This window comes from Poecilia mexicana, unplaced genomic scaffold (assembly GCF_051168715.1).
Source record: "Poecilia mexicana isolate PSO_F unplaced genomic scaffold, ASM5116871v1 scaffold_2, whole genome shotgun sequence".
NCBI classification, from domain to species: Eukaryota; Metazoa; Chordata; class Actinopteri; order Cyprinodontiformes; family Poeciliidae; genus Poecilia; species Poecilia mexicana.
In genome coordinates, this window is record NW_028263371.1 from 7,175,602 (window position 1) to 7,319,780 (window position 144,179).

The 144,179-nt window shown below is 38.7% G+C and overlaps 6 protein-coding genes and 2 non-coding genes across 11 annotated transcripts; 6 read left to right on the forward strand and 2 right to left on the reverse strand.

The window, feature by feature from the left end:
* Nucleotides 1-19,846: 19,846 nt before the first annotated feature.
* LOC106905480 (fibroblast growth factor 9-like) lies at nt 19,847-25,972 on the reverse strand. Its single transcript, XM_014970352.2, has 3 exons — nt 24,362-25,972; nt 22,711-22,814; nt 19,847-22,411 (listed from the first exon to the last, which is right to left on the reverse strand). Exons 1-3 carry the CDS (start codon nt 24,756-24,758, stop codon nt 22,166-22,168), a joined length of 747 nt encoding a protein of 248 aa, XP_014825838.1. The 5' UTR covers nt 24,759-25,972; the 3' UTR covers nt 19,847-22,165.
* Nucleotides 25,973-31,693: 5,721 nt separating this feature from the next.
* Nucleotides 31,694-58,770, forward strand: micu3a (mitochondrial calcium uptake 3a). Its single transcript, XM_088009823.1, has 12 exons — nt 31,694-32,029; nt 35,754-35,901; nt 37,344-37,375; nt 37,902-37,980; nt 40,942-40,989; nt 41,873-41,955; nt 42,954-43,025; nt 54,430-54,524; nt 54,615-54,786; nt 56,969-57,077; nt 57,182-57,339; nt 57,904-58,770. The coding sequence occupies exons 1-12, from the start codon at nt 31,694-31,696 to the stop codon at nt 57,970-57,972; spliced, it is 1,401 nt and encodes a 466-aa protein (XP_087865949.1). The 3' UTR covers nt 57,973-58,770.
* Nucleotides 58,771-60,248: 1,478 nt separating this feature from the next.
* On the forward strand, nt 60,249-60,464 carry LOC148160367 (small nucleolar RNA U3). The gene has a single exon (XR_015762415.1). It is a non-coding gene; the product is annotated as a small nucleolar RNA U3 (small nucleolar RNA).
* A 1,049-nt stretch (nt 60,465-61,513) lies between these two features.
* LOC148160368 (small nucleolar RNA U3) lies at nt 61,514-61,722 on the forward strand. The gene has a single exon (XR_015762416.1). It is a non-coding gene; the product is annotated as a small nucleolar RNA U3 (small nucleolar RNA).
* Nucleotides 61,723-64,156: 2,434 nt separating this feature from the next.
* Nucleotides 64,157-73,581, forward strand: vps37a (VPS37A subunit of ESCRT-I). 2 transcript variants are annotated; one of them, XM_014984691.2, is made up of 12 exons: nt 64,157-64,628; nt 65,963-66,037; nt 66,399-66,516; nt 69,034-69,137; nt 69,330-69,537; nt 70,262-70,332; nt 70,432-70,559; nt 70,655-70,713; nt 70,799-70,867; nt 71,073-71,216; nt 72,151-72,239; nt 72,375-73,581. In XM_014984691.2, the coding sequence occupies exons 1-11, from the start codon at nt 64,519-64,521 to the stop codon at nt 72,229-72,231; spliced, it is 1,167 nt and encodes a 388-aa protein (XP_014840177.1). In that variant the 5' UTR covers nt 64,157-64,518; the 3' UTR covers nt 72,232-72,239; nt 72,375-73,581. The 2 variants fall into 2 exon arrangements, with proteins under 2 accessions (XP_014840177.1, XP_087865950.1); XM_088009824.1 differs by having other exon boundaries at nt 72,409-73,581.
* A 117-nt stretch (nt 73,582-73,698) lies between these two features.
* On the forward strand, nt 73,699-78,282 carry nsmce1 (NSE1 component of SMC5/6 complex). 3 transcript variants are annotated; one of them, XM_088009826.1, is made up of 8 exons: nt 73,699-73,791; nt 74,804-74,926; nt 75,647-75,768; nt 75,873-75,950; nt 76,140-76,286; nt 77,174-77,290; nt 77,808-77,875; nt 78,087-78,282. In XM_088009826.1, the coding sequence occupies exons 2-7, from the start codon at nt 74,809-74,811 to the stop codon at nt 77,847-77,849; spliced, it is 624 nt and encodes a 207-aa protein (XP_087865952.1). In that variant the 5' UTR covers nt 73,699-73,791; nt 74,804-74,808; the 3' UTR covers nt 77,850-77,875; nt 78,087-78,282. The 3 variants fall into 3 exon arrangements, with proteins under 3 accessions (XP_087865952.1, XP_014840180.1, XP_087865951.1); XM_014984694.2 differs by having other exon boundaries at nt 73,707-73,791; nt 77,749-77,875; XM_088009825.1 differs by having other exon boundaries at nt 73,786-73,925; nt 77,749-77,875.
* Nucleotides 78,283-79,609: 1,327 nt separating this feature from the next.
* LOC106916413 (trace amine-associated receptor 13c-like) lies at nt 79,610-81,022 on the reverse strand. The gene has a single exon (XM_014984692.2). It carries the CDS (start codon nt 80,591-80,593, stop codon nt 79,610-79,612), a length of 984 nt encoding a protein of 327 aa, XP_014840178.1. The 5' UTR covers nt 80,594-81,022.
* An 18,869-nt stretch (nt 81,023-99,891) lies between these two features.
* caly (calcyon neuron-specific vesicular protein) lies at nt 99,892-105,493 on the forward strand. The gene is made up of 4 exons (XM_014984689.2): nt 99,892-100,020; nt 100,639-100,758; nt 100,912-101,025; nt 103,893-105,493. The coding sequence occupies exons 1-4, from the start codon at nt 99,892-99,894 to the stop codon at nt 104,136-104,138; spliced, it is 609 nt and encodes a 202-aa protein (XP_014840175.2). The 3' UTR covers nt 104,139-105,493.
* Nucleotides 105,494-144,179: the final 38,686 nt, after the last annotated feature.

Consider the following 144,179-nt stretch of genomic DNA (forward strand, 5'->3'; position numbering starts at 1 on the left):
GTGAGGAGACTTTTGTCATGTCAGTGGTAATTATTTTTATTTTTTTATTGCCAAAATGTGTGAATTTTATGAGACGGAAATGAGCCACTTAAGGCTGCAGGTTGATCCCATGTTCAGACTCATTTTCCTGCTCTGTGGGTTTGCTGTGTGCTGACTCTCTAAGCAGACAGAAAGTGCTCATGGTTCCTCTGGGACACACTGAAGGGTGTGAACGGATTCTCCCGATTGGCTAAAGTGAACGATGTGAATCGGATGGAGGAAATTCCACTGTGTAGATTAAAAGTTCCCCACCTACGTGCAAAACCAAAATTCAGGGGTTAAAAAGTCATATGAGATCAGGGTTTCCCCCAGAAAACTTGTTAAGTTTTCTGGGGGAAAACTTAACAAGTTGGACAATGGACGGCCTCAGCGCCGTCCATTGTGTTTTTGTATTAAAAGATGCTAAGCAGACAGGAAATGTAAAAATATTACTGGGTAATTACATGTTATGGGAAAATATCGCCAGTGAAACACTATTTAAATTGATCCAAAATTCCAGTTGTGCATTCGTAATTTAAAGTTCCCACACTTTCTGATTTATTTAAAAAAACAAAACTAACATTAAATATGGACCAGCTGCAGAATTCCTTTAGTACTTGAAACAAATATTGATTAAAAAAAACAACAACACAATAATCCCATAATATGAAATTGTTTTTTTATCCCCTAAGTTTGGATCTTTTCAAAATACGTACCTTTGCACTGAGTTACATTTATGTTTTGGATCTAGAGTCTCTACTATTGATTCACTTGAACATTGATTTTTTTACCCTGATTTCCAACTGATCACTAAGTTATTAATAAGTGATTTATAGACAATAAATTATGCACGTCTCTCTCTCTTTGATCTTTTCCCTCACCACCACTTCTTCCCCCTCTGTGGTTTTCAGACCAACTTGAGGTGTCCATTGGAAATCATTAGTATAGATTATCCTGCAGCACTGCGTCAATACACACACACGCACACACACACACACACACACGCGCGCACGCACACACACGCGCACGCGCACATACACATGCACGCGCACACAGTGATTCCTTGCCAAGAATTTGTCCTCAGTAATGCACTTTAAACAGATGGGATATTTGAAACATCCCTCTGCTTAGATTAGATGCTGAGAAGTACTCTGTGTGTGTGTGTGTGTGTGTGTGTGTGTGTGTGTGCGTGCGTGCGTGCGTGCGTGTGTCGAACACGGACAGACAAACTCGCTCTGATTTTACAAGAAAAAGAGAAGGACGATCCAGTGTGTGGCAAAGACAAAGGTGGGCCTTGTCTGTCTGCAGGAGTCAGAAGCTCTCAGGTATCAAAGGAGAGAAGCAGAACCACAACAGGATGTGGGCTGGAGTGACAAAAGGAGAACGAGTGAGAGATTTTAATTTCTGCGTCGTTTGACTTTTTGCGTATCAAAGATGGTGGGAATTTCCACTTGGAACAATAAGTTTTTTGGGGGAAAAAAATGACATTGATATGAGACAATTTGGGGATTCTGAGACAGACTGTGATTCTTCTCATCCTGACCTCGTACATTTCAAACATCTCTCTCTCTCTCTCTGACCTTCTCGCTTCTTGTTACAGCACCATTTAGCTCCAGCTGGTTAATATTTCATGATGCCGCTCCAATACCTGCCCATCGATGAGCGGGATGAGACTCACCACGGGTCCAATCCATCATGCTCAGCGCCGACGAGGCTTCACAGTTGGGTTACGTCTGCGTGTGCTGATAGGTCGTTTGTTTGTGCTGACAAAGCCACCGTGGCTTTAGACAAATGGTTTCAACAGCTGGGAGGTCGAAACGAGCCATTCATCATCCGCTTGCACAGTCGGATGGTCAAGAGCAGAAAATGCACAAAAACTAATTTACAGTTATGTGGGAAAGTAGAAAAAAATGTTCAGCTCCTCCATGAGGAGATGTTCACTTGCTTCTTTTAAAAAACCTTTAAAATACACGATTCCGTGGAAATTTTGGTCACTGAACCAAAATCTTAACATGCTAAATGTTAGGAGAGCGCATTAGCAGAAAGGAAATATATCTGTTAAAAAAAATCAGACGTGTCAGGATAAAACTGTGGGCCAAGAGCGAAACAAAATCTATTAAATACGTTTTACAGACTGATAACTCCTGACACCGATGTGTGACCTGGAGCCAAACTGCAGCTGTAAAAGAGAACGGGACGTTTTCCGTGCGTTGTCCTTGAGCTTGTCCGGTCAGACAGCATGCAAACGCGAAGCCTCTTTTAATCCACCTGTGTCCCTGCAGAGCAGCGGTGCTACTTCAGCACGTTGGTGACGCGCAGTAAAAAGTGAGAGCAATTTAAAGACAAACCGTGGCTCCAGAGTCAGCATTTTACTCTCACGTGTCTGGCTTTGAACTTTTTTCACATTTTGTCAAATATCAGAGTTTTCGGGGTTTGTACGTGAGAGACTGTTGAGCGTACTTTATTCTAAACAAGGGGTGTGTGAAATGCAGCTTGGGAGTAATTCTGAATTGTGGTTTTCACAAAAATATTCTTAAAATAAATTTTTTTAAGAAGGCCATAAAGTATTTCCCTTTTATTAATCATGTTTTTGCTTTAATTTATGTAGTAAGTAAACCCCAAATTCCATATTTTTGTTCAAAAGCTTCTTTTTTTTTAGCCCAGAAATGAAATTAATCAACATTATTATGTTTTGAGTCAACAGTGATTTACAGATTGCTCTACCCAGAATGCATTGCAGCATATGGGTGTGTGATAATATCTTATTTCCATTTATGAACACTAGAAAAGCTTACAGTATTTTTACTTGTTTTTACAACAGAAATAAATCTTTTTAACCAACCTCTGAGGACTTCAGGTCAGCTCTATTCACACTGACGTTATATTACACACAGATCAACTCTATTGAAACAATTAGGAGACTTATGAATCAAGAAATCACCTGTGGGTTGCTACATGACAGAATATTAGAAGGTCTAAGGGTTATGAATACTTTTGCAAAACATCAGAATGCAAAGAATTCAACTTTAAAAAGCCTAAACAAATTCCTGCTCTGCTGGGTTGACATCTGAACCTTCAGCAACATTTAGGCCTCGAAGCGGCTGAGTGTCATTATCTGACTGTGAATCAACCAGATCCAGGGAATCAAAGTGGTGGGAGAGCTGGGTGAGGTGGAGAGGGGCTGCAGAGATGCAGGGCTGGGAGTTTCAAAGGTGTTCAGACAAATCTGAAGCTCAGACAACAGCCAAGAGCCCACATGGACTCTACAAAAGAGACGGAGAGAGGGCAGAGTGGAGGACACGGTCCACAAAAACATCCTTCATTCTAGATGGTGCGCAAAAAAAAACGCGCCAGCTGGCAGGCAGACAAGCAGAGTGGGGGGTTTGGGGGTCCAGACAGAACACTAGAGGGCGAGTGGATGCCGGTGTGGGGGAGCGTGAGGCAGGTATCAGGTGTATCTGAGCAGAGTGGCCCCTGACACGGGCTTCCTCTGATCAGCCGGCTCCCCGGCCCGGACAAAGGCTGGACCTCTGGAGCTTCGCCGGCCCACAGACAGTCCAGGTAACATTAGAAGGACTTAATGGCTCCAAGACAAAGGGAAGATGATTTAAAGAAGATTGCTACATATGGGAAAATGTTGGCTTAAAAACACAGTTTTCTAACGTCCTGAGCTGTTGTCATCGTCAACTGGGACATTTTTCCCACCAGGAGTCCGTATTTCCCAAAAAAAACACATGAGCCGGCAGGAAAGTATTTAGTTTACTAATTCTATCAATAACCAAGAAGCCAGCGTAGTAAAACTGATCATTCCCCTAAATACTAATGTAAAAAAGTGACTATAAGCCCCAAGCAAGTCACATTTTTGACACTTTTATTTCTTCCAGTTATTTTTATGCAGAATACTGCAACGGTTTTTGTTCAACAAACCAAAATTAATCTTTGGCTTAATACACCTGTGGTGTTGAGAGTTATCCCACCTGCAGGGTTTAATGTGATGTCAGCCCAGCCTTTGCAGACTTAACAGCTTCAGCTCTGAAGGAAAAACAAGTTCTTGACATAAATCAGTCTAAATAGGGTTGTAAAGGTTTTCCCTAAACTTTTATAATTCAAAGTGAGAGTGTTTATTGGCAGGAAACACGGAGCAGCGATGAACCGCACAAAGACTGGAGATTGTACCAAAGTTACTCTCGGAGAGCACCGACGACTCGTCGAGGAGGAGAACTAAATGTGTTCAGGATTAAACAATAAGAAACACACTGGAAACACACTCTGTTCTGACAGAACACAAAGTTCAGTCTCAAAAAAGAAAAGAAAAACTTCTTAATGATCCACAAAAATTTTGCAAAAAATTTCTGTAACTTGACGAGACAAAAGCAGGACTTTTTGGGAAGTGTCTGATTATTAGTGATATCTGATATAATATTATTTTACCAAACAGAATTTGGTAAAAGACCATTATATCAAGATTATGTTATATCAAAAATAATAGTGGTAGCATGGTGGTTTTTTTGGCTGCTTTAATACTTCAACATCTGAATAAATTAACTGAATTTAACCATGAATTTTGCTCCTTATGATCCAAATCACACCTGCAAGTCAATCTCTGAATGGCTCAAAAGAAAAAAAAGTAAAAGTTAATGTTTTTGTTTTGGTGCTAAAAAATAAAATACTCATCCAAAAACTCCACTTTATCAAATTTCCTCAGGTTATCTTTGTCATTTGTGAACGATTTAAATGTGACCAAAAAGCAAAGACAGATTAAATGTGTGTGGAGTCAAGTATTTTTTCTAAATTTGGCAAAATGGGAAAAAAAAAATCCTGACACAAGATGTGCCAAATTGGAAAAAAAAATTATTATTAATCAAACAATCTGCCTGCAGTACAATTACACTAAGTTAAGCTTGATAATATCAAAAAGCATCTGCTACGTTTTAAAATACATTTCAAATGCGCTGGATATCCAGAAAAATTTCAAGTGCTCCAGTAAAAAAAAAAAAGAAAAAAGAAAGAATATGTGGATCAGGGTTTGAGCCAACATAGCTGGCATATTTAACTCCACCTCAGCCTTGTGCAAATACTTTAAATACTCACTGATCTTAAAATGTTGTGGGTGGGGGAAAGGTTGAACGCAGTTCAGTCAGCTACTTTTCAGAGCGCGTGTTACTGACAGAGACGAGAGTTTGTTCATGAAACCGATCCGTGCTGCAGAGTCGCTGCGTCTGTGTGCGACAATACAACAACATCATTAACATCTGTGGAAGAAAAGACAACTTAGGGTGATGCAGACACAGAAACACGGAGCCGAATCTAAACAATAATTATCATACTTAAGTGACACGAGGATATGTTTGTGACTGCGTGTGCTTGCAAACGGCTGCTGTTTGCTTTACATTGTTGCAAAGTTTGCTCAGTGTTGATTCGGTATTTTTTACCGAAGATAGAACATTATAAAGATGAACAGCAGAACCTTTTTTATGCAAAACAGATTTCCAGATGTATTTAAGTTTGGACTTGGACTAGGCCATTCTACCACGAGAATATTTAGAGTTGTCCACAACCGTCTTTTGCAGCTTCTAACATGATTTTTCTAGAACTGTCTTGCTTTCAACTTTATTCACCTTTCCATCAACGTTTTAGTACTTTGTTTATTTAGAAAAAATGAACACAAACGTGTTTTGCTTTTGTTTGTCATATTAATAAAGCTCCAACCAAGGACTGAGTTTGCAAATTAGCATGTGGCTAATAAACCTTCGTACAAAACAACGGCTGCTTGTTTTTTTGTTTTTTTAATCATGTAACATTATTCACTGTGCTGTGCTTGATTAAATACACTTAAACTGAAAATGGAAAAATATGTTGTTAAACATATTTTAACAACATATTTAATGTTGTTAAAATCACACAACATATGTGTGATGGATGGTCCAAATCCATCCATCACACAATCCATCCATCCATTTTCTATACACCCTTGTCCCTAGTGGGGTCGGGAGGGTTGCTCTGTCCTAAGTCTTAAGAAAATAATTCAAAGGAAAAGCTACAAAATACCTAAAGGCCAGAGAATTCATGACATATCAAGAGTGTCAGCATCAGCATCAATATCAGTATTGCAGATACTGATACTCTTTATTACTCTTTACACCGGATCGATGTCGATGACATGTCGCACTCCGAATACAAATACACACCACACGGTTTATATTTATGTTAATAAGGAATCTGTAAACCAATCATTTCATCTTCCCGTTTTGCAGTGACGTACTACTTCATGTTGGTGGGGCCACATGAAATCCCAATATAAACCATGGAAGGCCAACAGTTGCAGAGCCAATCAACATGTTAGCAATGTGCTGCAGTCTCCACCCCTGAAGTCTGGTTTTGCATCTCCGTCCTTCCCAGGATTTCAGAATTTCCTCTACTTTTGCGGAGAAGAGCTTTAACACTCTGCATATGTGGTGCATAAAGGCATTTGCAGTAAAATTCTTCCAAGATTTCAGGCTTTAGAAAAATCTTGCATTGGTGGCAAATCAGCTGTTATTTCAGAAGTAATGTATATGTTATATTTGGGGACGGGGATGTAAGGAGCTACAGTAACAGGTGAGGACACGGAGCGACTCAAAAAGTCGAGACATCAAACGCGGTGGAAGAGAGAAACAGCTGGTCAGTGTGTGTGTGTCTGTCTGTGTACATGAACACACCTTCAAAGGGGACCCTGGACGTGCTGGACCGTCTGACTTCAAGCACCAATGTGGGACACACACACACACACGCACACACACACACCCCCACACACACACACACACACACACACACACACACACACTCTCTCTCTCTCTCTCTCTCTCTCTTGCACAAGCCCACCTGTCATTGAGTCTCGACGTGTGCCTGCATGAGTTCCTTCTGAGTGATTAAAACGTACAAAGTCACTCAGAGATAAATCACGAGCACGCTGTGGACGCTCAGAGGGCCGAGCGTGTGCTGACTCGATGCGCCAGATCAGCCGGGATTCCTGTTGTTCTGCAGGAGAAATGGGACCTAGAAAGAGGAAACCAATTAATGCCTTTCAGATACATGTTTACGACATCTGCTTGTCTGTGTACAGTCGGGGTCATTTAAAGGCTTGCAGAGCCAATTTTAGCAGCATTAACTTGAAAACTGCCGCGCAGCTCCACTAGTGCTTCACATTGTTGCGGAGAACATCGTTAAAATTCTTCTCCACAGCTACTGCTTTCGCTTGTTGAGGTCTGTTGGCCTCCATCTGAACCAGGTTGAGGGCTGCAGTTTGATTACACCAAGGCAACACATTTCTTTTCATCTTCAGCCATTCGGTTGTAAAGTTCCTGTCGATTATCCCATTTACACCCATGGCCTCGCATTTGACTCCTGAATGCCTCGGTTTACAGAGGAGCGTCCACGTCAAGTGACTGACTACAAAACGAGCCCAGATCATCAGCCCTCCACCACAAAGTTTAACAGTTGATATTTGTGTCAATGTGCTTTGTTTGGTCTTTGGCCGAACATCTCTATCATGGTCTCACTTGTCCAAAGGACCTTGTTCCATAATTCTGGTGGCTAATTTTGATGCAATGTTGCAAACCTAAGACGTGCTGCCACTTTTTCCAGAGAGAACAGACTTTCTCCTGACAATGCTTCCAAACAAACTATGCTTGATTTGTCTCTACAACCTTTGGTGTTATGAACGTCAAGGGTTAGCATGCCTTCTGAGGAGTGTAAGATCAACTTTAGTTCCTTCTTTTCCTTGCAGGTATTTTGGGCGTGGCATGGTCTGATCTTTAGGTACGATTCCCTGGGTAGATTGACAACTGTCTTAAGCGTTTTCAAATAGTGGACAGTCTTTCTCATTGTACAATGACGGGCTTCGTTCGAATTGTTTGGAAATGGCCTCCTGACCGTCTCCAGACTGACTGGCAGCAACAGTTTTCCACCTTGACTCTCACTTTCAAGCTTCAGGAGGATGATCAAACTCCAGTTTTTACAGAGGAACTCAGACTTGCTCATTGGTCAATCAATATGTTTGGTTGCTAAGTTCCCTATTAAACCCCATAAGGCAACACATTTACACTGGCAACATTTTTGCCATCACTCCATCACATCTGCGCCAGTATAAAGACAGTAGAGGAAAGCAGCCACAGTAGACTTTAACATGGTCTCTGATATCTTAGATTTATCAGAGAGTTGGGGGCTAGTTAAGGGAAGTCTAGTTAGTTTTGGATTTTTCAGCATTACCTGGTTTTATTTAGCTGTGACTTTCTGTGTGTCTTATTCAGGTAGTTTTAATTAGTTTATAAAGTGTATTTGCTCATTTTTATTAGTTATTATTAACTAAATATTGCTTAGTTTTAATAGTGTTCGTTTTAGTTGTTTTATGCTTCTATCTAAAGAGCACGGGCTGCACGGTGGTAGAGTTTCCCCGTGTATGGATAGTGTCTGCCCAGGTTCCCCCATTCGGTCCAATATCCGTATTCATCCGCTGCATCACATTCATCCTGATTCTAAAAGTTGTCACCAAAAAATGGAGCGGTTCAAGGATCCATTAGATGTTAAATATACAACAAATCATGGATGGACGAGTGATGACTATTAATGGAACAAGACATTTCAGAGAAATGATGACAATTTTCCACTTACCGCTAATGAAAGCACAACTTGCTGAATGAATTCTTCTCAGTGCTGCCGATTGTTATACTACACCACCAAATATGACAGAGATATTTCCCATAAATAAACATAATATTAACCACTAATAATGGATGTAACATATCTAAAAAATATATCTATATACATACGCACACATTCAAACTCTCTGACACTTTTCCACATACTGTGTGTCATCTCCCCCGTGCCGTAACTCCTCAGGTATGTATGCTGTCATCACTAGAAACACCTCGGGTTCCTCCTTCAAATCTCTCCCTATTTAAACAGAAACACTTGGTGACACAATAAGACACCATCAAACACGTGAAACCTGTGTGTGTGAGTGTTTTATGTTTTTGTTGTGAAGTAGCTGGATTCTTGAGAACAAAGATCACAGTCAGCTGAAAATCTGTTTGGTCAATAAAAAAAAAAAAAAAGCTGAAGTCAGTGTCCTGAACAGGAACATTTTAGAATCAGGTTTTATTGCCACCTCAGTTATTCCACGGATGGCGAGCTGATTGGGGTAATTGGAGCTTGAGTGAGACAACAAACATGTCTAATGAGAAACATTAAACAGATATTTAGCAACCATATAAACAAATACACACATATAAACCTGATGACTTCCACAAAGAAGTCCTAAAAAAAAATCCCAGATGACTGCTATTACAGTTCCTGACTAAGGTCACCTTCTAATTCCTGTTGTTGGTGTAATATCTGGGATTTTAAATGTAACGTCGGCCCAAAATGTTGGCTAGCAAGGAGTAAAGAGACTTTTTGTGCAGCCAGCTTAAATTTTTTTTAACAATTTTTGTGTGCAAATAGCCTTTTAATGGAGGCACACAATCATCTTTTAGCTACCAAATGTTTGTTTTTCACCCTCCATCCATCCATTTTCTTTACACCTTTGTTCCTTAGTGGGGTCGAGAGGGTTACCCTCTTTTTAAAAAAAAATGCATTGTGCTGTCAGAGCAAAAACAAAGACTGAAAAACAATGTTGAAAACAATGTAAATATTACATTGTTTATGTGCAGCATTGTGTTTATGTCCATGGTGTACCAGCCCCTCGCCTAGAGACCGCTGGAGATAGGCACCAGCCTATATAACAACACACACTGTCTGAACTCCTGTGATCGTCTAAAAGCGTGAGAAGCAATCCCTTTTCGTTCTTGTGTTAGCACAGAGCAGCAGGCTGATGCCCCGAGGACGCCCGGGTCGCTGTTGTTGTGAAGTCATGTTTTGCTTTTAGAAACCTGGCAGGTTCTCAGCCTGACCGCTGTCTACACCTCTCTGAAAAGAACAGTCACACACACATCCTCATAAACACCGCCACACACATGCACATGCATTCCCACAGTTGCTTTGAGGTGAGGTTTGGTAAAAGAAAAAAAAAAGAACTTCCCTGCCTGTCTTTCATGTGTGAAGCTTAAGAGCTGTCACACTAACAGCAGGAAACCGCGCTGCTTTGATAGGCCCTCTGCAGCGGGCAGAAGCCTGTCAGCGGCAGGCCCGGACCTGTGTGTGCGAGTGTTTGTTGATGCATCTGGGTATGGGTCAGGTGCTGCTTTTAAAGACAGATGGATATTTGGAAGTTGTAGAACATGGTGATCAAACGACGACTGAAATGTGAGTGTGAAGTTAAAGTAAATAGCACTTGTTAGCTAATTATGTTGATAGCCACAGGTGGGTTTTAACGCGACAGCAGCTACTGAAGTGGTCAAAGTGTTGGTATAACCCAATAGAGATACAACACTCCCTCACCTGCCTTCACAAGCTGTGTTTCCATTAACCACGGAATTACGCAAATTGAAATTATGGGAAAAAAAATAATTTCACATAATGGAACCTGTTTTTTTTTTTTTTGTTTGTTTTTTTTAATGTTGTTGCGCTTTTTCAGCCGTATTGAAATAGATGTATTTCACAGAACTGTAACCATTTTTTTGTCTGGCCATTGCCTTTCTGTGGTATTCCCATCAGAAAAAGTGTCACTTATCACACATCCTGGGCTTTCTCCCCTTCACTTGGTTTGTCTCAAGTCAGCAGACAGAAGGAGAAGTTGTGAACGATTACATCGATTTCCTGCTCTGTTTTAGTATTGCAGTCCACCTGTACCTTCAGCAGTCAGTGCAGGAGATGAACGAAGCCGTTCAGTCCATGTTGGCCACGTTTCCAAACACTAAATTAGCATTAACAGCTGCCTTGTGGAGGATGGTTGGCAATTTCCGGTAAGCTTCATAGTGAACTGGAACATTACATACATCGCGGTCGAGTGTTACCAATTGGATAAAATTTTAAACTTCAACAGAGTCCATGCATCCAGAACCCAATCGTTTGTCAACAGCCCAGAGTCCAGACAATCTGCACGAAGCGACTAGCATAAGACAAGAATATATTAAACATACACACAACGGTGCGCAGGAGTTAGCATTTGGCAGGGTTAAAGTTGTGTGTCATTTTAAAACATTGAAATCCCCTTATAAAGTACTAGAAGGCTGAAATATGAGCGTGCAAACAGCTTCACAGCTCACACAGTTGCAGGCAAACACGTCGACCCACTTAGAATTGATTACGCGTTTGAGATAATCAATTAATCTTCAACTGAATTCACATCAAGCAGTTGGGACTGAAGACACAGGGGAAATGCATTTCAAAGGAGCAGCAGAGGCATTCTTCTCCTCCGCCATCAATGATGCGTTTGGCACACATTTGTCATGTCAAGACCCTGAGGAAAATCCACACCAATTACTCAGTGCAGAAAGAAAAAAAATCCATGACTTTCTACTCCCCTTTGCCATTTGGAGAAAATCTCTGCTGTCACTTTTTCCTCCTGTCCCTGTAGGAACACCTGTGTTATTGGGTTTTTATGATGACTGTACACTCTGAACATGTGGAAGCATCTCTCCTTCAGTGAGCACACAAATGCAGTTACATTGATCCGCTAATCTAGTGAGGCGGAGAAGTGCAAGACTTTCATTTGGCAAAAATCATTATCCACCGCGGCAAGAAGGAGGGAAGATAAAGGGATTTGGAAACGACGAACTGGTAGCAAAACGTAAAAAAAATCAGGTAACAGAAAAAAGGAAATCATGAAATTAACAACAACAAAAAAAATCTGTGACTTAGTAGTTTAAAACATCATGACCGTCTTAGCATCTGACAGGGAGCTCAGAGGGCTTTGCAGTGGGAGGCAGTCAATAGCGCTTGGCGAGTGATCTATCGACAGAGCGGGAAGCGCGTGAGAGATGAGTTCAATATACTTCAATTTAGCTCCACTTGCTTTAATTACTTCCACCATGTGTGTGTTTATATGTGTGTTTCCCTAGAGACCGGTTGGCTTAACACCGATAAGGAAAGTGCTGCTCTGGCTGTTATTTAGGGGACTGCAGACTATTTCTGGAAGGAAGAGAATTGGTATTTCATAAACACGTGAAGTTTTTTGACATCCTCTGGGGAGTTAAACGTGAAAAACAAAGTGAGTCAAGTTACAAAAAAATAATTAGGTCATCCAATTAAAAATTCTGTTGTTTCTTTAGAAACGTTCAAAAATATTGTTGTCTAATGTTACTTTATTTATCCTCTGGCTAAATAAGGGATTCATTTGCACTTAATTAACAAAAACATTAAGCTTGTTCTACTCATTTAACAGAATAAAACAACCAAACAAAGCAAGAAAAGTAAGGACACCCTCAGTGTCTGACATCATTCCGTACAAAGTTTGGCCCGCTTCTCACTATTGGTCATGTTACAGGGTTCAATGCTTCTTTAACTTTATTTTATTAACGATGTCCAATTCTTCTGAAAAAAGTCCACCTTGAAATTTTTTTTTTCAAATAAATTTCTCCTTCTCTGCCATACCTTGTGGACATAAAATAAAAACAAATTAATTAAGTATTAATGTGAGCAACGCAGATCTTTGGTCTTTGTTAGCAATATTTGCAGGTGCTAGCTTTGCTCTGACCATCCAATCAGAGGCCAGAAAACCTCTGACGACACTGTGGACATTCTAGTTGGCCCAGTGGGGCAAATTTGAAAGCTGATTGGTTTAAAAAAATTGTTGCTGTATTGCTGGGTTTCAGATGACAGCAAGTCACCCAATGCAGATGGAGGGCAGGAAGTAAATGCAGCCTATTTATTGATCCAGCATCAAAATGTCTAAAGTCTGTCCTGAACGACCGTTCAAATAGAGAGAAAGATAAACATTATTTTCATGTTTCAATGGTAGTTGGTCCCAAGGGAGTTAAATTTTAAGATATTTCATCAGACATTTACTTAGAAAGACAAGCATTCATATGTAAGATAAGATTATTTTTATGCCCTAGCATGGTTGTCCTCAGAGCGCTAATGTTGTTAGCAGCTAGCTCAGTCCCGAGTCACGGACAGAAAATATAATGTTTATTCAGTGGGACTTTCATTCTTAAAAGAAAAAAAATCTAAATAATTTAAATATAACCTATCCGGCCATACAGTCACAGTGAGCTGTTACTATTCTCCCACATGCTTCGTGTCTGGTCACGAACAGACATGAACACGGAGTCTCTGTAGATCGGAGCGAATCGTTGACCTACATTGAACCTGAATCCAACAGCGACTCAACGTTAACGTACAACTCCAGCATGAATTTGGGTTTACAGAAGCTAAATAAATTATTTACCAGGAGATCCAAGCTCATAAAATAACATGGGTTAGTTCGTTGTTAGCGATAGCATCGTTATCATAGACTAATTACTTAAAATAGCACAATTCACTGATCCTATTGATCCTAATTGTTTGACCCAACCTGAAGTTAAATAATTGTATTCTCCAGGCTTTTGAAAACTTTCTTCTGACTCATCGTATAATATGAGGTCTGCAGCTCCAGATAGTTAGTTATGTTGATTGCCTCGATGCGGGTAAATCCTAAAGATTATAAGAGAAGTCTTTTTTACCGATATAATACAGTTCATATCCTAAATAGATGCAGATTTTTTCGAGAGACCGCTGTTCCAGCCCATTTAGGGCATTAGCTACTGGTTGTGGTCAATTTTGCTTTGTTTTGAACCGGGGAAATCCACTTCTGGACCTCCATCTGAATTTCGCGCATCATCCCGGTCATGTGTCTGCAACCCAGCAATAGTTTTATTAAAGTACGACCACACTTTTGATTTTGACAGATTTAGGCAGATTAGCTTGTCCCTGGTAGTACATAAAGACTGAAACCTGATTGGATGAAACATCCATAGTCCCTGCAGACACGTACGGGACTATGGAAACGTAGCCAAGAGAAACGTTACAAAAAGAAGAACAGACTATTAGAAATTAATGATTAAATTACAACAGAAGTAGAGTGAATGCGAACTGTAGAGTGACACAATTCAGTCATCTGAGTTAATTAAAGTATAAACTGTTTCCGATCGTAAACAAACTTTGATTTTAAGATTCCATACACGCTGCCAAATTACAGTGTTTCGGATGTGTAAAGCAAATGATTATTTCTAATGCACCGAGCTCATTTTGTAATTTGGGAGCAGGTAAAATGTTCGTCAACAGTAATGTTCATGACGATGAGAGACGGGACTTTTGATGTAAACGTTTTAATGTGGCTTGTGTTAATCGTCCTCCTTTATGCCCAAACCGTCTTGTTTTATGTAATTTGTGGTCTGAGCTGAAAGTGGTGGTTAGACTATCTGACCTGGGATGTGCCTTCTGCTCAGCCTCATGTAGCTGTAGCTGCTGAGTTGTTGGTGATCACAAGGCTGAAAATATGCGCAGCAGTGGGAATCTTCCATCTGCAGCGTGTCAGAAATGTCAGCTAACACTCTTTCATTGAAGCATAGAGAAAAGAACAGCAGGGCGTGGAGCTACAAGTCACAGACATTTGGTTTATTTACTCGTTTGTGATGTGGTTTGACTCAGTTGTTTGCTCCGAAACAATCTGACAGGTGCTTTCGTCACGTTATTTTCCTAGCTATAGCAGAATTAAAGCACACCCTCTTTTAAAAGCTTTAGCAAGAATGTCTGATCTTCGTCAACTCTTTTCTCCCACTTCTGGAGTGATCTCCGGTCCGCTTGGCATTCACATTGAAACCGCGTCGAGTTCACTTCAACCAAATGGAGACCTATGATTTCAGGCGCACCAGAGTTCACCTTTTTGATTCACATCAGTTTGATTGCGCATTCAAAAAGCAGATGCATATTTCATGTGTTAAATTAGTCCAGTCTAAATCTGGGTCTAAGCTGAAACCAGAATCTTTGTCAGGATTCGAGAACTGATCTTCACAGACACTTTCCATCCAACCTGACCGACCTCCATCTATTTTACAAAGAAGAATGTGATTTTTTTTTCTTTGTCTTTTGGTGTGTAAAGCTAGTACTCTTGTAACCCTGTAGTCTTGCACCTGTAGTTGCATCCAAAGTTGGCTCTGTAAAGTATTGATTCAGGGGGCAGGATGAATCCAAATGCAGGAAAGCAGACAAAAATACAAAATTCAAATCATGATTCTGTTTCCCTATAATTTCACAGAAATCTGTGGAATAATCACAGCTTTTGAAAGAATTTACTGCAATTTATTTGTAATATTTTGAAAATATTTGACAATCTCACAGGACCCTATCGGAGATATGATTTTATCAGTTGATTAAATCCGTTTGGAAAACCAAATTTAAGACCGAATTACTTATGAGTTTGCAAGAAAACAACAAAAGTTGGTCTAAAAGACCATCTTCAAATGCAGTTGATCATTACGGGTGAATGCTTCTTTATGCTTCAGTGTGTTGCCCTGAAATTGCTGGATTTTAAATAATAAAAAGCTAATAAGTGAGTCTTCCAAGCCGAAAGCAGGTAAAACATGTTGATGTTGTGTTCCCTGTTTCTTTTTTTTTCTATCTCGCTGAAGCATTTTTTCCTGTTGCACAGTGGAGGTTTATAATGATGTAACTGCAGGTGGGCAGGTCATAGTTAGGGGGATTAGGTCATTCATTCAGGTGCAATGCATCAGTGCTGTCTCATATGTCTAAGAATTTTAGGAAGAACCCATCATGTGTTTCCTTCTCTCTTTCTTTCTTTTTTTGTCTGATATCTGCTGAGTCATTCATTGGTGCATTCGTCTCACGCGAAGGGAAGTGCTAGCATGCAAGAACATTTGTGTGGACTGCGCCATACACTGGCGCTTAAATCGAAAAGGGAGCGGTGATCAATACCGCCTTCGAACAAAAAGAACAAACAGGCCTGTCTCACATTAGCTTTAAAAAGAAAAACAAAAACATGATACCCAGGACTCTTCAGAAAATATTCTGTGGATTGAGTTAAATAGTTAAGTAGAAGCTTTACAGTGTGTGAGGAGTGAGTGACTGGCCAGTAGTTTGACTGGCCAAACTACCAGTCGAACATGGGTGTGGTAGTTGAGTGATGGAGCTCCTGCTCCACAACTTCTGTTCCAAAAGTAATCAGAAGGACAACCTTTGAGCACTGAATGAAAAGTTTATGACTTTCATAACGTTTAATGCTCAAACACCCTCTAATGTGGTTGAAATAAAATAATTCTGCACAGGAAAGTGGGGTCGAGCTCGTCCACAGTGATGAACTGGTCCCACAGCCAGTGGCACTAATAGTTCAAGGGGAGGTGGTATGTATTTTCCAGGCACCTAGTGGCATTTTATAGCTCTATGTTCCCTTTAGCTGTTATAAAAGCACTGTGTTAATCAAATGTGACATAAAAGAAATTTGAGGCCCAATTTGAAGCCTTCAAATTGGGCCTCTGTCTCTTTAAGAAGCTCCTGCTCTTTTGGACAATCCGTCTTCGGGAAGTCATCACAACAATGTTTCTCTATTAAACCATGCTGAGCTCAGCTGATGTACAGTTCTACCATGTGTTTGCTAATTGCTGCCGCTGCTAGTCTGAAGGAGCTGAGAGGGGAAAGCATGTGAGGGGGAAGGCAGTTGAGACACATCTTCAAAGAGGAACTTTGTGAGAGCAATTTGTTTAAGCACCGCCAAGTGGTGGCCATGGAGAATTTCTCTCTTTTTTTAGTATTTTTCTAACTTGCATGAAAAGAATCAAAGAAATGCTCCAGGTATATTCTGATGAGGGAATAACATTATAACATGATATAAAGCTCAAAAAAGTTGATCTTGCATAATACCCCCTGTGCTGTCCTCATCCTGAGTTTTTGATTTTTCAGCAGCTAGACAGCCAGACAACGACGCTCCAATAGCCAAGCTTCTTTCTTTTTTTACTTGTTTATTGAAGAGTGGCCTCTGAGCACTGCCCTCATTTTGGCCATACAAGGCTTGGTATTAGCTAACGAACATTGCAAATTAGCCATTCTTGCTGCGAGCTAAAATTAAAAAAAAACATATTTCTAAATGATTTCAGCGTACAAATTATTTATACCACCGTTACATAAAACAGAGACAATTATTATTTTCACAATTAAACAATAGTTAGAACAAATCTTGTCTGAAACGCAACGTGTAAAGATAATAATCAGATGAATTCCACGAACTGTTCGGTGTTGCGTTCCACCATCTTGGATCTATTGGATTTTTTTCGCGTCACAAAACAACATAACAAAATATCCACCAGGGGGCGTTCTAGTGCGGTTTTCAAAACTTTGCCGGTCCAGTTTCATTTACAAAAGGCAGCAGACCCCAAATCTAATAGACTCAGAGAACAATTATTTTCCCACATGGGGTCTGGTTAGCTTCCCCCCCTAATAAATAATAACTTTTTAACTGAATTTTGTATTTACACATGTTATATTTTGCTAAAATCTGTGAGGGTGCAAATACTTTTTAACAGCGTTGTCACACCTAATGGGAGGAAATAGAAGGTTTTTTTTGATTAAGCATTTCCAATGTCTAAGGAATTTTCACAACTTTTGCGTAGTTTTCTTGTTTTTTATGCTGTGGAACATTACCTGCAGGATCACACAGTGGAGATCTAACCAGTCGGTGGAAAACCCCACAGATGAGAGAGAGAGTGGAGCGGGGGCGGACGTTCGGCACTACACACACACCCACACACACACAGTCGGGCCTTCACACATCAGTCAGACAGCCCTCTAGTCAGGAGAACCCCTGGCTCACCTTCACACAGATTTATAGATCACACACACACGAACACACACACATAAGTTGTGCTGACATGAATTTATGCAGTCACTTTGACTCACATAAACATGCCTCCACCTCCGTGCAAATGCACTAATGCGCACACATACACACACTCCCTCACTTCAAAAGAAGGTTGTAACCTGATGGGCTGCCAAACACCAATAGCCCACATGAACTTTTTTAATATTTCTCTTAGTTTTGGAAACCCACCTGTTCCTTGCAAAACTTTCAACTCATACCTTTCTCTTTTCCCGCCCCGCAAGCCCAGCTTTAAGATCAGTGTCCGACACACGCGCCACATGCTGGTACTCAGGCACTGCTTGTCTGCACATCCCTCTTATCCTGCACTGTCCGCCCCTATCCGAGTGGTATAAACACACACACCGGCTCAACCAAGCCCTAACTAGACACAATGTAGCCATCTCTGTCCTCCTCCTGCTGCTGCAGCGCTCTGTAATCTTATCTGCAACATGTTGCCGAGCTGATGAGCCTGTATGCTGGCTCTGACCTGCAAATGACGAAGTCTCCTTGATGTAAAATGCAGCTGTGCAAGCGAACCTCACAGGGATGTTGTTTCCGCAGCATCTGGGCAACACGAGCCAGATGTTGGAGGCTGATGAGGCTTTGTTTTCTCCTATCTGAGAGCACAGGTGTCACAAGAAAGGGCTGCTCCGATAATATGTTTTAACACAGAGCAATCATTTCGATTGAGTGACGTGGAATAGTAATCATACACAATCACACTGCAGAGTTTTAAACAGCTTCCTGACTTGTCTTAGATAATGTCGTTCACTTCAGTCTCACCTCCATTTAAGGGTGTTTTCACGCCCGATAGTCTGGTAGACGCGGTTGGATTGGGGACCAAAGTGGGAAATTTTTTTTAACATTTTTAGCTGGTGTGGTTTGCTTTCACACTGCAAACAATCCAAACCCTGTGAAAAACCTGTTTACTTCCTCACCTGTGGGGGCGCAAGACCCACTGAAAGAAATGGCACGAAAACCTCTGAATGCAACTTCCTGATTGACAAAATGTAAACAAAAAAGAAAAATGGAATAGCGTCAGAGTTACGCCGTCTTGAAGTTACATGTGTTGGTAGCTTTATTAAATGTGTGCAGAAAGCCTTAAAACTCATTTGTCTTTTACTGCCCAGTCATAATCTCTACCTGCAAATGTGTACGATCAACAAAATCACCGTTGGCACAATTCGTAATACGTCTTGCTTACCTTTAATTTATTGCTTTTTAAAGCTGATCAGAGTTTATAGGAATGTTTCATCATTTATCCACAACTGTTTGTTTCTCTGAGATATAAATATGACGTTTCATACTCACAATCTGCTCCTTGTTCTGCTTTTAATTTGTTTCAGAAGGAAATGTGTTTCTCTAAGGTCTGCATGTGGAGGACACGCAGACTTAAGTGATTCAAATGTTAAACTCATGAGGAACTGGATCATTGCTGGGAGGTTCAATTAAACCGTTTCTGCTGCCCAAATCAAGAACAAACAAAACCAAGATGATTATAGTTCCAGGTTTCGGATACAATCATCTCAAAATAAGTCATGCTTATTTTATTTGGGTTACTGTGGCTTCTGATGAAGGATATTGGTCTCGAGAGGCTGCCACATAGTGACATCAGAGCACTTTCTCACCTGTGCTGGCTTGATGTTTCACCACACGGTTCAGGTTTATTATTCTCTTAAAGCCTTCTGTATTGCTCACCGTTATCCAGACCAACAGGTGAGTCACACAAGAAGTTAAAAAGAGATGGAGGTGGATGACTAAGGAAGGATGAAAGAGAGCAGCAGATCTCTGGTCCCGCTGCTAATTGCAGTGTCTGTCAGAGGGAACGTGGCTCCTCTCACAAATGATTTAGTGTTATTTATTACCTATCTTTCTGTCATTTCTAGCTTTTAAAGACTGTGGTGATCCTAAACATAGTTGCATGGAAAATGTGTTAAAATGGCACTTTGGTAAGGTTACGGAAATAATTAAAATAGCAAAGTGACATAATGATTTTGTTTATATAATACAAGTGTTGCATTAGAAGAAGACTTTTAGACAGCATTGAAGAAATTGAAGAAATTACTGTTTTCCTTGGAAGTTTACTCATCATTGAAACAACTTTTATGTACATTTTCAGCTTCTGATGACAAAATCGAACTCTTCCTTAACTGATGATAAAACGTGCAGCTTCCATAAATTTCAAAATTAAGACCTGGATGCACAAATTTGAAATTGTTGAGGATTTTCCTTCTCTCTTAGATGGTTGGAAGGATACATACAAGTTCTGTAAATTTCACCAACACAGATTAAAGACTCTTTACGATGACAGAAATTTACGGAAGAAAATCGCACATGTTGTCAATTGCCAATACATTTCCACATACCCATAAGAGACCTAAAAGACTTAGCTGTGTGGCTAACAAAAGGTATATTAGCAGCTAGGTAGCGGTAGCCTTAACCACCACGAGCCGCAGGACGCAATGAAGACATCTGCATGCGACTCAAATCTTTGAGTGACAGGAAAGTCATGCGAGAAAGATTGAAAAGGCTTGCTATGACAAAATTTAAGACGTGATTTGCATATTTAAATGCTAATTTACTTTTTTTCTATGAATTTAAAGACCTTAATTTTAGATACACAAACTTAAGACTTCTCAAGAGATGTGCGTACACAACGTATAAATCCACCCTGACTGAATCTTGTGTATACAGAAACGATACACTTTTTGTATCTTCTGGTTGAATGATTTAAACTTACTGGTTTCCTTGGTCACACCTAGCCTTCGTCCTCATTCAAGTCTGTCAACCATTTTTCGATGCCATTTGGGTCGGGGATATCAGAACCAGCTTTGATGTGTGCTTAAAGAATCGTTGTTATGTTAAAACGCTCACCTAATCAGCTTTTCGTTTGAGGTGAAGTTGAAGAATTTGGAGGAGTCCTTAATTTTCATGGATTTTTTTTTTTGTTTGTTTGTGTAATGCAACAACACCACAGACAGTAAAGCAGCCCCATAGCATCATCATATCACCACTGTGCTTCATGACTAGGTTTGAAAGCCTCGCCCTGACTTCTCCAAGCTTCCTTGTAGTTATTTTGACCAAATATGTCTGCCTTTGACCATGAGTCGATTCTACAGACAGACAAGCTGGGAAGATTTTGGAAAAAGGTCAGTTCTTATTTGGGATGGTGGTGTTCCAGTATCTTCCAGTTTATTTGATTGGTTTTGGTGGTTCATGTGCTGCTTCTGAAAATCCTAACCAGTTCTTGTTTTCTTCTGAGTGGAATAGCTCAGGCTGGTCTGTTGAAACTTTGATTCATTTGTACCATCCAGTATTAAAACGATCCCAAATGCAGATTTTTACATACATATTAGAGTTGTAAATCAGTTTAGCAGTTTTTAAGCAAAAAGCATAAAAACTTAATAAAAAAAAAATTTTAATAGGTAAATATAATAAATGCAACAAAAAAATCTCATCCGTTTTTCAGGGTATTTTTGTTTTATTTCATCTCATACCTGTAAAAATATATTCTTGAAATAAATAAATATATGAAATAAATATAATAATGTGTGCCCTAAGGGGGGGGAAACAAACAAGCATATAAATAATAAAATCCATCAAAATGTTTGCCTTTTTGATGGCAGACGCTCGCTGTCGTGACTGCAGACAGTCGGGTGTACAACAGCTAAATTCCTTCACTGAACGAGTCCCTTGTGTTTCAACCAAAAAGACCCGTCTCTCGTTTCGTCATCCTCTCGAACTTTGCAGAGCAGTGGTAGTTTCTGAGCAGCAGCTGATTTCCAGAACAAGCATGGCTGCTTTCCAGTGCATTAAACTATTGTGTGTGTGGGTTTTTTTTTTGTTTTTTTTTGTGGGCTTTTTTTTTTTGTAATACAAACAAGCCATAGCAGCCTCGAAAATGTTAGACAGAAGAAAAAAAACAACTAAAACATCTACTGACAGTAGTGGAGCAGTGAAGTCCCAGCAGACAGAAAGGCTACCAGCAGCTGGTGGTTAATCACACAACTATCAGATCCAGTCCATTTGAGCATGTATTTGGATTTTTATCAAATGAAAACTAATAAAAATCCAAAAAAAGAATAACCTCTTGGCCACCCGGGTCTTTCCGTAGGCCACTGAGGAACATTTGAGGAACCTCCTCTGTGTCCCTTTGTTAGAGTTCACTTGCATTTTTCTTCTCATATCCCAGACTTTTTTCCTTCCCTCTCCAACCCAACAGCGTGGACTAGACTCGATGCTTTCTTCGCGACCCTGTTCCGTCCAGATCTACAAGATCCTCCGTCTCCAAAAAAAAAGGAAAGGGATGATGTTCAGCGCACTTAGTTGGCCTGTTTCGACCGGTTTTGGTTGCGTTAGGGCACAGATGGCTTTTAACCCTCAGCTCTGTCCCAGTATGTCTCTGTACAGGTCTGGGACTCTCTCCGGATCGACGGGCCTCGGTAGGAAGTGCGTGAACCTCTGATGCCGTCGCGACCTCGTTCCGTCCCGCGACGTCCCATCTTTGTTCAGCCCAACGAAGTAGAAGGCCCCTTTCTCCCCGTGCCGGTAGATGTTTGAGGAGTAAGTGTTGTACCAGTTTTCCTCAAACTGCTCCCTGAAAACGCACTCCGCTGACAGCTTTTCCTGTGGGAAAAAATAAGGGACATTAGCTTTGTGTTGCACAAAAAACCCACTTTCACATTCTAAAATGCTTGAACTTGTCAAAAATCTAACTGAATTACTATCCACTACACAGAGATTTGCTAAAAAGACAATTTGAGGTTAATACAATTTATAAAAATGCACGAGCAGAAAAGCATTTCAACGTTTCTTTTTATTTTTTGGCAATAGAACCACAGTAGATTATTGATCTGTGTAGATGAAGAGAATCGTGCAGCAGAAATCAGCACTGAGTGTATATTTACTAAATGTTTGATCCTTACCGATCCATACAGCTCCCCCTTGCTGTTCATGGCGAGGTAAAGGCCGCTGTCCACTCCTCTGATGCTGACCAGTCCAACTGCAAGACTGATGAACTCCAGAATACCTGCGAAGGCAAAAGAAAATGAGTAAATTTACATCTAGGTTTACAAAAACATGGAAGAACAGTGTCCATATGTGTAAAAAACAACAACAAAAAAACATGAGACTATAATGACCTCTGACACAGATCTGTCCCAAACCATCAGCAGACTAAGGAGCTGCTTGGCGCTCTCACACCAACAGGGGGCCCCAAAAAGCACCTGAACTGTTACTCAAGTCAAACATTGAAATATATGATTCTCAAGTAAAGTAAGTCAAGTAAAACAAATTTGTGATGATTTTTAAAGCACCATGTGTGCATGAGAACAGTCAGTGTGTAAAGACGTTTTTCTGACCAACATGGGTCAACGCTTTCGGACGCTGGTGATTCTACACCAGATTGAATACGGGGGGCAGGGAGGGTGTCCTAGTTTTTTAAATTGAGGCACAAAACAAAGACAATGAAACAATACAATTTATTGTTTCATTGTAATACTGATATATACATATACTAATATTGTATAAATCAGATGACAACTGTGGCCCTATTTTGCTCAAGCTACAAGTGCAACATTTTAACTTTATAATTCATTGTAAAAGTAAAAGTGTGAATTCAAAACGTGGTCCCAGCAACCAATCAGTTGCTGTTTCTGTTCCAATGAAAATCAGAAGAAAGTAACTGGACAGGATAACCGGGGCACTGGCCCCTGTTGGTTCCCCGTGTAGAACCACCCATGTTTATATATATATATATATATATATATATATATATATATATATATATATATATATATATGTGTGTGTGTGTGTGTGTGTGTGTGTGTGTGCGTGTGTGTGTGTGTGTGTATATATATATTTGTGTGTGTGTGTGTGTGTGTGTGTGTGTGTGCGTGTGTGTGTGTGTGTGTGCGCGCGCGTGCGTGCGTGCATGCGTGCGTGCATGTATAGATATTATTCGCCCGCGGTAGAATAGCGCCCTGGGCAGTGAGCCATATCGCCCATCTCAAAAGTTGCCACTGAGCCTGAGACGCGCTGTGCTCTTGCATCAAACTGCGTCAAGTGGTGGAAGTGCCTGACTCGAGAACAAGAAGTTCCGCATCCAGGGAAGCACTAAGCGATCCCCGACAGAAGTCCACTGTGATGAAGAGGAGCTGCTGACTCGAACCTCAAACAGGGGGACACAGCAGAAATGTGCAAAACGCCGACAAATCCCAGCATCTTTCTTGTCCCAGCGAGAGGGAAGGTTTCTCTCTGGGAACAAATAGCTAGAACATGCTCGAGTGAGAGCAGCATCAGCCTTCATCAGAGGGATTAATGATGAGCAAATGATCCTGCATGACTTGAGTGTCGGAGTGTTGCGTGCTGTGATGTAAATGACGCAGTTCTGCACTATTCCTAAAATGTCCCGACTAGTTTAAATATAAATTTATTTGTTTTTAAAGTGATCCCAGTTTATTAAATATAATCATGGCATTGCACAGATTTTTATGTTTTCGTTTTTATTTGTGTATTTATTGCGCTCTCCTATACTACTATTACTGCTGCTGCTGCTGCTACTACTACAATCCCTACCGAATCTGCTGTGGTCTTTCCTGGTACCCTCCACCGTCCCGTCCGGATGGATTTCCAGGTGGAAGCCGGTCCTGCAGTAAAGCTGCCGCCGCCTCAGGATCCCTTTCAGATGGCTCAGGTCCGCCAGGCTCCGGGATAGCCTCTCCGCGGACACCAGGTTCTCCTGCTGCTGGTGCTGGTGGTGCTGCTGCTGGTGCTGCTGCTGGTGGTGCTGCTGCTGGTGGTGATGGTGCTGCTGCAGCAGCGGCTGTCCTCCCAGCATCAGTCCCGTTGCAGAGTTGTAGTCCACGGCCCCCGCTGGGGTGAGAACGAAATGCGAACCGACCGAAGCCGAAGCGGCTCCAAAGCTATCCAGAAACCCGTTGGCGAAGCTCCCGACCTCAGCCACTGCCCCCATCACAAGATCCAGACGCCCCCCTCCCCTAAAGATCCCCCAATGCTTGGTCGCGTGCGCAGGAGATCCGAGGTCCGAGTGATGAGCGATGATCCACCGGTTTTCTTTTCTTTCCTTTTTAATATTTACCGGCGAGGATCGACCCGGCAAAACGACTGGAGAAGAAGAAAAAGTTGTGCGTAATTTTTTTTCTTTTTCTTTTTTTTTTTCTTTCTTCCTTTTTGGCGCACCGCTAATTAGATTGTCATTGTGGACGGTGCGGCTGGGAGGGGAGGAATTAAACTCCTGCGTTATGTTGACTCGAATGAGCTGCAGCAATCCGCTTCCCTTCCTCTCCTTCTTTTTATCCGCTCCCTCTCCCTTCCTCACCTTTGGATACTCCCCCTTTTTTTCAAACCAGGGTTCCTTCTCCCTCTCTTTTTCTTTTTCTTTCTCTCTCTCTCTCTCTTTCTTTCCTGCTGAATTCACTTAGCGATTAAAAAAAATCTCCTGCAGCAGAGCACAGACACAACTGCACCTCGCTCCTCAGCGCATTGGCTAGTATTCACGCACCGAGTTGCCTCTTTATGCAAAGTGCGCCCGGATCCCCTCCTCGTCTGGCTCATTTGTGCTCTCCTCCATCCCTCTGCTTCTCCCGGCTCTGCTATCTCATCTTTGATGTTCCGTGTTTAGCGCGCTCAGACTCCTAAACCAGGACGCGACGAAGGAGTACAGGTGCTCCGACATAAATTTGTATATTTAGAAATCGTATTTATTTCCGTTATATGCAAATACGTATGTTCCAGGGCCGGATTTACAAGGACGTGGGCCCCTGGGCTGGAAAGACGTTTTGGTGCCTTTTTCACTGGAGAAAAGATATTTTACTAATTCAATTTATAGCACAGTACTAGTCTTAAAAATACTAATGATCTCAATAGATGATGGTAAGTTTAATATGTCCCAGTTGCTTCATGCTGTTTCCACACACAAAAAAAGAAATACGCACAAGGTTTAGTAGAAGAAAAAAGTGCAACAGAAGAAAAGGTGCAGAAGCAAGTAGTCGCTGCCGAATTACTCTGCCAGAACTCCCAATGGCGACTGTGGTATCGATTTGTTTGATTAGCTGGCAAACAAGAATCAGCGTTTATGAGTTCAAACGGAAGATAAGACCAAGCAGTACAAATGATCTGTTGGTCAATTTCAAAAGCAACTTGGGCTTCCTTTACATACCAGCAGAGCTGCAGCCTTACCACCACTGCATTGATGAAGCAATTTGTGCAAAAAGAGCTCCGATCAACCCAAACATTAGCGCACTTTTCATTTTCAGCTGTTTTGTAGTAATATTTATAATAATTGTATCTGATGAGTTTCACTTTTTAGCTAAATTACTTGCGAACTTTTCAACGAGATTCCAGGTTACTGAGATGAACCTACACATTACGTCACCAGCGGGAAGAGATTAATTATGCGCAAAATTTCAGGGTCACACGAGGGAGGAGTGCGCCACTCCACAACACCTTGGGAGTAGAGTAAACGGATGGTGCGATGAGGTCTGCGTGTGTGTGTGTGTGTGTGTGTGTGTTTCTAAAAGTGACATCGTCCCCATCCTAATCGTTTTGCAGCCCCGATTCCCAAATGACTCAGGTGCAGCGGGAGACGGGAGGAAAGCCCCCGTTTGCGTAATTTTCGCACTCGGTTGCTGATTTACTGCTTCTGTTTTATGTAAGACAGCCGCACTTTTATAACACACACAGACACACGCACGCACACACACACCTGTGCAAACGACTACACATGACTGTCAATCCCTCATTGATCTTTCCATTATGCTTTGAACAGGGGAGAAGCCCATATATACACCTATCTTTAATTGTGGTCTTAAAAAAAAATCAAAGACGCAGCTTCAAAGCGCATCTTGTAAGAGGATCAACAACTCGACTGTAGCTGCGTGTTTGAACTCCAAACTTGCAAAATACCCAGACACTTGACACTTGAAGGACTTGAGGGTAAAAAAAAAAGAAAAAAAAAGGGAGTGATGCTGATTCTTTAGTAAATATACGGATTTTTATTGGCTTATGAATACTGGACTCTGTCATTGAACGCTAAGCAGGTAGATTATACGGGCTTTAGATTAATCTAATTGTGGAATCAATTACCAGATGCGTGTTTTATGGGCCTACCAGATTGATTTAAACATGCTTGTGAAAAAATACGGTGCTTGTAACAGAGGGTACATGTGTTGTGCACAAATAGAGGAGTTACAGCATTTCTTAATTTTCAAGTATGTTTTTTGATGCAAGTGCATTAATCTAACAAATCTAATGTCATCCAATGTAAATATGTGCAATAAAACTTTATATTTGTCTGATAGAGACAAATATGGCCACAATATTATTTTCTATATCTGTATAGACAAATTCTAGGTGTCCATACATTTAGACAAATGTAGTATAGTACATAATATTGCAAAAGCATTCCTAAGCCTTTTTGCATATTGTTACATTATAGCCAAGTAGTTCATTTAAATTTTATGTGATGGAACAACACCGAGTAGCATGCAACTGTGAAAATGAAGGAAAACACAGCAGAAGGGTTGTGACAACCTCAGTTATATTTGCGTATTATTTTCCTTTTATTCACATTAATGCATTGCTTTGTGTTGGTGTGTCACATACAATTCCCATAAAATACACTGAAGTGTGTATTAGCAATGTGACATGTTAACATGTTCCAGGGTCATGAAAACTTAAGAATTAAAAGAATTATATATATATATATATATATATATATATACATATATATATATATATTTTTTTTTTTGGCTAGATGACAGCTTGTTTTTTAAAATAAAAGAATGCAGCTCCCACTAAAAGAATGTGTAACTTTGACATAAGTAATTAAATGAAGTTTATCAAACTCCATACACTTCATAAATTAACTTGGATACATTTAATTTGATTTATTGTCATATTTTTAAGTTGAAAGACGTTCTCTTTTTTTTCCTGTGTGTATATCGAGGGTGGGAGTTTCTTGTATCGTCCATCATTTATCGTGATTTATTGTCGTCATGATAACACCAATTAATGATGTTTTAAACACATTAATGTTTAATAAAGACATATAAATAAATTAGACAACATGATCAAATGCAGTTACTGCGTGCATCTTAGTCACATAAATCACACTTCTTTATGTGACTAAGTGTCCTAAAGAAGCATGTTATAAATGGGAATCTTTTCCAAGAGCAGTATCTGTGTTTGTGGGGCTGTAATCGATGTGACACACACACACGTATGAAATCCTTGTTTGTTGTGTTATATTTACAGTTTAACATGAACTTATTCAACTTTTTGTCCATGCTGATTACAGAATCCTATGTGTGGAATTGATTTTGGCAGCAAAATCAGACTTGCGCACATGTACTCCCACAGCCTCTGCTGGCGCCCCGCCTTTTCCCCCTGCGTCAAATTGATTAATGAGGTTCAGACGCGGAGGTGTGTACAGAGCAGTCACTTCATGTACCCACACCTCAGGTTATGCAGCTTGACCAAAAGATATAGTAGTTCATATATGTTTAATACAGCCCTACGAGAGCGCACACTTTTATGTGTATGTGTTTGATGCACGATCCTCTCCCTCTTTCCCTTAGTTCATTAGTATTTATGACCAACACAAAAGATTTCTTTTTTTTTTTTTTTTTTAAAGGAGGCTGGATCAATCGGAATCGCCCGAGGCTGATCAGACGTATTGGATATCGACCTGCCCTCAATGAAGACGTCAACTTCACATCCCCACGCTCACTCACAGCAGAGCAGTTCCCAGGGTCACATGATTTGTTTTAAATTATAACGTCCATGTTGTTGTTGTTGGGGGTTTTTTTCTCACTATTGCTGTGGCCATGGAGAGAAATGAAGCATGAAGCAACTGCAGTATGAGGATGAGGAGGAGCATAAGGAGGATGAAGAGGTGGGTTAAAGTCATACCCCCGACTCCCCTGCTCCCTCCCAATACATATAAACACACAAAGAGATCGCTGCCTTTAATGGAAAAGCTGGGTAATGGAATAACTGAAGGAAGTAGCCTGGAGGTTATTAATGCAAGTGAACTCCAAACTGCTGTCTGGGGAACTCCTGGGGTTCACAGAGGCACAAATTAAAAGGTCAAATTAGATGCACTCTATATTTCTGTTGTTGTTTTATGTAGAAAAAACAACAACATCAAAAAAGCAGTAAAACTTTTATTTCATAGCTTTCAGGTTTGTATATATTTTACATATCTTGCCTTGTTGCAACCAAAAACATAAAGCATTTTGTTGTTTTTCTTTTTTTGCAATAGCTGTTGAATCAACATTAGGTGAGCTGAAATATAATGCTTTTAGTGAAAATGAAACTCTGAAAAGTGTGCCATCCATCCATCAGAAACACGTTCCACCTGTGCGTGATTTAATCCCAGTATAAATCCAGCTGTTCTCCGAAGGCTTTCAGATCTTCGTGAAAGAACATTAGTGAACAAACAGCACGTTAAGACCAGTGAACACACCTGGACGGCCCACGTTCAATTTGTGGAGTATAAAGTAGGTTGTAAAGCAGTATCTCGAAATCAGATATCTGACAGTTTACTTTTTCCGTTATCCGTTATTTGAAAATGGGACTCGCAAAACCAACCGTCCGCCTGAGCTGGCAGGAAAAGCATTCGTCAGCGCAGCATCCGAGATATCCATGGTAACTCCAGAGGAGGTGCAGACTTGAAAATCAACATCCAAAGTCACTTTACATACAGTGTCAGGGCTTCATTACAGATTACAGAAATTATTGACGAAAGGGGCTGAAAATAAATGCACGCCACACTTTTCAGATTTTTATTTATACATTTTTTTCTAGGAACATTTTAGCATTTTTCTTCCACTTTGTGTTTATGAACTACTTTCTGTTTATGTATCACATTATCCATCCAGCTGTGCCACTGTGCAGATGACATATCTCAGTAAAATGGGAGTTTGTGATTAATATTGCAAAATGTGGCAAAGTTCAAAGGGTAAAATACTTTTGTAAGACACAGAATCATTCTTTTTCTAGAAGTTTTCACAAACGTTACCTGACCATTTAATTTTTTTATTTGTTTATTAGACATCATATTTCTGATCTGTAAATAATCCATGAGCAAACAAATTTGTAAAAGCAATTTTAAACAGACTACTTGGCACAAAATGCAGAATTTGGTCGTATGACTCTCGTTGAAACTATAACAAGTATTACAAATAAAACTGTGATTATGTCATCACCAAACAACATATCAGATGCATTGCTCAGGTGTTGTACGATGTTTTTGTTGGATTTTGAACAACAACACAAAACCAGAGTGACAGTTTTTGAAAGACCTTCACAAAACCAACAGAACAGTTGATCAAAACTATACAGTGGGCTATGAGTGGAAAAGAATCATGTAACAGATTAAACGGACTTAATCCCACATTCAACCGTCATTTTTATTTCAACCAAGACATCTTGATATTTGTTGTTTGATCTGTTTTTAGCTAAGTACCGGAGTGATCCACTGAGCTTCATGTGTGAACAGGTGACAGGCTCCTCCATTAGACTTCCACTCTTTATTCTCACAGCTTCAAAGCCTTAAGAAAAGCCCCATCAGGTTAACATCAGTCCTGCATGTGGAGACTTAAAATGAAGACTCCATCTTTGATATCTGTTTGATATCTGTTTCCCACAGGCTGCTTTGATTCTCCACTTACCCTTGAAAACCTGATACCGGGCTGACCCTCAATGAGAGGCGATGACTGACACAAGTCGATGTGATCGGTCATTCCTAATTTTCCCAGTATGTAAGTGAGACGCCTTTTATGCTAGTTCCAGAAAGTGTTCGTACGCAACCGTTTTAAGGGTTGGCGACGTGATGAAAGAAGCCTCGTGTGGCGGAGATGGGAAGATTGAAGGTGAATGTCAGCCTTAAATCGAACACGAATTAAAAACAGCAGAAATAATTTATGTATTGAACTGTGTTATGTTAAAGAAAAGACAAAAATATGTATTTATTTTATAACACGGGAGCAATGAGGCAAGAAAGGGCAAAGTGTTAAACCCACTGTTTTAAATTTAAAAAGCTTAGATAAAAACATTTTAAAGAATGTTTGAATGTTTTCATTTTCACAAAGAGATTAGCTATTTTATGTATTTCCTATATAACTGTATAGTTTGGTCATTTTACTGATGTGTTACAAATTGGTCTTTTATTTCATTTTATGTGTTTTCATTTTTCACACAGTTTAAACCAGAAGTTTACATACACCAAATAAAAAGGATATGTCTTTTTTTTTCCCCTCACTGTCTGCAGTCAAACCAAACTTTTCCTGTATTAGGTCAGTTAGATTTACCATTTCTATTTGTAAAATGCCACAATAATGAGACAAAGAACATATCGGAGAATATGTCAGAAGTTCACAAAAAGTTCCTCAGTATTTGGTAGCATTGCTTTTGAATTGTAAATTGTGTCAGTTAACCTATCAGGAGTTTCCGAGTCCCTGACATCATCATTATTCTGTATGCAAACTTCTAAGTTTGAAGACATCCATATATATCCCTGATGTCTTTATTCTCTCGTTGTTGTGATGTTTAGCAAAGAAAAGACATATATTTTCTAACTGGAATAAAATAACAGGCGTTTGGTCTGATGATTTAATTTCACACAATGTGAAAAAAGGTGTGTCTCTGTTGTTATTCGGTTTACATAAACTTGTTCCAATTGTATTTCATTGTACTTTCACTGATTTCAGTTTTAAGACAGTTTTGTGCTTTTCTATAAAGTCCCAGACAAACCAACAACAGTCACTCTATCTCGCATATGCGTTAATAATTTACAGTGAATTAGATTAATCACTCACTCTCACTCAGTCAAGCATCAAATCCCTGCTAGGAGTTCTTCGCTCTCGGCCTCACCATCATCTCGCGATGAGACCGGTCGACTCGCGACAGTCTCGAGCTGCCCTTAAACTTGCAGTCACAGCAGCAGCACTGACGGCAACAATGGCCGCTTTCCGCAGAGCGGCAGCGCTGGCCGGCAAACTGAACCCTTGGTCTGCGACTAAAAGCGAGCTTCTTGGGGCTCCCAGCCTGAACGGACGACGGACTCGGAGGTGTCTGACAGCCGGGCTGTGTGCCGCAGCGGGAGGTGTCCTGGCTCTGTACTTTTATAACAAAATGTGGAGCGACAGGAAGAGGATGATGAGACGCAGCATCAATGGTCTGCCGCTGCCGTCCATCCCCACCATTGAAGCTAAAGAGAAGGTACGTGGCTACAAAAACAAGGCAGCTAGCGAGCCGGTTAGCTGTTGTGACACATAGCGACGTAAAAATGAATCTCTGTTGACACAAGGGCCCCTCTAAGGGCGAAAAAAGAGAGAGACCCCATTAAGAGAACAAGTCAAGTGTTGTGTATTCTAGGCATGCTTCCTTCCGCGCGCAGCTCCCGCTTTGGTTTTCCTAGCAGTTACCATGTTTTTTCCTCTCTCCCTCAGCTTTTTTTTTCTTTTTCTTTTTTGGGTGGGTAGAATGTGTCATTTATTTCCAACACGCACGGTGGAAACAGTTCGCTCACTGTTTGGCTGCAGAGGAAGGAGTGGCGCTCTCCCTCTCACTCTGGTGCTGAAATGACAACACGCGCTCCAACCGTCGTCACACTGCGCAGCTGCGCTCGTGACACTTTGACGGATAAAAACAACCCGACACATCTTAGTAAACACAATAATGTTCAAAATGGAAACACCACACTTTAAAAAAATTTAAAAATGAAATAAAAACATGATGTTTGTCAAGACAATTTTATCTGAAAGAGGAAAAGAAAAACGTACAAATATCACGGTCCTGCTGGTGAGACTGTAGGTTTGAAGCTCAAGACTGTCGCGAGTCGATTGTGTGGATTAAAAATTAACCTCCTTTTTACGTTAAGACCTGTGAAAAGTTATAAATAAATGTATTTTTAATAAATTTATAACCTGCCATGCTTTACAGTAGCATAGCAGTATTTCTGGGACTTTCCTGGTCATCAAACATAAGATTATATTTCATAGAGAAGATGGCTTGACTTTTAGATGCTTGTCAGATTTAATCAGTTGCACAAACTATATGCCACGAATAGGGGCGCTGCACCAGTGAGGGTGCCAAATCTATGACGTAAAAATTATTTTTAGTCAGCATTTTTTGCATTTAACAGTGGTGATGCGATCTGCTATAATGTGTCCATATTCACGTCAGGAAGTGCAAAGTTGCATCCCTGCACTACTCACACTAAAACTTGACTTAGACTTGTGATCTAAGACTCAACTTTTATGAACAACTCCTTCATATATTCAGGAGTAAAATCAATCTGCTACTTAAGCTATCGATTGCAGCTGATGCACTGCATATCAAATCAGTTAATTTTCACAAAACACAACAAAAAACAACAAAAATAACTATTTAATTGAGTTAAATAAATCTTTTCAATGTCAGGTAATTCTGACAATGAAAAGATTGTCAGAATCTTTTTGTTAGATTTCATCATGATCTTTTCATTAGAATATGGGCGATTCTAATGCTTTACTCTATCAAACTGCAATAGTAAGCTATGACTATGTTGTAAAGAGCAACAAAAAAGAAGTATTCAGTGGTATCCTGGAAATGTCATAATTCACAAAATGTCGATAGCAACTGAAATGCTGTTTTTGAGGGATGCAGTGTCTAATCAATAATCAGCTGCAGGCCTGTTGACGGTAGTCTGGGCAACCGATCTTTCAAAAGCAGTTTCCCTGTCAGTTGTGAGGGTTCTGGAGCTGGAAAACAAGTCGATTTTATTGATTAACTGAATTTGCTGTTTATAAAAATGTTATTTTTAGAAAATCTGATTTTTTCCCACCCTCCAGTTCAGTCATTGGGCTTCTGTAGTTCAGAGGGATGTTGGCCTGCTAAGGGCCAACCATTTTTTGCCCATCATGTTGTGGACTTTGACTTTAGGTCAACTCCCAGAAGGAATAACTGAAATTAAAGAAAGTGTCTTTAAAATATTTTCTGTCAGTTGTAATTTATTTTTATGAACACAAGACTAACACTAAGCATGCAGCTAAAGCTAAAATTAAAGTTAAACTGCTATTTGAACTTGCAGCTGTAATTTCAGTGAAAGTACTGACTATATAAACAACACACCACACGTATGATTATCCACTATGGTTTGTTGGTCTTTCACATAAAACCACAATACATTAAGATGAAGTTAACTGCTGTAGTGTAGAAAACATCAATACTTTTACATTGTAGTGTAGAAATGAATTTGAGGTGACTCTGTTTTGTAATCGCACTGACACAACTGGATTTAAACGGTGTAGTTTATAGAAAATACTTATTTAGAACACGGGCTGGTTTATAAGCGATACTGAGAACGGCAGAGGGAGAAAATAAAACACTGCAGCTGTGAAGGGGAGACACCCAGATGCCAAAGGGGAAAACACCTGGAGCATCTGCTGTGCAGTCACGAGAAGCAGGCAACACATCAGCTGCAGTTTTAGTGGTGGATACATAACTAGACAAGAACAAAGTGTACCATGTGAAGTCCAGTCGATGCTCCTTACCAATGAATAATTCTCTCTTCTCAGTGAAGCCTGCATGCTTCTATATCATGTTAAGCGGCATGGGATGTAAAGCCTTGTTGCCTTTGGAAAACTTTAAAAACTCCATTCATTAGTGAAAGTCAAACCCACGGGTGCAGAGTCTCCTAATCTCCATCACAGTTACTTCCCTACAATCAACTATTCATCTCTTACTCGCGCCTTCTAGAGCTCGTTTGGTAAAGGAAGCATCAAAGCTTTATGAATGAACTAGCATGCTCATTAGCATGATCGTTGAGCCGAGCACAAACTCAAACAAGCTTAAATATGGAAACCTCTCTGCTAATTGCACAGCTACAGTCTCTTTGTGGATCTCTGCAGCTAATCCAGCTGAAGTCACAGGTCTGTACTGAAAGGGAGAGACGGAGAGACCAATCAAGTAGAAAGTAGTACCGGCTTGTGTGTGTTTGTGTGTGCCTGTATTCTCTTGTTTAGTTGTAGCAGAAGAGCCGATGCTATTTATAATCTCAGAGAGCTGAATCGAGACTTGGTGCCAAGAATAGATGGATATGCTCATTATTAAAGTACACCGTTAAGGAAGAGGCTTGGATGCTGAAGTCCATGAGACTTAGGAGGCAGGTTTACGAAACTGAACAGGAGTTTTTAGTTTGTAAAGCCGACCTATTAGTATTCACCTGAGCTTCTCCTGGACTGCTGAAAATGCTATGATCTGTAGAAAAAGCTCTGAACATTTTTATCTGAGGATGTTTTCACACCTGATAGTCTGGTACACTTGACTGGGAATCAAAGTTGCAACGTTTGTTACATTTTCAGCTGGTGTGGTTCACTTTCACACTGCACTGTGTCAAATAAACCAAACCCTTAAAAAACCTATTTCCACCCTCGCCTGTGGTGGCGCTGCACCAAGAGCCACTAAAGGAAACAACACAAAAATCTCTGAAGAAGACACTGAGGGCAACCTTCTTCATCATGTAATCTGAACAAAAACTGAGAGGCATTAGATTTTAGCGTTTATAGAATTTCTCCTTTATCTTTGGCAAAAGAAAACAAAATATTTCTCGTGCTACTACATTTGTGTTCATTGTATTTACCCAGAATGCCTTGTGCTATAGTTCACTTCCTGTTTCTGGAGCAATCTCCAGCCCACTTGGCATTCACTTATGCATTCAAACTGTGCCAGAGTTCACTTCAACCAAACTGAGACTGAGGCTTTTGACTTTGATTACGCATACTGTGTAGTGTAGACTATTTTATGCTTTTCATATTAGGGGTGTGCAGATAAATATGTTGATCTGATAAATCTGTTGATCTGAGATCGGATGATACTCACATTCAAATAACTTGCATATTGATCAAACTGCTGATGTAAATCTGTACAATCTACGTAAAAATGTTGGTTTTACGTTTTGCAGGCACGTCCATTTGACTTTGAGGATGGAGATGTCTACATGTCGTCCCACGAGCATCGTTTCCGGATGTTCAGCTCTGTAGAGTACGAAGGACAGCTGTACATGACTCCACAGAACTTCATCGAGTCCGTTACCATGAGCGAACCAAGAAGTGTGTATCAGTTGTTCATGTTTTATATTTTTGTTTTCAAAAAAATATGACCGCTGTGCACATGCATAAGATCTTACCAACTTATGTTTTGTGTGGCACATGTTTTGGTTTAAGATCAAAAAACAATATTTCTGAGGTAAGTATTGATGAGCTGTTGGTGGCTCCGTGTCTTGGGATTTATCACCACTGTCACATAATATCCTTTCCCATTACTTCAAATTAACTAGATTACATTTTTAAAGACTTTAATCTAATTTTTAAATCAAGTGACAGTCATAATTGTGTTAAAAAAAAAGAAAGTTAAATCCACTTAATTTATTCGATTAACATCAACTCTTTACACCCAAAGGTTCACCGGATTTACTTTGAGTGTTAGCAAAACTTTAAAAAACCAAAAATACGATGAATTGGTTGAAATCGATTTATTACCCAGCCCTACCTTCGTCCAGTAGTGGGGTATAAATATGTACTATGTACCAGAGCCTGTTTGAATTTGAGGAAAACCACATTCAATCAAGACTTGATCACATGCTTCTTTTTCATAAGTCATGGAAGCTGTGCTTCATATCATGTTAGCTACCTTTATTTGGACTTGTAGTTTAGTTTTAAATGAGCTCAAATTCACTGACTCGTCAGAGGATTTTATAGGCCTCACATTACTGATCTTTGTTTTGTTTCCATCAGTGTCTGGGATTTATTTAACATGTTTATTTTGCCACGTTCTAAGGCCGTCAAAAATCCTCAGTTTATGAGCACATCTTTGCCGATTCTGTCAGCCTGCTGCTAGTTGTAACAGATTAGGTCTGAGCAGCCGGCCTCAAAGCAGATGGCTTTACAGCTTTTGTTTAGTCTGAGGTTAATGTTAGTCAGACGCACGCAGACACACATTCCATTCGCTCTCATGTACTCTCCCTCTCTTAACTTGTAAATATCTAAATTGGTGGGCTAAGCTTGAGTGTTCCAGGTTTGGAAATGTGATTGCACACTGATGCAATCAGAAACAATTTCTTTCTTTTTTTTTTTTTTTTTTGCAGCAGTCATGATTGAATAGCGTGCAGACCCGTGCACCTGTATGTGTGTGTTTACATCTCGGCTGTCATGCGATACGGCCGCTCGTAGCCTGTCAGCAGCCGCCATCCTCTGCCCCCTTTGAAGTTGAATTAGATGAACTTTGTTGTATAAAACAGAACAAAAGTAGTATGTGCTTTTACAGGGACATTCCACATACTACAAAGGCAGGTGAGGACTACTTCAGACAGTCCAAATGGGATCTGCTATGATGAGTGTATACACAGTGTGTGTGTGCGTGTGTGTTTGTAGATGTGTGTGTTGTGACTGTACCCTGCACATTAGGACCCCTTTCTAGATCATACAGATGCTATCTGACCAAGCCCACCCAAACTCTTCTCGTCTTTCTCCTCCTTTGTCTTGTTCTCTGGCAGACAAGAGGCCATGGAGGTCCCTGACCAAACAGGTGGGAAACACACTTTATATCTCTCCTTTTTCCTGCTTCTCCTCACAGGCAAACATCTTTTGCATGTTACATCTGCTGTTGTTTTCTTCGCACTGCATAGTTTTTTCAGCTAAACAAGCTTGACTTGCAGCGCCAGTACATGTATTGAACAAACAAGCTGCAAGGATGTGCAGGTCCTTTGTAATTTCCGCAAATTATTTTATGTTCTTTCCTGTTTTCTGGTTCTATCTTTTATCTTTCTTGCTTTGTTGTCATGGCTCTTTTCAATCTTTCACAACATTTCAAGATACAAGTAAAAATCCTTATCTCCTTACAGCTCCGCACATTTCTTGGATTAACTTCTGATTCTCTCTAGAATGCACTGAAGTCATCATTTTAAATTACCTGATATGTTTTCCATGGCATGGGACATTTAACTTTCCAACTCTTTGCATTATTTCTTCATAAAGTTCAAGTTAGAGCATGGCACCCTGTGTCTTTACAGTGTCTAGCGATTTTGATCATGCTTTTTGTGTGTTTATGTCAGGAACTGGAGAAAATCTTGTCAGATACTCCTCCCGTATGGAGAGGATCCTCCAAACTGTTCCGCAACCTGAGAGAAAGAGGTCAGCCGACACACACATGTGGATACAAGCAGTTCATCACTTCTCTGAATTTATAGCTCAAATCTTCATCTCATCTATTTTTTTGATGTACAAAGTGTACAAATTCCCACCCAGCTGACCATACCATTAATGTTTTTTACTTTGTAAATCAGGCGCTACGATTTACAAATCTCTTCTCCGTTTTGTAAAAATATATAAATAAGGCTAGGTGTTTTTCTATTTCTCAATCTTAATGTAATTTGTAGTGCTTAATGTAGTGTGTTTAATGACTGAATTGTTTGTATTTCCAATTGGCTGCTCACTGATCAAGATGAAAAGTCACCACTTTCCTTCACCAGACATTTATTTTCTTGATGCCTCTTTAGTTCATTTGTTCCTAAAAGAAAAAAAAAGACAGTTTTTTAATACGACTAGTGGAATATCTTACATAACACAGGAGGTTGCATATTTTCATTAATTATTTGCTGAAATCCACGCTGCCTGAACAAAAAAAACAATCAAATGACTTTAGGACAAGATCTTTAAAATAATCGGAGAAACCTTCAGTTTTTTTATTTTTTTTGCTGTTTTTTAACACGGCACAGGGCTTCGTTTTCAATCTCTGATTAAATGACGCTTGTGAGTTTTTGTTGCACTGTAGGTGTCACTAATCCAGGTTGTCATCATGCTGTTCCTCTCAGCAAAACAGCCTGCCGAGAAAAAGGAAAAAAAAAATAAAAAATCAACCCCCTTTTCTTTCCTCTCCTCTGGTGAAAGATGAGAAATAAGCTTGCCCTAATTAAGCATTTGCTAGAGGAGCAGATAACAGAGAAAGCACAGTCAGGGACCGACTCCCCATAGTGATAATTACACTGAAACACACACATTCAGGGAGATGCTAAAAATAACATGCCATGTGTGATTCACTTCCTCTCTAATGATACTAAAATTATGCTCAGGTTGTATCTTATACCAGGGTTTGGTTTGGTCTAAAGGGACACATGTAGGAGGACTAGTTTCACTTGAAAGTGTAGAAAACAACGAAATGAGGGTAAGAAGTTAAAAAAAATCATCACAATGATATGGGGATGTAGAGAAGCTGAGGAATGTGAAAAGCTAAAAATAAAATCATTAATAATAATACATAATTTACTTTAATTACTTTCAAACATTTATTTTGGTAATTTACCTTGATGTAATTCAGCTTTATTTCAAAACTTTCTGTTGTGTAAGCTACATATGGGTATTTATCTGTGTTTGTAAATGGCAGAAGACACTTAATGCTACATCCCGCTGAACACAAAGACTGCTATCACTGAATTCTGGAAATACATTAGGATTCCTATGGATCTGACTAATTCAGACAAGTAATACTGCACAGTGTTGGCTGGGCTCAGCTCCACAGCTCATTATTTCAGTGCTTTTCTGTATTTATACTACATCAGGCTTCACATTTACATACAAGTCTGAGTTAATGCAAATTCCTCTTGTGAGCAGTCTGAGGTCCCATTTCTTCTAACCTCAACCTTTAACAAAAGGACATTTTGCAAAAGGGGAAATTTGTTGGGGCTAATGTGAAATTGGGGTAGGTTTACTTTTACAGTCTACTTTAACATAAAGGATGCATATGGCTAAATGTAAATAGTTGGAGAACTGTTAGTATCTATGGCTGTAGTTCACAGTTTTGCAGTTTTCTGCCTTGTCTTTTGAGGTTATTCTAAGATGCTACAGAGCACTTACAGAATTTGTTTTTTCTAGACCTCGCAAAAAAAAAGCTTGAAACTTTCTCCGTTAACCATAATTTCACTGGAAAATTTGGAGAATTTAAAGAAGTTTCATCATATGTAGGTATAAACAATTAGCTTTTTTTTACAGTCAATGAGGTGCTTGAACTTACACTTGATTCTATCTTTAGATTCCAGGTTTATTTGTCTTTTGAACAATTATTAAGATTTACTGAGCTAAAGGAAGAGTTTGGTATTTGCAGGAGCTGCACTATCTACACTAGTTGTAGCGATGTACAGTATGGCCTGTGTTCAGCGAGTTGTGGCAGATGGCAGCTCACACTGAGCCAGATTCTGTTGGAGGGTTTTTTTTTTCCTGTAAAAGGAGAGTTTATGTTTCTGTTGTTGCTGCTAAGGTTGTCATGATATTAAAATTTCCAATTCACTATCAGTACAAAGAAAAATTGTTAGTATGTGGCACTATTTCCGACATTCCTGTGGCATTTTTTCAAAGAACAGCGTTCTTTCTTGTCGAGAGCCAGAAATACGATTAATGTAAACTTTAAACCAAACTAGGTGAGCGATTATTTAGTCACGCTTAGGTGCATGTAAGTTTTATTTTTAGTCCTATGCCTTTCATCATGATTTCATTAAGATTTTTTGAACCCTTTATTCGTGAGTGTGTCGCAATGTAAACATTCAGGCTGTCTGCAGAAACCCGGGCAGCATTCTGGTCTTTCCAGGTCTGGCTCTGCGCCGGTTTAAGCGAGTCCGGTTCCAAACCAGCTGCTCCACACAAAGCAGTCTGGATTCAGCTAAACACAAGGCTCACACTCCGACTCCCAACCGGTGTCATGCTCGCCGTCACACGCACTCGTCACGCACGCCGGCGGGAGAGCGAGTCACTCCGATCTATCTGATCGATCAGACACAAAAAAGTGAGAGGAAGAGAAAATCTAACTCTTTAAGCTATGTTCCACCTACTTATCCAAACACACACATTCACAGAGAAACAAGCGTGTCTGCCGCTGGATACGTTTGTGAACGCTGTGTGGGGCCAAATGGCTGCTGGTGGCTCGGTTGGCAGAAGACACATTTTGAGATTCTATCTCCACAGCCGGGAGGATTAAGGGTGCGTCAGTGTGTGCGGCTGTGTGTGAGGCCCTGAGATCCAGGAGCTTTAAACTTCTGTAAACATAGTGCAGAAAATGCCTTAAATGTGACCTTCCTAACTTTCCTGTCTTGATCTCATCACTAGGAATCATCTCGTACACGGAGTATCTGTTTCTGCTCTGCATCCTGACAAGTGAGTCTGCTCAGGCCTTATGCCTTCTCCTTTCACTATATTCTTCCTTTTTTATCAGATATGGCACTTGGTTTTTACCCACAGTTACGATCTTGCAGCAAGATTGACTTTTGCTATTTGAAAGGGAAATGATATACATGCAAAACTTGTAGTTTCTCCATTTTTTTTTGTTGAAGCCTTTTATCAGGATGAGGCTTGTAGTTGCAGCAAATATTTTATAATTTCCTTTTCAAAATACCGTCTGACCATATTTTTTTAAAACACACAGTCATAAAAATCACAAAGTGCTTTACAATAAAGGAAACAAATCAATAATAATAAATAAAGATTTTACAAATCACGAACGGTTTCTAAAAAATTTGTTTGTTTTTCCATCCAGTATTGTAATGTAACTAAATTTCTTAAGTTTTATATATTGAATATAATATGAATATATAATGGTTCTAATGCCAGAAAATGCTTCAAAATATTATATATTTTTTTCCATGTAGAATAAAGGTTTCAGTCTTATAAAACTGTATTGTAGCATGAAATTTTCCTGCTCAGGTTTTGTCCCCTCCACACATTTTAGATCTTGAATTAGAGCACATCAAATGCAGCCCCGACTTGATAAAAGCTGTGAATAGCCCTCCAGTTTAGTCCCTATATCCCTTTAAGCAGATGAAAACATGCACCATTAGTTGCAAGATTACACAAGCATCCAGAGTTTTCCTAAAAGAACAGGGTACATCTCAGAGAAACTTCATTTACTGAAATGAAACCATTATTTCCTTCTGTGCAGCATGTCTGCTATGTCTTCCCTCGCTATTTCTGGCTTTAAAATTACCTTCAGTAAACGCATGCATGCACTCACACCGTGTGTGTTTTCCTATCTGTTCTCCAGAACCACATGCTGGCTTTAAGATTGCTTTCAATATGTTTGATGCAGACGGCAACCAGATGGTGGACAAGAGGGAGTTCTTGGTGGTGAGTTTCTAGCACAGAACCATCAAAGAATACATATCTGTGTTATCTTGGTTATTAAATGTACTGACAGCCAATGTTATAAGATTACTTTTGAATAAAATGTGAAAAAAAAGTCAAACGTTCAACAGTTTGTTTCACTGTGTTTTTTTTTATATTGTACAGTTGAACATTTAAAATTTACAATCCTATTTCTTTATTGTGAGAATTTATCCCGAGTGGCAGCAAAATGTGAATAAAATTATGACAATATGAAGAAAAATATTGTGTACATGATCAAATGTGATGAATGTGAATTACACTTATGTTTTTGCATGTTTACTAATTTCTTGTAAATAATGAATAGTTTGGAGATGTGATTTTTTTATATGTTTCAATCCACATTTTTGTCATGTTTAAAGCACCTGAAAAGGCCTGATTATGAGAGCACCTTATTAAACAGCTTAGCAGAGTGATTGTAGCTTTTCTGAAGGTCTTCACGCGTGTTATATACACAGCAGGATGCGAGGTTTTAACTGAAAACGCTGCAGGCGGGAAGGGATTGGAGTGAGTGTGGAGGTGGGTGGGAGTGGGGTGGTACTACAGCAGCAGGGGGTGGTAATGGTTTAAAATCCTGTGGGAGCAGCCAGGTGCTACTCAGGGTATATTTCCCACATTGGATGTTGTTGTAAAAATGGATGAGGATTTCTGTGCTTTTTAAACGTTAATAGTTGCAGAAAGAAAATCTTTAAGTCTTTTTTTTAATAGGGCAGGATGATGCGACAACTCAGCATTCTATTCTATCATAGTAAATAGTTTTTAGGGTGTCCAAACTTTGTCAGTTAGGGTTTATTTTGATGAAGCACAACATTACATAATACAAGACCGCCCATGTTAATAATAATAATAATAATAATAATAGAAGTGGGCATTTATAGTATTATTTATCATGATAAAATTGTTATCACGATAGTAACTGTAAACGTTTTTGCTTGGATCTGAAATGTTTTCCCTCATTCCAGCTCCAAGAAATCTTCCGGAAGAAGAACGAGAAGAAGGGGAGGAGAGGAGATGCGGAAAAGTCAGCTCAGTTGGTAAGAGTGCTGTAGGAAGGCGACATTGTTAGTCATGTTTGTGGAGTGACGTTTACAGCTATTTTTTTTACAAGCATTGACTATAATGATGCTCCTATAACCTGCAGGACAAATTAGAGGTGCAAAGATCGACAAAGATTTAAACTGATTTTATAAATGTTGCTTCAAGCAGCTTCTGTCACTTTTCAACACTGTTGAAAGTTAAATCAGTCAAAGTTAATAAACAGAATTTGACACCATTCAAGATAACGATCATCTGTAGAAAATCAGACATGAAAACAAATGAAGTCTTTCCTGACTAGTGTGGACTGCATGCTGCCTCGTGAAAGCTGACCATGTCGCAACCGTGTTGTTACCGTGACGATTATCCCTGATGTCTACTTGTTATATCTGATATATTTTCAAGCTTTGTCGTCCTCACCTCTGCTATGGTGGAAGCTCAGGAATAACAAGCAGCCTTGCATTACAACACGGCCTGCATCATTCATAAGCATATCCACGTTAAATCCTACTGACATTCAAGCTATTTAATACCTAAGCTACTTCATATCACAAAAGAAGCACAGCTACCTTCAGTTCTCATGTTTGCATTCACTTGATGCTCTTTGAATGTCACAAAATTAGCATTGAAAAATAAACTGCTTTCAGTGACAAACTGCGATGCTTTCGTCACTGGAAAACTAAATGGGACCTAAACTTGTACTGAAAAACCATTTAAACTACACTTATAATTGCAATTACCTTTGAAATAACAAGTTCCTCTTAATAAAATAATTCTGTTTAAGCACATCAGCTGATACAATTGCTACTCGAGTACATTAAAGCTACAATTAGTAACTTTTATATCAACATGTTTTTTTCATATTTGATAAAGCTGTCACTATGTCCTGACAGTATAAAAGGAGACAGATAATCTATAAATGAATGGAACTCCTCTACCTCCTCCCAGTGGTCCTACTGCCACCTGCAGAAATGCACTGCTCCCCATCAGAAACAGCCAACCAGAGCCAGGAGGAGGGTCTTAACGCTGTCAATCATTCCCATGTACGGGCTCCTCAATATGCTAATGGGGGAGAAATCACCTAATGTCACAGGAAAACTGTTTACCCGCCGTCATGGGTGTATCCATGGCAGAAAGGGGGAGGGTGTTTTCAGCGTGTACACAAACATGATTGACAGCACTAAGACCCACTTCTTAGCTCTGATTGGTTGTTTTTGACTGGGAGCTTTGCATTTCTGCAGATGACGGTATGACCACAGGGAGAAGACAGAGGAGCTCGATTTTTTTCACAAATTATCTGTGTCATATCATACTATGAGGTTAGTGACATTTTTAACAAATATGTTAAAAAAAACATTTTATAAACGTTTTTTTAAAGGAAGCATCTTCTCTTCCTGTAGGATGGACAACAGTTGATACTGAAATAATTAATTAAGCTGCAGCTTCATTCCTATTAATTTAGCTCTAGCCTATTGCAGATAATTTAAGTAATGTTATGTAATATGTTGTACCTGACAATGTGTTTACCTCGTCTTTTAAAACTCATCTTTACAAGAATGTTTATTTCTCAAATACTGTTAGACATTAAAATTATTTATGCTTATTTCTCACAATGGTAATATTTGCATGTACTATATTTACCATAGCATATATCTGTACAGTTTGGCGTTATGTTAAACACAACATCTATTTCTTTATATGAAGAGTAAAATTAGTGCTTATTTCTGAAGCTTTACGCATTTCATTGCATTAATAAAAAGCACTGAATCCTGCATTTAGAATTTAAACATCGTTACATGTACAGTTCAATCCTGGTGAAGCATATAACTCACAAAAAACACTTTTGATAGTGTTAAACAATCCAAACAAAAACATTAACTTTGCCTCACATGCATTAAGCTGCTCTGAGTCATGCAGTGCTTGCTGTTGTAATGCAAGGTATGAATTCAAAAATTTTAATCTCAGATGTGTAGTAAATGACACATCCTCCTTCCTTGCATGTACTAACATGTATTTTACCTTTTCTTCTCCTCCTCTCTTCTGACTGCATGCTCTGTCCTCTTCTGTCTCTCCCTCATGTCTCTCTCTGTGCGTTAGAGTATGCAGCTGTATGGATATCAGGTTGCCCCCATGAGCAGCGTATGTATCCCCAGTCATAATTTATTAGTCTCCTTTCGTTCTCTTTTGACACATGAAAAAACAGATATGATGATGATGATGATGAGGAAGGAGAGAACCATCGGTGTCTGTGTTCACGGTTTCAACATAATAATCGGAACACAAACAGAAACTGAAGTTTTCCTAAAAAGTCTTACATTTTTCTCCGTTTTGCTTTGTTTTGTTTCTTTGGTTTGTCAGGTCAACAGGTAAGTTAGGGCTTTGGTTAACTTGCCTGGACAGGTCATCGTCTCAGTAAAAACAGTCATATCACAGTTTAGTAGATGAATGAGTCCATGTTTTTCATCTAAGTCTACAGTCAAGGAGAAGGTTTTTGTTAGTCTCTGATTCCAACGACATTAAAACTTAACGTCTGTGGCTGAAAACAAATCTAGATCTTTATCAATATCTGCACGTGTTTGTAGAAAAATAACGATGCTTTGACTCAAATCCAAAAACTGAACAATTCCTTCTCTCCTCAAGATTTCCTCTTTTAATTTCTAGACATTCTTCTACTCTAATTTAGAAGACAGGGTAAAGGCTGGTTTCTACTGTCTCCCAGTTTGGTTCTTTAATCCTCACAAGTGACATTTTCCTCTCATAAAAATAGGTCCAAATAAAGGCCATACATCAAACAAGATGCTTATGTACCTTTCTTTTAAAGAAAATAGAAGAAATCAAGAAAATACGTTGTAATTAATTTGTTCATGCCAGAACACTTTGATTATATGACGACTGGGCTTGCCGTTACTTCACTGCTTCCTCTCCAATTTCCTCTATAAACCCAATTTGGAAATCATTCTGTGCTCTACTAATTAAAAAAATACATCAGGTTTTTAAGTTTTTCTGTGTCAGTTCTGCATTTCTTTGGTGTGGAGTGCTTTAAATAGCATTTTCATTCACCCATTTACAGGCAACAAAATCACCTGTGACTTGATTCAAATCACTGGGTGCAGCAGATGCCTTTATAGTGATTGTGACGATTTGATTGCAAGATTTGGCACAGAAATTGTTTTGCATCTTTGCCAAACAAGTATCTATAAGGTTTATAGTCTAGTATCGGACAGTTCAATTAAAGAAGAATTGGCTTTATTTCTATAAGTGATGGGTATTTTTAAATCACTCTTTTAACATCTCTGTAGACGTAAACTCGTGGCCTAAAGAAGTCTTCAATCGCTCCAGTCCACCTGATCCTATGTCTCCAGTAAAATCCTCTGTGTTTGAATTCTTTGATGCCTCGGTGAAAGATGCAAATTGAGGCTGTGTGTCCATCTGTCATGCCAGCTGACCGATTTGCCCTCTAATCGGGGAAGCAGTGGGGTGAATGGACATAAGAATAGCAGCAACAGAGTAATACGTTTAAGAGGTCAGCTGAAATGAACTCTTACTACAAGTGGGATGTGACTTTGATGGTCTGAAGCTCCAAAACACAATCAGTGTTTTTCCATTTGAGCCCATGTTTAGGTACGATCTGTTCTGTGTGTGTTAGTGTTTGGGGGAGGTTCTCTTTATTACAAAGAGAATGGATGATTTCATTATTGGCGCAGGCCTCTCAGACTGCTGTTAGTGTTGTCTGAGCATTTCAAACAGAATATGACAAAACACTAACAAGACACATTTTTCTATTTTCAGATTTCATCTTAAAGTAATTTTTTTAATGATTTTTGCCAGAAAAGCTGTATATATTGTTTTAATAGTGGACTAAAAATAATAGTTAAATCTGATATTTAGACAATTTAGTGCAAAATAGCTTTATTATTTACTAATATTTCTCATGAAGACACAAAAGCTGGCAATTTTCAGTCTCTTTATGAACCGTTTTCTTCAGTCTTGTTCCACCCTCTATACGCAGCTCTCTGTTTTCCACAAACACACACTACTTGTTCTGTCAGTGCTGTGATGGATAGCTCCATTGTCACTACGGAGTTGAGAGTGGCGCAGGGTCATGTTAAAATGGCCGCAGTGGTTTTCTCCCCAGAGAGAGAACCCAAGGTGGGTGGCCAGGCGTTTCACATGGCAGCTCTATCTGTTTTACTACAAATATACTCTGCTGTAACAAGTAAACACTGCTGCAGTATTGTAGTTTTACTGGAGTGGGTTTATTGTACTATCTTAAAAAAACAGTCAACTTATAGGGTACAACTTTGAAAAGCAATCCTTTGATAAGTGACCATTTTAGAGAGAAATAGATAAAAAGTAGATTTGTAACCACTAAACATAGGTGTATTTATTGATTCTGATCCATTTTTATGTTTTGTACAAAGATGGACATGGACGTATTATGCATCAGCATGTGTTTATTAATGGCATTAGTAAATTAAGCTGAAATATTTCATGATTTAAAAAAAAATCATCTCTTAAAATGATAGTCTTTGCAAAAAAGTGTGGTTTTTTTCCAGTATCGCAAAAGGTTTGTATTTTTAAATCCAATATATGCAAAAAAGAAAAATGGTGTCAACACTGATTGTGATGGATGTTTTTAATTGATTTTGTTTTTAATAACTCATCAAAAACTAATGTTTTCCCGCATTCAGGATGTGCAAATTGATTCACAGCACATGAAAACTCACATTAGTGATCAATAATACAAATACGTCACTTTTTGAAGAGCGTTCAGTGTCAAACAAGTAGAAATAAAATTGCAATGGTTTTGTATTAATAAGAGTAATATTTATTTATTTATTTATTTATGTTTTAGTCATTAATTTTTAGTGCTTTATTTGATATTTTGTGTAGTATCATGTTGGTATGTTTTTACAAAGAATATATGAAAACTGTCTGAGCATATAGCCAATTCACATCATAGATATTTTTTGTTTTAACTGAATTGGAAGTGAACTGATCCTGGACCTGCTTGACCACTCCTACAGGTGTTAAAAAAAGACAGCCAAGAGTTTGTGGCGCGGAGTTACTGGGACGTTTTGAGGCGAAGCGCCAGTCAAGTCCTCTTTTCTGACCTGGCGGAGGTACACAGACCCAGTTGTCCCTTCATCCCTCCATTTGTCATCCCTTCATTTTATGTCTTAATGCCATAGTCTTAATATACATCCTCGTTTAATATCCCCGAGAAATTTTGCCGCGCCCGATTTGACGAGAATAACCTCCGAAACGTTCACCTTCAGAATAAAAGCCTCCTATTGTTTCCTTATCAATTCCTTTTTAATGAGTCGTAATGTTTCCATCCGGTCCCTCCATATTGCTTTTTTGTGTTTCTGTGCCGTGTTGTGTCTTTGGTGTCAAATCAGTTTAGAGCAATAACAGAATTATGATCAAGTAGACTGCAGAACACATTCATTTGGCTTAATATGATAGTATAGCATGTGCATTTTTATTTATGTCTGGATTCACATAGGTAATATGTGTCATTTTAAATTACAAATGTGTTTATTTTCAAAAATATTAAGCAATATTCACAGCGTTTCAGCTTTTTAAACTGAATTATGATCCACATAACACAAGCGGCTGCCTATAAATGAATAAAGTATATAACTCCATGCAGTGAACAGGTATAGTACTGAGGTGAATCCTAATATTAGCAGGTTAGCATGTTAGCAAGATCCTTAAAGAAGCTCACTCAAATTTTGCTACAAAAAAAACTGCTAGGCTGCAGATGCTCTACTGTACATTACAAATGAAAATGCTTAATTTATTATTTATACGAATTGTAATGAGGTGTTGCAAACTTTTACAAAACGTAAAGATAAAACCTAATTTATTTTGAAAGGTTTTGACCAAAGACGGAGGGTATTTTATGTATAATTACAGGATGCATATGCCTAATTAATTACATCACATATCAATGTTATGAAGATCTCCTGTTCACTTTCTAGTTCACAAGACAGATGAAAATAATTGTTTATATACCACAGAAACAAACTGTAGTTTTTGCTAGTGGAAAGTATTTGTAGAGCTGAAACATTTAGACAAAATAAAAAGAAAATAGTCACACTTGACCTCAATCTTTTAGTTTCAACTTTGACTTTGGTTTCTGAGAACAAAAGGATAAGACAAGGATGTGTAATGATTAATAAGAGCTAGCACAGTGCTAACAGGTTAGCTGACTAATGACAGACTGGCGGCTGTGGTTAGCAGCGGAAGCTACTGTTGAGGTAATAACAGTGCTGCTCCTCGGGGCCGACCTTGTATTTATACCGAGCAGTCTTTCATCTGTCGGGATGTAAAGTGGACAGGACAGACGAATCAGACGGAGGCCGAGGAGCTGTCAGCAAAACAAAGACATGTCAAGCTTTTGAATTATTAAAATCAACTTTTAATGTTCATTGTCAGCCCACTGGCTGAACAGTTTTCAAGGAGGGATTTATTTTTTATTCGCTTGCTGAGTCACTTAACTCTAACATGGTCAGATGTTTTTTAATCAGCCGTGTATGGTTTTTAGGTCTGACTTACATGGTTTTCCATTTGTGCAGTTCTGTTTGAACTGCTTATAAATTGGTTAATATGATTTAAAGGATACAACAGCTTACATACAATAAATAAGGAGTTAAAGACCAGTTTAAAACTTTTGCACAGCACGGTATAGAGTCATGGTAAAACATAAGTACAATCTATCAGTTCTGTGTTTTTATAGATCCAACTTTTTTTATCTAACCAAAACCTTAAACGGAAAAACGTACAAACCTTAGATGTGTACAAAATAAAAATGGCGTATTTGTTTTTTGTTTTTTTTCCACCAACAAATTTGAAATGTATAACAAAAAAAAAAGGGTCAGAGTCACAACAAAAAGCGCAAAATGAAAGGGCTGCTTCAAATCCAGAGGAATCTGATCTGATAAGTGGAAAACCTGAGGGTAAAGAAAGACAGAAAGAGATCTAATCAGAGTCAACAAAACAAGGCGAGAGAGGCCGAAAGCAGATGACACAGGTCAGCAGACTGAACAAATGTCGAGGTACAAAGCGAGGTGAGAAGAAAAGCATTTCGGGAAGTACATTTAAGGGAAAAGAAAGAAACTAGGTTGTATTTTGAGAAAGATGTGTTTACTCAACAGATTAGTCCCTATTGTAACCTTGAAGAGTGTGTGGGGGGGATTGGCACTGAGTGACAGGCAGACAAGGAGCGAGGTTAGGAAAGGTGCCCTGGTGTTTGTTAGATGAAGAAGACACTGACAGGTAGGATGGAGAGAAAGGAGATCAGATTTATCAGAGCAGCAGCGGAAACGGGAAAATACGACACGTAAAAGCAGGAAAGAAACAGTAACAGGATGGGATAAAAAAAAGAAGCAAGTGAGCATTAGAAGAGGGGATGCGGTGCCTATAAAAATATTGAAAGTTTTTTATTTTTACCTTTTGTCATGCCAAAAAACGTGAACTTTTTCCACAAGTCAAACTTTAACGTATTTTTAAATGCGATAAAAAGGTTTTCAACTTTTATTTTCTACCAATGAAAATGTGGAAACTGCACATTCACCTTCCTTTAAATTCAGTCAACTAATTAGGAAATATATTTTCACCATTGGAGATACAGCGGCTCTATGTAAATGTTCAGAAATTAGGGAAAGAACGTCAGTCAACTAAAAATTCAACTTTTTCCTCTACATCCAAACACTACGTACCCAGCATGACGAGGCGTCACTATTTCCAGGTTTTTATTTGTAAAATAAGACCAGATATTATTGCATTTTTTTTTGTTCACTTTGCAATTATAACGTAAAATCCCTTTAAAATACATCATAACTTGTGGTTGTAACCTGACAAAATGCAAAAGTTGAATACGTCCGTAGCCCGAAGGTGTGGGCTGACTGATGTGAATAAAGACCGACAACGGGCCTTTCCTCACGAGCGTTACTCACAGGTCGGGAGGGTGAGAAAGAACGTTTAGCGTTTACATCGGTAATTACTGTTTTTACTCTCGGCACCCCCGATCAAAGACAGCCGAGCTCGCAAACACACACACAGGTGGACAAACAGACGCATGCATTCGCCAGGTGTTGGCTCGTGCCTTATAGGCGTGGTAACCATTACGATGTCAGGAGGATGATGAGCTCACGCTCCTCCCGACACTCTTCCAGGAAAGATAAGCTTGTTATGATCAGAAGAAGACAGAAAAGACTCCTCTAAATCTGTGCAGTAAAAAAAATGTTTTTGTGATAAATTATCACTTAATTCCATCTAGAAATCTTTTCTTGCATAGTCATAGTTTATTGAACCGGTGCCCCCATTTGCTGTCACTTTTCTGTCTTTGAATTTGAGCAAAAAAAAAAAAAAACTAATAAAAAAGAAAAAGCGCAGCCATTGTGGGCAGAAATCCATTTATCAAGCTAGATTCCTTGTTTGGATTTTACTTCTGACAACGGCTTAGTCGTTTTAAGAGAAAAACAACATGACTGTGAGGAAGAGGGGATTCCAGTTAACGGGAAAGAGAGGCAGAGACACACACCATCTGGATGCTGTCTAGTTGTCTGCACAGCTTGTGTGTCATAAAGACTTTGGTAATGTGTCAGTTTAAAGATAAAAGAGCAAACGTATTGTTATGCTGTTTGTTAGTAATAAAGGGCTTAGTGACAAGAACATCCAGTAAAGTGACACAAGAAAGGCAAGACAATGAAATCATCTGAAGCTCAGCTCATGTTTACATGAAGGTGGTCCTCCCAAAGAGACAAAAGTGAAAGAGGACGTTCAGTAAAGTCATCCAGTTCTCTCAGCAGCGATCGGCATGTCATAGGAGGTTGGTTAGTGCGTCAGCTTGTCTGGAGTTTGAGTTATTTCCAAATGTTTTCCACCTTTAATGATAAACCTGTAAAATTTAACTGAAAAACAAACTGAAATATTTTCTTTGGAGAGGCAGGAGGCACCTTTAAGCAGCAACCATTTGGTATCAGACTGTAGCTGAAATAATTTCCAAGCTATTTTACTTACCATGTATGTATTTTTGTTCAGTTTTAGCTTAATTATGGTTCTGAATATGTTGGGGGGGGTTTCAACAAACTGACTTTTTTTTTTTTAAATATGCTTGGTCCAGTTAACAATTAATCGATTACTAAATTAGTTGATTAATCTAATTAATGATATGAGCCCAACATAATTCAACTTCCAAAAGAGGCAAATAAATCTATGTGAATAATTGTGACCTTATCTTAACTTGGTCACTGATATGTTCTTGTTCCAGGGTAAAAAAAACAAACAGGAACAACATATAAAAGTTAAACAAACACAACAAAAACTGTTTTCTTCCTGTCTCATGTGAACCTTGTCATCTTGTTTGACTTGTCCTTCTTGTCCCATGTTGGACTTTAGGATTTTACCCTTGAGGTAGAACCACGAATGGCATCGTGGTGATGATATTTATGATGATGATGATGATGATGATGATGGAAATGGCATAAGCGCTCCTCTTAATTCGAATGAAATGAGATTTTCATTCAATCTGACGTGTGCGTTCTTCTCAGCATGGCTGTGGGTTTGACTCGCGGGTTGGCTGGGTGGGGGCATGGTGGGCAGCGAGATAGAAGATGGCCTCTCTTTTTTCCCCTGATGCTTAAAATCATCGTCACCTTTTACTAAGAGCTATTCATTACATTCTTCATTTTCAAAAGGATTAGGAATTGTGCCTGTCACCTAGTTAGAGACTAAAGCTTAAAGAGTTAATCAACAGAGAAAACACACAGAAGTTACGCCTTAAAATCCCATTGAATGGGTTTCAAATGACCAGGATCACTTAGGGAACATTCACTTCACACACTCTACGGAGGAAGGAAGACCAAACACAAAAAAATCAAGATAGTAACGCCATCTGAGTTTGAAAGGTGACAGACCGGATGGCCATCAGTTAAGGGAAAAAGGTGGAATCTGCTGAAATGTTTTATGCATCTGTGCTTACGTTGGGTTTGTGCGGCGCTTCTGTTTGGGATGTGATGTCCTGTTCACATGTTCCTGTGTGACGTCCGTTGAGAAATGCATGAAATGTGGTGTCCTCCATGTGTTCTGTGTGTGCTCCATGATGTGTTTGTGGGTTATTTTTGAGCTGTTTGTTCAGAGGTGTGTTCAACGTGATCTACCTGTTCAATGTGCTGACGGCCAGTCCATCCCCACTCCTCTTCCGACCTTTAGCATGACTCTTTTTGTCATTGTGTTATGTGCTAACTGTGCACTTGTTCATCGGTATTAGTTTGTATTTGAAGCTACCGCAGCAAACCTCCGGACCAGCCTGGACTGCACAAATCTGGATATGATGACCCTGTTTTAATAATAACAATAATAAAAAGGATTATTTTAACTTATAAGAAAAACAGATGGAACATTTTCCTGGCTTTACATCGGGGATTGGAGTACCCTATCTGCTTTTTTTCTTCTTGCAAAATTATTCATACTTTTACTTAAGACAGGCTTCAATACTTTTCATTTGGATTTCATGTGATAGGCCAACACAAGGTAATGGCACAACCGCAAAACCTAACTTGACATGACCTTTGACCTAAACTCACACAGATTGAGAGCCTTTATCATCCTTCGTAAGGATGAACTGATAAATCGGTCGTGATTTCCTTAATAATTTTGGGTAACTGGTGATCAGCCGACATGTACACGAGATATCAATTTCATCCAGTGATATTATCTGCCTCCGTAAATGTCTGAAAATCTGCCACTGTCCCCTTTAACTCAGTTATGTGAAAGGGTTGATTGCCCTTCAGATGACATTGTTAGTATAGTGACGTGAGACTAGGATGGAGGTTCACCTTCCAGCAGGACAACAATCTGAAGCAGCCAGTGTTACAGTGGTAGCTGTAGATCAAAGTATAATCATATGTTACAGTGGTCCAGTCAAAGTCCAAAGTTCTGAAACATGTGTGCCACACTTTTCATTTCTTTCTTTGTTTTTGTAAAATACATGAATAAATAAAAAAAATCTTTTTCCTTCCAATTTAACAACTGCACACATCCGTGTACTGATCTATCACACAAAATCTCAATGAAGTATTTTGAAGTTTTTGCTTGTATCACAGCAAAATATGAAAAAACTCAACGCAAGGCAGTATGTTTTGCAGCCTAGACTGGTTTTGTTTGATATCTTCGATGGCTGTTAATGATTTCAGCCGATATCTGAGGTGAAGCTGTGTTTTTGTTCATCCGGTGCATGTCGTGCATTCATGCAGCAACATTCTGGCTCCTGCTCGTCTGCCTAACCCGTACCAAGGCTGGATCCTTGACAGACTCGCCCCCTTTCCTCTGCTTGTTTTTCTCCTCCAAACCAGCATCCTTTATGATACATCTCTCTAACTCTGTCTCTGATAGCGCTCGGATGAGACCATCACTATTGACACCACCATACTGGTCCATTTCTTTGGAAAGAAGGGAAAAGCAGAGCTCACCTTTGATGACTTCTACAGGTACCTGGTCATGCTGACCACATGGTCAGTGTCTCTTTTCTCCCCTCCCACCTCCCTCTTCCTCACCATCTATTCCTTTCTGCTTGGCAGGTTTATGGATAACCTCCAGACTGAGGTGTTGGAAATTGAGTTTCTGACCTATTCCAAAGGAATGACCACAATTAGCGAGGAAGACTTCGCCAAAATCCTGCTGCGCTTTACCAACGTCGAGAACATCAGCGCGTACATGGAGAACGTGCGCCAGTGTATTCCGGACGAAAAGGTGCAACGCACACGTAAACGAATAATACTTTGAGAGCACTCCGCGTTACTCTTTTCCGCATATCATTAGATTCGTTTCTTTTTTCCTTCTGTACTGGTGCTGATGCCTTTCAGGCAGTTCACTCAGCCTATATTTTCCCAGTGTGGTGTCCGCCTAGGGCTGTTGATGCTCTCAGCACTTCAACACTTCTTCCCTTCACTTGACCTCACACAAAGATGCACACAAACACACTTTTAATAGCGCTTTCAGTCACACGTGATTGTTTGTCTCTGTGTATCTGTCCGTCAAGCGAAGGCTAGCTATGCTTTGGCTCATCTTCCTTGTGTCGATCTGCAACCCAACTCTATTTCTGTCCCTCCTCTGTTTCATGCTGTGGAAGAAGCAGGAGGTTTGTTTCTGCCTCATAAAAAAACGCAACCTGCAGCCACAATCTGTCACTTGTTTCCTTTCTACATTTTAGTTATTTTACTGTTGTCTTGTGTTTGTCTTCATTTGATTGCCATTTGGTTGTGTTTAGGTTTTTGATGTCAAATTTATTTTATTAGGTTAAATGAATATTTCTGTTCACGATTTTGCATTTAATTAGCAGCACAAGGCATGTTATGCAGGTTTTATGAACTTTCTTTTTTTTTACGAGTTTGAGACATTTATTTTATGAAATTCCTTGTCCTTGTTTGGAAATAAATGTCCTTTTTTGTGTGTTCAAAATAAGAGCAGTGTGTAAATTTTAAAACTGTTATCACCAGCTTTTATTTCCAAACATGATTACACCTTGGGAACACGGCTAGTTCTTTTCCAAAAATCAAAACATGAAATGAAGAAGAACATATCGGTTTTGTTACTGCTCGACCAAGAAGTGAAGAAAATTGATTACTCACCTTGTTTTCTTCTTGAGACCCACTTCAACAGCATTTCCTCCTCCAGATTTAGCAGCATGGTCTTCTCAAGTAAAACGGTGTTCAGACAGGTCGAAGATCCCTGTTATCCGATAATTAGACACCATATGATACCCGAGCCACGATGTGTCAGACAGTACTCTGGTTTGAGTTCAGGATTCAAAATGCTACTCTGTTACTCCTCAGTCAGTCGGTGGATTTTTTTGGTAAGTTGTAACCGCTGCTGTTTTTTCAACAATGGTACTTTCTGATAGTTTGACTTTACATATGAATCTTCTCATTTGCGCAGTACTCACAGGAAATTGTGTTTTTTCTTCGGTCACCATTGGAGATGCTCATTGGCTACACGGTCAAAATCGGCTCTCATTGTCGCAGTTGATGCGGTGGGCAATTGCCTCAACTACACCTTCTCTTCTTTTACGATAACATGGCAAATAAAAGGAGATCTTGCAGTTCGTCAATCATTGTTTCCTCCTCCTCCGAACTGGGGAACTGGTAATAATCAAGCCACTCTGCCATAATTGCTGTGTTTGCTAAGCTATTGTAAACCACATTTATCACAAACGTGAAGGGAGTGTGCAAAAATAAACGTCCTGAAATCGAGTGATTGCGCGTCAACTGCACGGTTTTGGCCCAACCATCTTTGCCATCTGAATATTCTTCTATCAATTTAAATTGTAGTTTCTCTGTTTCCATTTTTAAACATTTTGAGATCAGTTAAGCTGAGCAGCTTTCTTTCCCCCTTTCCACTCAACCTTTTAATAAAATGATTGTTCTTCTCAGACACGTCTGGAGTGACACATCTTAGTGTCTATAGAAAAATGCATTATAATCAGCATTTACGACTTTTGCTGTCACCAGTAAGGCACATGTTTGCTACTAATATAATGCCACACTGCTATTATTTTAAACATATTAATTAAAGATTCAGTTACATCCAGTCAGTACCATGCATGTCTCGACTGTTGAGTCTGAGTGGTGATGTTGAGTTACTATTATTTTGAATGCGACTTTATCTCTAACATTCATAGTGTATCTCAGTTTTTCCTCATTTATGGAATAATATAAAAATGCAGCAATATATGTTTTTGATTTCATTTCAATATAAGACAAGTGGATGCATGATAAGGAATGCTACGTTCCCACATGACCCATTTAGCATGGTGTACATCAATCGAAACTGCTCATTATTTCCCCAATTTGAAGTACTTTGCTCAGGACAATGATAGGTCTTCATTACTTCCCCACTTTATCTGGCAGATTCTCACCTAGTTTCTCTTTTTCAGGGCATCACCTTCGATGAGTTCAGGTCATTCTTCCAGTTCCTCAACAACCTTGAAGACTTTGCCATTGCCATGCAGATGTACAACTTCGCTTCACGTTCCATCGGACAAGGTAGTGAGAACCCAATCAGGCTTAAAGCTGCAGGCGCTAATTGTTGCTGCTCTATCTCCTGGTTTTTGTGTGAATGTCAAGACGTCTTTGTATTTTCCCACTAGATGAATTTGCAAGGGCGGTGTACGTAGCCACGGGACTCAAGCTGACACGTCACCTGGTGAACACCATCTTTAAGATCTTTGATGTTGACCACGATGACCAGCTGTCCTACAAGGAGTTCATCGGCATCATGAAGGACAGGCTTCACCGGGGAGCCAGGGTGAGGAGCTTGCAGCTTCCTGAGAAAATGCGCTTAATTACTGAAAGTACAAATATCCTTGTTAAAAGTAATCAACAAAAATTATGAAAAGATGAGAGATGTCTTCCTTTTAGAAATATATACCTTTATTTACAGATACAGTTTGGGATTAGTATGTCTTTACTGGAGCATTCTACACTGATCTGAGATATTTAATCACGTGAAAACTGTCCTGGGATACCTGAAAGACATTTATGATATTATCTCTGGTGCTATACTGCCACCAAGTGGCAATTAAAAAAAACTACAATAGTTCAAAGTCACGCTAAGGAGTTATTCAGATCTTAGCTGTTAATAGTCAGAACTGCGTTTTGTGCTTTCTTACCACTCTTGGGTCTTTATTTTTTTAAAACATGGACATCCTGCGTATTTTATTCTCCTTATTTCTGACTGTTGTATTTGAATACAAGATTTCTTGATTCAGATGTAATTTCCTTGGTCATGTCCCTGTTTTTTAACAAAAGTTATTTCTTTCCTTTTCCCTGCCTTTCTCATTTCTCATGATGGCCTCTACTGGCATCTCAGGGGTATAAGTCGGTGGAGAGAGCCTCCTCTTTTAGGTCATGTCTGAAGAAGGAGCTAGCAAGCAGATAAGTGCCACTAACAACTACAACGATAATCAAGATATTTATTGAATATGGATTGTTTGTTTGATTGTCTTTATTTCCTTTGAGGAATGGAGAAATATACAAAAAAACATGTTGACGTGTTGAATTGAACATCTTCTCATTGCTTTGTGTGCACCAGGTGAAGGGCCGGCGCTGCACCTTCTTTTCCAGCTGCATTCGCTCTGAAGCCCGGAGACAAGTACACCAGCTATGGAGGACGTATAAGGAGAGACCTTAAAGGAAGTAATAACTCTAAATGAACTCAGACTTTTGATTTATAAGGAACCTGATTGAGCAGCTTTCTCGTGTCAAATACAGATCTCTAATCCAGCTTCCAATAATCACAAGCATGACTGCATTGACTGGAAAATGAACAATGAAGATTCTATTGGGTTTTTTTTGTACTTATGCCAATTCTGTCACACAGAATGTAACAACAAATATGATATGCATATTTTCACTGTTTTTACATTAAAATTATTGTTTCTAATTTCAATGCTTAACTGTAATAAAATTGCAACTTGTTTATATGCTAAATCAATATCACAGTTTATTTTTTAATAATTTTTGACCGATTTTGGTTAATTCCTGTACAACTGGTTATTAACTTAAAGAGCACAAGAATGAATAAATACAATATATAATGTATGTAAAATGTTATAAGCATGTCGAATTTAACGTTTGAAATTAAGACTTCAAACATGCACAGGACTAACAATGAAGAATTAAATAGCTGTATTTCAAATGTTTTAATTGTTTTCATTAAAACAGTCATGTCTAATAATTATTCAATCTTTTCACTATCTTATGAAGTTTTAGTTGGACTAGTATGCTGGAAAGTTCTTCATTATCAATTTGTTACAACTGAATTTGTTGTATATTTGGTCTGGATTTGATAATATTTGAGTTTTGACAGATGCTTTCTGAACATTCCCCATTGCATCTGAAAAATATCCTATAAAAACAGAAGAAAAAGGCAAACTTATGTTTTTCTTTCTTGTTTTATATATTTCTTGTAAAGCTATAAAAATTTAATTAAGAGAATGATGATAATTCTCACACTGCAATAGCCGTGTATTTGTCGGATTCATGTATTTTAGTGAATTAATTTTCACGCATGAATAAAGTTTTTTAAGAAAACGGGGTGTTTACTGGGCATGCGCAGAGAAAGGGACTTCATTGGGTGCTCTGTAACGGCCGAAGTTTTTTTTAAAAATTTTTTTAAATAAATAACTTTACATGTTCCAAAAAGAAAAATAAAACTGCAGAGGAAGACCACTTTGGTAAGTTTCCGGCTCTAAGTAACATGAAAGACCTAAAGCAGAGGAATTCATGCAGTATTTGGAAATGACGATGTTAATTAAGCTAGCAATAATTTTAGCTTATCTAGTGCTAGCAAGTTTTAACTGGATATAACTTTAAAATACATAAATGCCACTGCTTTATATGGTTTATCATGTCGTGTTTACGTGATAGGGTCAGTTTTTGTGTCCTCACAAAAAAGTCAAATGTTCTCAAATCACAAATTGTTTAATAAAACTGGTTATATTTGTAACATAATCATTCTCTACTGAGCACTAGCAGTAAAACGTGTAGAGCTTGGCTGTAAAGTGTGAAATGCTGCCCCCGTGTGCAATAATAGATCCCTGCGGGTAAATGTACAAGACTTATGACAGATTTAATATTGAGTCAAAACAAAGTTTTTTAATTGGAATTTGATTATTTTCTTTTGTTGTTTATCTCTTATTAGTAGGAGTCAGTAAACTATGCAGTATATTTAGATATTAATATACTGCATACTTAGATATTTGATTATTCTAGTGAGCGGAACGCTTTTTGTTGTACAGTGTTGTATCCGGAATATTAAAGGTCGTACCGCATCGTGTTTATTCAACTTATGGAACTATGTTAACACTCAATAATACAATTGTTTATTTGTCGTATTGAGCACCCCTTGACTCTATGTCACTGCAGTGATTCGTCAATGTGTTAAAGTGCTGTTTAGGAAATAAACCGGCTCATGTACACGAGGGTCACTCTGAATGAGACGTCAGAGCACCCTCAAGGCATTGTGGGTATTTAGGAATCAGAATATAAATTAAAAACCTTGTTTGGAAACATTTTAAATGTCGGCGCTCTGCTGTTTCATCAGAGTAAACTCATTACTATTTACTCACCGTGTTGTTTGTCATAATGTCATTGCACCATTACTGAGAGCGAGAGTACCGGAACTCATATACTCTATCGTTCCTGTTGTTCGTTAAGACTATACTTTCAGGGATCATTTCTATAGTTTTTGACTTGAGAAATGTGATTCTAAGTTGTATGGTCTCGCTAACCACGATGAAGAGTCGTGATATTCCCTTCTGAGCGTGAAGCGGATAGAGAATAATGATTCATTTCATACGTTTTCTATCATTGATGATCGTTCTTTACTTCCTCGTGGAGTAATGAGGAAGGGAATATGGTCAGAGTGGTTATCCTTTCTGTTAAAGAAATAATACATAAAAGTGAAGTTTGATAGTGCTAAAATCAACATTGTTTTAGCTGTAGCTACTGTGACTAAGTTAAGTCTTCTGTTCTGATTTTTAGGTAATTGAGGAACTATCTTTAAAAACACTAATTTTCTAAATACAAACTTGTTTCATACTAAGATAAACATGTTTTTATGGATGAAGTTTACAATAAAATGTAGACTTCATTTATATTAAGTAAAAAATCAGCAGTATGTTCTTGCAGAAAAAACGCTGTATATCGAGTATATAAATATATAGAATATATATGTATATAAAATATCTATGTAAATAAAATATATAAGAAAGAAAAGTCGTACACAACGTATAACGTCTCTTACAGAGATTTGAGTCCTGTCGTTCATGGTAAAGAGCCGTTACGAAAAAGATTTCTTGTGAACCACGTTGCTAATTTGTTTTGAAAGTACTGTTCAAGAGTTTTACTTTTAAACAGTGAGGTACATGATTTTTAAATAATTTTTCTTTTTGAAAATTTTGCACGTAACAGAGTGATGTGGAAGAGAATAATGAATGTTTTGTTTTACAGCGTGAAGGAAATATAACATATTGCTAACAGTGACATGGGATTTAACCAAATAAAAAGTAGATTTCACACCAATTCAGACAAAAAAATAAATTTTCTCATCAAATTAATGACATGTATTGTAGATCTAATATTTTAAACTCTGCTGTTTGCCATTAAGCATAAATTACAGAGGAAAATCCTAATAAAAGGTGCTTTATAATACTTAAAAATAATGCTTGAATTTAATATGTGACTTATTAGACATACGAATAGACATTTATGTGCTAAGACAACTAAAAACTGTTGATGTGTAATTTTTCAGCGGCGGTTTTTCATCACTTAGCTCTTTCATAACGTTACAATTTTGATTGTTTCATGCGACTTTTCCGGACGTGCCAATTTGTCCCGTATGCTGCGGGACATCAGAACACCGTTATTGAGACTGGGTGACCAGGAAATGACATCCTGTGTTGTTTCAATTATTTATCAAGACTGTACTTTCTGGGATCATTTCTATAGTTTTTGACTTGAGAAATGTGATACTAATTTGTATGGTCTCGCTAACCACAATGAAGAGTTGTGATATTCCCTTCTGAATGTGAAGTGGATAGAGAATAATGATTCATTTCATACGTTTTCTATCATTGATGATCGTTGTTTACTTCCCTGTGGAGTAACATGGACTATGGTTAGTGGTTTTTGTTTTTGTTAAAAGGAAAATAAATAAATCTGTACATCTAGTCCCAATACAACAAATTCTTATAGTTGAAATTTAAACACAGCGTTGTCAAAATCCCCATTATGTATAACAATAAGGTAATATTTGCCTGATCAAAAAGTCACCACCTAAATTTAAGTGAGCAATCGTCAATCAGCTACTGATTGGATAGTTACCAGATCAGTATGTTCTGCTCAGATCCTGCACAGCTGCCAGGTCAGCAAATAATTGCCTAGATCAGGGGTGTCAAACTCATTTTCATTTTGGCCAAATCAAGATCATGAAGGCTTTTAAAGGGCCAGTTGTGCCAGAATGTATTGATAAAACCTGTTCACAAACTGTTAAAATTAAATATCTTTTCAGTCCCTCCTGGATTTCATTATTCTTTTTGTAACTTCTGTAAATGTGAAAATCAAAGTGTTTGAAGTTCTAATTTGGAAATATTTGTGCTTATTTATGACAGTAAATGAGAATTTTATTACTCGCTAGAGTCCACCTGACTCAGGGTTTTCACTTTTCTTAGACCTTTGTGATTAACCTAGATTTAACGTCAACACCTGGTTTTAGTCATTTGTTTTTAATCACTTTGCTATCACTCAACCACAATCGCTTCGTCATCGAACATCATGTTCAAGTTTCTCCGTGCTCATGAGGGATCATCACTTCTCATCGTTATGGTTTAACGAGACAATTTAAGTGCTCATTTCTCTAGTTAACTAAGTTCTAGATGAGATAACTGGAGAGACTGACTGCCCCTGAGCAAGGCACCAACCCCAGGTTGGTAGTACGTCTGTGAGTTTTGCTGCTGCATAGAAGTTCTTTGAATGTTTGGATAGCAAAAAAAATTACTAACAACGAAGAAAGAGTTCTATACATGATCATTATAATGATAATGTATTTCCAGCTCTCTCTGAATGTGTTGGTGATAGTAAAAAAAATTCAAGAATAACATAAAATGGCCTGTTGAATGGTCTCTTAAACATAAACATAGAAATTTGCCAGGTTTCTTCCAGCTGGTCCCAATCACAGCCATACTGGAGATGTCACTGTGATCCTGAAGGACGGACAACCAAACTCATGTTTGAGGCATGGATGGCTCTGTGAACCACCTTAATCCATATCAGTTCCTAAAAGAAAGCCCGAGATCTAAACAACTACAAATAGTTTAGGAGAGGGTACATGTTGTACACAACTTCCCAAATGATGCCATTTTGTTCTGTATAAAACGACGTTAAAAGTTGGTAGTTGCTGTTCCATGTCCTCTATCCTAGAAAGATACGTAGTTAGATAAAATGGTGCTTAAAGAAAGAAACTGTGATGATGGAAATGTTTCCTGGCCTAAGCTGGAAAGAGGACAGGATTAACCACAGGTTTATCACTAGATAGAAGAAGAATAAAACCCTAGGAAGGCTTGAGGAATGTCCTGTACCAAATTAAGTTCCCTTACCAGCCAATGAACTTTGAGTGATTGAGAAGGACCTTAGAGGTCTTACCTCCTCCGACTTTTATTTATTTTTATTACAGTTTTTTTTTTCATTTGCTACTTTATGGTTGTTGGTAAAATGGTGAGGAACTTCTGTCATCTTGTATTGTTTTTAAATGGGCTATATAGGCAAATCTGATAATGACATTTATAGTTAGATGAACGTAAAGTCACAATGAATAAATTAGAATATCAGTATAAGGTAATTTATTTCAGTAACTCTATTCACTCAGTGTTTCACATTATGCAGATTAATTCCACACAGACTAATGTTTTCAAGTCTTTATTTGCTTAATTATGATGATTTTCAACTTTGAAAGATTTCTAATAAAAAATATTTTAAAACAGAAATGTGGGCTTAATGAAAAGTATGTTTAAAATATACTTTTAATCTAACAAATGACCCTCATGATACATACAGTAATGAAAGCAGCTATGTGCTATCCCACTGTTTTTATAAATATATATAACTGTGCTTTACAGTAATCTGCAGGGGTATACCTTTTGAGCTTTCTCATAATTTGTCATGTTCCAATCAATCTTTAATTTATTTTATTGTGATTGTATTTAACACACCAACAAAGATGACTGTGAGGTGGGCATATTATATGTCGTTTGCAAAATCTAATCAGTGAGTAGAACAACCTTGCAAGCTAAACAACAGGTGCGCATTATTTAAATAGAAGTGCTTCGTTTTAATGTGACAAAATGTGAAAAAGCTAAAACGCTAATGTGAAGTGCCTTGATGTTTAGCTTAAAATATTTCACTGTATTTGTAAATTTAATATATATATATATATATATATATATATATATATATATATATATATAATCTTGGCTTTCAAGGTATTTAATCAGGCTGATGGGATTTTTTAGTTTTAAATCCACGCTATTATTTTGGAATATGACAGAAACAGGAAGTTGAGTTTTACGCACGCTACGTATCGTCATAGGTAAATAAGTTGGCCAAGCTGTTATTAGTTGGGCTGTTGTCTCCTTATTTTCTTTCAGTTATATTAATGACAGGTCGAAAACAGCGCACGGGCCTTCAAAAACAGAAAGGAACTGACATTTTAATTATTCTGTAACGCATGATATGACTTTGTAACGTCAATGCGAATTACATTCTGTGAAGAGAGGAAACGGGAGTGTTTGGTTAGCCAGCTAATAGGAGTTAGCAACATAAATCTCCACGCCGTGTGCCCCTAATGCCCACTCTCTCCTTCATCTATTAATTCGTCGGCTTTTTCCAGTCTGTCGCGAAGTTCAGTCGGTTGTTTCTCCCAGGGAGAATGAGCTGGTTTTTCACGTCGTCAAAAGGCTCCGGACCTATCCCTCCTCTCAACAGCCTACAACAACAGAGACAGCGGCAGATCGAGTCGCTGAAAGCCGCTCACCCCAGGTAACATCATCGATGTTCGGTCACCCGGAACCCAGCTGTCGCGCTGGACAAGAGCTTCTTAATAGCAATGTTTAAATTGAAAATATTTCTCACAGTAATAAGAATCCCTTTGCCGACGTGGGTAATTTTATACGACACTCAAACTGTTTGTGTTAGCCTAGCTAGCCTTCTGACTGTAATATCAGAAGTACATACTGTAAACAAAATCCCTTCTGCTTAAAATAGTTCATATTTAAAACTATTGCTTGGACAGTTTATTGAACTCTGTCACAGTAATTTACTACTCCCGATTATTAAGGAACGTCACCACCAGCGTAGTTACAGAGCAGCTAGTCCTAAAGTAGGAAGCTGTCATTCACTGTGTTAGCTGTGAAGCTAATTTAATCTATCCGTGACAGTTCCAGCGTCTTATTTCGGTCAGATTGTACAAGTTGTGGCCGGCTGGCCATGTCCTGTGATCACTCCTGAGTTTGTCACGCATGTAGTTTCAGGATGAGCTTGTTACTGCTGGAGATTAAAGTATTAGCTTTTGTTTACTAGGAGTTGTAGCATGGATGTGACAGATTTATTTTTTTCTTCAGGTAGCAGAAAATTGTTAATATATTTGCAAATGACAATTTACCATCCTGATCTGATAAGTTATAGTTGCCCAAATGTGTGTCATAAATGAGATTACATACATTTAAAAAAACAAACAAAACCAAGTATTTAAATTATAGTCCATGTGATTGAACTCTCTCATTTGGCTTTTATTTGCAAACTAATGAAATGTTGTTGTTTTTTGGGCAGCCACTAACTACAGTTTTTTCCCCCTAGTTTTTATTCCAAATCATGTTTTTGATAAATCATTACTGCCATGTCGGAGAGTAAAATTATAGTTTTTATTGAAATGTTCAGGGCATTATAAATATATTCAGAAAAATTCTGGACTCTGTACATATTAAGATGCTTATAAAGTGGTGTAGCTAATATACAGAGTCTATTTATAGTCTTCAATGTGATCCTGGGTTAGATGCTAAACATTTCCTAAATGAAGAACTTACACCACTGTCAGTCGACATATACACTAAACCAATGGCATGTATTGTGATGCTCTCAAGAGATGTTTCAGTTCATAAATGTTTTATAATTTCTTTATTTTCTATGGAATCCAAAACTACCATCCATCCAAGCACATTTTCCAAGCACGGTCTTTTATGTAACCGTTCAAACATATTTTAATCAGTTAAATTTGGCAGGTAAAATTATGTTTTTTGTAAACCTGTCATTCAGAATGATTCATTGCTCTGATTTTAGTGCATTTTTAGTACAACTTTCCCCCCTTCCCCTTACAGCCTTGCAGAAATCCAGAAAGATGTTGAGTACAGAATACCATTTACAGTCAACAACTCCACCATTACTGTTAACATGTGAGTATATCTTTAGCCTTGTATTTGTGGTTTAGGATATTTACCCATTCATTTAGTTTTTTCTGTAACTGGCAACTTTCCACTTTGTATATCAACAATGATTTCTTAACAAGGTACTAGAAAAGAAATCGATGATATAAATAGTTTTCTGATTTTTAGCCTCTTCCAAAAAAAAACAGTTCCGGTATGAAACTTACTGAACCAGGTTCATGTAAACATAATCGGGTTATTCTTCCTGGTTATTTCTTTTTTTTCTCTTTGAAATGCATGATAAACAATATTTCAAATATTGCTTTTACTTGTTTGGATCCCACTAATTCAGTGCCTGTAATACCAATTCTGCTTGCTGTTTCTCCCACAGTTTGCTGCCTCCTCAGTTCCCACAGGAGAAGCCGGTGATTAGCGTCTTCCCCCCTGTTGGTCATCATTTAATAGATAGCAATAATGGCACGATGATCACCAGCCCCCTCATCACTAATGTAAGTATCTGCCTCTCATAATACAGTGTGCTCCCTCGCATCAGCAAAATAAACTTGCTAAGAACATCTTTGCAGTCTGGACCTAAGCATTCCTGATGCTGCATTCAAAATAGGATTGTGAGTTTTTACTAAAAGCCAGACTACAGGTCAATCTGATCAATCCTAACAATGACTATTATTCTGAAAATATGGATTTAAAACATTATTATGAACCAAAGTTGTTATAGTTGACTAAAATGAACAAAATGACAAACACTGAAATTGAGAAAACATTTTTAACTGAAATGAATAAAAAAGGTAAATGATGGGGAACAACTGTAACTAACTGTAATATACTTTTATGAAACTAACTAAAATATACTGGGATTATACCTACAATACCCTTAGTTTTTGTGTTTATTAATGTACTATCAGTCTTTCAAACTGATGTGAAAGTGATTTTGTGTTTGTTTATTTTTCACACAAGCAGTTTGCATCAGCTGTCGGCAAATTACGGCACTCCTTAATCATCTTGCTAATCCACAAAATGGTGACAGCAAAAGTTGGGAGAAAACAACAGATTTAGTTGGTTCTTCAACAATAATTGAATACATTTTGTGAAAATATTGTATTCTTTTAAGTGTCCATTACCCAATCGATGTATGACCTTTGACCTTTTTGAATTCTAATTATGAAATTAACCAAAGTCTGAAAAAGCTAAAAATACTACTATAATTAATACAAACTAAACAATGTTTAACTAATAATAATAACTAATGAAAACTTGCACACCCACTCGAAAAACTAATAAAAACTGAATTAGAAAAACCACAAAGTCACAACAAAATAAAATTAAACTATTGAAAAACCCCGAGCTATTATAACCCTGTCATGAACTCAGTACATAGTAGAAGCATCGCTGTAGGAGCGCCATGACGCTACTCACTGTAGCCACTGTGATAAAGTCTATCATCTGACTAAAACTGAAACTGAAATGAGAGTTAAAGGAAGGTGGTTTCCACCAATTACCACTCAGTGTGACAGAGAGGATGACTGTTTTCTTTACCCTCATTTAACCTCTTCACCACTCCGGTCACATTATAACCCCATTTTGGAGTACGGATTAACCCATTTTCTGTCTGAATATATATGAACACTTTTATCTGTTACTCTGATTAGAGACACCAATAAGAGTTTTTTTTTCTTTTTTTTTGTTGTTGCAAAAGTTAGGCCTGTCGCGATAAACGATAAATCAATTAATCGCACGATAAATTAAACCTTTTGACCTCATTTTAATTATCGGCTTTATCGTTTCTTCCTGCCTTTTTTCTTTCTGTTGCTGACACTGAATGAAAAAAGGCTCAGCTCCGGTGCTCTCCACTGACCCTCCCTTCCTCATTTCCTTAGTGTAATGTCCAGCTCACACTACACGAGTTGTTGGCCGACTGTCGGCCCATTTTCAAAACCTGAGAGACACATTAGCCGACGGAAATCCTAGGTATAAATGTTCGATAGGGTTCGTTGTGCTGTGTGGTGTCCAGCCACATGGGCACAAAATAATGGCTATAAGTCCAGTTAACTAATTTTAAAACGAGGCGTTCATCAATGCTTTACTAGAATCTACCTGCAATGCATGTGGCTAGAGTCAGCGTAAAGTTCTGACTGAATGAAAATTATAACCTATTTACATCACGTTAACGAAGAACAGCTGAAAAGTTACCGGGTTTATCAACTGCGGTAGCAATTTGACTCCAACCTCCTCCCCTTGTCATTTCTATATTCTTTGCACAAAATGTTGGATAAACATTAATGTTGTTTCCACATGTCATCTCCGATGTCCACTGGAATTGAAGATGTCCCCTCCGTAATTGCCCCTCAGAAAGCACGGAGGATAATCCGGCTTTCTGATTGGCTACCTGTCACATTCAGCATTAAGCTCCCAGTCGGGGAAAAAACCCTGATTTAGATGGGAGCGGCCACGGCGATCTAAATCACACTGCCGGATGATCGGTTACGAAATCACCAGCAACAATCTTAGATCGGCCAACGATCTAAGATTGTCAAAAGGGGAAAATAGGGGCAAAAAATCGTGTAGTATGATCTACTGCATTAGGTAGTCGGATATGCCCATCTTCTCTATTTAAATCTAGTGATTACTGAAGGGCAATATAGACTTCATAAAATGCACTCTTTTGGTTGAATGCAGTATTTATTTCCACTTTGGTTTTATGTTTTAGTTTTTATTCAAGTACATTTTTTGTTAATGGAGACTGAGAATCCATTTTATTTTTGGTTGTTTTGTTTATTTAGTTTATCAGTTCCAGTGTTATGTGTTCTTTTGAAAATAAAGTGTATCTATCTTTGGCAGGAAATCGCATGCATTATTACGTCATTTCCATTAAATCAGTGTCAAAAGGTCTTGAAACAATATTATTGTTTATCGCAATAATTTTTTAGACAGTCATTCAGCAAAATTTGTTATCGTGACAGGCCTAGTAAAAGTCTGACTTCATTTTTGTCTTGTTACGTATGTTACAGTTTGGTATGCACTCAGATCTGGGTAAAGTCATCCAGAGTCTACTCGACGAGTTCTGGAAAAGTCCACCTGTCTTAATGTCTGCAGGCCCTGCAGGCTTCCCATAGTGAGTGTCACGTTGTCTTGGATTTCTATGCACTTCCACAAAGTATTTTCCATACTGATTTTATCCAGTAACGAGTGGAGCAGCTCTGATATTAGTTTGGCATTAGCATAGAGCGTCAGTAGCCTTTCTTTTGACGTCCTACGCATATCTCGAGGTGCATTTACTTATGTTCTCCCTCATGTCTTGCTGCAGTATGTACAAGCCACCTTACCCCGCCCAAGCTTTCCATTACGGCCCCCGTCATGTGGGTCCCAGCCAGACACCGCCGCCTGGTTCTGGTGCGGCTCCGGCCCTCATGCCTCATTCGACGGTCGACGTCGCTCACGGCCTCCCGCGAGCTCCAGCCCCGTACGGACTGATAACCGAGCTGCCGCTCCCCGTACCAACCGGAGACACCCAGGTACACCGATTATGAAGCTTAGAGTGTTTAAAGTGGAAGTAAATTATTTTAGTCAAATAATTAGTATTACAAAAATGTCCTTTGAAACCTTTGAACGGTTGATCATCCCTCATCCCTCTGCAGCTGATGCTTTAGCAGCACATCCATGTAGAAGCTACGCTATTTTTATTGTTTCCTTGCAGATTAGGCAAATTAGACGCTGCTCTGACTCTGGATTTTCTGGTTGGTCTCCATGGCACCAGCCAGACACATAAGCAGTGTTGGGAAAATGTTTTCACTGTTGTAGCACATGTTGTCGTCTCTTGGCGATGGATCATAGGTGATTATCATAGAGATAAAGCTGATTCTAATTTAGGTTATGGCTCTTCGTGGCGAAACTCTCTTCAGGGTTTTATTTGTAGATTGAGATTATGTTCTGTCATTTCACAGTGGCAGAAAATAATCTGCCATTCTTTTCTGTCAGAAAAATGATTACAAAGTAATGTAATCATTACTTTGTAATCATTACAAAGTAGTGATTGCTTACTTTGTAATCATTACTAAGTAATGATTACAGTTACTTTTGTTTATCTATTGCTTACAAAGTACAGCTCTTAAAAGTTTATTTTTTACGCAAAAACACTGTCAAAAAGCACAGTATTCACGCAAAAATAATGTTAAAGCAAAAGACAAATAGGAGTAAAATAAGAAAGTAAGGCAGCTAAACTGCTTCTTTCTCTTCCAGGCAGGACTGAATGGACACATTTACAAGATGCCTGAGATTCCAGAGTCTTTTCCTGAACTCTGTGACAAAACGTAAAGTATCCTAGAATATAAAATTTACTATTTACATTTTTTTATGTAAACAATTCAAGCCATTGTGAACTTAAATTTTCTTCCCTCCTTCCCCAAAAGTCTGACTCAGTTGTCAGACATGTCTGAAAACGAGGACGTCCTGCTGGAGTTCTTTGTGAGTTTGCCGCAGCTCAAACAAGTCACGGGTGACAAAGAGGATCTGGTCAACAGCATAGTGGAGATGGCCAGTGAGTTCCTCTTCTGTCAGTCTTTGCAAAGAGATTGTTGCTGAGTTTACAGGTTTTATGTTAAAAACAAAACTTGTAAATCTTGTTTCTTGCAGAAAAGAATCTCCACATGGAGCCACAGCTGGAGGGAAAAAGACAAGAGATGCTTTACAAGGTCAGCCTCCGGGTGCCGCTTCCTTTCACGCTTGTCATTGTCCAGCTGCTCACGTTGTGCTTCCTGTCCACTGTTTTTTGCACAGTATGAACAGCTGACTCAGATGAAGTTAGCCTTTGAGACAAAGATGCAGAGACAGCATGAACTCAGTGAGGTAAATCACTCATCACACCAGGCTTTTATTTCAAAGAAATACCAGGCATTTGTGTTGATAATTTGTTTTTCTTTGCACGTCCAATTCTATATAACAAAAACCTGTGTGACATCTCGGGAATATTCTTTTTGCCGCGATAAATGATGAATTGACAAAAACATTTGGAGATTATCCTGTTTAATTTCCACTGTTTTACCCTCACCAGAGTTGCAGTTTGAGCACTCTGCAGGCTCGGCTAAAAGTCGCAGCCCACCAGGCAGAGGAGGAGTCGGAGGAGACGGCTGAAAACTTTCTAGAAGGACGCATTGATATTGATGAATTCTTAGCTAGTTTCATGGAGAAGAGAACGGTGAGAGAAGAAACGTGGTGGTTTGGTTTATCATGTTTAGCATTAAATGTTTTTCTCTCGAGGCTTCTTATAGCTGTTCTTTTAATAGTTTTCCAGTTCTACATATTAATGATGGAAAACAGAACATGACTGGATAAATGAAGCAGTGGGCACTGCTAGCTAAAAAGCTACCTGCATTAACACTAAAGCACGAATCATAAGTTCTGCTAATGTGCAATTCCAGCAAGTCATTTACTTTAAGCTAATGCTAAAGTGCTAAATTAAGCATACCATGTTAAACAAGGTCAAATTTGTTATTGCTCACCTATCTGAACTGTTGTGTTTCAGGAAGCCTGTCTTTGTAACGGGCCTTCCACTCATCGTTTCAGTTTTACAGTTGTTCATCGTTGCTAACTCTGTTAGTTGTGCTTGAAGAAATCTTAACAGTCGATAACCAAAACTTAAACACAGACATTTAACTGCGTTGAAGTCAACGTTTACAAAATACCCCCCAAAAAATTAATTGGCGCTTAAGAATTTATCTGGAAAAATTAATTTAGCAGGAGCTAAATTAATTTTATATTAAAAACAAAACTTTGAAAAATGTGGTAAATATTTCAAAGTTGGCATTAAAGCGCTAAATGAAAAATTAGCGCATTAACAGATGAACGCAAGAGTGCCCACCACTGGATAAATGTCTGTTTTGTCTTTACTATCAATATTATAGTTTCTAATAGAGAAAAATATTCATTTATTAGCAATTGGTACACCAAAGAGTATTGGGGTTGAAATTCTTGCTGTTAAATAAAAAGTTTGTGTGCCATGATGATTTAAATGAAAAATAAAAACAGACATTACAGTAAAGAATTCTGGAAAGTCAAGTGTGACATTTTGAAATAAAAAAGTAAAATTTCACATAAAGAGAAAATAATGCTTGATGTTTTTCTGTCTTTAGCTTTGCCACAGCAGAAGGGCCAAAGAGGAGAAGTTGCAACAGTCTATAAACACACAGGGTCATTTCCCTCCCAGTCACTAAAACACAAGGTACAACATCAGTCATCTGTTTTCTGATAAAGTGAAACTGTAGTTCTCAGCTGACGGCTTTGCAACAAGCAAAAAACCCTTGATTTTCACAGTCTTCTCATTCAGCTCCTGACTTTGTATTTTTTGGTCTTCCAGGATTGGTGTTTTTGTTTTGTTTTTTTTCTTTCAGCCGACTGCTGCCAACAGAAAACGAACGCATCAAAAACTTTACAGGCGCTGAAAGCACATCAAGTCAATGACTGACAACTAGCAAGACGTTGGTGACGATGAAACTTTGGAGGATGAGCGTCACTCACGTGGAAAACGGGCTGATGCCACGGAAACGCCCGAACATGTTGTGGATAGTTTTGTTTGAGCTTTCCAGTTGTTTGACAGTGATGAAATATAGTTTTGTTTTGGGATTTATTCCACTTTTATTTTTCAGCAGGGGACACCCACATAGTATCAGATTGTTTGGTGTGAACACTTTTTGAAGAAATTACAAAGGCTTGGCACACTTATCAACAAAAGTAAAAAGTTTAAGGTAACATCACCAAGAAAATATTGAGCAAGTCAAACATCAGTATTTATACTCTCATTATATAGTTTTGTCCTCAGTGGTTTTACTTCCTCTTTCACAGAGATACTGTGCTAACCGCTGCACAGTAATTATCCAAAAACCTTTGCAACTCCTGGTTGCTAAGTTAACCAGGCTAAGTTCAGATTTACAAAAAAAAGGCAGGGTTGACATTTGACTCCCGCTTTTTATATGAAAACTGTAAAACTAGAATTTCCTTGTGAAAGGATTTGATTTTATTCTGAAAGTGAGCCCTAAGATCATCAGTGTGTTTGCATTGACATTGATTTTTCAATATTGAGTCACAGAATAACCCAAAAATCATTGAGTTAAAGAGCAGATAAAATACTGCTTGTACACCATCTGTGTATTAAATTCTTGTAAAGATTTCTAATTTTTGAGCATTAATATACTTTACTAAAGAGTTCTTGTTGTCATGTGGATAATTTAGCCACAATATTACTTCAGCACTACCTTAGCTGAGTCATCTCTTTCACTGCAAACACACTGATGATCTTTTTTTTCTTCTCTTACTTGCACAGTAATGACACCTAAGCTGTTTCCTGACATCTTTTGAACTTGAATATTACATGGAAAAAAAATTAAAAAGAAATGGGACAATACTGGGGGAATATTAGGGGGAAAAATATGCTGCGGGAAAAAAAGCTTAATGGCATCAAATACTGTATTTAAATGTTAATAATAGGCTATATTATAATCAGACTCAGACACCTTGTATCATATGTTCTTATTTAATTTGTTAGAGTAATAAAGCCTTTAGAATAAGTCTGGTTGGTGCTCTGTTTTATTGTAATATTGGGAAATGTTTTGGATGGAGAAATTCCCAGTATTTGTCAATGACGTTCAGCGAATTTGACGCAACGTGTGCTGCAGCGACGTGACGCCCCCGACCAGCAGGCGGCGCTAATTCTTCACAACGCCTCCAAATCTTCCGGAAGACACCACGGAAGGCGCGCCGTACTGGAAGCGAATCAGGTGAAGTTTTTATTTTCAGCTTAAATTATGAAGAAGAAAAAAATAAAAGAAAATATAATACAGTTGGAACAGGCGGCGCAGCATTTAGCTAACAAAGCAAACAACCGAGCTTCACTATGGCGCCGAGTGTGAAAGTAAACGTTTCTAACTGTCGTTCTTGTTTTTACTTAACGGAGTTGGTGAAAAATGGACCAAATGTAACGTTTTTTCTTAGTATTGTTTACTTCCAACAAGTTGTGGGTCAACAACTTGATCAGTCTCCTGTGATTCAGTAATATTTCCGAAAGTACATTTAAAGATATTGCCCACATTTCATAATTTACAACAGTTTAGCGATCCTTTCGTCACAAGTACAAAACCTCTGAACAGAATTGCTGAGTTTGTCGAGGTTTTAAACCTTTTCCATATTCTTTTATGCCAGAAGTACACTTATTAGTGGATATCGTAGCTAATTTATTGCTTACACTGATATAAAGTACTTGTCTAAATGTGTTTCATTACAGTTACACATACAAGTCTTTTTGGGGTATGTCACTTCCAGATTTACACACCCAAATGAAGATTTCTCCTTTTTGTGTCACTTAGCTCTGTAAAACAGCTCTAGCAGCTTGACTGGAGAGTGTCTTTGAACATAAAATCCTTCAAATTCAAGTCCTTCCACAGATTAACAATTACATTTTGTCTTGCTTGGTACTTGGACGTTCTAACACATGAATTTGGATCAAACTAGGGGTTTGAACCAAAGTGCAGCACAGGGTCCATTTCTGACCCTTTCAATGATTTTGTGCTGCCCGCTTGAGTGACATTTCCACTGACAATTTTAAAATGGAAATTGTTGGTACAGTGTATTAAATCCCCATGACTATATCAGTATTAATCATTTAGATGCAATATTTGGTAGGCTATAATATTGAGGGCCATGCTTTAAAATTCAGCTTGCGACAATAAATTTGGACACTTGAATGTAAAAACAGAACATGTGCAGTTTCTATAATCACGGCTTCTCTGTCAGGAAACATGTCGAGACTGCTGGGAGACAGCCACCGGAGGTTTCTACAGACCCTGATGGCCGTTGGCATCACTGACGAGCAAGAAGCAAGGGCACTTTATCAGCACTGCTGTGACACACACAAGAGTGAGTAACTTTTCTACTTCTGTTAAAAAAAAAAAAATTATAGACAAGTAATTAGTAACAAGTAACAGGTAACCAATTAATGCACAAAATCCGCGTAGGACAGCGAAAGTCCTAGCGCAAAATTTTTGCGAAACAGGCGGACGGAGCCTGGTGCTGCAAGGCTGGAGGCCTTGTCCTGTTAGGCTGTGATTTTATTATCTTTTTATTACTTTCTTTTTCTTTCTCACTGTTTAACCCTGTAAATCTGTGATTTTATCTTTTCTTTTTATCTTTTTATTACTTTCTTTTTCTTTCTCACTGTTTAAAATTATGTAAAGCACTTTGAAATGCCTTGCTGCTGAAATGTGCTATACAAATAAAATTTGATTGATTGATTGATTGATTGACAAGTGCTGGTTCAAAAGTAACAAGAAGCATAATTTCTCCAACCATAGGTTCAAAATGTTCATATCAGGAGGATTATGTGTTGTAATTTCAACCCCTAATCGGGTTGAAAATATTAAATGAGATCCAAAAGGAAAATTTATACTATGTTTTTTAGATGATGTGATGAAAAGAAGTAGAAATGTAACATCTAACATTAGTTGATCTGTCTTGCTTGACTTTTAGCAGCTGATATCCAAAGTGAAGCAAAAAACAACATGAATTAAACAGTTAAGTCTCAGAAAAAATAGTTTTCATTTATTTTTTAACTTTTTTTTTTTTTTTTTTTTTTTGCAGTGCCGTGTACTCCTGACAAACTGGATGAGTTTATTGAAGCCATCAACTCCAGGCTGCAGCCCATGTTCATGCAGATCAGAAAAGGCATGTCTGAGGAAAATGGCCATCAGTACTATGCCTTGGTCAGTAATTTCTTTGCTTCAGAAACACATGTGCTGGTAAAAGGCCACTGATTTTATTTGTTTTATCAGATTGAAAATGTCACAACCTCTATGATCCTCTGCAGGTCAACATGGCGGAAACCGATATCACCAGGATGACGTCAGATTACGCCGACAACGAACTGGAGCTGTTCAGGAAAACGGTGAGAGAAGTCTACTCACCTTTAGCTCCCAAGTTTAAAATAAAGGAACTAAATGTAAATGGAATATCATTTGTATTGAAAGTATTTTTAAGCATCATGTAGTATCCGCTTACTGGGTGGGTGAGAATTGAACTTATTTAGGGGTTTTGTTTAAACCCAGAAATGTATTGTGAATCTTGTCTAATCCAGCTGGACCTAATTGTTAGCTCTGAGAACGGGACGGCTTCCTCCACAGACATTCTGAACAGCACCGACACCATGACCTCTAAAAAACTGAAGAAGAGTGAAACGGAGCACCTTCTGACTCGACTAGTGCAGGATAAGTGGCTTTGCGAGGTAAAACACTCTGTCTTTCTGCTTTGGTTGGTTTGTTAAACAATTTAGCAACACCAGGGCGTTCATGCCTCCTTAAAATGTCTTAAATTCATTGGAACAAATGTAAGTTGGGCTATAACTAATAACAGGTCATAAATTTTGTCAAAGCTAGATTATTCAGTCTTGTATGTAGTTTTTTTTAAATGGAATTTTCTGTTAAGGTTTTGAGTCATGCAGACATTGCATTTTGATTAGAGGCTATTGATAACTAGCTGCTAGCTAACTAGCTGGCTGGACTATTGCATCCATTATGCTATGTACTAATGGATGACCTGTTGGCTGAATGACATTTGTTTTTGCCACTTGCTCACTTCTTCTGCCAGTCCATTTGAGCAGATTTCCCCAATCATCATAGCTTATTTTTCTGTTTAATTTAATTCAAGCTGGCATTAAAAAGTCTTAGCCTCGACTTGCTAAAATATGCAGATTCCCTGTATACACTACTGCCCGTATGCAAGCTTTAATTATGTTTCAGTAAGCTGAAGCTTTGGCCTGAAACTTGTTTCATTTTGGTACAGGATGCATGGTTTTTAATTAGTTTCTTTTTCTTACCATTCTTCTTTGCAAAATAACTTGAAATCTGTCGGATTTAATGAAGAGTTCATGTAAACATCAACCTAACCGTCGTTTTAGGTTGATGTGCTGATGTCTTGGTAGGCTTTCCAGTTCAAGATGTTGACTTGATCGGTGTTCTTTGAGATTGTCTCCTAATCTAAGCTGTTTTTCCACAATATGTATGGTTTCTTCATGATGCTGTTTGTTCATTAGTGTTCCATAAAGCACACTGATATTTCGGACTGTTCAGTCCTGTGTGTCTGGTTTCACCTGTGGCTGATTTCTGAACCTAGAGACGTGGGGAGTACACTCTGTCCACTCGATGCATCATAGAGATGGAGCCGTATATTCGCACAATGTATCAAGACCAGGTCAAAGTGTGTCACATCTGTCACAACATCGCCTTTCAGGTAATTATTTTTTATATATATATATTATACCACTGCACTGCCCGCCCAAAACTATTTTTTTAATATATTTCAAAAAAGAAATACAATGTACTCTGCTTGGACAGTTTCTCTTTCCTGTTTTGGTATGGCTCCGCCATCTTTATAAGTGGTTTTCTGAAAGCTATACAGCATTTTAGTCTCAATATCTTCAATTCCCTTCACATTATGCTTATGGAAATACTTTGACTTTCGCTGTTGAGGATTTTGGGGGATTTTTTTGGACAGACTGTGTATAATTAATGAACTCTCTATAAATGCCTAATTCAGTTCAGTTCTTAGTTTTATTCAATTAATTCCATGAAGTAATAACACATACCAAGTAAATCACAAGCTTCCCTTTTAAAATAAAAAAAGCTTTAAAACTAATTCAAATAGGTGCAGTGTGTAATGCTTTGTTGTTCTTTTCTCTTTAACCAAAGTGCCAGATTTGTGAGAATCCCTCCTGTGGAATAAAAATCCACAACCCGTGTGTTGCCAGATACTTCAAAGGAAGAGTGGAGCCACGCTGTCCAGCTTGTGACGACTTTTGGCCGCATGAAATCCCCGGTACGTATTAAACATCATGATATCAAAAATAATACATTATATCTATTGAGGCGTTTTGCTTTATATTTGGGAAACAGCACTGCATCCTATGTATTTCATTTTGCTGGTTTTTCAGAAAACGTTTTTTAAACATAATAGTACAGATATAGAAAGACAGTGTAAGCACTCAGTGTTTTCACTAAGCTTCATACTCTTTGCTCTTCTTTTGCAGAAGTAAGAGGGCTCCGTTCTCAGTCCAAGAGATGATATCAGCGTTGCTGTTTTTGTTTTTAACAAAATGTTGTTATAACCTCTGTATTTAAACATGCTGTATATTTCCTCCTGTTTATGCAAATAAATTGGGTTTTGTTTTTATTGTATCTTGTTGTCATTTACACACATTCAAATAAAATCATGATTTCAAAGTTTTTGAGAACTTTTTAAATGTCTTTTGTACTATCTTTATTAGCTTGATTCAGGTCAGTTGAACTATTGTCAGTTCCCACTTTCTTATAAGTCTGTTTAAATTCCTTAAGAAAGGCTATTTTAAATAATATATGAAAAGGTGATGCTGACAAATATGCAATATTTACAATTTTGTGAAAAAAGTCAGTAATCATACAAGCAAAAACACAAGATACAATAATATTAATCCATGATAAGAAGTGATAAAGTGCTTTTTTGGGTGGAGGTGTTGACTTTCTCTACTTTGCTATTTTGTCCTTTTAAAAATCTCATGGAGATTAGAATATTTACAAGGCTATTTGAAAAAAAAAATAGATCAGCAATATCACTGGGGAAGAAAGTCACACTGACCCAGTAAACTCTTTTTTTGTTCCTTTAAAATTGACTTTTAGTTTTGCCATGGCAACCAGCTCTGACAATTTTAGATCGTTTTGTGAATTATTCCAGGATGTAGATGTTTTCTTCTGACTTTCCAGCTGCGTTCAGAGAGAGCAGACCACCAAACAACGACAAAAAGCTTCAGAAAACAACTGCTTCCTCACCTGGAGTGAGAAATGAGACCAGTTTCTGAAAAGACAATTCTTCAGTTTGGTAAAGAAAGGCAACTCAGTTCTTACATTCAACCAGTTTTCTTTATTAGTAAGCTTTCATTAGGTATGAATGCTACTCTAAATTCGTTATTTTACATTTTTATTGAAATAGATGCTGTCTTAGAAAACGCATTGTAAATTTTCACAACAGTTTCAAAGAATCTAAACAACGTGTCAAACTCAAGGCTCTGGGACCAAATCCTAAAGATTACTTCATCAATCAGAGCATTTTCTGTCAAATTACATTATTGTGCAAAGTTGTTCAACATTATTTAATTTTAAGAAGTACTCATTGAATTCAAAAGCAGGTATTTAATATTTTTTTATAATTTCTGCCATTCTGAGGACATTCATGATCTTGATATGGCACAAAATGAAACGTCTCTGATCTAAACTGTTTAATGTGAACTAAATATTGTGTTAACTTTGCTTTCTATATCTATCTGCAGATAACTGTCTTATCAGCTGGACAGTGTTAGGTCAAATGTAGAGGTGAGATGGGAAAATTATAGAAAACCATTTAGCATTATCTTCTTAAGTCAGTCACACAACAGTATCTTCAGTCAGAAGCTTCTTCAGATTCGCTGTAAAACGGACTGCTACAGGGGATCTGTCCACCCCACAGTTTATACAACAACTCTGAAGAAGTTTGAATAATTAAAACATTTAACTTCCCTTTGAGTTGAATTGAACATCTTTGTTAAAGCATGTTTGTCTGAGAGCAGTCATGTTTTAGGATCTTCAAAGTCACAATTAAAGAAATGCTTTTTCTGAACCAGGGATAGAACAAGGCGTATACGAGTGGATTCAAGCAGGAATTAAAGTACACCATCCAGGACACAATGACCCAAGACGAGGCGCTGTTGGAGATGTCTTGACCTGCGAGAGACGGGTAGTAATACGGACAGAAAGTCACCAGAAACATGAATATAATAATGCCAAGAGTCCTGGCTGCTTTCTGCTCGGATTTCTTCGCCGTGACCCTGACCGTGACGGCTGTAACGTGAGAGCGCGTGGCCCGGGCCTGCGACATCGCCTCCACAAACACTTTCATGTACAGCAAGACGATGACTGAGCAGGGCGCAACAAAGGTGAAGAATAGGTCTATGGTTCCGGAGATGTAGCTGATGACCACCAGGCACTCCCCGTAGCAGGAGTTGTACCTGTCCGGCTGCCTGAGGTGGTCTTTTAGGATGAGGCCGTTATAGAGGAGAGAGCAGGCCCAGCACAGGCTCACAGACACCTCCGCTCTGCTGCGAGTGATTTTACTGGAGTACTGCAGGGGGAAACATATGGCCACGTAGCGGTCTATTGATATGAGCACCATGTTGCCCACGGAGGCCGAGGTGAGCGTGAAGCCGACAATGTAAGACAGGGCGCACATGACGTCGCCCAGCAGCCAGCAGGGCTCGATGAACCGCATCGCTTCCACCGGCATCACCACCAGCCCCACCAGGAGGTCTGAGGTGGCCAGGGACAGCACGAGGGTGTTGGTCGGGGTCTGCAGCTGCCGGAAGTAGGAGATGGAGATGATGACCAGCAGGTTCAGAGCGACGGTGACCACAATGACGGAGGAGAGCAGCGTGTACAGCAGGACGGCCTCGGAGGGAGGTCGCTTCGGACCGCTGCAGGAGCTATTTGGGTGCTGGGGGTAGCAGAGTTCAACTCTGTCTGGGTTGTCCATCTGTCAGGATGGAGTTCACAAAGCTTAAAGACCTCTCTCACTCTGCTTCTTTTTATGCCTTACTAAGCTTCTTATTCTCAGCTGCATCTCTCTGCTTCACTCCCTCCTTTACTTTTCTCTGCTCTCTCATTGTTGCATCTACCTCCTATTAACCTTTTCCCCCTTCACTTTTCCTCCTCCCTTCCCCCTCATCTTCCATTGTCATCATTGTATGATGCAAGGTTCTGTGTTTCTTGTCATCACTAAACATCTTAGTTGTGATGTCCAGCCCTTATGTCTACACCACATTACAGATAAAAAAAAAAAGCTTACATGCCCCTGTTAATATGACAGGTTTTTATGATTGTTTTCTTTTGTGTGGCAGCTGGTATGTTTTTATTTGTTCAAGGCTGGTTTTTCTGTTTTTGTGTTAAAAATGCAAAAATAAAGGAAATACTAATAAAATTCAAGTGTCTTTGTAGGGGTTTGTCACCTCCTTTTGATGAAGTCATAATTTGCAAAGATTATAAAAATATCAAAATAAGCTATTTTTTCAAAATGATAAGTCAAGAGATAATTGCCAAAAAGGCTACATGTTAGTACAGTTACGTGGAAAAAAATAAGAATAATATATATATATATATATATATATATATATATATATATATATATATATATATCAGACTGTGTGCATCCTTAAAAAATTATGGTTTTAAAATGTCAAATTTATTTTTTAAAGTAAGTTGGCCTTTAATATGTTAATCACAGGTCTCATTTTGTCTTGACAGGACTGCTTAATCTCGCGTATACTACGTATTATCTTTTTCTCACTGGACTTTTCTATCAGGCAAAAGTTTGAGTATAAGTCAGTGTGTACTAATTTATTCGTCTCCTACAAAGTGTATTTTTGTTAAATGAATAAAATTCCCCTTATGTGTTGCTTTTCCTGCAGTGGACCACCACATCCTTCTCCATCGCTCAGAGCACCTTGCATGGCTTACTCACACTGTTTTGGAGTGATTCTGATCTTATTTGACAAACAGGTCTGACTTTGTCTCCATTAGCCGTGTCAGCTCATTGACCCACTTTGTTTCCTGTGGTGTGCCCCAAGGATCAGTTGTGGGACCCCTTCTTTTTTATTTATACTTGGTGCCATTTGGGTGCATGATCAGCAGCTGTACAGCATCATTTCATTGCTATGCTGATTACGCTCATCTGTGCCTGATGTTGGGTTGTAATTTCTCTGGGACTCCACCGTTCTCACTCTTTCCACAGTTTCTGGCTATCTGAAGAAGATAAAAGCATGGACACAGCAAACCCTCTTCCACATTAGCTCTGCTAAGTTGTCCATTCCCTCAGTTCTCAGCTGTAATAACTTTATAAATAAAATTGATTATTAAAAATAAAATTATTGGCATCTTTCCTCAATTGAGGCACAATTCTGTCTTAAAGAGTGAAAGCCAACTAAAGAAAGAGACTAAAATGTGGTTAAAGCTTGTTAGGTTTGATCAAACTTATCTGAAATTCATTTGTTGTTTTTGCTATATTTGGGCAGACTGGGATGAAAAAGTCCAGTTTTCAGTCTGCATTTCTGGGTGAATTACAGTACCTTGCAAAAGTATTCAACTTTCCACTATTTATCGCATTTCACCCAAAAAACTGAATTGTATTTTGTGGGAATTGTATCTGGTAGAAAGACCAAAATCGAAATTTCATGTGTTGAAATTAGAACAAATGACCTGCATCAACCTTCAAATAAGTGGTAAAACATAGTGGTGGCAGCATTTTGCTGATCGGGTACAATTATTTTTGTAAAACACTGTAAAGATAATAACTGGTTGACATGAATTAGCTGTAAGAGGAACAGTGGTTGTTAATGTTACAAATGCACAGTTTGCCGTTTCTGGTTTCATTTAAAAGTTTACAACAATCTTACAAAATGGATCATTTTTGCAGTAAAGTTTCACTTTAATAATCAGCATGCAGCATGATGAAGGTTTACGCTGACCAGACGTTTCAGGCTGAAATGCCCATGGTTCAAGTCAGGACTTATATCACAGTTCTCAATGTTTAAATAGAACTATAACACAAAACACACCAGTTGATGTATAATTTAGTTTTAAATCTTTAACCTTTGGCTAATTTTCATCAGATATTTTCCGATAACCGTGTGGAGACAGGTTGCATCACTTGTTGTTGTGAAAGTGTATTCATTAACACCTCAGACAGCAGATCACCAGTGGATTGATGTGTTAGCAGGAATAATTACAAACCGGCATCCCTCTGGTACGTCGAGTGATGCTTTGTTTTCCTGTATCATTTGAGGAACTGTCAGGTTTGTGTGCCTGTTAATTAGCAAGTTAGTGTTAAACATTTAAAATTAAATACATTTCTGAAGTCATAATGTTGAGGTTGTTCATGAATGTAAACAGCGTCATAAATATTCAGCTCAGTTATTGGAAGAATAAAAGAGGACTTTCGATTGTTTTTTTATTATTATTTATATTAAAAATATCATAAACCTCTGATATGATTTGTTTTTTTAAATATTAAACTTCCAATCTATATCTGTTTTATATTATTGTATTCCCTGTCCTAAAATATGTATTTCACTTTAGTTCTCCTAAATGTATCCTCTGATTTCCTCGCAACACATGCTGTGTATTTTATATTGTTTTTTGCTTTTGAGGTGCATTTAGCTCCATTTTGTTCACCTTACTTGCTTGGTTTTTATTGGTTCAATAAAGGTGCTTGTATTTTTTTTTATTTATTTTAAAGTTACATACTTTGGACTCAAAAGTCAACATCATGATCCCCTTCAAACATTGACGATGATCTCAAAGGCAGTGGAAGGCCAGCAAGTTTCACTGTTTTCAGAACATGTTTTTTCAGCGGATGGTTCACTTATTTCAGCTCTTATCCAGAAACCGCAGTGATCATAAATACTGTTAAAAGTAATTAATATAAATTTTCAACTCATGGTTAGAAAATATCCAGAGTGCTTAGTGTGCTCTTAAGAGTAATTTCCGATGGTCCAAAAATCCCTATTGAAACATTTCGGTGCAGCAAAAAAAATAACACAAACAAAAAAATCCCCCAAGAAATCTGTAAGTGGGCAATAATATTTAATGGCACTATACGCCATTCTCTCATGTGCTCTTTCTATAAAACTTAGAAGACCTTAAATGTTCGGGGATTATTTTTAATAACCTTGCTTTTAATAGCTTCAATCTAGCTTTAGAGTCCTACAAGATACAGAAACCACACTTGTTAAATGGACCAGTGAGCAACCCTTAATTGCCAACAGAAACATAGTTCAAGTTAGTTGTTTTAGACTCAGATGCAACATTGAGAACTTTTAGTCACAACATCCTCATCATCCAGAGTCCTGGATCACAATTAAAGACTTTGCTCTCAATATTACATCCATATGCCCCAGCTGGGCTGTTCCACTGGACTGTTTTTTTTTTTTTTCACCAAAGTGGTCCTGGTGCTAATGCTAGCACCTAGCTAGTATTGAGACCTAGATAGCTTGAACTCCCATCATTAGATCTCTACAAACGTTTCATTCAGTAAATGGTGTATCCTTATGTTTCATGGAGGTTCCTTCATGAAAAGACTTCAGGATTTATGTCAGTATCCCCACAGACATACCCTAATATCACTGGTTTAACTTAGTAACTTTATTTCAGACAACACATGGTTTTCATAAGTAATTCACAATCAGAGCTAGCGGACCTCTGTCTGACATGCAGATTTAGCTTGTGGAGTGAGATTTATAAAGTCAGGGACGCCATCTGTGGATTCAGCAGGTGTGATCATTTACTCACAGCAATAAACAGTCCGATTACTCCATGTCAGGTGATATAGAATAATAGTTGGAAGGTAGGAGAAAGTTGAATCATGTTTTTAATGTTTATCTGAGTTTCTGTTTGTGTTCATTCTCAATGCTTAGGAGTTTTAAGGATCGGACTTAGAACAATTTGACTGCTTGTTGGACTCCATGAACCCAAAAACAGAATATCCGTACCGGAGTCGATGCTTCCAGTGATGGAAACAAAAAGAACTGGAGCTTAGAAAGCGCTAGCACCCGTTTAGCGCTGGAACTGACTTGGTGGAAAAACTCTTAGTAATTATTCCTCCTCCATAACTCATCTAATTGGTGATGTACCTCAGGAATCATTCTCTGGTCACTTTCTGCTCTTCATTTATATATTTCCTTATGAATACATTAGATACATTATGTTAGGCCTACTTCTATACATAGTGCAGCATATTCTACTTGCCAAAAAGTCTCATATTATCTCATGAGATGAGTGATGGCTGTCTTTCACAAAAATCAACCAGTGAAACATTCCTAAATTCACTGAGGATAAAGTCAGATGCCATTCAGTCTGTTCCTTACAAACTTTGTTTAGTTTATCTTCACATTAAGCTCATTTTTAAAAAAATATTCATTTGATCATACTAGCAGTGTTTTTGTCAAATTTCACCATATTTAGTACCTCTCTGTCTTTCGATCCTATTCATGTCTAGTTATAGTTTAGTGTTTCACTGAAGTTGGAATTTTCTCTGATTCCTTTTTCTTTCATTTCTTTTTTAAGACAAATGCATAGTGAGAATAATTATTAGCTGTGCTTGTGTGTTTTGGTGAAAAAAAAATAGTGCTGTCAAATTCAATCCCTCTTCTGCTTAAGTTGTTGTGTTAGTAATCGGACGCTAGACGGCGCTGTTGGTAAAGATCTGAGTTCTGACTTGAAGAGCCACCTAACTTAAAAAAAAGCTTTACTTCTTGAAACCTTATTTTTAATACACATGAATTTATGTACATTTTTTGCAATAAAAGGACTACATGTGCAACTGAATTAACTTACTCAAGCAACTTTGTTTTTTAAAAGAATCCTACTGATTTATCCATATTAGTTTACAGCATATTTGATTAGCTTACTGTTAATATTCACATTAACCGGATAATAAATTCATCACAAACACTGTAAAAAGAATTTCAATGTATTTTTAAAACTGAGATATTTAAATTTAACAACAAAATGTGTCATCATGTCTGTTTTACAGCTAAGCAGATCAAAATGGGTTTTAATAAACTTGTTTATTGCTACTAACAGAGGCCACATGCATTAAATATTAAAGTATTTAACCGATCTTAATGTGTTTGCTGCTTACATCAACAGTCAGCCAAGTTAAAGAAAGAGATGACTGATCTTCCATCTAACTCGGGTAATATCGTACAGTCAGAGGACGCAGAGACACGGACAGGTTGATCTAACTGTTTTGAGATCATCGCTGATCATGGTGTTGAACGGTGAGAGCTAATCCAACGACTGCTTCACACAGACTTTATTGCTGGTTAAACTAATAGACCAGATGTCAACCAGCTCAGAGGTCAAAGGTCTGAAAGCTTCAGTTTAATGCAATGGTTTACGTCTCTTAAATCTTTCCTTTACGCCTTTCTATTGTTTTTCAGCTCCATTTAAAAAGAGGGAAATTAATTGCTGTTGTAGAGCATATCATCCAAGTATCTTCAGAGTAGTTGCGGGTGGCTCTCCAGTAGCAGTCAGTCTCGCAACGTATCTGAAGGAGCTTCTGGTTGAAGACTGCTTGCTTTATATTTTCAGGAAGAGATGGTTTGAACTTCTCTTTCTGCTGTTCGGTTCTGCTCTTCATCCACGAAGCCCAATTTGTCTATTTATTTATTTTTTACTCAGCTGGGATTTGGGGTCATAGTTCAGGTATTATTTGAGCTATTGAGATGCCAATTGGCTGCTCCCCGTTGTAAAAACAATACACTGTTGCCACGGTTACACATCATAACAACTGTCCGAGCAAATATCCTTCCAGCTGGACAGCATCCAAAACTAGAGGGATAAATTGTTCAAACATGCAACCAGCTTTTAAGTGTCCAATTAGTTTAATATGTTTAAGTGTGAAGAGAAAATTTGGATTTTGGTAAAAACAAAAGCCTCTTCAAGACAAAGCTCATAAATTTCTCATGTCACCAGACATACACACACGTTTGTATTTCTACCCGTATTAGGACTTTGCATGTATTGACTTCCATTCATTTTAGTAACTGTATTTATGCCTAACCCAGACAATTTCTTTAACCGTAACCATTACTAGTCTATTTCTGACACTAACTTTAACTTTAACCAAAACCTAATACCATTTCTCTAAACCTAACCCCTGACCCTAAACACTGGATCCCTGTAACAGTAAATATGCTACAACTGGTCCTAAATACAATAGCTAAACAAGTTCACACACACGCACACACACACACACACACACACGGTGTTTTCCCTCCAACAAACTGCAGTCTAATTGATTCTCCCTTTAATTACATTCAGTCAGACACGACTTTCTTCTTCACAGGCATCAACACCGTCGGAGGCTGGCAGGCTTCCTCTCACACTGTGAGCGTGACACCGCCATCTTCTTACAGAAGAGCAAGTCGAAAATCCACTTTGATGTCAAACCAAAGGTCAAGATAATAAATGTTGGCTCAATTGATGGGTTGGCAGCAGTGGGTGGAGGGGGTTTCCAGCGTTGGTATTTGGATGAGTGATCCCCAAAAGACTTGATGAACTCTTACAGTCAGTCACGGCCCAACAGGAAATCAGCAGGAGTTCTCTTTGCATGAAAAGCTTGATCCAAATCTGCTGACCAGACCGGTTTGCGCTTTTTCTTCCTCTACATGTGCAAAGTCCTCCGTTTTCATTGGCACCTCTTGTGAAGACATGTTCAGGAATGCTTTAGGTGACCCCATGAAGCCAACGGTGATTCTACTTTGACCTCCCTTACCGTCCTGCTCACCAAACACTTTGAAAACTTAAACTTAGGTCCTCTTTCCAGCTTTGTTTGCCACATTTTCAGCTGTTTCAAACTTTTTAATACTATGACTGTAGATGTCTTTGCTGCATGTCTTCCCCCTTCTCCCTCTGCCCACGTCTTGTCTAATCTACGGTAAGTGGAGGCCAATAAAGCCAGGAAAACCAAGACACGCAAAGTTCTGAACAATTTATCCAAACAGCAACATGCAAAATAAAACAATATGTAAAATGTAATAGAGGGAAGAAAATGACCATAAAAATGTATAGAATGAGAGTCATAAAAACTATGTAGGGACTCATACAAAAGTCACAGAAAATATGAGTTTTAACAGACACTTAGATGAATTTATACCCTGAGCAGTGTTGATATTTAGTGGTGGATAAATATTCTGAAGATAAACACACATAAACACACTGTAGTCAGTTTGTTTTCCTGTCTTTCCCATTTTGAACAGTAGTCCCGCCTTACCCCCGAGTGTCATGTCACATTCTCAACCCAGGGAAACAAGAAAGCAATGGATTAATAGTTAGAATTTCCTAGATTTTTTTTTTTTTTAAATAAAGTGGAAAGTAGCCAGTTACGTTTTTCTTTACAGGAATTTTCATCCATGTGATTTTCCTAAATCATCGTCATCATAATATTTAGATTTATGTCTTCCTGTGGTATTTTTTTTCCCCACATTGAATAAATGCACTCAAATTAAGGGTTGGATTTTTCCACATTTCTCAGGATTTATTTTATGCTACTGTAATAAAACTCGGGGATGTCCTGGCAACGACTGGCAGCAGTAAACGATATTTGTAAAGTAACACCCACGATACGGTTAAAAATGAAATATGTCTTATCAACAGTATGCCAGTCATGTAAAAACACCTGTGCCTTCAAATGCTTGCACTTTTTTCTGTTTTTTTTCCCTCTATGGTTTAGATGAAGTTCAACAGAAAATTGAAGGAAAATTACATTAAAAAAATAAACAGGAAACAGTCTAAGCACGAGCGTAAAACACACTCTTTGGTAAAACGATTGGAGGAATGGTTCCATTAAAAAAAAAAATAATAATAATAATAATTAGGAATTATGAAATTATTATGGACAATTTCACATGTAAAGGAGCTTTGGTCGACTTACGCCAGAGAAAAGAAAACAAGGAGCAAACCCATCGCTTTTAGAATTAAGTAAACACAAACAAAGAGTTTGTTTGTCATTTATTCTTATTCCCTGATGGATGTTGACAGTTTTGACAATCATGACTTATTTTGTTGTCAGTTGAATTAATTATTGTTATGCTGCGCTGTCTCTGTCTCTCTCCCTGCAGTATAATAATTCATGTTTACTGTAAATAAACCAAACTGAGAATTGTAGAGAACTTTAACCTTATTAAAGCAACTCCACCTTTATAGGACTCCGTGATCTGACCTCAACTCCTGACGTCCTGTGGTGAGATTTTGCTTCAGCTGCAGCCGTAATGTACCTGCTATAAAAAGCTGCGATGAAACGCAGCAACTTGTAGAAAAACGTGTTTCCTGATGCAGAGGAGCTACATTGAGGCATTATTTTTTTTACTCATCGAACATTTTACTGGGGGAAAAAATTTGTTTATCTGAGTAGGGATGCCTGAAAACTATAAATTGTAAAAAAGAAAAAAAAAAACATCAAGGAGAGAAAATACCTTAGTGATTCAATCAAATCTTAAGTTTAAGTTTTTTATTGTCAGAGAAGCTTTTTTTTTTTTTTTTAGTTGCTCTGAAAAGTTCAGTAATGTTTGAATCTTAAGGAGTCCTGGAAAAGTCGCAATGTTACAAGTTTTTGTAAAAAAAAAAAAAAGTAATTTATTTCTGCTTTTAACAGCATCAGTCATCGTTGCATTGAATGTGTGTTTAATTTAACTTTCTGATCAGAGGAAAGTTTAACATGATTGTTATTTCTATGATTTTAATACACATTATAAAGGATATTTTGATACAACTTAGAGTACTTCAATGTTTCTGTTTTTAAAATAAATACATATTTTATTGCAGAGACTCATAAGTGTAAATAAAGTTGTAGATATAAAATTTTCAATCTTTCTTTTCCTACAGCAGTAAGTTTTTTTTATATTGTAATTTAGATTACAAGACAAATTAACGACACAGGAAAAAATATAAGACAATAGTACAGTAACTGAATATTTAATTTATTACTCTTACTAATTAGTACTCTTAAAAAATTAAGTACAATGTTGTACTGACCTAAAAATATGCATAAGTTATAAAATCAACTGAACCAAATAAATAAATAAATGGATCTTTTCAGCTCCACAGGAAGCTGCTTTTTTGTTTTGGTTCATCTCAGTGAATACACACTCTTATTGAAATGTTAATTTATTTTATTAATTTTGTTTTTATAAGTTAAATTCATATCTATTATACAGTGGCTTACAGTGCAGAAAAATATCCATTCAGTGTAAAGAAAAACAATAACTTTAAATAAATAAATGCCAGTTTTTTTTTTTTGCTTTTTTTTTTAAAGGAATTTTTAGTGGTCAAATGTTGTTTGAATTTTACACAATTATTGGTGACACTGCTGACCTGACAGTCTTCCAGCAGAGAGACTCCACAGGGAGAGTAAAAAACACTAAAGGTGATTGCTAAAGAAGCTGCTGTACCCAGGTGTTTGCTCAGAAAGTTGAGTGGGAGGATAACGTGTGGTGGAGAAGGAATGAAAAGCTGCTTTAATGCCCATGTCGTCACTGTGACTAATTGGCTAGAAAACAAACATAAACCTCAGGAGTACGATGAGACACACCAGAACCAACACAAAGGACACCATCACAGCAACCTGAAGGCTCCTTAAGACCTCAGCAGAACCGCAGGCTGATCGTCTCTGTGTCACGCTGCACCGATGCAAGAATTCACGTAAAAAAGGGGGCGCCTGATTTTTAAAAGGTGGGATTTTTTTATTTCAGAGTCTCAGCCTGATGGATGGATGGATGGATGGATGGATGGATGGATGGATGGATGGATGGATGGATGGATGGATGGATGGATGGATGGATGGATGGATGGATGGATGGATGGATGGTCTGCGCATCACGACGGTTTCAGGGCTGCAGTAGTCCCTGTTGTTTGTGCGCCTTGTTTTTTTCTACCACATGTTTTCTTTCCACTTAATTTCCCACTGATTCGCTTTTATACAAGAACAGTCAGATTCATTAACAAGGACGTTTGTGGCTCAGTCTCCTAGTGGAGGACGTCCATCACTGACTGCTGGACAACTGCAGTGTTTGTGTAGGCCCTGGGATCAGTAGTGCTTATATCGAATTATATACTTTTCTTTATTTATTTACCTAATTTCTAATAAATTTTTCAAAAGTAAAAAAAAAAAGCCTCCTTGATTCTTCAATTATTATTAAGTTTTGTGCATAAATTGCAAAAATATTTAATTTTTGGTTTAAAAGCAACAATTTTATCTACATTAGAATAAAGAATACACATAATGTCTACAAAGAGAAGGACTAAATTGTGTTTAATGGAACAGTTTGTGTTTAAAAAAATTACACACTAAAATATATTTAGTGTGTGAAAAAAAATTACAAAAACGATCATAAAACTGAAAAAAGAACTGTTGTTAAGATGAACCTTTTTGAAACTTATATAATTAAAGTAACTCCAGTCCTGCATTAGTTTTGATCAAAATTATTAGATGGACCATGTGGCTCCAGAGCTGCATGTTTCAGAACCCTGGTGTACTTGACATGACCACAAAATTACATTTATTCATCAGACATCATTTTGTGAACTGTGCTGTATTATGAAATTAGTCCATATGAATTACACTTTCTTTAATTGAATCACTGAAGCTGATTTTAATGACATAAAAATACGATGAAATGCATGTGTAACTGATTCAGAGCTAAATTTACACAGCTACACTGCTCACTTTAAATTTGTACAGGTGGCAGTAATTGTTCCAAATATTTTTTTTATATAAATTATTATTGATTGTAAAGTTGCCTTTCAGGTTTTTTTTCTTTCTTGAACCTTTTACGTGGCAAATTTACTCCTCACTATGTCCAAGAAATAAAGATAAAATAAAACCTAGCGTATTAATTAAATGTTCGGTTATATTTCGTGGGCCGATCAGGTGAGACCACCTCGGACAGTGGGGGCTCGCTCGTGTCGCATCATCGCGGAACCAAACACTCGTTAATAAACCCACGAGCCGATCACGCTCTGACGGAGCCACGGTCTCGTCCACGGAGAGTCGCGCGCACATTCGCAGTTCGCCTCTCCACGGGAGGACGGAGCCGCTCGGTTTATTTTTATTACATGCGCAGTCCCGTTCCTGAATCACTCGTCACCACGGCAACCTGCGTTCAAGTCCAGCATCCGCCACCGACACCGAGACCATCCGCTCCCGGGCGACGAGGCAGGAGATCCCCGCAAAGACACGGTAAGTTTTTCTCCCCTTTAAAAAAAAAAAAAAAAAAAAATATGCGGCACTGCGGCTGCTTGTTTGCGTAACCAAACGGGCTCGACCCGGGAGCTGAAGCGAACCGGGGGGGGAGCTGCCACTGTGCAATAAGTTGCTGAAATGGGGCATATTTTTTTTATTTCGACTGACAGAGTCGCGTTGATAAATATCCTATATTCACGTTTCTGAAAAGCATCAAATCTCTGCGTTTCTGCGAGGAATCAAGTGTTACTCTTATAGCTCCACAGGCTAAAAACTGATTTATTTCAACTCGTAGACGTTTACTACTGCGACTCGGTGTAATTATACAGATTATATATAGAAAGCCGGCTGTAAAAAGTCACACCGAGACCAATAAATGTGTTTTATCAGCTCCCCCCTTTTTTTCCCTGTCTCTGCTGCATGTCTTGTTGCAGCACCCTTCAATGCACCAAGTTCAGATATGCATGAGCAGCAAACCGTGAAGAACTTGACAGAAGGTGCCAAAAACACTCACCTATTCATAGCATTGAATGTATTCTCCCTCAGAAAGTTTTTTCAGCTCTAGTGACCTTTCTTGAACAGTAAATTCGCATAAACAGAGAGGAGGAGAGGTGAGGCAGAGTCAGCTCAAGGTATATGAGAGTTAAGAGACTCCTTAGGTCCTCCACGCCACAAGGGGGCCCCCAAGAGCACCAAGCTAGAGAGATAAAATATATAATTTTTAAAATAACATTGAATAATGCAAACTAAATGTTACTACACATGCAAAAATGAGTTCTATATTAATCTTATAGATGCATACTTAGCAACCCTGAACAGGAGAACTTAGTTGACATACTTTAGAACATTAGATTAGTTTTCTTTCCTCTTTTTTTCTTTCCTTTGGTTTGTTATTTTGTTTGTATTTCCTTTTAACTCATGCAAAGCACTTTGAATTGCCTTGTTGCTGAAAATGTGCTATATAAATAAAATTACCTTACCTTACCTTAATGGTTGCTGCCACTGTTGGGCAAATATAATTAAACTTCCTAATATGTTTACTGTAAATTTTGTGTTTGTCAGCTGATGTTATTTAAATCAAAATACACGTTTTTTTTTACTTAGTTTGTTCCTTCTGTAAGGTTAAAATCGTCAACAATAATAACACTGGTAAGCTAATTAAAAATAACACATTACAGTACAGCAGCTTATGAATGATAAAGAGTCTGATGTTGGTATGGAAATATGATTAGTGTCCCAAAAAGGTTTGTGCAGTCCATGAGGGGAAGACCCAGGACAGCACCGTAGCCCCTTCCATGTCCTATAAAACCGCCCCTGTGAGACTTACGTACTGATCCAACTTAAAATGTTTTTCGTTTATTCTGAAGAAAGATGACAAGTGAGAAGAAGATGTGATTCACAGCTCTCACAGAACTTGTTTGCAGCAGCAGAGTGTGGGAACACCGAGTGTTTGACAGCGGCACAGCTCATTTGTTAATCACAGATCCAGGATGATTCACCGTACCCACATTTCACTCCAACTGTGGGGGGGAGAAAAATGGCGGTCAGCAGCCAGATGACCACGCTAACCGCCCACTCGTCCACAACGATCTGCTCGTAACTTAATATCTCGAAATTATTGTTTCGTTGGACAGAAACGTCTCCTTCTGGTTTCGATGATTTGAAGGCGTTCGAAATAACATCAAGTACTTTCAGCATGCAAAATCTGCTAAACAATATATTCCTGCATTTGAGCTTTTTCACATTTTGTCACGTTGAAGCTGCAGGCTTTGGTGTGTTTTACTGGGATTAAGTGGAGAGAAAATGATTGATGGTTTTCAAACTGTTTTGAAAAGGAAAGCCTTGAGGTGTGCATTTTGTATTCATCATGAAGACCTGTGAACACAGCAGAGAAAGTTGAGGAGAAGGTTAAAATAAAGTTAGTTTCTGAAACAGTGGAGGTCCATCATCCAAATGTTTATCTTTGCCACCATGCAGTTGGAGTTTAAGACGCCGTCATACACCTGCACCGGCAGCACTGTGAGGATCATGTTCTTTGATTTCTCCAGTGAATTTAACACATTTCAGCCTGATCTGCTCTGTGAGAAACTCCAGATGACGCAGGTGGAGGCCTCAACAATCACCTGGTTCTATGACTACCTCACAAGCAGACCACAGTTTGTGAGACTGAAGGACGGTGTGTCCAACCATGTGGTCAGCAACACAGGTGCACCACTGGGTACTGTGCTCTCACCGTTCCTTTTCACTCTCTACCCTTGAGGCTTCCAGCACAAGTCTGAGTTTTGCAAATACTTAGATGACTCTGTAGTTGACAGGTGTATCAGAAATGGACAAGAGGCTGAGTGCCGAGAGCAGGTGGACCGATTTGTGTCATCTTAAATGTGAACAAAACAAAGGGGATGATTGTTGATTTCAGGTGAAACAGGGTTCAAGCAAATCATCATGGGAGAAGAAGTGGAGGTGGTTGAGGAATATAAATGCCTCAGTGTTCTTCCTGCCAACAGACTGGACTGGTGAGGTCGTCTACTGGATTTCTTGAAGAAGATCCTTCAAAGTTTTGATCTTCTATCGGTCTGTTGTTAAGAGCATCATCTCTTCTGCCAACATCTGTTGGGGCAACAACCTGATATAGTAGTCTGGTACTGTTCTGGGGACGAATCTGGAACCTCTGGAGAGGACGATGCAAAGAAAGATTCTTCATAAGATCAAAAAAATTATGGACAACCTTGATAATCCGGTTCATGAGTCGTTGATACGCTATTGCTGCACTCCCTGCCCTCAGCCATCAACATCTGCAATAACTCCTTGAAGACCCTTGGATAATAGGAGGTACAACTACATCTAATTTCCCTTTGGGATTAATATTGTATTCTTGAATTTGAATTAAAATGAATTACTTAGAGATTTTTATCTAACCTGATTCATTTCACTCCATATGACAATTAATGGCACTCCATGAACAAAGGGATGCATGCTACAGTTTTGTCAGATTTGTATTGGTAAAAAGCTGTGAAAACCACAAGTAGTTTTCTTTCCACTTCACAACAATGCAGTACTTTGTGTTGGTCTGTCACCTCCATTAAACACAGATGCTTGCGACCGCAACGTGACAAAGAGGAACCAAAGTTCACGCGGTATCATAATCCCGTCGTGAGGCACTGCATGTCTCCAACAAGCACTATGTTCACCGTCATGGCGACGGGAAGCTCCAGTATCTGGTCCTGCGTCATTAAAAGCACATTTCCTGCCCTTGGTGGACGGCGGCTCTCTTCCTCCTGCTTTGTGTATCATGGCTGTGAGTCACTGGCATCATTGGGCCAGTGGGTTCCTCGGCTGGGGGAAGGTGCTGTGTTGCACTGTGTGAATGAGATAAGTGGCTCATCTCCTCTCTCCGCTATTAGATGATCATTTGATGAGAAAAACAGAAATGGAATCACTATCAGAGAGAGAGAGAGAAATACATTGAGGATAAGATATTATAGGAAAAGATGCGGCGAAGGATCATGAATCACTCGCTAGTTATGAAACATGTTTACTTCCTCAGGTTGTTTGAGTAGGAAGGAAGAGCAGGTTGTGCTGTCTGATGGTGTTTGTCTCAAGCTGTATGACTTTGAGTTTCACCGAGTTATTAAACATGCAGTCGTTGGAACCATGGCTTCATATAGAAGGTTCTGCTACATGGACGACTCCGCCAAAATCCCAAGTCCAACAGTTCATCGAGCTCTTCATTACATCGTTATATAACAGTGCTCACTTACAGCATTCTTACTCAGTCTGTCCACATTTTATCAGGTTACATTCATGAATAAATTCTAAATTCTATTTAGGTTTGGACTTTGACTGGGCCATTCGAACACAGGAATTCGCTTTGTAACTCTCGGCTGATGTGGTCTCAAGACTTTTGCAGCTTGTAACAGGTTTTTCTCCAGTATTTAGCTCCGTCCTTCTTTCCATCAGCTCTAATTATCTTCCTTGTCTCTGGTCTATAAAAGCCTCTTCACACACTGCTAAAACACAAACTCTTACCAAATCTTTTTGCTCTAATTTATAATGTAAGTGTCTTTGTATTTGCACTAAATGCTCAGATTTAGTTCAAATCTAAGACAAATAAGCTGTTGTCTTATTTTTGTTTTGAAAAAAGAACTGACATAGAAGTAACTTTTCAGCAAAGTATGAGTTTGTTTGAAATTAGTCATTTCTTAATATTGATGAAAAAGTGCAAAAATATAAGTAAAACAATCTTTCAGTGGAACAAACCATTTTTCCTAAAATAATGGGCCCAAGTCATTTTTTTTTTTTTTTTTTTTTTGAAAAATTGAGATGTATATATATTTTTTGTTTTACTTAAATTATCTTTTGGGGGAAAAGTTAAGCCGTTATGCTAGGAAGGTGACAGTGTTATAAGTTAAATGAAAAAAATATCTTGTTCCACTGAAAGATTGTTTCACGTATAACTAGTACTTTTTTTCGCTTTCTTGTTTGGACTTGCTGGTTTCTGTTATTTCCTTGCATTGATGTCTTATTTGTACTTTCCCTTATCCTAGTTTGTTCCCTCTGTTAGTTAAATTATTATTCAGATTCTTGGATTTGCTCTCTTGTTTTTATCTTCCAGATCTAGTTTATTTGTTTTTGATTTGCTCCGTCTGCTCTTAGTTCATTTAGATGTTGTATTATTTAGAGCCTGTGTTTAGTTCATTTCTTCACTTTCGTTTTGCTGCTTCCCTTGTTTGTTCTCCCATTCAGCCATTCTCTCGCTTCCTCCTCGTCTCTCAGCCTGTTGCTGATCAGCCACCGGTTCTCCGTCCACTGATCAAACTCGCCAGTATTGAAGCTCCATTTTGTCAGTTTCATTCTGCTGTTGTCTCTCTTGTGGTCTGGTCTTTGTAACTCTCGCCTTTATTAAATCTACTTTCATCTGACTGTCTGTACTTAGGTCTTCATCTTACACCATCTATGACAGATTAACTAGTTATTAACTTAAAACAAGCTCCTATAACTTGCTGAAAAGTTACTTTTAAGTGTTCTAGGCAATGTGCCACATTTTCCACCCCAATATAGCATTGTACATGAAACAGTTCAACCTCATCTGACCAGAGAGTCTTTCTCCACACGTTTGCTGTGTCCGCTACATGGTTTTTGGCTAACAAGTTTGTATTTTTATGACTTATTTTTAACAATGACTTTCCTCTGAGATCTGCAGCTCCTCCAGTGTTACTATGGACCTATTTGTTACTCTGATTAATTCTCCCTTAAAAGTGTTTTCTTTTTCTTCCCATTTCACGTTGTCTTGGTCTGTCACATTTATTGGTTTTCACCGTGACAGAATGTGGCAAAGTTTAGGGAGTATGAACGCTTTTGCGAGGCTTTAACACGTGTCAGCGTCTGCAAAGGTCGGACAGCTGGCAGCTGAGGAAATATTCAAAACTTCACATCTGTGAGCTGAGACTGAGGATTCTGCTTTTAGTCATAAATTATTTCTGTTGTTGATTAAGTTTAACAGCAAAAGTGACAGGAACGAAGCCAAAACAGCTACCTGTGTGGACATAATGCAGCTGTTTAAAAGAAGTATTTCAGGAGATTGCTTGATATTCACTGAAAACTCTGAGAGAGCAAGACTCAGGCCTGATTGCTACGTGAAAATAACCTATAAATCAACATGCTTCCAAATATTTCCACCAGCAGCAGACCTTTCATGAAGCTTTCGCCTGAGAAAGACAGAAAACTCCCCGTTCAGTCCACTTCCTCCAGAAGATGTAACAACTCTGTCTGTGTGCCTGGAATTTACATCAGGATTAAAGCTTTGGCACAAAACTGCTGCATTTCTTCTCGACTGTGATGAACAAAAATGGCTGCTTTCCCTTTGTTCATGACGCACAGGAAGTTGCCTCAGCCTGCTGGCGTGAGGAAACCGTGATGGTTAGTCAACATGCCATTGACACTGGAATTACTTGGAAACACTAAATTAATTTAGAATCGATTCTGTTCATTTATATGGTGTCAGTTTATAATAAAAGTAATTTCCGTTTAAGTCAATAAATTACAACACGTCGTTTTTGAAATTCTCTCTACCACAGTTGGATTTGTTTTGCTTAGTTTTAAGTAAATCATCCATCAACCACACTTTTATTTTATTTTATTCTACCAAAAATAAATGGTTTATATTATCTGCTTAAATCCTGTGGTTTTTGCGACAGACCACGCCTTTATATTCTGCTTCCAAGACTGTCTTTTACATGACAGGGTTTCTCAAGGTCTTTGACTGCTTTTCCCTTAAAAAAAAAAAAACTTTAGAAGATCCCGTAAATCTGAATAGAAAATGAAAGGAATTGTTTTTTTTCTTTAATTTAAAACTTCTGAATTGTTCAAAATTTATACCTGTGTGTGGTTCATGAAATTTAACCAAAAATGTAGTCAGAGTTAAGTTAGGATTTAACAATACATTTGAGTTCATTCAATATCTTTCCTGATATTAAAATGTGTTTGATGTTCAAAAATGTTTAAGTATGATAAAAGCAAGAGACACAAGTAATCGGTAAGTGGACAGTATTGTGGCAAACTTACCATTAATTTTTAAGACTTCTGTCTGTTTTTCCTCAGGGTAGCTTGCTGTTAGCCTTAGCATGCTGCTGAAACACAAAGTTCACTAAAGCAGATATTATGGTACCAACTTGTATCAGTTTATCATTTATTTCCAACATGAATCCAAACATGCAGCTATGCTTGTCAATAAACTTACATCTTGCTCCTGCTGACAATGTTTTTACGTAAAGAAGTTTGCTAACGTGAAAGCTAGCGTTAGCTTGTTTACGACACAATACAATATTTCTTCATTATCAGAGCAAGTCCAAACTTTGTCTTGTGTTGCAAAACAATTGTTTACAGACAGATAGCGACAGAATCAAAAGTAAACATGGTGCAATGAGCAAATGATTATGTTTAGCATTAGGATATATAGATGTACAAAAGATTTTCTCAGCTTAACCTTATAAACCCTGGAGCGCTATATCTGTGGCTTGATGGTTAAAGGAATGTTAAAAGCTAATCTTACCATTTTATTAGGAAGATTTATGAAGTTTTTCGACTGGTTGGTCGACAATCTTTTGTGTGCGCTCTGTTTTAATATGACTTGTTGATCATTTGTTTGTGATAGCATACTGTGGTTCCAGTTAAATACTTGTAGAAAAGTGTAAAAAAAATCATAAAGTTAGCACACTGCTTTTAACAACATAATATTTAATGAATATTGTTTCAGCTGTTATATCTGAGGATAGAACAGGTGACATGACACAGATGGTTGGGGGAAATCACTGATATGCTAGCTCAGCATCATATTCTCCATGTCTCTTAATATAGTTTTGCAAGCCATGCTCACTGGCCTACCGAGATGAAACAATATCACTGGGCGATAAATTGGCCCAGAAGTCATTGCAATAAACGATAATATTGTTGTTTGGAGACCATTTTCAAGTATCTAACGATAATAAACTTTAAATTCTAATGGAGATTTAACACTGGAACTGAAAGACATTTGAAATATCCAAAATAAATAAACAGAACAGAAATATTAAACAAAATGGACACTGACATCTCTGTAAACTAAATTGTCCTTCAAAATAGAAATAGTTGAGACCAACGCAGCAGACTGAAGACTTTTGTCATCCAGTTTAGTAGAAAGAGCAAAAGGAGTAAAACAACAAATCATGCAAATAGAAATTAAATTCGTTTTAATTCATCATGCAATTAATTGATTTATTGCTAATTGTGACTTGCCTACGTCTGAGTGAAAATATCTGCAGAGGAGCTGACAAACTCACAGAAAGTACACCAGCAGCTGGTGCTGAGCTTCATCTGTGAATCTGATCTGATTCTGTTTTCTGACTTGCATAATATTACCATATTACGTTACTTTCTTGTGTTTTTGTGTGTGTGTTTGTTCTGCATTTGGATGAAAAGCTCACAAACCGAATCAGGCTGACCTGAGCTGTGCGTCCCTGTCGGTTAGATCTGTTCAGGCCATTCCAGGCAGCTGAGCAGCCATGGTGAAGCTGGGTAGTAATCTCTCTGATAAGCTGGAGAAGCAGCCGTCTGCAGATGACGGCTTCGATAACATCCCCCTCATCACGCCGCTGGAGGTCAGCCAGCTCCAGCAGCCATTGGCTGACAAGGTAGGTCCAATCCACTTAGCGACGGGTTCCCGTCCGGGCACAAATTGTCCGTGGTTTCGATTTGGCTTCTTTTCTTTTAAAAAATCTCATTTTGCTATGAAATAAAACAAACAGATTAGCAGTCGATACAGAAATTCTGGGACAAATATGAATACATTTCCCACCAGTACACTCACCGTCCCTTCATAAGGCCGCTATACGCTGAGCTTGGTGTGTTTAGAGCTCCTTTCCCTTCGTCCCAGCTGAAAACCTTGGCATCAGCCCACGCAACATAAACACTGCTGTGAATGCATAATGAAAGCAGAAAGCCTTCAGTTTGTAGTTGGATGATGCATTTAGTTCTGCAAAACGTTCCACTGATGTGGAAGCTGGTCTGGAAACATCATGAAAACACTCTACAGTCCCCAAACGTCCTCTTAAGGGGCGGCAGTAAAACTGATTGCTTTTGCAAATGTGCTCTGTTTGTTTTACAAGTTGGAAAACAGAGATTCAGATCGCTGCTGGATACATCATAGTAACCCTAGAGCTGAACGAAAGAGGGAAATTCGCCCTTGGAGATGAACGGAGGTTGCGGTTGTTTTCCGCACCGCTCAGTTTGCTCCCTCATCTCGTCTCCAGGTCATCGTGAAGACGAAGACGCAGTTTCAGCTGAAGCAGCAGCAGAGGAACAGGCTGTACGTTCCCAACATCAAGAAGCTGAACATCAACTTCTACAATGACGTCTCAGATAAAGTTAAGGTACAGCGTCGCATGTCAGGAAGCAGAAATCTGATTATATGAGTGTCTGGGTGTTTACTGTTTAAGCTTAAATCCCTGAATAAAAAGACGGGTTGAGGTTTTCTAAATCGACATGCGCAACTTATACATGCACTCTGTTTCTGCGTTGCCCAGATCACAGGCCTGATCCTCATCACGCTGGCGTTTTTGACCAGCCTGCTCCTCCTCCTCATGTACAAAGCCATGTGGTACGACCAGCTCACCTGCCCAGAGGGGTTTGTCCTGAAGGTGGGCTCAACAACTACATTCAATTATTTACTGACAAAACATACAATCAAAACCAGTTACACCAAAAAAGAAAAAACCCTTACAACCTTTGTTCAAAGTTATTGTCCATCTGAACAAGGCAAAATGTAATAGATGCTTTATGTTTTTATGTTTTTTAGCAGCAGAGTTGTTTCATAAACATCCAACACAAATATCAATCTGTTGACAGAAACATTGGGTCAGAGGTACTTTCTACAGGAAAAACACAGAGTAGTTAATGACCTCCATCAGTGGTTTCATCCAGGAAGGAGATAGATGAATAAAGTGACTCAGTTGATCTCCGTTTAATCCTTGATTTTAAAAAGATGTGTAATAAAAGCCAGAGAGTTGTAGAATTACTCATCTGGAGGAAAAAAGAAGACAGACACTGCATTTCCATTACAAATGTGCGTAAAATTTTGTCTTCATCTTTCTAATGTAAAAAAAACCCCACAATTTCGCAGTTGCTGTGTTCCTATTAAATAAGAAATGGAATGAAGTACTCACGTGAATAACCTTGTTTGTGCAATACGTCTTTACAATTCAATCACAGTGATGGCTGTAAACAGTTACTTGAGATTATAGTCATAATTCATCATCTATCAGCCAACCAGAGGAGACGTTGGCGTCTTATTCAGGTGTTGCAGCAACAGGAACAGGCTCTTTATATGTACCCAGCGTTTTGAGGAAATTATAGTTGGTGATTTTACAGAAGAGCTGGGGATCCAACACATTCAAAAACAGCTTTACTGTCATCCTCTTACCACTTCCTGTCATCTTCTTTGTCGATTTCGCCAGTAGTAACATCCGTCTGTTGATCATCTGACTCACATGACGTGAAAAATATATTTCCACTGCAGTTCTGCAAAGTACATCTATTTCGTTACGGCCGAAAAACCACCTCATCTTAGTGAAAAAATGTTTTAGAATAACGTGAGATTTTTTTAAGTCGCTTTGTTTCCATTAAGTAAATTTATTTTCATGATGTTTGTTTAATGGGAATGCACCTACTAATAAAAGTGTCACTTGAAGAGGCAGTCACACCACGTGATTTTTTTCCAGAAAAGTTTGATGGTACTTGATATTTATCTAAGGTCTTTATTTGTGAGCCTAAGATCTTTATAGGTTTACCAAGCAGTGCCTTAAGTAGAAATGCCTTCCTACGTCACATTCTTGTAATCTAACAAAAACGGTGTCAGATGTTTGTGCTGGGTTTGTGCTGGTTTGTGAAGCAAAAACATTTGTTGGCCACCTTAGTTTTTAAAGTCTGAATGGTTATCCAAAGTTTACTGTCTCCATGGTGATAACAAACGTCATTATTCCTAGTGATCGCCAATGCTGATTTCTGCGGGAGAAATAATGATTATTATAAAAGCTTAAGTGAAGGTCAACCAGGCGACATCTCAGGGCCCACTTCACTGGTTCGTACTGAAAATAATTTTGTTTTGCCACCGTAATTTAAAACACGTTAAAGCATAAAGTTCCTCCAAATGTCACAAAGACAAGGCACATCACAGATTTTTTTCCTTCTTCTTTTATACTTTCTCTCTGAAATTATGTTGGCACAAGCAAAATTTTTTCCCAAACACTTCCAGGTAATGTTAAAGGTTCGGTTATACTTTGACACACCGTTAAACTTAAATTAATATCTTAAGGATAGCAGGACAGACCTAATGTTTTTCTACAAAAAGCTACACTTACCTACCGCAAATGTTTAAGCTTTGTTATGTCAGATTGGAAGAATATTGTATGATTGGGGGCGGTTTTGGTTGTAGTGGCTTGTTTCTCGTCACACCCTCAGAACCGTCACTTCAGAGAGATTCCTTGAAAACTGGGGCTGGGAACCTAAACTCATTATCTCCCAGCGACACCTTGGAGGCATCGTGCACCACGCCAGCACTGCCATGCATGTTAAGCTAAAGAGCCTGTCACGCAGAAGCAAACCACAGGGTGGGTTTGCTTCTGAGACAGAGGGGGGAAGGGAGCGATGGATCCTGCTTTCTGGTCAGGCACAGATTGGGATGCCTCCTGTGAATCAGAGGGGTCTTTAATTAGGACTCAGCATGACTAAACTGTGATTAAAGGCTTAACAGTGGATGGGGGGCGAGGGGAGTGTGTGAGGAAGAGGAGAGGAGGTGGAAGGAGGAGAGGACCTTTGGCAATGCTTTTGAAGTTGTTGCAGGTTACAAGTTTGGCTTTTTTCCCGTTAATACATTGTCTGAGACATTAAAAGGAATCAAAGAGGCATATGGTTTAGTGAGCTTTGGAGGTCAATAAATCCATCATTTCACACACTTTTCTGAGCAAGTCTTACATTTAGGTTGTTGTTAGGCTTATGAGACAGTCAGTGTGGCTTAAACACAAGTTTTATTTATTGTTTCTGACATTGAATAACTTGACGGGAAAACAATGTAGAGTATACAGGCCTGTGAATTCTTTGTCTCGCCTTTTTGGAGTGCTACATTATATTTCATAAGGGCTTCCAAACATACTGGTTGCTTGATTAGATTACATGTGATGGTGATCTTCAAAGAAAAGCAGGAGACATAAATAGTAAAAGTGTTGTGAATAAATACCCTCCCCCCACAGAATTTCTTTATTTTTGCTTTTTATCAAACTTAAATGTTCACCAAAGCAATCGCTAAGATAACCTGTGTAAAAAAAAAATTATTAAAGGAAAGAGAGAGATAGCTACAGGTGTCATGATGTCATCATTTAATATCATGATTACTGTGTGCAAATTGATAGCATTTACATTTTAATGGTATTATTAAAATATCTACAAAATATACCAGTCGTAACTGGGTCCTAAAGCAAACAAAAGTGTTTCTTTCTTTACGCTACAACAGCAGAAGCATTGCACCCCCGCAGCTCTGGAGATGTACTACACCGAGCAGCAGCAGCAGGACGGGGAGGAACCGGGCGCCCATGGCAGTGCCGGTACCGGGCTCTACGCAGCTCTCAGCCACCTCAACCAGGTCAAGAGGACTGGGCCTGGGTTGATGTCGCAGTGGTTACCAGTAATCAGGCAGGAGCCCGAGGAAGCCAAAGAAAACACCGAGCCTCTAAAAGAAGACATGGAAGGAGAGGATTGAAGGATAAAATTGAGAAATATAGCCGAACGAGCTGGAAATGATGGCGTGAAGATGTATGTGCATGTATTTATACTTGTTTTCTGCAGGTATTGGGGACCATAACCTGACTACCAACTTAGGAGGACCTGTTTTTATCAGAGCAAATAGCCTAGGGAATAGGAGATTTCTTTGGGAAATCTGATTTGATTACTGGTATGATTGTTTAATTTAAAATAGCATTAGGTCTGTATTTGTGTTTTTGTGTGAATTATCCAAATCTTTAAAACTACACAGTCTATTAAAATCTGCAACGTCAGGTGAAATCGTTGTGTTTAGAGACAGGAATGGGGTTCACTTTTAGAGCGCGACTCAACATGGATTTAAACAAAGTTTGCCATTTTGCATTCTATATTTGCATGCGCTCACGTAAAAACCCCAAATGCCATCATTGCCTACAGACAGATATGCAGTGTATGCGTATTTGCGTTCATGGTTTCATGTGTACATACCTACACTGCATAATGTGCACTTATGTGTGAGAAAGTAGAAGGTGAAAGCAAGGAGGTGGCGTGAGATTTTGGGGGTGAGAAGTGAATCGAACACGCTTCTAATCAGATTGCTGCAAGTCGTTGACATCTTGTGATTCGTTCATTAGTCTTAGAGCAGAATGCTTAAAGTAATAAATGACTGTGGCCTGCCCAGTTTTACTGTTGCGATATTTTAATTTCATGCTAGATTAGGCATAAATTACATTTTTGTACTGTTTGAATCGGAGGAAATTTTAAAATATTGTTTTGGATTTCTTTTGCAAATCACATCTACTTTCTTTTTAAAAGTTAATTGTTGTAAACATGTGAAGGGGATCTGATGATTCCAGAGCCATAAATCAACTTAATTTGAACAATCTTATGTTACACATTGAAATAAGCTTCTTAAAGTATTGTGAATGTAGCTATTTATGTGTTACTGCTGACAAAACTTACATTTCTACAACACTGTATCTTTATGTGTGTTGGCTAGAAGTAAACACAATGCAGGAAAGTGCCACCATTGTTTTTGCTTCTTTTGGTGTTTAATTTTCCATTAATTTTCAGTTTTTCTCAGAATATTACCTTTGTTTTCATTAATGCTTAGAATAATACCCACAGTGTTACATCACATGAATGTGTAAAATAGCAGCTTTTATCTCATAAATAAATGTTATTCATGGGTATTATGCTTGCACTGAAAGATTCACTTGATTAATTTATCACACATTAATGTTTTCTCTCTTGAAAAATAGTTTTTTGTAAATAGACATGTTAGTGTAAAGGACATCATTCAAAGTCAATCTTAATATTGTTTTTCAAGAAATAAACAGCACTTGATTGACAAAATTGTTGTTTCGTATTGCTTTGTTTGCCACAGATTTTCCCTGTAAAGTCTGCTCTGTTACAAACCAAATATAAATAAAGTGTTGTATTACTTTTGCAATAAGCAAATTCTACTTCGTTTACAGCTCCATCCATCCAAACTTTTAAAAATAGATCTATCACATTAATATGTTTCTTATCTATGAACATCCTGAAAAAATTTGTTTATTTTTGCTGATTAATAAAATAAATTATGGTTTTAACACCTTTATCTAAACATGCTTGAGTCAAATGTCTAAAGTCGGTGTCTGATGAAGTTTGTGTTGCTGTTTCTACCAACAACACAAATACTTTGGCATTCTGTGACAAATCAGTGGAATGGGTGCAGTCTAAGAGAGAGTAGCTTTTATATTCTGCTGCTGATGGTAAAGTGCACAATTTAATTTAAAATGAAATTCCTTCCTGGTGGTTTGTCTTAATTCAGTGGTGGTGGCCTGGGATGGTATCAAATTCCTGACTTGTGTTATTGCCCCAGTTTGCCCCTGCTGGTATTCTCGTGACAGCTAAGGAGTTTAAAAGAGGCAGAAACAGTCAACGCACCTCATGGACAGCTAACCGGTCTGTGTGGATCAAAAATCTTGCTGATTGGAAGGAGATCAGATTCTCATTTGACTCAAAGGTAATCTTGATTTAATGTTCCTTTTATTATTTTTATTTCAGGTCAAATTAAACATTCATATCCAGATCAGTGCGAACTTGAGGTAAAGGGCTTTTCCACAGTGTTACATGGACACACAGCAGATGAAACTGGAACCAGACGTACGACTTTTTCAATGCTTCAATTGAGCCACTGTCGTTCGGTTGGCATCGTAGAACTGAGCTCAGTTTAAAAACATTAACCAAAAGAACAAAAAGCAACAAAAGAGAAGAAAAATGTTGCAGGAGTTAATTAGAACACAAAGAAGGCAATGGGGTCATTTTGTTTGTGATTCACATTTTGATTTTCTCAATTCCTTGTGTAACATAGTCTAATATGGGTTGTATATGCAGTGTAAAATATTCCACTAAAACAACAATTTTAGTGGAACATTTGCTGTGCAGACCATTGTGTTAAAGCCAGAAGAAAATGTGCAGATCCTTTACACTCCGTTGCTCAGGGATGCTCAGTATGCACAGAATTCAAAATATGGCTCCTTCCTTCTCCTCAAACTGTAGTTTAGCAATTCAAAGCCAAGCCACATCCTCTGGTTCCTTCACTTTTTCTGGGTTCACTGGTGTGAGCCAGTCTGCATCTCATTTACAGTCACATTTTTTCACACCATTGCTTTAAACCCGGAGATGTGTGGGTCTGAAGTGTGTGAATGCGTGTGTGTGTATGTGTGCGTGTGTGTCACTAATCACTATGAAATCATTAACCTAAACTATGTGTAATAAACTTTGCGTGTCTTGTGTGTCTCTAAGTGTGTGTGTGACAGAGAGAGAACATGTTTGGCCTATTAATTAAATCTACATTACACACAGTTTAGACTGTAGGACGTACTTTAGATGCTGTTGGCCCAGGGCATGGAATTAAGTGAAGTACTAAAAAATATTTACTAGGGCATTTACGGATCCCAGGTTTCATCAAAACAGAGCAAGTGGAGCCAGAAAGGCTTAGAGTCGGGGCCGGAGGAAAATCATGTAAAATCAGCCGAATAGTCACTTAGACTTTGTAGCACCAACAGAACCGAACAGTAAAATAGCAGGTTAGCTTTTAATTTGTCCTGACTGTTTTGGAGCCTCTCCCACCTTGTTTTTTTTATTATATTCTTTTTTTTTTTATTATTCCTTCTGAACATTTTATCACCTTCCCAAGAGTTATTTGGTTGTTAGCATCCCAAACCTCACATTCCTCTGAGACCTGGTTCTCCCGACTCTGAAGCAGAGAAGAAGGGCTTCTGGGTGACTAAGCCTAAGTGCTCCCATCTTTCTGTTTTTCCATGTGTATCTCATCCCACAGTGTTTGGCTTTTAGTTTAAATGAAATGTACTGTGAAATAATACAAGTGGGTACACAGACTTATCAAACAGGTGCAGCTGAATTCTTGGATGCAATTTAAAAGATAGAAACACTTTTATTCAAAAACTTAAAGGAGAAACGGAAAAGCATTGCTTAGTAACAAAAGCTAATTACTGCTACTAAAGCTGATGTATTTCTCTAGTTTGTCCTATCACTATATACTACATTCAAGGGGGCCATGTTGGACTATGAGGGCAATGCTGGTAAGTAACCTTTGAGCTTCCCATCTGGACAGCTCTCTTAATTTTTTCTTAATTTCAATTATGAAAATCTTAACTTTTGTGAGAAAATATCTGTATTTCAAGCAGCAGTAATAGATGGTAAAATCCCCCAAAATGTTTTGTTCTACTGTTTTAAAGTGTCTGTCTTGATGCCGGTACTTGGAAAAACGTAACATTTACTGATGTGGTGATAAAAATCTCTAAATCGTTTTATTGTAGCTCTGTCTGCATGCTTAGCATTGCTGTCCTGCTAGACGTTGGGCCTCCTTCACAAGCGTTTTGGTGCATCTAGGAAGTATTCTTCTAAATTTATGTTGGCCTATCTTCCAATCAGATCTGACCAGTTTTCCTGGAGCGATGGGGGAGATTATGCCTCTCTCCGGCGGTGACTGGACGAGAGATGGGATGAACTCTGTACACATCACCAATCCATCACAGGGCAGCTCTACATACCACGCTGTATCTTTCAGTTTAGATGGACGATCGTGTCTCAGTAGGTTCATTATGTTTGTTCTCAACCTTCTGAGGCCTTCACAGAACAGCTGCATTCACACTGAGATAAACCACACAGGTCAGTTGGTTGCACTGGACTTCATTTAGGGGAATCAAAGTGAAAAGAGGCCAAAAATATCTAACAGTGGCCCACGTGTGGAGGACCAAGGCGTGGCTGTTGCAGGTTCGATTCCTAGCCTGATGCCGCATTGTCTTCCCCATTCTCTCATCACTCTCTTCCATGTCAATGCACGATCAAATAAAGGCCATGAAAGCCAATAAAACCTTTTAAATAAAATCTAACAGTGAGGATCGTTTTTCCACTTGAACTGACATTGAGGTGTGATGTCTGTACTTTAACATCTTTTTCTTTGTTTATGTGCTTGAAGTTGCAGTATGTAACTTTTTTAAAAACCTATTTTTTTTTATATATTTGTTGAAACTGTTCCTATGATGTGACAGCATGGTATGAGACAGTGCCAAAAAAATTCAGCTCCTCTGCTTTCTCCCTGTGCTACTAGAAGCAACCAATCAGAGCTAGGAGGCGGGTCTTAGCGCTGTCAATCATAAACTCCTTCCCCCTCCACCTCCCCTCTAGCTCTATGCTATCGCTACAGTTTTTTCCCCCCATCTGCAGATCCTGTTGTAAATGCTCAGGCTAGTTAGCATGGCCACCAATAACGGCAGATAAACGGTTTTTCTCTAATGGTAAATTGTTTCTCTGCCATTAGCACATTTAGCAGAGAGTACACGAGGTTGAGTGACAGCGCCTCCTCCTGAATCTGATTTCTTCAGAGGCAACAGCAGCGCAGATTATCTGTCTCATAACAAACCGTAACGGCATGGTGACATTTTTAACAAATATGTAAATAAAATACTCTTTATAAAAGTTACACACTGCAACTTTAAGCGAAGTTTTCTTACAGTCTTTGCTTTGGTCTCCTGTAAAACATGTTGGATTACCTTGTGAATAATAATAGTAAATAACTTGCCTTGCCTTACCTTGAATACCAGCACCTTTTTTTCTATAACAGACATCCAGTGATAGCACTGACTGTTGTCACTGGTTGGACACATTATTTCACCGAGTCAAGCTCGAACCAAAATGTGCTGCTGATAATCAGTCTCTTGTTCCCTGCAACTGTGTTGCTCCAACCAGACCCTGTCAAAACAAATCCGGAGCAGTAAAGAAAATGTTCTTCATCAACAATAAATGAATGTGCTCTTTCTTTTTTTCTTTTTAGTTATTTAAAGTTTTGATATCTATCTAAAGGACACAAGTCTTATCTCTCGCTGGAGCTTCTGCGTCGCCACACGTAAACAACTGTGCAGCGAGAGCGGCGAGTGGTCCCAATCAACTGTGCCTTGGCCACAAACATGCTGCTTGGAGCATGGCAGTATGGATTCTGGTGAGAACCCAGCTGCTCTGCTGCATATGGAGGGACATAAAAGGGCTTTATTGGAAGCTAAATTAGAGTACGTGATTTCGTTTTTTTATTGTTTTTCTCAGGAAATGGCAATCTCCAACATACCATGAAGAATACCTCCGAAACCACATCCATATATCGAGCAACTGTGCAAACCGTAGCGAGACGGTTCCTGATAGGCTCTTCCTGCATGGCAGAGCTCGTTAAAGGTTGCTGTTAATTGAAGTCTCTTGAAAAAATGTTTCACTGATTGCTCTTATTTAGCAGCACAAAACCCCAAAATTGGCTCCTTACGGTTCCTTTGAACGCAGTTCTAGATATTTAACGAAAAATCAAAAGGGGTAAAGAGTTAATGAAGCTAAGACAGGACAGAAATGTACAAGAAAAATAAGAGATAAAGATGGGAGCAGTGACCATCCCTGGGAACTGAAGGTGGTGATGGTGAGGAGGGGGGATTTGAGCAAAGAAGGAAGAGGAGGTAGAGGAGGAGGAAGAGGGTGGATCCAAGCTGACCCCCGTGTCTGTGTGTGTTGTTGTGTGTCTCAGTGGGTTTCCTCTGCCCTGGCGCCAGCTGGAAATGCCTCCACTAAGCACAGGGAGCACACACATCATCCTCCATTCACCACCGTTCAGTCCCCCCTTTGATGAGGGTAACACTATACATGCCCAGCAAGCCCCACGGATCACAACAGGCCGCTGTTTAAAGGCTGCGTGGAGGAGCCGGGCCAGCTGATCATAACTTACACAAAGCTCTGCAGGTTTTATTTTTCTAAAATAATAATCATAAAACAATAATGTAACATGAGTACAAATGAGACGGTGTTTTGTATTTGCAGTGATAAATCCAGGCGAAGTTTTCAGGAGACGCTCTGCCACCTGCAGGGCGCTCCTGGTTACTGCAAAAGAGAAGCATCTACTTTGAGCAGCGGTCCTAAAAAAAAAAAAAAAGCCCTTTTAATCTCGATGTGATTGTTTCCCCAGTAAATTTTTACCTCATTGGTCCTAACTAGAATACCCTGCAATCAGATGAACTCCAGGTGCTGATTAAAGTTGACCTTCCTTATTTGTTCCATTTGTAAAAATGACTCAATATCCATGAAATTAGTCATTACTTTGTTAGCCTGCAGTGATGTTACCCTCACGCAACAAAAACGTTGCCAGTAAATAATTATCCGACCGGCATGGCCCAAAGCTGCAGCCCAGACGCTCAGCAGGAAAAAACAAGCAGCTTTACTTTGCTTAGATTCGGATTTGCTTTGTTCTGGCGATTACAGAGCTGAAATATTGTCATTACTCACAGACCGAGTCACTTTACGACATCCTGCAATTAAACTTTAGAGGAATAGGTTAATGAGACAAATTAAATTTGAACGCAGAAAGTCGGTTTCTTTTAGTGACAGCGATGCAGGGAGGAGTAGGATAGTGCACTAGCACTCACACACACACAAACAGCACAGACTGGTTTGATTTGGGTTTTTGCGGTTCCCTCCCGGTGCAGCTTCAGACAACCAGAGGGGACCAGAGAGAGAGAGAGAGAGCAGTGAACTCCAGTTCAGCCCGGTCCCTGGCTGTCTCTGCTCAGCTTCAAATCCAAACCTCTCAAATTGGGTTTAATCTGTGTTTTGCTTTGCCAATTATCGACCCGCAGAGCTGCGTGGCAAACGGGAATGAGTGATGCCGTCGATGGGCCTGGTTAAGAGGAAGGTCACGCTGTGATTTATGGTGATCCGCTGAATCCGCGGCAAAGAAAGTTAAAAAGTAAGATGGGTCGAGTCGTTGGCGCAAATGAACATCTGCAGGACAAATGCAGATTGCTGCGCTGCAGAAATGTAGCAGGAAACCAAATATACAACAAAATGAATTGTTCGGATAACCAAAGTGGTCGCGCAAACACATTTGTTTTTCAGCAAACTTGGTTTGTAAATGTCTCCAGACAGGAGATCTGGTTTCTGTCTCCAGTTATGTTGGAGCTGCAGTGGGAGCAGTTTAATGAAGATGAACTTGCTGTTTGGTAGCCTAATGTTCATTATAATCACTGGCAATTATTGTCAGAAAACCATGGAGCATATGACAGATTAATCTGGGATGATTCAGGTTTTGTTGTTTGGTTACGCTTTAAAATATTGTTCAGCTTAACCAACTTCAGATGTTGAATTTGATTTATTTAAAGAAAAACCATCGGTGTAGAATTTGCCAGAACAAGCTGCAAATGTACATGATCAATTCCCACCTGATTCCCAACTATAACACCACACATCTGTCTGCAAACTGTATATAGAATATTCTCTCTACCTATACTTTTGCACAACTTTTGTTGTCCTGCGTGCAATATTTTAGATGATGTTCATGTTGAAGTGCTCATCTGTTCATGTGGGTGTTCTCATATGTCTCTTCTGGTGACAAAGCATATTTGGGATTCCATAATTTAATTATAGGAACACAATGTTCACAGCAAATTACTCATTACACTCCACAGCAACAGAGCTCTGACATTTTAATCTCAATTCTCATCCTCTGTTTGAAATATACATATTGTTTTATTACAGAGTCCTGTTCGTAAAATCCTACATGGAGTTCTCGTAAACGTCGTGTAAACCCTAGCCCACTGAGTTCAAGGTAGTTTAAACGTTTCTGTCACTTATGTTAATGATGTCTTAATGATAAATGATATACATTTAATTTTTTTGTATTTCATTTAACATGAATGCGCCCAATATCATGTATTTTTTACATACCTTGCAACAATAAGTTTAGCTTGGACACGCTAAGCTACATTAAACTACCTGAGCGGAAATAATATAAACAAAGTTAAACTGAACTTAGTTAATATAAGGAGATTTTCTAAGATAATGTAAGCTAAGTGAAACTGAGCTAACATATGCCAGGTTAAGCTAAAGTAAACTAAGCTGAGACAAACTAAACTTAGCTAGGCTAAGTTAAGCTAAGCTGAGCTAAACCAAGCACCCTTTAGCACTTGGTAATGAGCGCTTTCTGATGTAAAAGTTAAACCAGAACAGGTCCTGAGCTAAGATATCCCATGCTCAGCTAATAAACTTAACTAAGCTAACCTAAACTCAAGTACCGTTCACATTAATTTGTTTACTTGAGGTGGAAGGAGGAAGAACAAAGTTCAAACAACAAAACAGAATTATATCTCATTGTTTATTTAATGGACGCTGTTTTGACGTCTATGCTAAGTTTGACAGGTTCAAGCAAACAGCAGCAACAAGGTAAAATAATAAAAAAATAAAATCCTATGAGCTCTACCAACACCTTTCTGTCCCCCAACAAGTTTCAGACTCTTGACTTTTTCCAGAGTAGCAGTCCGGCATGCGGGTTTCCCATAAAGGGTGTTGAAAATCCAAACCCAAAACCCAAATTTAATCATTTAACATTTTTCACTGGTGACAATGCAACAGCCAGCAAGTAGCATCTCTTTTTCTCAGAAATGCTAAATATTTTTAAAACTTTGTGGGGAGAAGATATATCTGAGTTTTAGCGGGTAATAATTCATTTCATCCCTGTTCACATTTAACATGCGCTGTGGTGTACTAATTCCTATCTGGTAATAGGCTTCTTCTCCACATGTCTTCCTCTTTGTCTTTTTTTTTGTCTTGTTTGCACAGCAAATTCCTAGGTCCTTTGAAATTTAAACTAACAAATATAAGAGCCTATAATTGGTCTTTGCTGCCTCTAACCAGGTCATCTTTACACTAAAAGTCATAATGATAATTTCTAAGTTTTACTCAAAAATAGAAGAAATTTCATTATCAAACCCCTTGATAACCTCAAGTTATATGTCTGTATCTAATCTGCTGCATGTGCAACATTCTTTAAAATTGCTAAATACTTTAAGTATCTCATGATTTAATTGGTCTCAAAGCAGTGTTGTCGTTGTTTTGTGGCTGAGAGGCCCCGTGCTGCTCCTTACATTTTGTTTGGATTCTAGGATAAATCCTAAGACATAGAATGAACATATTCAGTAACCTGGGAGAGAATGGAGTAAGGAGTGAAAAAAGAGTCAGCCTACGCTGTAAGATTGCAACGTTACGCAACATTAGTTCTGCTTGGGTTTTATTTGCAAGTATGGCAACAAGCGGCAAACCTACTGTGTGTGAAATACCCAGTAGGTTTCACACACATTCATGAAAGTTCATGGATGTAAATCCAACAAATTAAGGATCCAAAAGACATCTGTGAGAAAAACAAAACAGGACTGAGGTTTGGGAATGTTCTGAATAACAACATGAACAAAAACAATTCATTTTGTTATTTTCCTTTTGGATCCCAACTTGGCCAATATTTATATTTAATTGAGTGGAATATTGATTAAGCGTGTGCTTTTCTTCAGTGTTACGATATAACAGCATTACAGTTTTTAGTCGATGTTTAAGACAGTTTTGGATCATTTGGCCTCTTTGGTTAAGCCATCATGTTCTAGTAGCACAAATTGTGTTCTTGGTACTGATCCGACTCATGCAGAATTAGGTTTTTGTACTGAGTGTTCCTCTGGTACTTCATTGTAATCTTTGCTTTGTTGTTGTATGCAAATATTTTGTCCCACACAAAGTTTCTAAAGGACATTCTTAACCGACTGTAGGCTGTTTTTTGTGAGATTTCCTTAAGCCTAATGATAAATTGATGGCTGCAGACTCTGGTCAGTGAACTGCATTAGTTTTATCAGCTTTTGACACAGCAGACCGCAAAACTCTGCTACATCCACTGCAGGGTGAGATGGGAATTTCTTAAGTGGTTTTCTTCCAGAACTTTTTTCCATGTTTGAAAGTAACATGGAAAAATGTCCCTCCTTCGGATCATGGTGTTCCTCAGGGTTCAGTCCAAGGTCTCATTCTGTTTCTTTAACACATCAGATTATCAGAAGCTCTAATAAGATGCGTGTGGCTTTTGTTTTTACGAGTTCTGCCATCTTTGACACGTTCTTCTTGCTATTGTGCGACATGCACCGTGTTCTGGTTGCTTTTTAGCAGAGTGGATCTAAACAAAAACAACGCATAGCATCTCACGATTAAATTGATCAAATTTGATCAATGCATGGAAAGTAAAACCGATGGTTTGGTTAAATTTCCAAAATTGTGTGTTGTCATGTCCTTCACATCCACACATTGACTCAAACCAATTAATGAGACAGTTTTTATTTAATTTGTGTAGGAATTTACCAAACACTGACAAATGCTGTAACCGGTGATTCATGTGAAACACAGACATATGTCACACATTCAGACTTTGAGCCAACGTTAAAGTTGCAGGCCGTGTCTTCGGTTAGTACTTTGCTATTAGCACAACTACTAACCACAAGATTACACATTTATTATATCAAACTGTAAAATCCCCTGAAATGTTTGTAAAGTCTTCACAGCAAAGTGAAGACTTTACAAACATTTCAGTTCACTAAATATATACAAGATCGAAACAAAGAACACAAATGCAAAACAGACGAGCAAACTGAGCAGATAAAAAAAAAGATGGTTTTTAAAATATTGTTTTCATGTGTTGCAGCTCATTTAAATGTATTTTCCTGCTTTAGACTTCAAAATCTTTTAGTGATAATAAATGATTTATTTTCTGTTATCAAATATTTATTAGTTGCAGTATTATTGAAAATGTCACTAGTTCCAGTGCAGCCATCACTAAGGGAAATACATCATGTAGATGATTTACACTCAGACTGTTGTGGTTGTTGAGTTTTGTGGTTTTTGTTATTTATGGTTCATAGTTTTTACATTATTAGTTCTGTCTGTTGGTCTGTTTTCATATGTTATTCTGTTGTTTCCCTTCCTCAATAGTTTCCCTGTGTTGTTTCTGTTGGTGATTTAGTTTATTCTGGTTTAAGTCTTTTTATATTCTGTCCATTTCCTTCTTTCCTTCCTCATCAGGTTTTGCCAGTTCATTTCTATATTCATAGTTTATTCTTAATTCCTCTAAGGTTCTTGTGTCAGTGTTCTGGTTTTCATCCATTCTCATTAGTTTCATTTGTGCCGGTCAGGTCTGATGTTCATTTCTTTGGCTAATAATTGCTCTGTTATGTTTTTCTTACACTTCTTGTGTATTTAGTTATTTTTCTTAGATTATAGTGAGGCCTGTTTCTCCTTTTGGTTCCTCAGTTCAGCTACTTTGTCCCAGTAATCAAGTCCATTGAACCCATCTGTGTTTCCTCGTCTTAGTCATGCTGCTCACCTGTTTCACCGGCTATTTAAGTTTCTGGCTTTTCTTTGTTCACTGCAGGCTTTGTCTGTTCCTTGTTCATGCCCGGCCTGTTTAAGGTTTTGCTTTGTTTTGAGAAAATAACTCAGCCTAATGCTACACTCCGATGGTTGTCTGTGATTTGGTTCCTCAAAACCCACTGTGATCCAGACTGATGATTTCAAGTCTTTTTATTTCCTGTTATTTAAGACTAGCTGATGAAAATACAACATTTAAGAATAGAATATTACATCAGACCAATTAAAGAAAACATTCATAAAAAATATATTTTTGGACATATTTGTTGGAGCTATCACTATGTCGTGACAGCATGATATGAAACGGATAATGTGTGGAAAAAAATCAATCGATCTGTCTTCTCCCAGTGCCAACTGGAAACAACCAATCAGAGCCAGGAGGCGGGTCTTAGCGCTGCCAATCATTATCCATGTGCCCCTCCAGCTTTCCCACTTGCTCTCTGCAGCTAGCACAGCCTGTCACGTATGCTCAGGCTAGTTAGCATAGCCAGCGACGACAGCAGATTAACAGTTTTCCTGTAATGGCAAGTTGTTTCTCCGCCATTAGTACATTGAGCTAATGAGATTGATTGGCAGCGTTAAGACCCTCCTCCTGGCTCTGATTAGTTGTTTTTGCCTGTTTTGTTGTTTAAAGACAGCAGTAGCTAAGGGAGGAAGTAGAGTAGAACAATGTTCCTGCCTCATACTGTCCCGACATGACAAATATGAAAAACCCCCAACATATTTATAAAAATTGCATGATGCAGGTTTAATACAGAAATGCGGGGTTGACAAAAATTATGAGGTTATTATTAAAACAAACAAGCCTCAGCATACTTTTCATAGCTGAATATGACTAGATATTAAGTTTTCAGCTTCAGTCATCACTTACTTCCTTGTGAACACTGAACCCTGTGGTGCAGCTTGCTTCGGGTGGGTCCAATGCTAAACTCCACATCAGCACCTCCAGGGCCGCATTCCCTGATCTGTCATTTTGGAGCTAAAAGACAGCTGTGGTTGATTTTTTTTCTAGATTAATTTTGAATGCAACCGCTGATGGCTTGATTGCCTGAAGCCCCGCTGCGAGAGGTCACTCACACAGAGGGCGGCCTGTCAGCAAATCCTACCGAGATTCCAACGCAGGACAACACGGTCCTCTGTCATTTGGAGGATCTCTGTCTGCCCGTACATGTTCCGTCGTCCTTCACGGAGGAAATTAAAACGTCTCTGTCAATTTCAGACACTTTCTTCAGTCCGCTGGCTCTTGTTGCGTGGCGCAGCACAAGAGCCAAATGTGAGGACAATAAACCTCTTTGGAGGTTTATTGATATTTATTGGTTTGGTTATTCGGGAGGAATCTGCCGGGGAGAATCCCTCCAAACACGTCACATCCTCTGGGGTAACTCCTGTCATCTCTTCAGCCATAGACATGAACACGTAGACCCTCATGGAGCGGGTCGGCCCGTTGCTGCGATACGAAACAGCGTCCGCCATATTGAATGTGGAATATATGCCAGTAAGCTAATACAGGTAAATGGACCGAACTTCACAAAGTGCTGACCAAAGACAGAGTTTCTAACTTTTGATGTGATTATTTAATTGTTTTGTGGCATTTCTGAATTAAGAGCACAATGTTTTTGCTAGAAATTATTCCGATTTTTATATCGACATTGATGACCACACACTTTCTCAGTGTTTAATTAAAGAACACATTTACATAATCCCATAATTTAATGTACATTTAACGTTTCAAGACAACAAATTATTTTCTTTGTATGTATTTTATACATTGAGAAATGACTTTTGATTTATAAATCAGTCATTGTCAAACATTAAACTACATATTTTTCTTACTACTTTTTCCCCAGAGAAAAAATATTTATTACAGTATGTCAAGTCTGCTATTGACAGCAAAGAGTGAAAATAATTCTAACAGTAAATTATTTTTATTTCATTACATAGCTGTATTAATACACTAATAATTCAGATTTAGATATTTAAAAACACACAAAAAGTGAAAATAAAACATTTATTTATTATACTGGGAACACTGGCCACAGGCAGGGCTTTGGTCTGCTGGTCACACTGGGAGAACTCAATGACTTCTGAGACGTCCTGGTTCACAGGCTAAAGCCCAGGATAAAAGAGAAATTATCCAAAACGGTAATAGAAAATATATTTTTCCTTCACATTCATAAAAAAGGACATTTTCAGCATGTTGGGCTCTGACTCGTAGCATCTTTATAGCAAAATACCGACATGGTGAAGCTGGAAACAGACTGAAGAACAGCAGCTCCAGCTCTGATCCTGACTGATCTTTCCTCACTAAATCCCCTGGTTTTTAATGAACTTCTCCTCTAACAGCGGTTTCTCATCACCTCTCTCTCATTAGAAAACAGTATGAAAACGTTAGCTGCTAAGCTAACAATCAACGGTTATTTCGGGCCAATTTAGCTACATAGGAAATATTTCTCGGTTGTTAGAGCGAATTTCTGGCTGCAAAGTCAAGTAAGTCTGATCTGTCATCCTTACCTGTGGAAGGTAATGCCAGTGAATCCAGTTTGTTCGTAAAACGGTTGAAACAAGTCCACACAGCACAGGACTTAACAGCTCCGATCGCTCTGCTGCCACATAGAAGATGGCGGACGCTGTTAAGTACGACTCAGCGCTCCATGAGAGGTCTATGTATTAATGTCTATGTCTTCTGCCCTCACCTCAGGAAGCCGCGGCAAGAAGTGGGGAAAACAAACGAAAATACTTTCAGGGGAGAAAAAACACACACACACACACACACACACAATAAATCTGGTGAGTATGATGAACAACTGTCAACAAATAATGACAGTCGCTATTAAAAAACCCCGAAGCGTCCCACTCGCCACAAGCCTCCCCGGAGGGGATAGAGAGGGGGCGACAAGGGAGCCAAGAATAAATTGCCTGTCTGTAGTCATTTGAATGCAACATTTAGCTGTGATTTATGTGAAGGCAGAAAAGCATTATGAGAAAAACATTTTCCAAGTGCAACAGCTTGCAGCAATTTACATTATATGGGGGGAAAACCACTGAAACAAATATTTGACCGGACTCCCATAATGAAATGGATATATTTATACACGCTGAATTGAGTCAAAGGCTGAGTAACGAAGGCACGGCCTTACCAAAGAACTAATCTGCGTTCTTGTTGTAAACATTTTACTGACGCTTCGGGGGCCTCAAATGAAAGTTATTAGAGCCGTAATTCTGCCAAAGATATTCCACATTTAGAGAGAGGGGAGACGTGAGCTAGCTAGCTGCTAGCAGGAAGTGGCTGCTGTCGGTTTGTGAAGGAAATGCGTTCAGATGTTCGCGTTTTAATCCTCATTACGCTTGAATTGGCTTCATCTAGCTTTTCTCATTAGGTTGTTGTGATTTGATGCCTCCTTTTTATCTGTTTCTTTAAAAGAAAAAAGTCAATGTATTTTTAAACAGCATTTTAAAATGTGATCACGTTTGACAAATGGGTCTTTCCAGAATCAGGGAACAATTTAATAATTGAAGCTTTAACAGAATAAACCCCTTGAATTATACTGTTTTTTTAATGTAAATTATAAAATAATTTGAATAATTCCATAGAACAGTCAAAAAGGAACATTTTATATCTTATTGATATTTAAAACCTAAAAAGTATATTGAAAATGTTTTTTTTTTCTTTTCCTCCATTCCATGTTGAATCAAGGCTTTCAAATTATTAAAAAGACAAGCCAAGAAGTCCTCATGAGGTTAGAAAACATGAAGATTAATTTAATACAAATAATGTAACTGGGTTCAAATTAGAGTAACAGGGATTAACGGATTATTATCATTACACGTATCACTACAGTAGCAGGTTTGGAATGATTTTTGGGGGATAGCTGCTGGCTGTAGAATGAAATAGTACTGCAAAGGTCAAACTTGGTTATATAAATACATAAAACATTGGAGTTAATTCATATTAGTCTGAGAATACAGGTAAAATGATTGGTTAGCGCACTTAGCAAAGGCTGAAATATATTAACAAAATAGAAGATGACTGACCTGTTCGGTCCACTCAGTCTCAGCATAAGGTCTGATGATGTCATTTCCTCCTTTTGGTTGCAGGTTTGAATGCATGTGACACAACTTCAGCGTATCATTAACATCATTTAGTAAATGTTGATTATTGAAGTAATTGTTTACACATTTTACCAAAATAATTTCATTATATTTGATTTAGTTGATTTAATTTATATATTTGGCATGGAAGTTTGCAGAATTTTTTTTTTCTGCAGCTAAATTTAATTTGTTTTTTGTCTACGGATTAGAATAGTTTACACCAGTGTTTGTGTTTGTCTATGAATAATTCATGGACGGGACGGAAAATGTCCATCCGCTCAGGAAAAGCCCAAAAACTTACAGTTTTTACTGAACCCACGGGGGGAATAAAATAAATAAATAAATAACCGCGTTCAGTTGTCCCTCTTCCAGCTTGTCCTTTTTCCTGTCAAGATTAAGTCAGTTTTTTCAGGCTACCATTAAAATTCCTGCAGGAAAATCTCAGAAAATCAAAAGTATTTTTTTCTCCCCCTTTCTATGAGAAAATAAAACAGGAGAGTAAAAAACCAGCAGAACCATCAGTCATGCTCGTTCACTCTCAAACGTCACTGTGGAAAAATGTGGGTAATTTGTCACAGGAACGGTCACTGTGTGTAATTTGTATTCCTGGATATTCTCTGGCCGAGTCCAAAAGTTTTAGCGTGCAATCAGAAATCAGAGACAGGGGAGCATTATGTCATCTCTGATCGGTTCAGAGCAACGATGTCTGTCTCGCTTTAAGGGCTTAAGGGTACGCTAAAGTTCTGTTTTGAAGTTACAAAAAAAGAACATGAAATATTATTCATGTACTTCGCAGAAGTAATGAGTCATTTTACCATTGGAGTACTTTTGCTGTTTCATCTGGATTATCTGTAACAGCGCACATCAATTTGTAACTATCTTGTGGATTTTTAAAAAATATTTTTGTGATGTGATTTAAAGTAATTTTCTTACTGATACTGTAAGGAAATGTGGTTATGTAACTCCAATAATATAGTCGGGGTCAAAATCATATTTCCATCTTTTTTTTTTTTCTTTTAATAGAGGCAGTGAATCTAAAACACAATGAGAGGAAAAATATTGTAACACAAATTCAGTAATAAAACTAAAACCCAATAAAATGAAGTTATATGTGAGATTTTAAAATAAGTAGGAGTTTTTATTTTTCATAATTCAGCAATGCAGTTTTATACCAGTGCTATAAAAGGAATAAAATGGCAACATCTTAGTGCAAAACACGAATAAATTCGGTTGACTTGTGCTCACGTGAACATTGTCCAGATAAGAGAAGTGATTTAACCACATTCAGTATATTATTCACTCAGTGTGCTAAACTTCAATCATCACGTTTAATGTCTTTGTATATGATAACCAATTTAAATATTTTTGACAGGGAAAGCCTGAAAACAAATCAGAGTCCCAGGGATTCTGACAATAAATTGTAGAAAAATAGAAAAGTTTTCTGGTAGAAATCAGGTGGTGACTCTATAGTGGGTTTAATTACAGAACGCACAATACATAAGCAACACTCTTTGGTGTGGAAGCTGTTCCTGAGTGAAGAAGACCTAAATTATTAATACTTGTGGCAAATGTTTTCCAAAATACTCCTTTTTGCATTGCTTTATTATCTCTTGAGAGATTCCTCCCTTATTTCCTACCAGAAACAAACTTCTTTGCAGAATAAAAAATAATTATGAATTCAAAACTCTTTTCCATCAAACCATTTCAAAGTGAAATCAGAGGACAAACACTGATGTAGGAAGCTCTTTGAGAGCTTCCTACATTAGTAGGAAGCTCTCAAATAGCTCTCAAATTCCTACATTACTCTCAAATTCCTACATTAGTAGGAAGCTCTCAAATAGCTTCCTACTATTTGAGAGTAGGAAGCTAATTTCTCAACATCTCATTTTATGAGATGTTGAGAAATGTCAGGCTGAGAGAAAGAGAGACTTACAAGAAGGATAATCACTTTTTTACTGCAAAGCTGCTCCATTTGACCCTTGACTTGGGTTTTTTTCCATCTGCAGTGGGAGATGTTAGATTTAGAAAAGTTGGCTGCCTTTCTGGAAATCTCAGAGTTAAGGTGAGAACATGGAGAGTGCTGCTTTTGTAATGCTAGCTAGATTTAAGGTAGTCGCTACGACACGGAAAGCAAAATGTGTACCCTGTAACTGTTTAGTTGATAAAGAGGCAGTATTAAGTAAAAACGACTTTTTGAGTTTTACGTCATGTTATCATGTTATTCCATCATCTAAAACATTTCTGTAGTGATGAATTGATTCGTTCCTGCATGGCTAAGAAATCCTTTAATCTCCACGGCAACCGTTCGGATGTGCCTAAATGTTTGACGTCGCGTAGCGCTCCGTATTTCCACGCAGCTCTTCCTCTGGGATGCCGTCTCAAAGCTGAGTTTCTGCCTCACAGAGCAGCCCTCCCCCACCACTCCTCCACTCAGCTCCTTCAGACTAGCGGTAGCAGCAATTAGCAAACACCCGGTGGAAGCGTGCGCCTGCTGAGCTCAACATGCTACTTCTCACAGCATCACTCCTAAAAATGGAGAAACGTTATTGTGACGATGTCGGAAAGAGACAGAGGCCCAATTTCAAGGCGTTAGATTGTGAAGTCAAATTTCTAACAACTGAAGGTGACGTAGTTACTTGATTGTGCTACAAAATGGCATATATGTGCCTGGAAAATACAGACACATATTTGCCTGTATTTTGAAACTTAGTGAAGTTTAAAGAGGACTTGGTGAAGTCCTCTTTTGACATCAGCCGATCTTTCTTGTACACGCAGCTCAGTCGGTTCAACGTTTGTGTAAATTCAGTACTCACCAACCAAAATTCATATTGCTGTTGCTGCATCCGATGAGGCCCAGCTGAAAACTCGCAGCTTGAAGTGAATAAAGTCAACCCACGTCACCACCATGAATAAATGTTCGGCAGCACACTTGTCAAAGAAGCTTTATAAAGGAGTACCATCTGCCATGTCGTGGTCAGAACGTTTTATGCTCCATAAAAACATCAGCTGATTCTTTCAAGGGCGCAGAAGCCCGTTAGTCTGCATCTCAGTCCTGTTCATTCGTATTATCTCACAGCTAATATACAATGGAAAAGTCGTGTGTTGGTACTGCTTTCGAATGCAGCTGCACCTCCTCAAATACAGCTTCAGCAACGTCTTTTCTTGTTTTTAGTCTGCTGTAGGTCGACGATTAACAAACCCTTAAAAAAACAAAAACAGATGAACTAGATGCTGTCTTGTCCCGCTCTCGGAGCAGCACAACCGACGCCACGTGCAGTCATTTGTTATCACGCACGCAGAGCCCCGGCGGCGCTCATGCACCGGCGGGAAGACGAACAGAGCTCTGTAATTAATATGTCACAGAGAAAATATTTTAATGGCTTACAAATGGGGGTGACTGTACGCTGCCCAGTGCCATTTACATGTGCTGAGGCTGAGACTTCCTGGCATGAGGCAACACATACAGCAAATTCTTAGACATCTAAATTACAGGGGACCCAGAGTGTCGCGGCTTCGGATACATGTGTGTTACCCCTGTGGTCCTCAAGTACTCCCACTACCCCCCTGCTTCCAATTTGCGTCTTTCCTAATCAGTGCCAAATGCTGTTTCTTTTTCTTATCCGTCTTGGAGGATACCGCTGCATGGAGTGGAAGGAAGCGTCTTCCATTTTTGTTTTTCTCCCCGCTTCCCCTCCCTCCACAACCTTTCGCGTAAGGAGCCCTTACAATTGCCAGTGCTTTAATGTGTCACAGTCAGCGGTTGGTGGGAGAAGAAGGGCCAATTGGTTATAATTAAGAGGTATTTGTTTGGAAGCTGTGGGGTGTGAAATTCTTCATGCATATGGGCTCTTTTTCTGTCATATTTAGACTAAGGGGGGGAAAAAACCCCAGTCTGAATTAAGATAGGATTTTTTTTTTAAATGTGAGGGACAGATCTTTGCTATTTAAACATGCAGTCAGAGGACCTGAGTTGCAACAGTTGGTGCACTTCTAATCTCATTTGCACCTAATGCCACAGTAAAAGAATTCCTCTCTTCACTCAGCATATGCAAGCCATTATTAATGAAGTGGGTTTTTTTTCTGCTTGCATTTTTAATGAGAGGGAAAGCCCGTAAAAATACTCTCCCTCATACCCAAGGCAAATGCCTCGCAATTAAACTTTACTATGTGTTTGTTTTTCGATAGATTTTTAATGTCCGGCTGATGCAACAGCTTGGCAGACGTACACACGAACGAGTTAAAGTTCCTAATGCGAGGCAAACCGAGCGGCAGCGAGAGCGAGGAGGAAAGAAAAGGTTTCTTTCTTCCCTTTCTTTGAAGGAAGATAAAGGTCGCGTGTTTCCTTGTATTTTTTTATAAAATTTTTTTGCTTATTATTGTGGTTTTTCTTGTCTTTTTATTGCTGTTTTAATTTGGTTGGAGCGCGGGATGGGATGTCAGCTGTTTGCCAGTTTCTAAATTTGCTGTCAGATATGTTAGTGGCTCAAATCGTAAAGGTTTGTACCTTTTTATGGTTTCACTCGTTGACCTTGAGGTGTTTTTATTACAAGACGAATTGTGTATTCAAAGGTATCTGATAAAGATTTATTTTCTGCTCAGAAATGGCAGATGATTTAATATTCTACTTAAAACAGTAGTTTCAACTTTTTCGAATAAGATTCTGTTAAAATATCCAAATTCAAAAAATACTTTTTTGATCCCGAAAGGAAATTAAATGTTTCTGTAACTCATAGATTCTCCAGAGTTACTGAAAATAGGCAGGAAAGAGCTCCTGTAGCAGTCTGTTCTACAGTGAATTTGAAGAAGCCTCTGACTGAAGACCGTTTTCCTATGACAATCTCATGAAGAAGATCTTCAGGGTTTTCCAAAATGTTCTTAATTTTGTGTAAATCCAGATTAGTTAGTTCCAAAATGCTAAAGCGTTTTAAACGCTTGGCGAGAGAGAGGTCAAAATGGACTTATGTCACCATAAAACTTTATCTCAGAAAGATCATAGCCGTTTCTGTGAACATCATTTTATGAATTGTCATGTTTGTTGTTGCTCTTGTTTTGTTCTGTTTCGACAGGAAGTTGTCGTTGGAGTCTTTGCAGCACCAGTGATCCTCCTGTGTGAAACAAATACTGACAACAACACGCCTGGTCAGAGTAACTATCTGATATATAAAAAAAGTGAATACAACTAATTTATTTATTTTATTTTTTTGCACTCCTTGATCAGGTATTTAATGTTCTTCATTTCACACAGGAAGATTTATGGCGGCGCACCGTCTCCTCCTTCTATTTCCTGTGTAAGCAAACATCGATTTATGTGTAATTACCCATCCAATGCCTACATGGCAACAATAAAACGCCCATAAAAAGAAGCTGAGAAAGTGGAAACGCTCCAGGACGACCACTAAAGGTGAAAGGTCAAACTCCTGTTTCTGCTCCAGTTTCTCGTGATCTGTTTTTCAACTAGTAAACAAAACGTGATGATAATAGTGAATTTTATCAGTAAAAACCTGATAAAATGCAGTAGAGAAACTTCTTCATGGCGTTGCCACATGGAGGCTGCAGGCCACAAACAGGCGACAGGTGAAACGAAGCAGGTGTCTGCTGCAGCAACTCAAACAAAACCCAGCTGGAAACACTTTCATTTTCCTCTCAATCAGCATGTAGGCGACGGTAAAGATGACGCTCAGACACGCTACAACTTTAAAGTACATTATACATTTATAAAATGCTTTGATTACAGTTAATAGAAACCCCGATGATTTTATTGAAAATAAATAATCCTTAGTGCAGGGATTTTATGCCCCTCAGAAGAAATTGTTCAGTTTGTTGCTGCAATAAATGATATGTTTTAAGTTGTTTTGCACACCTTTACCTGTAGTGCCATAAACTAAGTTTGTATCAAACTCTGTCCCATTTGAATATAACAATACGAAGAATAAAACAACAATTAGCTTTTTTTTTTTTTTAAATTAGCTCAATGTTTCTGATTTCGACTTATTTCCATTTACCTCGTTGGAGGCTTTTCTTCAGCAAACACACAAGCTTTTGTTGCTGCTGTCGTCTCTTCCTGATGTCGCAAACAACAGGCTGGCTTCTTCTCTCCTCACCTCCAGGGGAAGTTACTCAGATCAACAGAGGAGATTCTCTGCATCGATGCTCTGCTCGGTGCAGCATTTGTGTACTTGTGAATGTCAGAGCGGGGGGTTATTACTGCCACAGCGTCATTTTGGTCCCGCTGACATGGCAGAAAAGCGTCTGGGTCACAGAGTCAGCTGGCACCAGAGCTAATAGGCCTCTGTGTGCATATGCGAGTGTGTGTGTGTGTGTGTGTGTGTGTGTGTGTGTGTGTGTGTGTTTGTGTGAATGTGGACACATGAGGGTCTTTTCTGTGAGCGTTTGACAGAGAGGCCCTCCCCGGACCCGTCTTTTGCTCCCGACTTCATGCACAATGAGCCGCGTTCTGAAACATGGAGCCGCGCGATGACAGGCCGATCGGCGGGAGACAATGTGCTGTAATTTGTGAGGGGCCCTGCAGCAGGAGGAATGATGGGTAATTAAGAGGAAGACACTGAGAGAGGCTGCAGGGGGGCTCGGTTACAGGCAACAGGCGATTGGCTGTGTGTAGCGACAAGCCAACAAACCCTCCTCTGGTTCTCCGGTAACACGCCGCTGCCCCGCTCCGTTACACGCTCGGATACTAACGCAGCACTCAGCCTTTTCTCCGCTTTTCCCACAAACACGACTGTGAACTTTTACCACGTTTTTAGAGCAAAGTTATAAATAGAAAAACCACAAACGTAAGGGGTTTTCTACAACAACAAAGTTTGTTTTCACAATATTAATGTATTGAGGCACACATTTTTGCATTTATGTAAGACCATCTAGATGTTTTCTTAGAACTTTAAAACTTTTTTTGCCAGAGAAAAGTGAAACGGCTCTGGGGCCGCTGCAGTTTTTCTTTTAAATAAGGGCTCGAAAATGTTATTCTGCTCAACAGTAAATTAAATAAAACATATTTAAATTAAACAAGTGGTCTTATTTTTGTAGAAAAGTGATCTATAAATCATTGAGGGTCTGTAACAAAATAAGAGGATCTTGCTAACAGAAAGGCTGCGTCCAAGAAAGGGTCAATTACACAATGGAGCATTAGGGTCCCTCTGTGAAACTAAAAACAATTAAATTATGAGAATAAAGTCATAATAAACTATGAGAAAATACAAGAACAAAATGTCACTGTTACAACTTTATTCTGGCATGAATTTATTCTCGTAATATTGACTTCATTCTTGTAACGCTCTGACTTTATTGTCGTATTACTTTATGGCTTTATTCTCATTATATTGACTCTACTCTAAAAATGTTACTTTTTCTTAGTGTGGCCTTAATACTCTGCAAAATTCTTACCATTTTTTTAATAATACCATCAGAATCATTTCCCGGGTTTGCAAATGGCCGACACGCTGCGCGTTCAAGAGGTTGAGCTAAAGGAAAGCAGCATAACCTCGAGCTTTAAGTCAAGTCACATTTACACACTATCTTACAGAAAACGGCCCTGTTGGTTTGCCTCCTGCTTTGTATGTTAGCAGTTACAGTGCAGTGCAAAAGTTTTCATATTCCATGAACTTCCACACAGCCACATACGTCAGGAGAGTTTATCTGGATTTTACACAACGATAGGTCAACATAAAGCTGCTCAGAACAGTGAAGGACAAGGATACATGGTTTTTTTTAAAAAACATTAAACCAATTAAAATCTGAAAAGTGTGGCGTAAGCTGCCCACCTGGTTCAATACTTTGTAAAATCAATCACAGCTGCAAGTTTGTTGGGGTTTGCACTTGCACAGGCCACACTTTCTGCCTTTTATTTCTCACAAATAGCTGAATATCAGTCAGAATAGAAGGAGAGCATCTATGATAACAGTCCACTCTCCGGTCTTTTGGACTGAGAGTGGACTGCTGTCACACTTAACAAAATAAATATAATCAGTTATGTGGACTGTAAATACAGGCTGACAGAGACTCTGGATCATAAACAACTGTTTCTGTTGCACTTCAGAAAGTAAGAGAACATTTTACCTGAAGGCTTTGAGGGCCAATCCCAAAGCCGATACGGTCAGTGACGACATCGGATAAAAGCTAAACGGAGATGACCTTGAAAACACGCTGGAGAAATGTTTCTGTGGTTACAGATGGCTCTGACCATCTCCTGTTATGGGTTTACCATCTCCTGAATATCCAGAGTGGTAGATATTGTTGCATAAAATTCATGACTTCTGTTGGGTTTCCCATCTTTTATCATCTTTTGTAATTTCATCCATTTGAACACAAAGTATATCCTCAGCCCAGCACCAAACTGACCCAGAATAACGAACAAAGCAAATTACTATTGATATATGAGCCAAAACGCTGTGCATGGACAGCTGCATGCTACTTAGATTTCCAGCTCACTATTGGGATAATTTAATGTTTTGTGGAAACCTGTTTCTGCTTTCTTATTTTTTTTAAAACTTATATTAGTTTCATGGGGAGTTTCAAAGTTTGTCTTCTTTCTAATTTAAAAAAAATTCCCCTTTGTTATGTTTGTGCCTGGCTCCGGCCTGCTTTAGCGTCTTTCAGCACCTCATCATTTCCAGTTTTATTTTAACAGAAAAGTCAATTAAATCACCTGGACCGTCATTATAAATGTTTGTTTCGGAAACTCAGTGGAATTTCATGTTCTGCTGCATATTTTGCACTCAGTTTATGTTCACAAGATCATTGACGACACGCTGCCTTCATTGGAAATAAACATCGGCTACGGTTTAAAGTTTCATAAAACGGCGTTCCCATAAACCGCTACGATGTTTTTGAGGTTGTTTTAGGATAGTGGAGGTCTGCTCTGGTCCTGGCCCCTCTGGGACTGGCGCTTAGCTTCGGCCTCCAGCTGATCTGAAAACGTTTTAAGGACTTCACTTCAACAATCCAGAATTACCCATAAATCCTGACATCTGACTCTGAATGAAAATGAGAAACAGTAAAATCTTCTCCAAAGATTACTTGGTATAAAAATGTTCTTTTCAAATGAGAACACGATTTCCTGTGTTTCACAGTGAGGAAGTTATCGGTCACAGGTGAGTGTTTACCAGTCATTGGTTGATTAAGCTGGAAAATGGCAACATTTTAAAACTAAAAGTACTTCAACTGCTTTAGCTTTAACTTTTTAATGAATGTATTGAAATTTGACAGTAAAATGTTTGTTACACTCATTAAAATGCAAAAGTTGCCACAAATGTTTTAAATTTAGTTGGTGTGCTTTTTCTTCAGAGTGTTGGCTGCAACAATCAGATGCTTGGTGTCGATATTATCAATATTTTGGATCGATCCCCCGTCTCTAGTGGACAAATAAATCTATAACAAACTTCCAGAAAACTGCAAAACAACTGAAACACTCAGTTGCTTTAAATGACGGCTTAAAGTTTCCCTTGATTCACAATTAATGGAACATTGATCAACATATTATGATGATAATGATTATTATTGGTGATTCTGTTGATAATATCGACACCAAGTATCACTTGCATGATAAGATCGATACTTAAGTTTTGGATTCTATCTTGAAATTGTATCTTTTATTATTATTATTATTATTATTATTATTATTATTTGCATTATAGACTCTAAACTCAATTTTGTTGTGATTTACTCTCCAATTATATATTTTTTTAAACTTTGCAGACATCTATAAACTTTATCCAAATTTTTTCACAGGTTTGTAGAAAACAATTCAGGAGAAAATACACAAAAAAGGGTCAGAAGTTTGATGTCAAACTTAAATAAAAAGTATTGGCATCTGCATCAGCATTGGTGATACCAGTCCTGTATTTACTTGGTATCAGATGGATCCCAAAATATTCACTATTTTGGTATCTTTTTAGTTTTTTTTCTCAAAATAAAAAGCAGCAGAGACCAATCTTCTCCATTAATCAGTAAATTTGACAGTCTATTCTGAGTCTCTTCGTAACTCCAGCAGGTTGCTCTCGTTTTGATTTGAACGCTTACATGCTGCACTGAGACCTTCAAAGCTTTTCTATGGCACATAAAAACCTTTAGCATGTAAAAAAAAAAGAAACTGTGGTTGAAACCAAACACTTATGAAAAAAGTCCAGAAAATCTCAAACATTCTCGTCTCCCGTTGCATTTTTTCCTCTTCCTCTGGAAACCTTTTCATCTCGGCGCATTACTACAGAGACCTTACACCGCAAGACCCAAGCCTTAAGGTGCACAGAGCATCGGCTCGCTTCCCACACACACCCACAAAACCAAAAAAAAGAAACACTCGTCGGGCATGTCAGAACATCCCTCCCTCACATCTACCTTACAGCCTGTAAATCAGCAAAGCTCTCTTTTGGTCCCATTAAATAAATGTGCTGGAGTCACTGACTAATTGATGGCGTTACAATGTGAACTGCTTCGTAGCAGCTTTAAATTAGAAACACCAGGGGAGGAAGACAGGGGCGCGTCGGTAGTGGAGGAGAGGGGAGAGAGAGCCCAGTGGAAATGTGTGGAGGAGAAAGAAGACGAGTGGAAGTGAATGTAGCAGACAGGAAGAAAAAGAGGGGGAAATTATTACTTTTAAGATGCGTTGAGCCCAGATGTTTACCTGCACTGAATAAAAAGACATTAATTTTTCCCCTTCACCGTCGGAAGATAAATCAGATCAAACTTCTCTCTTGTTTTAGGTCAGTTACAATTACCAAAATTATTTCTATTTGCTAAACGCCACAATAATGAGAGAGTAAATATGTCAGATTTATTTATTAATGTTTTTTAAATCAAGAGTTGAGTGATTACTGTCTCTTTAAACAGTGAGAGGGAATCCTAGACGATGATGTCATCACTTTGGAAACTTCTGATAGGTTGACTGACCCATTTGAGCTAATTTGTGTTGCAAGGCAGAAAATTGAGGACGACCAGCTCCGTTTTCCATTCCTACTGTCTGATGCAAAAAGTTTAAAAATAAGAACTAAACCAACTAAAGACAAGAATCCTGATCAGTTATCTGGACCCGAACCGATCAGTAATCTGGACCTGATCACACAGACAGGAGGATGAAAAGAGAGGTAAGTAACAGACACCAGAATCTTATTTCGTCCATTTGTAAGTTCATCACATTATTCAAATAGTCAATTAATCGCATGATAAATTAAAATGAGCTCCATTGTGATGACTAATATTTTTTGAAAGCCAGTTCATTTGTTTATAGCCACATCATAATCCATTTTATTATGGTTTTGGTTGTAAGTTGTTTTTATTTAGTGTTTCTTGTGTTTTAAAATATCTTACAGTATGAAGTTTTCTGTACAGCTGGAGTGTCAAACTCATTTTTTGTTTTAGGCCAAATCAAGATCATAAAAGCTCTTAAAGGGCCAGAATGTATTGATAAAACAGGTTCACAAACTGTTAACATATCAATGAATCCTTAAAATTAAAAATTATTAAACATCTTTTCAGTTCCTACAGGATTTTGTGATACTTTTTGTGATTTTCTTGTAATAAAATTCAAAGTGTTTGTGCTACTAATTTGTTAATATTTGCTATATTTGCGCTTATTTAAGACAGTTAATGTGACTTTTTATATAGATCTGACATCAACTAAGACTGTGGCAGCTGTTTAGTACAAGTCAGAAAGTTTTTGACATTTTTTTATGCATCGCAAAAAAGTGTGAGCATTTGTTGATTTTGCATGAATTTCCACGATAATTCCTAAGAAAATGGAGACACTGATTGATATGTTTTGGCAATAAACAGACAAAACTGTATTGATTTGATTGATAACATAATATTTAAGAACACTTGGTATTTAGTCTAGAATCTACAGGGCCACATAAAAAGCTACGGTGGTCCAGATTTGGCCCACGGGCCTTGAGTTTGACACGTGCTTTATAAGATTAAAGTTTATCGGTTGTCTAAAGACAACAAGAATATTAGCGTTTATTGTTATATTTACGGGGGCAACTTATCATCCAGCATAGTTTATCATGTTAATGATCCTTGAAATCGTGACGGATTATTGCTGCTTATGCAGCTCGATGGCAATAGAAGCCATCTGAAACTAAAACATACGAGAAAACAAGAGCAACGAAACACCAACATTTACATATCCTGTTGATTTCTGTCCAAAATGTCTCTGTGTTGGTCTGGTTGAAGATTTAGTCAGACGGAGAGCAGCAGAGACAGAAAGCTGAATGAGGAGAGCAACGGTGAGCGGGGGGACTGAGGAGGAGGGGGACGTCGTCTTTGATCTCTCTGCATGTCTGCCATGCTGCTTTCCTTCAAGGCTTCCTGGTAAGTTTCAGTAGACACCAGTGGGTCCGGTCTCAGCGACTGGACGCTAATGGATCAGTTAAAGGGGCCTATTCTTTATGGTGGGGCTAAGCGTTATCATCTGGGGGTTAAAGACGCAGACCATGGGGCAAACTCCTGCCGGATAGCCACTCCTCCGGGGCATTACAGTAGGCCCAGCGACGGAAACGCTGCTTCTTTTCGTCTGTCTTATTTGAATCTCCCATTCTCCATCTAATTTTTCACCTTACCCCCCCCCCTCTTCTCCCTTTGCATCTCTTCCCTCCTCACTTTTCTTTCTTCTCACACACACACCAGGGAATACCTCTCTGAAGCCCCCCGAATGCTGTTTGAAACCATTTGTCAGCTGCTCGAGACAGAAAGCTGACGATGGATTCCAGAGGTTGAGGCGACCCCTTTCATTCGGCCGTTTATCCGTGGGACCTGTCAGGGCCAACCGGACCCAATACGACGCAGGCAGGGCCCGCCAGATAACCATCACAGAGACCGCGACAAGCCTCCTGAAGAGAGACCGCTCCCGGCCCGTGCTGTTGTTTATCGAGCAGGCGACGGGCTGCGCCGGCAGCTCACAGACTCCCTCTGATTGAATGTGATAGCTTGAGTCATTTAGTTAATTGGCAGCTGGTTTTGATCACGACCTGTCACACTCGCTCAGACGCTTTACGGCATTATTTCTGCAGCTATGAAAGAGCTCACGTCTCACAAACCCCAGCCTCGATGGGGAAAGCCTGACCTTTCACTCGGGTTTCTTTGTCGTCTTCCACTGACGCAAACGTCGCTTCGCCCCGTTGCTTTCCAGGCCTCCGCCAAACAGGAAGAGAGATTTTTGCTGGATTTATCTGTGTGCAAACCAGCGAAGATTTTGACAGCGAAGTGGTGATTTACAAAAGAAGAAACAAAGAGATATTTAGTGTATCTGTTGCGGTAAAGTGAGATTATTTTTTTTTTTTTTCTGCTTTAGAAACAGTGACGTAGTAGCGGCGGCTTGCTTCAAGCGTGCCCGCTATCGATTTCTGCACTGCAAACCACAAGAACACTGGAGCCAATTTTATGGGCTTCTCCACATCAGTCTCACCTTATCTCAACTCTGTTTTCAGTAAACTTCAAAGGCATACTAAAAAAAAAAAAAAAAAAAAAAAAAGGTAAAGACTGAGAGGAAATGGCAACCGGTGAGAAAAAAAAAACAAGAGCCTGGGAGATTCTTTACTCCAGGGATTGTTTTAGCCATTAGGACCAAGTATGAGTTTTTCACAGCATGATAACCTTGAGTTAAAAGAAAAAAAATAAAACAGTTTAAACAAAAAAAAAAATGCATACATGAGCTTCATGCTTGTATTTAATACAAAAAAAAAACAAAATTTATTTGCAGCAGTGGCATTACAGATGCTTAGAAATCAGATTTTTCACATATTTAGATGCAAACTCTGATCCTACAATGGAGTTTCAGGGCCATTCTAAGAAACTACAAATTTTAAAAGTGAAATGATAAGAATAAAGTAGTAAAATTATGAGAACAAAGTTATAATGCTATGATTTTATTCTATGACTTTATTCTTGCATACTTTTTACATTTCTCGTAATTTTGTTTCTTTGTTTTTTTCTTAGCGTGGGACCAATACTCCATCGTACGAACCAGACTATTGGAAAAAATCTTCATCATGCCATAAAATTAACTTAAAATAATGTTCTGTCTCACAAACTATGCAAAGCAATTATTTTTCTGCTATGTTAAAGTGCAGTGTGAAGAGAGGCAGGATAAATAATTGATAAACAAAGACACAGAATCATTTGGCCTTTGCCAAATTGTAAATCTTGACTTGATCAGCCTAAGAATTTGGTTGCATAGTTTGAATTCAATGAGGTTTGTTCACTGTTCTACCTTCTAGGAAGCCCTGTAGTTTTGCAATCATGCACCTGCAACAGAAACGTCCAACAAGATAAGATATTTTATCTATGACTCACTTCTGAATAACAAAGGGAGGAGCAGGACAATCTTACGCCTTCGCCTCCCTGTGGAGAAAACCTTCAGGCTGAGTTGGACCATAGCTGAAGCTGTTCAACGCCTTCAAAGTCTGAAATTTTCCCACATTTCCTCAGTATCTGACAGCAGTGCCTTTGACCTGAATGAAATGGGTGAAACCTTTTTCCGTCCTCGAGTTTCTCAGAACAGTTTACGGGAGTTCTGGACCGTTCTAGCTGACAGAACCGGTGGAACTGAGTTCATTTCGCAGGCCGCCTCGTTCACACGTGCCTTTTCAGATGTACCCACAACATCTCCATTGCACCGAGGTCTGGGCTTTGTGACGGCCACACCAGACATCGGCTTTGTTGTCCTGAAGCCACTTTGTGACCCTATTGGCTGAGGGCCACTGTTTACTTGTAACATCCATTTGGGCCAGAACTTTAACTTCCTGGTTGTTGTCTGAAGAAGTTGCTTCAATATTTCCACATCATGTTCTTTCCTCATCATGGCATTTATTTTATGAGGTGCACCAGTTCCTCCTGCAGAAAAACAGCCCCACAACATGATGCTGCAATCTGGCTTTTCTTCCGTTTCTTTTAGATTATTGAAAACATTTGATTGTGGATAATCTCACTTTCTTACCAACTTCATCCCAGCTTTGACGTCTTTGCCTTTTTTCGGGGATTGATTCGCGTGTTTCGGGTTCTGCATCTCTGGGATGCAGAACCCGACTCCCTCCTGAGCGTTATGGCGGCTGGAAATTCCCATCATCCCAAGATGTGTATCACCGTTTGAACAGGCAGCACCTTCAAGCATCTGGAATCTGTTCCCACGGATGAACCGGATTTGAGCAGCTGCACAATTCTCTTCCTGATATCTCGACTTATTTTCTTTAGGCTTTACAGTTGTGTCAAACAACAACAAAAAAAGCAGTGTGTCTGAAATTAACTCAAACGTGTCGGCTAACCTGTCAGAAGTCTCAGCAGTCATGACATCATTATTATCATCATTATCATCATCTGGGCTTTCTCTCATTGTTTAAAGTGATGGTAATCATTCTGTATGCAAACTTTTGGTTTTGAAGCCACTGATAAATAAATCTCTATTGAGTTCATGGCCTCTTTCTTGTGAAATAATATTGGTAATTCTAGCTGATCTTAAGAGAAGTTTGGAATAATTTACCTTCAGACAAACAAGGCGTATGTGTTGTTTCAATCAGCGTACGTGCAGTTGTATTCAATAAATTAGAAAGTACAAGCTGATGAGGCGTGGACTCTGTTGAAGCTGTTGGATCTGCTAACGTTTGGTCTTGACGTATATGTAGCACGCTAGCTTGATCGTGACTTAAGCTACGATTTGAAGCTTACCGGACTGACAATACGGATTGAATGACTTTATTCATTTCCATCATTGCGTAAATACAAGACTATAATTCAAGAACAGCACAGAAAATCTATGTCATCGTTTACAATTTCTCCTTCTGTTTGCTGACTGGGTGAAACGAATCCTGGGAAATCAAGCTCAATGGGAGAAAGCCAAGACAGATCACTGAAGAGAGATGAGAATCAAGCAGAAGACAATGTTTGAGAAATGTATCATTAAACTAGATATTCAAAGTAATATGCTAACCTAAAGACCATCTCTGAACACCTGTTATACTTCTGAAATCTTTTTTGATTTCAGGAGTGCAGCAGATGGACAAACAGGAGAAAAACAAGACAAAGGAACTTCAGTAGTTACACTTAGTGATCAGACTGGGACATCCGACAGCATGTCTCAGATGATGGAGCTTCTTTTCCCCACTATTCTTGAGGCGTTCGACTTTTGAAGCCTTTGTCGTCTCCCATACCGTCCCGCCGTCAAATCCATTACTGAGAAATCACAGCTAAACTTTAAGAAGGATGGAGTCAATTCCTCACAACATCTCCAGAGAATCTTCCAGATCTGCAGCTTCTGAGCTTCTGCCTCACAGAGCAGACCTCCCTACGACTTCCCCACTCGGCTCCTTTAGACGTCGGCCTGTATTCCTGTCACGTGTCAAGCTGAGATGTGATGTAGGGCTGAAACGATTCCTCGAATGATTCGAGTACCTCGATTACTAAAATTCCTCGAGGAAAATTTACCTGCCTCGAAGCTTCGTTAATTTATGTTTTATTAGTTAGCGCACCGTGTTCCGGCCGGGACTTCATTTGCGTTGCGCGGAGCTCTCACTTCCGCCTCTGAGTTGTTGACAAAAGCTAAGTCTCAGCGGCATAAAGTCCAATCTTCAAGATTGGCCCGTGGGGATTTTATTGATTGATGATAATGCCCGACTTTTTATCGTTTTTGGGGAACCAATAAGCATCCTTAAAATGACTGGGGGAATGCCTGGAGTACGGCAGCATTTCTCCTCCAGGGCTGCTGGTTGAAAGCGAACGGCGGGAAGAGCGCTGAGGTGAGCGGCTAGACTGAACAGGGCGGGCGGCTGAGTAGCTGATGCTTCCCGTGTAAATGTAGCTTTACCGACGAACCGCACAATAAATTTCATATCCCGGTCTGAAGAAACGGGTGGCGGAGCGCATCGTACATGGCTGGTAGATGAGTTTCTGAGTGTGACCAGTGAAGGTGTCGTAAATATCCCGTATTGCTTCCCCCCCGTGTTCGTCCCCCGGTCTAACGGTTCGTCAGTCCGCTGGTCTATTTCCTCCCCTCCACCCCATCTTACGTTCGTTCATTCGCCCTCTCCTCCCACTCCAGGCGGCATTTCCCGTATTTTCAAACCCAAAGCGTGACAGGTTAGGTGGCAAGGTGAGTTTAATTAATCTATTAAACTCACTGAAGATGAATACATAAATTAAAAGCTGGATTGTGGACATTTTTTATAAGCATATTTGTGAGCCTGCCTCTTTGTTATTAAATTCAATATAATTTCAGATTTTTCTATAACTTTTCTTCTGGTTAACTTAGAAAGTGAGCTATTATTGTTACAGGTTAGTTTTCTAAACTACAAAAAAGCAACTGTTAGGGATGCTCAAATATGAAAAATTGGACTGATATTGATATCTGATAGTAACACCGGTATTATGCCAGATTTACCAATATTTCATTTTATAATTTTTTTTTTATCCGATTACTCGATTAATCGTAAGAATAATCGATAGATTACTCGATTACTAAAATATTTGTTTACAACAGCCCTAATGTGATGTTTTATGAAGCAAACAAGCTTAAATCAAGAGAAATTGATCAACTACGATATAAAAAACAGTAACATGTACTTTGACCTGCGTTATGGATCAGTTTAGAAAACAGTCTGATTATCGGCCCGGTGGTGCTCCCCTGTGTTGATAAAGCACCAGGGAATTGTGGGTCAATTAGTTTGCTGGGGAAGAAACTCCCGCAGACAGCCAATTAGAGCTGCTGGCCTGCAGTCATGCAGCCGTCTCTTCCTGTTGACGGCTCACGCAGTTATTCGGAGCCTCCGGCGGCTCCTCCTCAGCTCTGCCAGAGTAAAACTTTTTCTTTTTTATTTTCTTTTTTTACATCTAGAGCTATTATGAGAGCGCTTTAGGAAATCTCCATGGTTAGTTAGATTTGCTCTGAGAAAAAAAAAAAAGCTAAGCGTGTGTGTTTGAAGATTGTACAATGCACTGATTAAGTTCCGTTTTTTTGTTTTTTTTCTTTTTTAAGTCGCTGGAAAGTTGTTTATGCTCAAATGTAAACATACATAAACATATGAGGCAATAAGTGAAATCAAAAGAACAAAAAGGTACTCAAAGCAAAATGGGTTGATTGGAGTGAAGGCTAAAGTGGTGCAAAAGATGACAGGAGATGATTGCAGGGAATCAAGTTTTCCATTCTCCGCGCTCCTCCGTCTCTGTCACACGGCAAAACCTATCGTCTACAATTTCCAGGATGAACTTTTCAAACTTTTTTTTGTCCCCCCCCCCCTCTCTCTCTCTCTCTGCTGTTGCTTTGGAGTGCCACAAGCTGTTATTACGGAGCCCTTTGTTCACATACGTTGCTGAGAAATACAATGTTTGTGCTGCTCTGCAAACGGAGCGTAAGAGTAAACACTGTTCCGCAGTGAGATGCCCGTAAGGCTCGTTAAAGCGGAGTAGCTTTAAAAATGGCTGAGAGCTGAAATATTCAAGTGTGCTTGTTTTCCTATCTTTCTTGTTATCTTTTTGACAAACGGCATGCAAAAAGTAAGAAAAAAGCCACAACAGCAACAAAAAAAACAATAAAAAAATAAAAACAAAACCCAAAAAGGTTTAGAGCAAAGGAAAGCCAGAGCGTAAAACTTCAAAGATGAAGCATATAATTTAATCAGGTTTGGTCAGATGTCAGTCAGAGTGTCTGTCTGTGAGCCCGGGGGCTTGAAATGAAAGAGAGGGGAGTCTGGTTCCCTGGATCGCTGTCATCCCTGCAGCTATACGGCTACATGCATACCCACTTAGGATGATCGCCTAGAAGGAGTCGACAGACGTGGCGGGTGTCAGCTGATCCGCGCCCGACGGCCACAAAAAGTGGCAAACCCCGCAGAACAGCTCCTTTAAAACCCAATTATTACAAAATGCAGACAGAACAAGATTCCCCCCCCTCCTCCCATCCGCCCTGCCACGATAAGGGACACATGGGTTCCATCACTCTTAATTGAAGCAGGGTTTCCTGAAGAAGAAACAAGCCTGCAGCAGAGTCACAAAACAAAAAGCTTTAAGAACAGAACAGCTGTAGTTGTGATACAAACATTTTTCATAGTTCATGGAAGTTGCTTCTTGGGGAGGCATTCGTCTTCAAAGTCTCACGGTGAAGCAGCACAAAACGTGTGAGATTGTTTCTTTTTTCTTTTCTTTACTGGACATCGTTCTGTCTTGGAGAGCGCGCTGTGGCGATAGGCTTCCAAACCTTCCCAAATTTAATTACAGGTCTGCGAAAGCCTCTAACAATGCCGTGGCGAGCACGACAATTACAGTCGCGAGCCAAAGGTCCGTCTGTGTCTTTGCTTTTCTTTTTCTCTTCTTCTCCGTCTCTCGTTCTCATGACCTGAACCTGAAGACATACAAGTCTGATCTTCTTTTTTTTTTAAACTGGAAACACGTGGAACAAATTTACAGTAAAGGCAAAAAAAAAAAAAAAACAGTTAAGAGGCTGATTTATTCGCACACTCAACAGAAGAAGACAGAAGTTTGGGTGCAATTTCAAGAAAATCCAAGAAGCAATTTGTTTCATTTAGTTTTACGAATGACAGGGTGTAGAAAATAATTTTTTACTCTTTCTGAAATGGTGTGGAAATCTTTATTGGTGTCATAACAATTGCACTGTAATAATTGCTGACCAGCTTTTTGTTAACCTTTGGTACCGAGCTCTGTGGTTCAGAGTTGAATCCTGTTGCAAAAGACTTGAGATTGGAGAGGAGGTTCACCTTCCAGCACGATTATATACGTTAGAATGGCCCAGTTAAAGTCATGATTTGAATTTAAATGTAAATCTTGCAGCAAGACTTGAAATTCTAACTGGTGATTTGCAGTAAAAGAGTTTCAGCTCTTTTCACGGTTCTGCAAAACTGGTAGAAGTACATTCCAAGAAGCTGGTTGCTTGCAGAAAAAAATAAATTTAATAATGCCCAAAAAAGAATTAAATGCCAATGCTGTAACCAGTTTGTTATTTTAAATTTAATAAAGTCATTAATAAATGGTAAAAATGGTTTCAAGTCAGGAGAGTGACGTTCTGAAGTGGGCGTGTCTGAAAGAGTAGGAGGTTCTTAAAGAGACAGAGGTCAATTTCATGGCATCAGATTCAGATATGATGTGGACTCATATGTCTTACATATTGTGTTATAGAAAAATACATAAAACCTCCCCCTGAAAATCATTTCAGAACATTTACAGACATAAGCTTTTCTTGTCATTTTTTTTAGTTTGTTGATTAATAAATGTTGTGGTGGATGTCATACTCGTCATATTCGCTCATCTAGGACTAGGCAGTTAATTTCAGTGATTCAATTAATTTCTGTTAGGTGAATTTAATAGACTGATAACTGAATATGCAATAATTCAGGAAGAGAACAGAGATCATGTGACTGATGCGTCAATGTTAACCAGTCAATAACGTAACACATTAGTTACATTATTGGCAAAATGTAAATGTCATTGGCTGGAAAAACTTGAATACATCACTGGAAGTTATTACATGATTTACTTTATTATATTTAAAATGACGGCTGTCCTGATCTGACATTGATATCGGAAGTTGGTCTGATGTCAGAAAAAAAAACCCAGTATCGTATCGTATCATATCGTATCGACCTGCATCTAAACTCTCAATATAAGCAGTAAATGGCATCACTCTGCTTCAGTCGTTTTTATCCAGCAAGTTGTGTCCCACAATAAGAACCACTGGTTTCTAAAAAAATGGGTCGGTTGTTCTATTGTTGACTATTGTTCTCCATCTGAGTAATATCACTCGATCAAGCCTTTTCTAATGTTCCACACTACAAAATAAGTCATAAAATTACGCTTGATTTGAGCTGACATCATATCGGGTCAATATCGGTATTGGTCAATACTCAAAGCTGTGATATCTGTATTATATCGGAAGTGATAAAGTTGTATCAGGACACTTCTAAACATTATTTGTTGCACACATCTGTTTGCATCAATAAGTTATGACGCAAAAAGTACAAAGTTATGACCCAGAGATGTCACATAAAGTAACTGGAAAATAAAAAAAACTGAAATCCACGTAAACTTTTCTGTCCCCTTCACAATTAACCTAAAATTCCCACAAAACACATTCAAGTCCCACAAAACACATTCAAGTTTTAAAGCTTGCAACATGACAAAAAAATGGAAAACCTTCATGGGTTATTAATACCTCTGTGAGGCACGGTATTTATGTAGACCTAAATGAAGACGAAGGTCAGTCTGAAGTACAGTAGTCCTCTACGTCTGGGCTCATACTGTTCCTGCCTATCTTTTTTCATTTTACAGTTCCTCATTAATGGGGCTATCATTACCTCCCCGGCTCCAACCTCGCGTTTTCCGAACTGCGCCGCTTTAATGTTAAGTCGTGTGGACGTTAAAGTCTTTCCCTTGACTTACAAGACATGACATCCCTGGAAACCTACAACCTGGGTCAAAGATGGAGCTCATTAAAGGATTGCACACAACCACAAATTTACAAGAGAAACGGAGGGGTTCGGGGGGGAAATAAATGTTTAGCTAAGTGAGCTCGATCCACCGGGGTGGGGTGGGACCGGCCACGGAGGATGACAGACGAAAACGGTGCCGTACAGCCCGCTCAGTGGGGCTCCCCTGTCTTACTCACTTTACAACAGGCTGGTTGTGTTTGATATCAACAACGGCTTTTAATAAGCAATAAGAGGATATGACTAGGATGAGATAAAAGCTCAGAACGACTCACATTCTACTCTTCCTCCTCTGATGTTTAAATTAAAAGCACATTCCTCTTAAAAGGTCAAATATGATTAGAAGCTGGTGCAGCTGTTTGTACACAAACAGATTTCCTCTTTGTCTCAACGGCACCAAGCTGATGCAACATCTTCCAGTATTTGCTTCTGGCATATAAAAGAATAAACAAAACAAAAAAAACTAACTAAAACATAATCCTTCAAGGAATTTATCAAGCAAATCTCCAATAGAGTTGTTTGGTCTTTGCTGCAGCTACAGCCATGGGCCAAGCAGGCAGAACTATTTGTCTCATTAACTGCAGTTTGTAACTCATTAAATCAAGCCAGGGAAAGACTTAATGACCCCCACTGACTTGCAAATTACAGAGTCACCATTGCAAACTTTAATTAGAGTTTACTAACTGCCATCAGATTTGGCGAGTTATTTTAAAAGTCTGATTTTTCTTTTTTCTTTTTTTTTCCAACGGAAATCCCACAGAAAAACGCTTTAGCTCCAGCATGCAACTTTACACGTTCCCCCATAACCGGTCAATAATGCCAGTTGCTTCATTTAGCAAGAAGCTTTTTATCCCATTCCCCTTCCCCTTCTTCTCCTCCCCCCCTCGCCCCCAACTCCCTGTGCTAAATTACCCAACATCATGATGCAATTTGGGTTTTTTAATCACCATTTTAGCAGTTACAGCTCGGCTGTCCGATTTCCTGCAACAAAAGAGTGTTGAGCCATTAGCGCGAGTAATTCCACACAGCAGGCCTCCAGTTGTGGATGTGATGGCAGCAGAAGGAAAACAACAAGCTTCACCATGGAAAACCTGAGCTAATGTCCTCAATCAGCCGACCTTGTTGTGGTTCTCTCTCTTTTATTGGGGCAGCTGCATTCCGAAAGCATTGTGAGCGAGAAAGATCTGCAGATGACGACCAATCCTCTGCCTCCTGTGCTGTTCTGTGCTCCGGCGCCCTGCGCACAATGGCATGCCGCTTTTTTCACATTTTGTCACCTTATGAGCTAGCAGACAATCGTCAAAGGGCGGGGCTTCAGCGGGTTTCACACACTTGAATTTCAGACTTTTTAGTACGTTTTTAAGACCAGTATGAATGGAACTTAAGTCCTATATCATATATAATGCATGTGTCATACATGTACACCTATATCGCCACAGAAATGTGCGAACTTCGTCCAGCCAACTGACAATAAACTTGCAATTTCCCATGATAGACACACATAAAGCTAGCTAGCTAGCAAGGCCACGTTAGCAGCTATTTACTGGTAGCCTCAAAGGTCTTGAGTCACATAAACCAGTGAGGGTGTTTGAGTGGGACTCAAACTTTTGCCTGACAGAAAAAGAACAGAATATACAAGGATAAATAGTACTGCAAGGATCAAATTTAACCCCCTTTTTGTTTTTTACCTTAATACCGCAAAAAAAAAAAAAAAAATCCATGGAAACCATCTGTTAGTCTGATTCAGTTCAGCTCGTTTTCCTAGAAAGTCCAGTTCATTTGGAGGAATGTGAACCTGATCGAGACACCGCTCCAAAAGCAGGAAGTGAACGATAGCACAGGGTATTCTGGGTAAATACAACAACAAAAAAAGAACATGAAAGTCTAACGCTAGTCGGTGAAATGACTTGTAGTTTATTTTTACCAAAGACAAAAGAGAAATCCAACAACTTCTAATATTTGATGCTGCTCTATTTTTGTTTACATTTTGTGAAGAAGGAAGTTGCGCTCCTGTCTTCTTTGGGAAATTTGGGTGCCATTTCCTTCAGTGTTTCTCGGTGCAGCACCCCCACAGGCGAGGGAGTGAACAGGTTTTTCAAAGGGTTTAGATCATTTGACAAAGCGCAGTGTGAAACCAAATCGCACCATCTGAAAATATAACAAATGTTGCAGTTTTGGTCCCAAATTGAACCGAGTCTACCCAGGGGTGAAACCACGCCATCAGTTTGTCGGCCACAGACATTTTTTTAAAGAATAGTTTTTCTTATTTTCTGATTACATTGTGTAGGCCTGTCACATAAAACCCCACTGCGCTCCTCTGAAGTTTGTTGTTGCAGAGTAGGGAAACGTGAAAAAGTTCAAGGAGCACAAAAACTTTTATTACGCTGTGTGTTCAGGTGTGTTTACACTGTGTCATGTGGAATACAGAAATCTATTTCCCTAAAGATTTTCTAAATGGGTCTGGAGGAGAGCTGGAACATTACAACAAGGTCAGCGGTGAGTCATGGAGCTGATGGCAGGCCGCAGGGGAGTGCGGTGCGCCGCTGGGATACTTTGCTACCGTGTCACTGCTGCTCCAAGAGATGTCAGGGTCAGACTTTTTAAGCACTTCCACAAAAGATTCCCCGATTCTTTTTGTTTTTCCTTCGCTCTGGTCAGCAGAAGTCATTATGTTTAAAAAACCTAAAGGTTGAGAGTATTTTTATATCGATGTTTCTCACCACAGCGACGTTCTCCTCCAGAACGACGCAGAAGTC

Bases quoted from the DNA above. Each gene is read 5' to 3' on its own strand.
- LOC106916413 (XM_014984692.2), bottom strand. From the start codon at position 80,593: ATGGACAACCCAGACAGAGTTGAACTCTGCTACCCCCAGCACCCAAAT.
- caly (XM_014984689.2), top strand. From the start codon at position 99,892: ATGGTGAAGCTGGGTAGTAATCTCTCTGATAAGCTGGAGAAGCAGCCG. The intron at 100,759-100,911 runs GTACAGCGTCGC...TGCGTTGCCCAG, and splicing joins ACGTCTCAGATAAAGTTAAG to ATCACAGGCCTGATCCTCAT. The intron at 101,026-103,892 runs GTGGGCTCAACA...ACGCTACAACAG, and splicing joins CAGAGGGGTTTGTCCTGAAG to CAGAAGCATTGCACCCCCGC.
- micu3a (XM_088009823.1), top strand. From the start codon at position 31,694: ATGAGACCGGTCGACTCGCGACAGTCTCGAGCTGCCCTTAAACTTGCA. The intron at 37,376-37,901 runs GTGGGAAACACA...TGTTTATGTCAG, and splicing joins GGAGGTCCCTGACCAAACAG to GAACTGGAGAAAATCTTGTC. The intron at 54,787-56,968 runs GTGCAACGCACA...TCTCTTTTTCAG, and splicing joins AGTGTATTCCGGACGAAAAG to GGCATCACCTTCGATGAGTT.
- nsmce1 (XM_014984694.2), top strand. From the start codon at position 74,809: ATGTCGAGACTGCTGGGAGACAGCCACCGGAGGTTTCTACAGACCCTG. The intron at 74,927-75,646 runs GTGAGTAACTTT...TTTTTTTTGCAG, and splicing joins CTGCTGTGACACACACAAGA to TGCCGTGTACTCCTGACAAA. The intron at 75,769-75,872 runs GTCAGTAATTTC...GATCCTCTGCAG, and splicing joins GCCATCAGTACTATGCCTTG to GTCAACATGGCGGAAACCGA.
- LOC106905480 (XM_014970352.2), bottom strand. From the start codon at position 24,758: ATGGGGGCAGTGGCTGAGGTCGGGAGCTTCGCCAACGGGTTTCTGGAT. The intron at 22,815-24,361 runs GTAGGGATTGTA...TTGCCTTCGCAG, and splicing joins GAAAGACCACAGCAGATTCG to GTATTCTGGAGTTCATCAGT. The intron at 22,412-22,710 runs GTAAGGATCAAA...TTTTTCCCACAG, and splicing joins AGGGGGAGCTGTATGGATCG to GAAAAGCTGTCAGCGGAGTG.
- vps37a (XM_014984691.2), top strand. From the start codon at position 64,519: ATGAGCTGGTTTTTCACGTCGTCAAAAGGCTCCGGACCTATCCCTCCT. The intron at 70,868-71,072 runs GTAAATCACTCA...TACCCTCACCAG, and splicing joins GACAGCATGAACTCAGTGAG to AGTTGCAGTTTGAGCACTCT. The intron at 71,217-72,150 runs GTGAGAGAAGAA...TTCTGTCTTTAG, and splicing joins GTTTCATGGAGAAGAGAACG to CTTTGCCACAGCAGAAGGGC.